The 144,179-nt window shown below is 37.7% G+C and overlaps 1 protein-coding gene across 3 annotated transcripts; it reads right to left on the bottom strand.

Annotated features, from left to right (window-relative positions):
* Positions 1-75,722: 75,722 nt before the first annotated feature.
* On the bottom strand, positions 75,723-143,977 carry NETO1 (neuropilin and tolloid like 1; the record flags this gene model as incomplete). Of its 3 annotated transcripts, none has more annotated exons than XM_080610226.1 (10): positions 75,723-76,018; positions 78,450-79,008; positions 80,987-81,100; positions 92,763-92,991; positions 106,195-106,344; positions 106,428-106,477; positions 130,131-130,379; positions 138,478-138,615; positions 140,373-140,426; positions 143,950-143,977. In XM_080610226.1, the coding sequence occupies 10 exons, from the start codon at positions 143,975-143,977 to the stop codon at positions 75,934-75,936; spliced, it is 1,656 nt and encodes a 551-aa protein (XP_080466352.1). The 3 variants fall into 3 exon arrangements, with proteins under 3 accessions (XP_080466352.1, XP_080466353.1, XP_080466354.1); XM_080610227.1 differs by having other exon boundaries at positions 106,195-106,322; positions 106,436-106,477; XM_080610228.1 differs by lacking the exon at positions 75,723-76,018 and adding an exon at positions 77,243-77,303 and having other exon boundaries at positions 106,195-106,322; positions 106,436-106,477.
* Between the last annotated feature and the right edge of the window lie 202 nt (positions 143,978-144,179).

The raw sequence follows: 144,179 nt of genomic DNA, 5'->3' as shown, positions 1-144,179 counted from the left end.
ACTTTTCAAGACCAAGTAAAATTCTTTGATATCTTTTACAGCTCTGCTTAAACATTGTATATGCCAATGACAGATGTGTTTAAGCTACTTACTTACATACTTTTATCTGTGTAGAACTTTCCACCAAAGTAAGGCAAAGCAAAATGGATATTTCTCTTTGGAGAAGGGGAAAGAGAGGCTGAGATTCGATGTGAAGGGATGACTGAGAAAGGCAACACAAACACAGTTGAGGTTATCAGGTTTCAAAAAGGAGGCAGAGACCCAGGTCAATGCAAACTATCAGCCCTAAGCAAAATACTCAGCTTTCAAAAGCCATCACTTTCCCAAAACCATGATGTCCATCTTCCTCACAGCTACAGGCAAAAAAAGATTATATAAAAAAGCCCTCCAAGTATGATGTTAGTAGGTACTATGTGCACATACAGTACAGATGTGGTGTTTGTTTTTTTCTCAGTGACTTTCTTTTCTTCTTTTTCCGAAGGACTTGATGAGATTTTATAATTTACAATACTGTCCTGGGTTTAGCAGTAACAGTCATTTTTTTCTCCTTCTTAGTAGCTGGTGCAGCACTGTGTTTTTGACTTTCGGCCTGGGAACAGCGCTGATAACACTGATGTTTGGTCTGACCAAGGAATCTGTGAGTCTCATGCTCTGCCAGGGAGGAGGGGAATTCTGGAGGAAGCAAGGACAGGACACCTGACTGAAACTAGCCAAAGAGGTATTCCATACCGCAGCATGTCATGCCTGGGATGTAATGGGGAGTTACCTGGAAGGGTGCTCTCCGCTCGGTCAGGCTCGTTTCGGCGGGTGGTGTCGTATTCTCTTCCCTTGTTATTTCTCTTATTATTATTATTGGTGGTAGCAGTAGTGATTTGCGTTATACCTTAGTTACTGGACTGTTCTTATCTTAACCTGTGGGAGTTACATTCTTTCGATTCTTCTCCCTATCCCTCCTTGCCGACAGGGCTTAAACCATGACAAATATGCAGGACTTAATGAACATGGCATTTAAGGCTACATCAACATTGTGCCTTCAGTCAAGGTCTAAGCCCATGCTTGTACCAAAATATGTTTCCCATCCGCCCTGTCCAGTTGCTAGTATTTAAGGGCTTGGCTGCACCTAAATATTTAGGCCTAGGAACACACTAGTCGGAGCGAAGCCAGATGGTTGTGCTAGGCACTGGGAGATAATACTGCCAAACCAGTGAGTCACAGCTGGGAGACAGGGATTTCACCTTTTTAGGTCAATCTTGAGAAAACAAGAACTCAGCAAACTATGCCCCCTGAAAAACAGTCAGTAATTAATTGTTTCCTGTCATCTAAAACTGTCTAAAAGTAGACTGCAAAATCAGAATAACCAAAAGTAATGTATCCCTGTTTGTCTTTTTAAGGAAATCATTCTTGATCTGTCGAAAATTATGAACTCATTGCAAATAATCACAGCCCAGTTGATAACTAGCTGCTGTTCATCACTGACCTTGAAGTATAGTGCACCTTACTTAAGAACAAACAGTAAATGCTACAAATAACATGTAAACATTACTTCCAGTGGTATTTGGGCTGAAGAGTGACTCTCTATTGTCTCCTCATTGTTTGTTGTTTTTTTTTTTTTTTTCCTCTCATGTGAGCTAGATATTCTGTGAAAAATCACCCAAACTGATATTGATGTTCAAACCTGGAAATGCTTTGTCTATTTTTCTCCCTTTTACACTATTTCCACTTGATACACAATTGCTGCCAGTCATATCTCCTCTCCAACTGCTTCATTCTGACAGTTTGCATCATCCTCCCTTAATAGATTTTCCCCAGCTATAATCAGGTGAATTACCTCAGAAAACTTAAAATATTCTTTACTAGCATTCCATGGTTTTTCACAGGGTAAAAAAAAATCGAGGTAAATTATGTTGTCATTTTATAAAAGTAAGCAGAGAAATGCAGAACTGAATTCCAATTCATCTTGAAGTCTAAACAAAGTCTTTTTGACTCATGATGACACCTTTGATCAATATTTTCTCAGCAATCAACATAAAATGTAAACTGTATAACTACAGTGCCAGTATACAAGAAGGAGGAGAGTTTGACTGCCTGAAGAGGAAACACAGACTTGTATCTGAAGGTATGCGAAGATGGAACATGGCTCAAGTTCAAATTCAGTTAATCAGTTCATCACATGATGAATATTTGTCGTGGTTTAAGCCAGTCGGCAAGTCAGCCACACGGTTTCTACTCCCCCCACACCCTCCCCAGAGGGGTGGGGAGGAGAATCAGAAAAAAATGTAACTCCCATGGGTTGAGATAAAAACAGTCCAGTAACTAAGGTATAACACAAATCACTACTGCTACCACCAATAATAATAATGATAAGAGAAATAACAAGGGGAGAGAATACGATACCACCTGCCGAAAACGAGCAGAGAGCGTGCCCTTCCGCGTAACTCCCAGTTACATGCCCGGGCATGATGTGCTGTGATACGGAATACCTCTTTGGCTAGTTTGGGTCAGGTGTCCTGTCCCTGCTTCCTCCCGGCTTCCCCTCCTCCCTGGCAGAGCATGAGACTCACAAAATCCTTGGTCAGAGTAAACATTCTGACCAGCAACTGAAAACATCGGTTTAGGGTAAGCACTACTTAACAACAATTAAAACATTGGTGTGTTCTCAGCATTGTTGTCAGACTAAAGCCAAACCACAGCACTGCACCAGGTAATAGGAAGAAGGAAACTCCAAAACAAACCTGTTACAGCTGAAACCAGGAGAGTTGTGCTTTTTTGTTTTTTCCCTTGACAGTATACTTACAAAAATTAAACCCTAGAATTCTGACTTAGGCATACAGACACTTGGCATCTATTTAAAATTTTAATAAAATATGTAGGGTCCATTCTTTCCATTCTTATCCCCTTAGGACAAGTGAGTAATGAGTTGAAATTTCCTCATATCTAGTGAACAGAGTTTTTTTGAAAGAACTAACAAAGAGCTTCTTATTAAAAATATTAATAAAATGCTATGTGACTGACAGCTGTTAACACTTTAATTTGTAAAGAAGACAAAGCAGTATATTATGTCTCTTGTATAGAAATGGATAATGTCATATAAAGTGCTGTTAAAAATTAAAAAGTTATTTAGGTTTTTAGTGGAGCTTAAGCAAATTTCTTTCTGTAATTAAAGAGTTAGAAGAAATCTTTCCAGAGACAGACATGAACACATATGGACTCTTTAGATGACGCTTCAGCTTTAAAACATTCTCCCTAAGAATTGTGCAAGTAATAAAGATGATTCTTGGAACTAGAAACTTTCTTTCTATGGGATGTAATAATATTTGGACTTCCTTGAAATAAAATTTTAAATCCCGTTAAGCTACAGTGACATTAAAGACCCATCAGAAATTGGGGAGAAAAAAACCAAAAAAACCCTAAAACCAACAACCAACCAAACAAAAAAAACCACACCACAATAGCAATCTAGAACACAAACGAGAAACATGTTATAGAATAATAGAATCATAGAATAGTTAGGGTTGGAAAGGACCTTAAGATCATCTAGTTCTAACCCCCCTGCCATGGGCAGGGACACCTCACACTGAACCATGTCACCCAAGGCTCTGGCCAAACTGGCCTTGAACACCGCCAGGGATGGAGCATTCAGAACTTCCTTGGCCAACCCATTCCAGTGCCTCACCACCCTCACAGTAAAGAATTTCTTCCTTATATCCAATCTAAACTTCCCCTGTTTAAGTTTGAGGCCGTTATCCCTTGTCCTATCACCACAGTCTCTAATGAAGAGTCCCTCTCCAGCATTCTTATAAGCCCCCCCTTCAGATACTGGAAGGCTGCTATGAGGTCTCCATGCAGCCTTCTTTTCTCCAGGCTGAACAGCTCCAACTCTCTTCAGCTTATCTTCCTACGGGAGGTGCTCCAGTCCCCTGATCGTCCTCGTGGCCCTCCTCTGGACTTGTTCCAACAGTTCCATGTCCTTTTTATGTTGAGGACACCAGAACTGCACACAATACTCCAAGGGAGGTCTCACGAGAGCAGAGTAGAGGGGCAGGATCACCTCCTTCAACCTGCTGGTCACTCTCCTCTTGATGCAGCCCAGGATAGGGTTGGCTTTCTGGGCTGCGAGCGCACACTGAAGCCAGCTCATGTTCATTTTCTCATTGACCAACACCCCCAAGTCCTTCTCTGCAGGGCTGCTCTGAATCTCTTCTCTGCCCAACCTGTAGCTGTGCCTGGGATTGCTCCGATCCAGGTGTAGGACCTTGCACTTGGCATGGTTAAACTTCATCAGGTTGGCATCAGCCCACCTCACAAGCGTGTCAAGGTCCCTCTGGAGAGCATTCCTTCCCTCCAGCGTATCAACTGAACCACACAGCTCGGTGTCATCAGCAAACTTGCTGAGGGCAAACTCAATCCCATTGTCCATGTCATCGACAAAGATGTTGAACCAGACTGGTCCCAACACTGATCCCTGAGGGACACCACTTGTTACTGGTCTCCAGCTGGACATTGAGCCATTGACCATAAATCTTCGGGTGTGGCAATTCAGCCAGTTCTTTATCCACCGAGTTGTCCACCCATCAAATTGATGCCTCTCCAATTTACAGACAAGGATGTTGTATGGGACAATTCTGAGATTCTATTATCTCAAGGGCAGAAACAATTAAACATTGAAATTACTATTGTGAATTTATCAAGAATGTCTTCACCGGCTACAACAAGACATGCACATGCTGAGTCAATTAATGGATGATTAAAAATATGTTCACTCAGACTATAAATACCTGTGTTGTGCAGCTTCAGTGAGATTCTCAAGAGTGCAGTCTCTGGAGGGTTATTGTTATTTTGTGGCTGACTGCCTTGGTCTGGCTTTGGCAACATGAACTCTGTGATGGTCCTGAACAGTGAATCTTGGGGATTAGCTCATGTTGAGACTTGCAAAAGACTGAGGATGTTAACTTGGGTATGTGCATGAGAAAAGATTGAAAAACATTGATTGAAGTGGAAACTGTACCTGTCATGACATATTCTTCTTTCAGTTTATGTAACCCTTCTGTCTCAGAGCTTTAATTTTGTTTCTACACACTTTTTATCCCCTTGTTTTATTCCCCACCCCCATACCCTCCCCAAGAAGTACATAACACCGTATGGCTTGAAGGCTACTATACTGGTATTTTGCAAAGATAGTACAAAGGAAATATCATGAAAATGGGTTTGTCATTCTCTAAATGAAACGCTTAAATCCTGCTGTTATTGAAAAGGTGGCAACACCTCATCTTACACAGTTTTTACTGTTTAAACTTCAGATTCTAGAGAGGTGATGCTTCTTTGTGAATAGAGAGAAATGATTTCATTTATCTGAATTTGAGATTTCTAATTTCCACTAACTTTACTGGTTTAATATAACACCTTCAGGAGCTCCTCTTAGGAATTTTCTTTGGTTTTAAAATGCACTGAGTTATTGAAGTAGTGTATAAGAAGACAGTGCAAAGTCCTACAAAATTAAGTACACTTATCCTACAATGAAAACTCATCTTACTGATGACATATTCAAGGAAAGCTGACTTCTAATTCTGGAATTAATACACTTTGTCTTTGAATTTGTGGATAGAGAGCTTCTTCATGATGAGTTCAAATTGGCTACCATTGTCTAAAATCTTTAGAAGGAGGTTATATAAAAGACATTCTGACTGAGATGATCATTAGTTTTTGATTGTGTCTTTAACTTTTTTCCCTCAGATTTGCTTTTCTTTTATTTATAATTCAATTATGACAGTTCATAATTGTAATATAGTGCTTGATTTTTAATTTGGATGTTATTGTAACAAGGCAAAAATGTGCAATACTAAAAATCTTAAGGGGCATTAGGAAAGGCAATGATGAGAATTGGCCTAGTAATCATTGTGCTCCAGATTTCAAGTTAGTAATTTCTGGAGTAAATCTACCTAGTATTCATAACTTAACACTCCTTTCTTTTGTAGGAATGAGTTTTTTGAAGATAACTGTAGTTTGTACATTAAGTAGGTTATTTTGAGGGACAAAAATTCATTGAATTCCAGATCAGTAAGAATTCAGGGACAGCAGCTGCAGTTTAACAAATATATTTGAATTTTCCAAGGATAATAGAGCAAAGAGACAAAGACAGATAGTTGACATTATTTGGTTTAGACTTCTAAAGCACATTTTACATGGCATGACACATAAAAGCCATTTTGAAAATAAAATCTCTTGGGGTTATAGGAGGAATAACAAAGTGAATTGGAATGTGGCTAGGGGAAAGAAGCAAAGATCTATGATTTATGCAGTAAATCTGGGCTAAAAGGCAGTCATTTATGCAGTCCATTAAACTATATTTGTTAATGTTTTTGTGCAGCTCCTGAATCTTTTTTTTCTAGCAGTAAACGACACAGTTTATAAATTATATCGATTTATTTTTTGTCACTGTAAACAGTATGAAATTATAGATTAGTCACCTAATTCTAGATCCTGGTGAACCTCGGTAATCAAATTCAGCATAAGCTAATTAGATGTTGAGTGCAAATTTATTCGATCTCCTTTACAAATACCTATTTTATTGTTCTTCTATAATATTGATGGAGAAAAAAAAAATCATGATATTGTTCCTTTTTACTGCTTATCTTTATCTGCTTATGTTAAAAAATAATTTAAAAATGTATAAAAAATTGTGTATTAAAAGTTGTTAAATCCTTTCCTGTTACTAGTCACTGGTTAAAATACTGAGTTAATCTGTGTTGTCAGGTTTGCTTGTCTTTATTTTAGTGTTGAACTAGAGACCAATTTATGTTTTACAGCTCTAGACAAAACCGTACCTTTCTGTAAGTGAGAAGGAATTTGGAACAGAAGCTAAATAGAAGTTCCTTTTCTTTATTAAAATTTCATTTCAGCAGAGTTCTTATATTTACTTTTAACTTTGCATATGGTCCAGTTAAGCATATTCCTGATTTTGCTGTTTTGACAGATCAGTTCTAAGGTGCCTTCTGTGACTGTGAAGACTTCTGTGAAGGTGACTTTTGGAATACTGTGACTGACTCTTTACTTGACTAATCTAATTTAGAGCACAAAATGTTTCAGCCCAAACCCAATATACTATGGGGAGAGAGGGTGGAAGAATCAAAAAGAGGTTATATTAGAAGTTAGTTCTTTGTGCTAACAACACATGTTCAGCTAAGTAAATAGAAACAGTTAGAAAGGGAAATGGAATCAAAGATTAAAACCAGCTGCTTTCTTCCTGGTACATAGAATCATTGAATATCTTGAGTTGGAAGTGATCCATAAAAATCATTCAGTTCATCTCCTGTTTAATGCATCCTGTATGAACCATGGAATTTCAAATATCTTCTGCAGCCATAATTAAGAAATATGGGAAATTATTGGGGAAAAATTGATATTTATAAAATTGCATATTAAATGACCAATCAAAAAAATGAGATTTGCCTTTCTTAACTGAGAACTAAGTGCTTATGATTAATAGTCCAAGGACATTCGAAGTAAGCATCATAAAGTACTTTAACTCAACACTGGGTTGTTTTTTTTTTCTTTTTCATTACAAAGTCTGGGTGACTTGGCACAATGTAGTTCTACAACAGGAACTTCAGATTTTGGATCTATTAACAGCAAGTAAATTATTTATCAATTTACGGTGTATCAGCATTAATTTGGCAGCTGGCAGGCATCAGTGAGCCATAGCTTAACATAATACCACTGTGGCGTCCAATACCTTCTAAGCAATCTATTTCAGACCAGAAGTTTTTAACAGACACTAATTTAATTTTTACTCAGGATATAAAAGACACTTAAGCTGCTTTGCACACTCGCTATTGCTCTGCCTATAGGCATAACACTATGTTTTATAGTGACTAGGAGGAGAGACTGAATTTGTAGCCAGTTGTTTCTGAAAACATTACATACTGCTGCTTAGCAGAGGAAGGGACTTTCACTGTATGTGGAAACCAGCAACGAAACCTGGAATCATCCTGGAACATTTCTGTGATCTTGTTACAGTTGGAGAAAAAGTGGCAATGATAGCAAGACACAGTTGTAGATAGCAACAGCCCATTTCTTCAGAGTGATCTCATCAGGGAGACCAGTCTTGTTAGTTTCTTCCTTCCCAAAGGGCTTGTGCCAGGCAAAATTTAGTAGATAAACAACTGCCATTGCACTAAAAAAAAAGATGTTCTGATTCTCCCATTGCTTAAACTTTGTACTTTTACTCCATATCATGCAACTGTGAACTCAATAACATATTGTTGCCTTCTTTAGCTGCTGCTGCTTCTCTATAGAATAACTGCAAGCAATGATAGCCTTTTAGGTCTTTGCTGCTTTCTGAAGTATCTTGAACTTTCTAAGCTACCTGACATTTCAGTATCACTGATTCTCTTCCCTTCTGAAATTTTATGTCATGCTAGATCAAGAGCTAAGAAAAAAACCCAGGAAATCTTAGGCATTTTTCTTTTCAGATGTGTTCCAATGGAAAAGAAACTTTTCAGTAGAAGGGGATTTATCCCAAAATAGGAGCTTTTGAAAATTCCCCTGTAAATTTCAGAATAGGCCCTATGCATACTTAAGATCCCAAGTTAAACCAAGTGAAAGGAACAGATGAGGATATCATCAAGGAGACAGTTTTCTTTATGTGGACTAAAAGTTTTAGTATACTGAGTTAGAAATGCTCAGTAATGTATTTTCAGTTCCTTAAAATACTTTTATAGTTACATTTTTTTTCCATGAGAACATTAAAAGGGCTAATCCCTTATGAATACCAAGTTCTGAGTGAGAAGTGAATCTCCTGAACTAGCACTAGATTTAGAAGGGAATGTTACATATCACTAAAATTGTTCACATAGAGTTTTCCCAATTAAAAATACAGTCGTAATCAAAATTTTCTTTTTTTTTTTTCCCACAAGAAAATGTCACTTATAGTCAAGTATAATTTAGAAATGCCAAAATTATTTACATTTTAAAAATCAAACATAATTTTAATTTAGTATAAAATTTCATTTTTAAAAAAACCTAAAAAATAAACAAACAACCCCCAACACTGAAACAATAGGTGCCCCAAACCTATCATCTACCAAAATTTGAAGTGGTATGGCATACTGAAGTTCTGTTTAAAAATGACCCAAAAATTCACAAGAAATTATGTTTTTCTAATAGATTATTTTAACTATCTGAACAATCATTGATTGATTTTTTTTTTTTTTTGTGCATTTTTATCAACAGAGGTGAATCCATCTCCTAACAAAATTTTATTTCTTAATGAGAAGAGCATTTTCCGCAGCACTGGACAAGAGGATGCAGACAGTTCTGTCCAAACCAACACATTTTTGTAACTTACAACATCATGAATCTGTCAAAATGCCAAACAAAAAACTAATCTGAAACTTTTTCTGAGTTCTATGAATGAATAAAATTTGCATCCATTTTCTTTTGAGTCAGCCTTATATAGAAAGATCAATAGAAAGGAAATAAGACCATGCAATATTTCTTAAAAAAATAAATAAAACAAATGATCTGTGATTTATTTTTTACTATGACTGATAAACCTATGCCACCATTATGTCAGGTTTGGCTGATGTATATTCTACTTCTCCAACATGTTCTAATTGGCCTTATGTTGTGGAAACATACCTGATTTTCTGCTCATCTGTAGTTTAGAGAAAGTTTATTTCTTCCAAATTAAAACAACCACTGTTGGAAGTAAGAATTGAAAGGGTAATGAAGTAATTTTTGTGCATATATTAAGTTACAAAAGCATTTAACTTTTCAAACAAGAAATAAGTAGTTATTAAAAATAGTGATTAAATATTACATTCTTTTTAATGATACTTTAAAAGGTAAAACAAACAAACAAAATCTCAAACCTTAAAAAAAATAAAAACAGCCCTGCCAATATCAGTATATAATCAACAAGAAGTACTCAAATTATGTAGAGTACATTAATTAAAAGGGCAAACCCTGTGAGCTTGTCAGAATAGAAGGTAGGTTAGGTTAATTAACCATACAGTGGTGGCCACTTCTAGCAGATAATGGACATCAGTTAAGTACTATGATTGACCAAATAATATCTATATATATCCTTCTTCATCTACAACGAGAAATAGTAGACAGCCAGTCATAAGGTACAAGCAGAACCAGTTCCAGAAGTGCATATTAACATACAATGCTCATTAAGAAATCCAGTGATTTTGATAACATTTGTGCAATTTTGTACCACTTCATTCATGCACTGGCCACATGCAGTTTGTCACCCATCAAATGTCGTAAATGCACAACATTTGTTTGGCAAATTTGTATTTCTAGCTCTCCTTGAATGAAAGATCTGTGTTGGTTTTGCGGATTGCTTTGGTTTTTCTTGTTTTTATTTTCAGTTTGCTTTAGGTTTGGGATTTTTTTGTTTGTTGGTTTGGTTTGGTTTGTTTTTTTTAATCTCAGAGTATGTCCATCCTGCAGGTGTATTATCGATTCACACTGGTGCCTGATGTCCCTTAGATTCATGTTTGTGCACATGTATACATATCTTTATCCAAAAACACACATTAGATTTAAGTTACCATTTGCTGGAGATGTGTTTCCTTAAGAAAAAAAAAAAAATATCCCAAACAAGCCAAAACAAAAACCAAACAAGAAACCAACAAAAAAACACAGGCTAAATATAAAACCTCTGGGCAGGAACAGACCAGGAATTGCTGGGTAAGGAGGCAGGCAGAAGAACTCCTGGGCAGAAAATAGAAAGAAAATGTTCAGGGAGAAGGAAAATATTGCACATGAACATAAATGAAGCAAACCTGAACTTTCACAGAAGTGAGTCAGGCAATGGTAACAGTAGTAGATTTCCTTATTGAATAATTTACCTTGCACCTAGACTGCCTTCAGAAACTATGTCAGGTTTTGGTATCCAGACTTCCTTGTGCACATACTCTTAGAAGGAAGATTCTTCACAACATTTCTGGAAAGATGAAAAGATCAACAGTTTTATTTTATTTTGGTTTGGTTTTTAATAAATAAATATTGCTCCTTAGGAAAGATGAATTACTACTTTGCTACTCAATGACAGAGTACGTGATACGGAGTACTTTCATAAACAGAGATAGCCTTTTGTCATATTGCTATTACACTCTAAACCAGAAATTGAAAGCTAGGAATCTTGATATTTAACCTAACTCAGATGAATAGTCACGTAACATGTTAAGTATGTATTGCTAATGGCAGAATGGATATGATTTTCAAATTCAGGTACAAAGTGTGGACATCTGTCTTATACTATCTGATCTGCAGATACAATGCCTCTGAATCATCCACCACAGTTTTCTTGACCAAACAGATGAGGGTTTAACTTTGCCATATGGTTGAAACCTGTATCAGGAGGGGCTTGGGCTGCGGAAAGCTGCTACATTTGGTATTATATTCCTTATTGTTGTCTTTTACATGGGCAAGATAGAATCCCCATTTGTCCAGTAAGGCTAGAGTCAATGGCTAATTTAGAATATGGAGAAGACAGTTTCGAAAAAGTTTAAAAGGTAAGCAACTCACCCCGACTCAGAATGCCAGTATTTAGTCTAATTAAAATACTAAAATTAGTGATATTTGAGGGATGAAGGGAGAATGAAGTTTTTCATTCCTGAATGTACTTCCATAGAAGAGTGGACACAAGGGTTATATTTACATCTACAAGTAACTCAGAAACAGTGAATCTACCAAACAAAATGGATTATGATAAGGATCCAGTGTCCACACTACCTTTTTTTTTAATTTGGGAGTTTATTTTAGACTTGCTTTAGTTTCATCTGGTGGCCTGATTTCCTGATAGCTTTTGGATGGCATTCTGTGTGGTCCTAGGGAACATCTAGGATAGCTTCATCCCAAAGAAATCTAGCTTTTGCATGCCTGAAGCTACTCCACACTGAGAACCAAAGCAGTTCAAAATGCACAGCTTTCAAAACAATCTGAGCACAGCTAAGCTATTCAAGCTAAAATGGTAATGTAAGTGCACCCAGCAGAAGTGAGAGACTCAAACTGGCACTGCTGCATCAGTTTGAGGAAAAACATATGATTTTACTTTCTAGCACATGCTTACGCTCTTATTATCTTCTATGGCTGAGAATGAAGAGAACCTGCTTCCTCTGAAAGACGCAGGAAGGATAAGGGTGATGATATTCAAGAAAATGTCTCCTATCATCTTCCTTCATAGACTCCAAGTAGGGCATTTATCTTGAGCCAGATTGAGGGATGTATTGATTTGAGAACCAGTATTTATAATAACAAATATTGTTTTATTTTTCAGAGAGCTGACATCTGATGTTCTCTCTGATGGAAATGAAATTATAGACGAGAGAAAAAGGAAGTCACTCATGAATCACTGCATTTTTATGACAATGAATGTTTTTACAGACATCAGAAGACAGATGCTCACCACATACATTTTAATACATCTAAATTATCATTTCCCACTTCTAAAATCCTTGTGTTTATTGTGTTATCTCCTGACAGATACCAGGGCCACATCTATAAATAGCTTCCTGATTTTGTCTATAAAGTGTATATCCCAGGGCAGAACATGTAAACATTAAACCAAAACTCTGAAAATCCATGCTTGCTCTTTATAATCCAAAATAACCCCTTCACTGCAGTTTAATATGCCTTTTTATTGTATGTATTCCAACAGTTACTGGTATATCTGTGCTATATTAACATCAACAGCAACATAACAGATAAAGTTTATCTCAGAAACTGCTCTTTAAAATAAGCATATTTAAGTTATGTTTATATATATTTAATGGTCAAATATCCACCACAAATAGCCACCATATCTAATCCAGCATAATAGTCCAGGAAGCTATCATTACTCTTCTCACTTTGTTTAAACTTTTTTGGCACAAAAATTTTGAAATGAACTTAAAGAAATTCATATTAAAACATCTGTATTTCTTGAACTTTTTGTTAATGTCTTTTTAGAATTCAGTTTGAGGTCCAGCAATTTTGAATGAAAAAGCCGGAAGGATTAGATTTTATTTGGTTTTGCTGGTCCAAGAATGAAAGTAGCTCAAGGGATATGAAGTTGTGAGACTACAAGAAACTGTATAGAATTTTATATAAATTGTATAGAAATTCATTCTTGGTTTTTTTTACATGAATCTGCGTGCATAGTGTATCATACTTATTTCTATACTTTCCACAAAGCAGAAGCTGCCTGGAGAAGAGCAATTCCTTTTTTCTTAATAGGCCTAACCACAGCTTTTAAATCCAGTGCAGCCTATAATAATGGTTCCAAAAGTAGGCTGCTGCTAAAGATAAAGCAAATTCTACATTTAAGAATAAATTATTTCTTCAGGGATCTGCACAAACAGTTTTATGGTAATTAAGAAATCTGGTTTAACATGGTCCCTCAAATCTGTTTTACTAAAACACATGCATGGTACTACAGCACCATAAATTCTCTGTATGTATGTAGAGACACATACAGACTTCTACATTCACAAATATTTATTTATTTATGTGCAAGCTGTAATATATGTATAAATGTAAGAACTTGATAAATACATTTGAAAACACAAAGAGAATTTCTGAAACCTTTTCTTGCTTCTAATTTTTTGGACTTCATGAATGATATGATAGGAAACACTGGTGTTTAATTACTTCCAGATGTTCAACAGAAATTCTTCATACTTTTAAAAACAAAACCCACTGCAGATTGAATCATCTTGTTTGGGAATCTAATACTTCATAAGAGCTTAATACTTTCAAAATATTGATGCTTATGGTTTTTAGTTCAATAATGAAGAAGTTTGTACCAAGAAGTACCAGTCTCTACCTATTTCAGCATTTCTGAATGTATTTCCATTTCTGCTTTTCATAAATATCAACAAGTAATATCAAAGGAAAGTTATAATATGAAACCAGGAAATATTTAATACTTCAATGTAAAAATTATCCTATGGCCACCTGTGGCCTATTTTCCTGTGCAGAACTTCTCTGTTAGACTAAAGCAAACAGAACACCGATAACGTGCCTGAAAGCAGTGTTTTTCTGTGAAAGTGCAAGCAGTTAAGATCAGGCTTTTTTTTTAAATGTTTTGGAATGAAGCATCATTTGCATAAGTAAAATATTGTCATTTAAATACTGTTCTGAAAAACATTGTGACATTGAGGAAGTTTTTCAACATTTTACCTCTGAGGATGAAATTCTAACTCTGCCAAAGTCAAGTCTTATACTCAGTTTATCAAAGTTGAAGGTGAACTATTCTTTTTCAGAAGTTTACATCAGAAGATAAATACACATGTATTACACATATACTAAGGTTTTATCTGTAACACACTTCTGTGATAGGTAAAAATACTGGAGTGGACTGAATCTTACCATAACTGAAAGACCACTCCTTGTACTGAAAAACAAACAAACAAAAAAAGCTGAACATATAAAGCCAACTATAACTTATAACTTGTTTATGTAAGCATATCTCTCTAAATATACTCACAATCTATGTATGATGTTCAGAGATAATGTAAAAAGAAAGTATTGTTTTGCAATATTTGGTAACAATGTAGAATGGAGAACCATAAAAATCTTTCTACAGCAATCAATTTCTGTTCTACAATAACCTTACAGTATAGCTGCCAGTCTATATGCCAATCAGTGTGTAAAGTTTGATGAAATTATTGTTCCTGTAAAGGAAAAAAATTACCTTAGAACTTTTCATTGACACTTCATTTTTATGTCAGATGTGCTCAATTTTGAGTGAGAGGAGAAGTTCTTATACAAGAGATTAAAAGTCAAGGTAAGCTTTTTACTGATGCTAGTTCTAACTGGAGGAGCCACGTTGTGCTGAAGTACAAGAGTGGCCAACAAGACATGTATGTACATGCCATAAAACTGATTGAGATGCAATAATTACACCAAACTTTACAGCCCAACTAGAGGGTTACTACACAATTATTGCAGAATTCCATGATTCTATGATATGAGTCAGACATTCAAGTACAACCAGAGAGCAATGAATCACAGAAAAAAAGGGAAATACATAGTTATGCACCAGTGATTTTAAAACATTATGTCTACACAGAGATTATATCTTAAAATATAAAAGCACCACCTTAATGTTTCTTTGATGGGCTTTTGGTGTCATTAAACTCTGAAAGCCTGTGACATTTTATGAATGTTTTAAAAATACCCAACAAACTCAACTGAACCCAAAATAAACAGCTAACAAAACAAACTTCCTATGGAAGAATACAGATATACTGCTGGTATATTTTTATGGAAGTTGTTGATGACTTTACACAATCATGTCTTTCATTTCTGAGCATTTGCAGACCTTGAAAAAACTTGTTGGTCTTTTGTCTAGTATGAATATGAAATTATGGTTTAAAATGCATTTCTTACAATAAGAATATACATCCACATTGAAATTTCCATTTTGTGATATAATTCTGATTCAATGGTAAGTCAACTGCCTGTCTGAGGGGCTTATTTTCACATCTTCCAGTGAGAATGTTAACTTTTCCATAAGGAAATCATGCAGTTATGAAATGTAAAGGCTTTTAGTTTCATCAAAATTATGATAATTTCTCTTCCACCTGTCGTGGTTTAAGCCCAAGCTGTAAATCAGAACCACGCAGTCTACTGCCCACCCCCCCCCTTTCTTCCCTCCGCTTCTGGAGGGACGGGGAGGAGAATCAAAAGAATGCAGCTCCCACGGGTTGAGATAAAGACAGTCCAGCAACTAAGGTATAACACAAATCACCACTGCCGCCACCAACAATAACAACGACAAGAGAAATAACAAGGGAAGAGAATACGATACCGCCTGCCGGAAAAGACAGCCCGACAGAAAAGGGGACGTGCCCTTCCAGGTAGCTCCCAGTTACATCCCCGGGCATGATGTGCTGTGGTATGGAACACCTCCTTGGCCAGTCTGGGTCAGGTGTCCTGTCCCCGCTTCCTCCCGGCCCCTCCTCCTCCCTGGCAGAGCATGAGACTCACAAAGTCCTTGGTCAGTCTAAACATCAGTGTTATCAGTTTTTTGTTCCCAAGCCAAAAGTCAAAAACACAGTGCTGCAACAGCTACTAAGAAGGAGAAAAAAACTGACTGCCACTGCTGAACCCAGGACAGTATCCACCCCTTGTTCCATACCATTCACGTCATGCTCAGATCCCACATTTTCCATATACCCTCACTCTCATCTCGGTGCACTGTTAGCTTAGTGCACGGACCAATTCCTATAAAGCTACTGAGTCCATTCGGTTCATGATGTTGGGCTCCATCTCTTGGAACAGTCTTTCAGGGCAGAAGAAGCTGTGTGCAGTGTTGGATCGTTGCCTGCTGATGCTGATCATTCCTTTACTGTAGAACTCGTCCGGTTCTATCAAAGTTCATTCTCTGTTGGGATGATGGTCAGAGGGAAGTCAGAGCCAGTCGCTGGTGCCCTGCAGACTTCTAGTTGATGGGCTATAGCAGGCAACAGCGTACAATTGAGTTCATTGTCTGTTTTCCCCTAAAATCAAATCCCCTTGAGGTACGCATCGGACTTCCCCATCTTCCCGCATTACCCACCAAGTATATCCAGGTCCCTGAGCAAAAGCAATCCCACGAGTGGGTTTGCCTTTACCTGAAGCAGGAATAACCCAGACTGTCTTCCCCAGCAAATTCTTCATGTGCACCACAGGAACTTTGTCCCCCTCTACAATATGTAAAAGTTCTGACTGGGCTGGGCCAGCCCTGTTGGCAGATCCTCTGGTGTTGACCAACCAGGTGGCCTTTGGTAAGTGTGTATCCCAATGCTTGAAAGTTCCCCCACCCATTGCTCTCAGTGTAGTTTTTAACAGCCCATTGTACCGTTCGATTTTTCCCAGAGGCTGGTGCATGGTAGGGGATGTGATATACCCACTCAATGCCATGCTCTTTGGCCCAAGTGTCTATAAGGTTATTCCGGAAATGAGTCCCATTGTCTGATTCAATTCTTTCTGGGGTGCCATGTCGCCACAAAATCTGGTTCTCAAGGCCCAGGATAGTGTTCCTGGCAGTGGCATGGGGCACAGCGTATGTTTCCAGCCATCCGGTGGTTGCTTCCACCATGGTAAGCACATGGCGCTTGCTGTGGCGGGTTGGTGGGAGTGTGATATAGTCAATTTGCCAGGCCTCCCCATATTTATACTTCAGCCATCGTCCTCCATACCAAAGAGGCTTTAACCGTTTGGCTTGTTTAATTGCAGCACATGTTTCACACTCATGAATAACCTGGGCAATAGTGTCCATTGTTAAGTCCACCCCTCGATCACGGGCCCATCTCTATGTTGCATCTCTGCCCTGATGGCCTGAAGTGTCATGGGCCCACCGGGCCAAAAATAATTCACCTTTATGTTGCCAATCTAAGTCCATCTGAGCCACTTCAATCTTAGCAGCTTTGTCCACTTGTTGGTTGTTCTGGTGTTCCTCAGTGGCCCGACTCTTGGGTACATGGGCGTCTACATGGCGTACCTTCACCACCAGGTTCTGCACCCGGGCAGCGATATCTTGCCACAGTGCAGCAGCCCAGATGGGTTTACCTCTGCGTTGCCAGTTGCTCTGCTTCCATTGCTGCAAGCACCCCCACAGGGCATTTGCCACCATCCATGAGTCAGTATAGAGATAAAGTCCTGGCCACTTTTCTCGTTCAGCAATGTCCAGGGCCAGCTGGATGGCTTTCACCTCGGCAAACTGACTCGATTCACCCTCTCCTTCAGCAGTTTCTGCAACTTGTCGTTGAGGACTCCATACAGCTGCCTTCCATCTCCGATGTTTTCCCACAATACGGCAGGACCCATCAGTAAACAAGGCATACTGCTTTTCACTTTCTGATAGTTTATTATATGGTGGGGCCTCTTCAGCACGCATCACCTCCTCCTCTGGTGACATTCCAAAATCTTTGCCCTCTGGCCAGTCCATGATGTCTTCTAGAATGCCTGGACGACTGGGATTTCCTATTCGAGCTCGTTGTGTAATTAGTGCAGCCCATTTACTCCATGTCGCATCGGTTGCATGATGTGTAGAGGAGACCCTGCCTTTGAACATCCAGCCCAGAACGGGCAACCAGGGTGCCAGGAGGAGCTCTGCTTCAGTGCCAATCACCTCCGAAGCAGCTCGAACCCCTTCATAGGCTGCCAATATCTCTTTCTCAGTTGGGGTATAACTGGCCTCAGATCCTTTGTATCCCCGACTCCAAAAGCCGAGGGGTCGACCTCGAGTCTCCCCTGGAGCTTTCTGCCAGAGGCTCCAGGTAGGGACATTCTCCCCGGCTGCGGTGTACAGTACATTTTTTACATCTGGCCCATTCCGGACTGGTCCAAGGGCTACTGCATGAACTATCTCACGTTTAATTTGCTCAAAGGCTTGTTGTTGCTCAGGGCCCATTTAAAATCATTCTTCTTCCGGGTCACATGATAGAGAGGGCTTACAATCGAACTGTAATTTGGGATGTGCATTCTCCAGAACCCCACAGCACCCAAGAAAGCTTGTGTTTCTTTCTTATTAGTTGGTGGAGACATTGCTATTATTTTGTTGATCACATCTGTAGGGATCTGGCGACATCCATCTTGCCATTTTATTCCCAAAAACTGAATCTCCTGTGCAGGTCCCTTGACCTTACTCCGTTTTATGGCAAAACCAGCTTTCAGCAGGATTTGGATTATTTCCCTCCCTTTCTCAAAGACTTCTTCCGCTGTATCACCCCACACAATAATGTCATCAATGTACTGCAGGTGTTCTGGAGCTTGCCCCTGTTCCAGTGCATTCTGGATCAGTCCATGGCAGATGGTAGGGCTGTGTTTCCACCCCTGGGGCAGTCGGTTCCGAGTGTACTGGACGCCCCTCCAAGTAAAAGCAAACTGTGGCCTGCACTCTGCTGCCAAAGGAATTGAGAAGAATGCATTAGCAATATCAATCGTGGCATACCACTTGGCTGCCTTTGACTCCAGTTCATACTGAAGGTCTAGCATGTCCGGTACGGCAGCACTCAATGGTGGTGTGACTTCATTCAGGCCACGATAGTCTACTGTTAGTCTCCACTCTCCGTTAGACTTTCGCACTGGCCATATGGGGCTATTAAAGGGTGAGCGGGTCCTGCTGATCACTCCCTGACTCTCCAGACTACGGATCAGTTTATGGATGGGAATCAGGGAGTCTCGGTTGGTGCGATACTGCCGCCGGTGCACTGTTGTGGTTGCGATTGGCACTTGTTGTTCTTCGACCTTCAGCAACCCCACAACAGAGGGATCCTCTGAGAGACCAGGCAAGGTGGACAGCTGTTCATTTTCCTCAGTCTCCAAAGCAGCAATACCAAAAGCCGATCGGTACCCTTTTGGGTCTTTGAAGTACCCTCTCCTGAGGTAATCTATGCCGTAGGTTACTTAGAGCCAGTATTTGCTGTGTTAGTGTTTTTCAAGTGTGGGGCTTGGGCTAAGGTTATTGTCTCATTGTATTTTATGGTAATGACTTGTAATACAATAGAAAAATTGATCATGAAACTGGTCTGGCTTATGTTCCCAGTGTGGTCACCACCTTTATACTTTGGGAGGTATATAATACAAATGCTTAGCAACTATACATCTTTTTTCTCCTTCCTGGGTGGTCAACCTATGAAGGAGACATTCTTTTACCCTCCCAGTGCCCCTTCCAGACCGTTTACAGCATCGTTTGAGAGTTTTGAAGTTTTTGAGTGGCCTTTTAATATTGTTGAGACCTGTTTGCTGATTGTGATGGGGTTCACCATGTTGGCACGCATACAGAGTGTGTTTTGTCCACAACCATTACGTCTGATCTCAAGAGTTAAGCAGAGTCGGGTTTGGGCCTTGTCTGGGGTTAGACGACAAAATAGGGGGACCGAGAGATTTTCCTCGAGGCTGGACAGCCATGAGTGGCAGGGTGTGTGGGATAGTATGGGCAAGTATCTAGGTCAGTGGGCCCCTCCAGTGTTTTGGAACTTCACCACCGAACAAGTGCAAAATCCAGAAGAATTAGTAAAACACTTAAATGAGGTGTGCTGTCATCCTGGTCATACCAGAGAGGGACAAATCATGTCAACGTGCTGGGGCTTGGCCTATGCTTACCGGGCCTTGTTCAACACTATCCAGCACCTTCAAAAGGAAAGAAATGTCCCTGGATCTGAAGGCGAAGCAACAGACAGCGCAGCTACTCCAGCTCCGAGCACAGCAGCTACACCACCCCCAGTGACAAGTACAGCCGCTACTCAAACTTCAACTGCAACAGACAGTGCAGCTACCCCAGCGACAAGTACAGCCACTACTCAAACTTCAACTGCAACAGATAGCGAAGCTACCCCAGCCCCAACCACAGCAGCTACACCACCCCCCGCGACAAGTACAGTTGCTACTCAAAGCACAGTGATAATGACTGCAGCTAAACCAGAGGACCAATTCGTACCAATATCGATTGCCCCTCTACGCAAGAGAAAAAGCAAAAAAGAGGCAAGAAGGGTGAAGCAAGATGAAGAAACAATGTATTCACCACCCGGGCCACCATCTGATCAGGAGTCATCATCACATGACGAAGAAGAAGAAGAGGTGATTTCTCGACCTCGGACCTCAACCAAGCTATGGAATATGCGAGAAGATTTTACCCGTCAACCAGGGGAGCACATCATCACCTGGTTGCTCCGATGCTGGGACAATGGGGCCGATGGTCATGAACTAGGAGGTACGGAAGCCAACCAGCTGGGATCACCCAATCTCAAAATAAATTGTGCTTTCTAGCTAGAGAGTTGTGCTAAGAATGTCATCTGACTTTCTTTTTGCCTAAAAAAAGAAAGCAATAAAACCAAACCCCAACAAACAAAACCAAATAAACCCAAAGAGACTAGAAAAACCCTAAACAAACTCAGTTTCTTGGAAACGGGCTGGGAAAGCCAGAGTGGCATGTCAGCTGGAGTGTGCTGAAAACAAAAACCCCTAGAGAAACTGGGAGAAGAGGTGATCGCAGGAAAGATGAAGAATTTTTTTTCAATGGAGTTGGATATGAGTCAATAAACTGCCTTCTAGTATTTGTCCGTGCTGGGTTCAAAAAAAGAGTACATTCTCTCTGTATCTGCTGTCTCAATGAACAAATCTGTCCTGAAGACAGCAATTAAATCTCCCCTCAGCCTTCTCTTTTTTCAAGTTGGAACAAAGCCAGTTCTCTCAGCATCTTCTTGCACTTCATGTGCTGTAGCCTCTTGACCATCTTGGTGCCTCTCTGCTGGATCCAATCCAGTATGTCCATGTCTTTCTTCTTCTGCAAAACCAAAACTGGACATAGTGCTTCATATGTAGTTTCACAGGCATTGGATAAAGGAGAACAATTGCTTCTAGCCTGCTGGTTACATTCTTGCTTATAGAGACCAGAATGCACCTGGAAAAAACATCACCACAAGGACACACTTTTGACTCAAGTTTAACTTGTGGACTACCAAGATGCTCAAGATCTTTTCTGTAGAGCTTCTCTATACCCCAGCCTGTATGATGGTAGGGAGTTATTCCTTCCCAGATTTTTCATTTCCTTTTGTTAAACTTATTGATATTCTTGTAGGCCCACTTCTCCGGCTTGTTGAAATCCCTCTAAATAGCAGCTCTGCATTCCAAAGTGTTGACCACTCTCCGCAGTTTTGTCCAGCAGCAAAATGAGAAATGCCTCTAGTAACCAACTTCCACATGGACTTTGTAGCTTTAATCACAACTTTTCAAAATCAGCCTCAAGACAGTTTTATATCAAGCTTCTTATCCATATATTCCATCCATATCTCATCAATTTGACTGTAAGTATACTATGGGAGAATATGTCAAAAATCTTGCAGAAATCAAGGTCAACAACATCCAGAGCTCTCCCCTTGCATAGTGCCAGTAATGCCATTACAGAAGGCAATCATGTTGGCCAGGTAAAATTTTCCCTTGGTGATTTTGTGTTGGTTCTTCCTTCCCATTCACCCTTATCCTTCTCAAGCCTGTCCATAGATTCAGCATCTGAATACTGCACATGACCAGGAACTAGACGTAAATGAGATCGGAATGGTTTCCTTTAAGCAACATGGTATCATCTTAGACCTGAGCTGCTTGCTTTTTCTTTTTTTCCCTTTTTTTTTTTCCCCTCTTCCCCGCCCCTCCCCCCCCCCCCCCCCCCCTTTTCTGAGGTCTGATCATTATTTGGAGTGAAAAGCTCACTATCTTGTTGCAGCTTTCTGTTATCAATAATGACCATAATGTGAAAAAAGTTCAGCTCCAACTTTTCTCTGGTCTCAACTGCTCTTAGCATTACTATCTTAGGAACAATTCTTTTTTCTATGAAGTCATTTTTTCTGAGGCCAATTTCGCATTTTCTCTCTGCAACAAAAGGAAGGTGTTCCAGGCAAACCCTACTAGCTTGTACTCTAAATCAAACAGCAAGGTAGGACAAGTTATTATGAACATGCATTGAGCCTCAAGAGCCCTGAAAAGTGTAACTCAGGTTTTCTTTTTTCCTTCCAATTAAATTAACAGATTAATGGAGTTTTTTGTCTATCTGACAATAGTGAATATTTTATTTGACAATGTTTTTTTTGAGAAAACCACAGGGAACTCCCAGGTTGGAATTTTGATTTCCTCTCTTTGTAATGGACTTTGGCTGCTACCCTGCCATATAATTAAGCTGTCAATATATATTGCAGCCATGAGAGAAAGACACTCTGTCAGCACCTTTCCCAGATGAAAGCCATATTAGAAGCATTTCTGTATGTGACTGAAAATGGTAGAAAATTAGCACACAGAAAGTTATCTTGGTGCATCACCCTTCTGCATGATTTTTGACAACTAAACCTGCTTGAGACTTTTGATACCTTCTCAGAGGCGGGTCAATAAATGTGAACAAAATTAAACTAATTGCTAGATAAAATGAATTCTGTAAAGTATGAATAGCTTGACAACTATAATGGGGAGGGTAAAACTTCTTGTGTAAAGTTTGAGCAAGGATTCTGGTTTTAGATTATTTTTACTTTGCAGAAAGATCAGGAGAAGGCCAGATAAGCTGAAACATGGCATTAAGAATTACACTACATATTTAGTAGCCCTTGGCTCAATGACCTGGGTTTCTACATGGACTTGGCCACCTTAGTGGCAGTGCAAAAGAATAACTTAACATATAAAAAAAAAAAAAAAAAAAAAAGAAAAAGAAAAACAAACCTACAAAACAAAAAAGAAGAGAAATAGTATAGATAAAAAAAGAAAGATGAAGGTGGGTGCCTAATTCCTCATAAAAATATTGTGGGTTTTGGAGACTGTGTAGTCAAATTAAATCAAGATCTGTAGATGTTCTGAAAAGACAAAGCACAAACAAGGTAGCAAACAAAGACCAAGAACCTCAGCTGAATTGATGAAGCTAATTAACAAACTAACACATAATTTTATGTCTTTATATTTGGCATTTGAGATATTGTAATCTTTCAACACAGGCTATAAGTAAAAAAAAAAAAAAAAAAGAAAAGAAAAGAGGCCCACTATTTAGCAGTGCTGATGATACAACTAATTTCTAAAAAACTACACAGTAGACATAACGGTGTGTACTATCACAGTATCACAGTATCACAGTATGCTAGAGATTGGAAGGGACCTCAAAAGATCATCTAGTCCAATCCCCCTGCCGGAGCAGGAACACCTAGATGAGGTTACACAGGAAGGCATCCAGACAGGTTTTGAATGTCTCCAGAGAAGGAGACTCCACAACCTCCCTGGGCAGCCTGTTCCAGTGTTCCGTCACCCTCACTGAGAAGAAGTTTCTTCTCAAGTTTAAGTGGAACCTCTTGTGTTCCAGTTTGTACCCATTACCCCTTGTCCTATCATTGTTTGCCACTGAGAAGAGCCTGGCTCCATCCTCGTGACACTCCCCCTTTATATATTTATATACATTATAAGGTCACCCCTCAGTCTCCTCTTCTCCAAACTATAGAGACCCAGGTCCCTCAGCCTTTCCTCATAACAAGTTTGTGGGTCTCAGAGATGCTGCATTAACCTCTCTCACCCCTAGAACTGACTCAAGAATCTGCCACTGGAGTGAAAATGCCTTTCAACTGTGTAATATTAATAAAACAAAACATCCAGTGTTATTAGTGCAATATCAATGAGAAAGATAAGAAAGGATGAAATCAGATTTGTTACTTCCAACACTCATGATGGGATAACATTGTCTTACCTGTAATTTTAACAAAGCCTTTATAGACTAAAAGACATAGAGCGAGTGTGGTTTCAAAAGAAAATATTTCATTTTCTTCCCTTGTAAGTATCAGAAGTATCAAAACCCTCTCCTTTACACTGTGTAAAAATAAGACAATGAAAGTCTTCCCCTTGGTAGCCATTCCAAGACATTGATGTATAATCATAGAATAGAATCATAGAACAGTTACTGTTGGAAAGGACCTTAAGATCGTCTAGTTCCAACTCCCCTGCCATGGGCAGGGACACCTCACACTAAACCATGCCACCCAAGGCCTCATCCAACCTGGCCTTGAACACTGCCAAGGATGGAGCATTCAGAACTTCCTTGGCCAACCCATTCCAGTGCCTCACCACCCTCACAGTAAAGAATTTCTTCCTTATATCCAATCTAAACTTCCCCTGTTTAAGTTTGAGGCCGTTATCCCTTGTCCTGTCACTACAGTCCCTGATGAATAGTTCATTCCCAGCATCCTTGTAGGCCCCCCCTTCAGATACTGGAAGGTTGCTATGAGGTCTCCACGCAGCTTTCTCTTCTCCAGGATGAACAGACCCAACTTTCTCAGCCTCTCTTCATACGCGAGGGGCTCCAGTCCCCTGATCATCCTCGTGGCCCTCCTCTGGACTTCTTCCAACAGTTCCATGTCCTTTTTATGTTGAGGACACCAGAACTGCACACAATACTCCAAGGGAGGTCTCACGAGAGCAGAGTAGAGGGGCAGGATCACCTCCTTCAACCTGCTGGTCACTCTCCTCTTGATGCAGCCCAGGATAGGGTTGGCTTTCTGGGCTGCGAGCGCACACTGAAGCCAGCTCATGTTCATTTTCTCATTGACCAACACTCCCAAGTCCTTCTCTGCAGGGCTGCTCTGAATCTCTTCTCTGCCCAATCTGTAGCTGTGCCTGGGATTGCTCCGATCCAGGTGTAGGACCTTGCACTTGGCATGGTTAAACTTCATCAGGTTGGCATCAGCCCACCTCACAAGCGTGTCAAGGTCCCTCTGGATGGCATCCCTTCCCTCCAGCGTATCAACCGAACCACACAGCTTGGTGTCATCGGCAAACTTGCTGAGGGCACACTCAATCTCACTGTCCATGTCACTGACAAAGATGTTGAACCAGACCAGTCCCAACACCGATCCCTGAGGGACACCACTTGTTACCGGTCTCCAGCTGGACATCGAGCCATTGACCACAACTCTTTGCGTGTGGCCATCCAGCCAGTTCTTTATCCACCGAGTTGTCCACCCATCAAATTGATGCCTGTCCAATTTAGAGACAAGGATGTCATGTGGGACAGTATCGAACGCTTTGCACAAGTCCAGATAGATGACGTCAAATGCTCTACGCCTGTCCATCAGTTCTGTAGCCCCATCATAGAAGGCCACCAAATTGGTCAGGCAGGATTTCCCCTTAGTGAAGCCATGCTGGCTGTCGCCAAGCACCTCCTTGTATTTCATGTGCCTTAGCATGCCTTCCAGGAGAATCTGCTCCAAGAGTTTGCCAGGCACAGAGTTGAGACTGACTGGTCTGTAATTCCCTGGGTCATCCATTTTTCCCTTCTTAAAAATGGGGGTTATATTTCCCTTTTTCCAGTCATCGGGAACTTCACCTGACTGCCATGATTTTTCAAATATGATGGCCAGTGTCTTAGCAACTTCATTCACCAGCTCCTTCAAGACCCGTGAATGGATTTTGTCAGGTCCCATGGGCTTGTGTACGTTTAGGTTCTTAAGATGGTCTGGAACCAGATCCTCTCCTACAGTGGGCCTAGGGTCTTCATTCTTACAGTCTCTACGTCCACCTTCCAAGACTTCCAGTCAGAGCCTTTGTCAGTGAAGACCAAGGCAAAGAAGTCATTAAGAACCTCAGCCTTCTCCAAATCCCAGGTAGCCAGTTCTCCCGATATCTTCCGGAGAGGGCCTACGTTGTCCCTAGTCTGTCTTTTACTCACTACGTACCTATAGAATCCCTTCCTGCTATCCTTCACATCCCTAGCCAAGTTCAATTCTAACTGGGCCTTAGGTTTCCTCACCTGGTCCCTACCTTCCCAGACAACATCCCTGTATTCTTCCCAGGCTGCCTGTCTCTGCTTCCGCCTTCTATAAGCCCCTTTTTTCCTTTGAAGTTTCCTGAGCAGCTCCTTATCCATCCAAGGAGGTCTCCTGGCCCTCCTGCTGCACTTCCTTCTGGTTGGGATGTAACACTCCTGAGCTTGGAGCAGGTGATCCTTGAATAACAACCAAGAGTCTTGGGCCCCCCTGCCCTATAGATCTGTATCCCATGGAACCTTCCTAAGCAGGTTCCTGAAGAGGCCAAAGTCTGCTCTCTTGAAGTCCAGGGCAGTGAGCTTGCTGCACGCTCTTCTCACTCTTCTGAGGATCTCAAATTCGACCATTTCGTGATCGCTGCATCCAAGGCTGCCCTGGAGCATCACATTTCCAACCAGCCCTTCCCTGTTGGTGAGCACGAGTTCAAGCATGGCACCTCTCCTTGTCGGCTCCTCTATTACTTGCAGAAGGAAGTTGTCTTCCACACAATCGAGGAACCTCCTGGATTGCTTGTGCCGGGCCGTACCTTCACTCCAACAGATGTCAGGGTGGTTGAAGTCTCCCATGAGAACAAGGGCCTGCGAGCGTGAGGCTGTTCCTATCTGCCTATAGAGCACCTCATCCACAGATTCCTCTTGATCAGGTGGTCTGATAATAATGTATTTAGTCACTGCAAGATTAAAAAATCTTTCAAATAGCATATAATTTAGCAAAAGCAAAGGAAATTAGAAATAGATTTATGAATAAGAAATAGATTATGAATCTAAAGAAATAAGTAAGATACTTCAAGTGAATCCTTCTACAGGAACCTGGCTGGTTACCAGAAAGTCTATGGCTGCACCATGCTGATAACCAGGGTAGTAATGCTTGAAGTGCATTTTCTAGCACATATAAGCACATTATTACAGTTTGGTTGAGAAGACACAGAACAAAAATAAACAACCCTTCCCCCTATGCACACAAGCTCCAGATAAAAGGATAATTATCAAAAGAGATTTAGAATATGAAAAATAACTTTAAGGGTAGTTTTACTACTTGCACTAAAGTCTCAGACTCACATTTAGCGGTTTTAGCATCTCAACTCATACACAGAAAAACCAGCATAAAGTCCAGTGACAGGCAGGAAAAGCAGCCCCATAAAACAATGTGTACCTCCTTACTCTAGTATCTGAAGATAAAGCATTTTTTAATACAACCTTCTGTACCTTAATGGTTGCATTATGTTGGAGAAAGGAGGAAAAACATCTTCAGTGGAGCTCATAAAATGAAAAGATGTGACTAGCTTTAGCTAGCTATTGTAATAGAATTTGGAGAGAATACCATTATGGGAAATTAGTAGTTACTGTTACTGTCTGCAAATTAATGTCACAATAGATAATATTGAAGCAAATAAATGATTGTTTGATCTACAATTGAGTTTCTTTTCTTTGCAGAGTTCTTCTGAGTTTAATACATGAGGTTTGCCCCTAATTTGAATTTGGTCCACAAAAAAGTACTAGAATTTGCATTTTGAGATTGTTTAGACTCAGGTTGATTGGCTTTTCAAGGAGTGTAAGGTAGGTCACAAGGCAATACAGATAATTCAGAAATTCAGAAATGCACCACATTAAATTTCAACTTGAACACATTCACTTTAGAGCTATTTATTTGCTCTCAGTAATTTCTTGCAAAATACTAATTACTGAACTTGCACGTATGTTCAAATACATAATTACAACAGCAACACAGATTAAGTTTTTCTCCATTTACAATACTTAGCATGCTGTACTAACTCTTACATTGAACTTCAAGGTTCAATGAAGAATGGGTAAAGCCAAGAAATCTGACAAATCATTTTGGCTAATAGATGCTGTTGTAGACTCAAGCACCAATGAGGCCAGAACAACATTCCTACTTAAAAACACCTGAAATTATCGTTTTTCAGAATATGGAGCATTATCTAGCTGCTCTTTGACCTAAAACAAATCTGGTACAGGTTTTCTCCAAGGAGCCCTCAGTTTCTATACTCAATATTTAAATAAAACTTATAAAATTATTAAGGAAAACAATATTTAAACAATCCAAACTCTTTTTCCAGTGCAGACTTTAAATGTAAGCCATCATCTATCCCTTTGAGTTATTTTTACTGTTCCATAAATGTCCTAACAATTATTCCTGTGTATTAAGTGAAACACATAAATCAATAGATTTTTACATTATTAATTTAAAATACTTATCAAAAAATTGAGAGTCAGTTCTATAAATAACCAGGGCAGAGAGTTCATATTAGTTAACTCATTAATTATAAATCACTATTGTAGAGATCAAGGTGCAATACAAAGAGAATAGACAACACAGCTGTCCTTGACTTCAAGACTAAACTACTAAGAAAACGCAAGAGACTGACATTCATTATTATCTCCAACACATCACCATAACAGAATCACAGTTTGTTGGGTTAGGCCTCACATTTTGTGGATAACAACTAAGACTTGACTTGATATCTTCAGAAGAGATATTATGAAGTAGGTGGTAGCTTGCATTTTTCATGACTGACCCTTTCAGTGCTATTTTCACAGAACAGCCATAAGGTGGGGTTAAGTTATGCATTAGAACAGGCTGACATGGGTTTTCTTCCATTATTTTTGTAAGTACCATCTTTAAAGGTGTGGAAAGAAAAAAAGGAGGACTTTTAGCTTGTAACACCTATCCCTTTGTCTTCATTGAGAGTTTATAGGCTGAATACTATGGTGCTTAATGGAAACCGAACATAAGCATTAGGGGTTGGCTTTGTTCGAGTGGTTTTAAAGAAGGCTCTTCCATATGCCTTCTTCTTCTTCTGCCTTCTGAAAGTACTAATGGCTCACTGGAACTTAGTTTAGTAATACCTGTAATCATCAGGAGTTCTTTCCTCTTTTTTTTCTTCTCCTTTTTCTTATCCTCTAATCCAAAGCATTAAAATTCAAGAATGATTATAAATGTTACACTAAGATACTGTAGCTGAAAGCAGTGCAAACTGCAAATAATGGCAATATAAGTCCAAAGTTAGGAAGAGAAAACAAGCAAACAAAAAATATAAATTAACATTTGTGTCATTCTGGTATGAAGATGGAAGGAGTCTGAGTCAACATAATGCCCTGGGGAAAATTAAGCTCAACACCCCAATGCTCAGTTTCTAAACTCCATATTTGTGGCAGAAAAAAAAATGGCACTTTATAACCAACATCATTAATCCTAATTATCAACACTTAAAAGCAATTGTGTTAATTAAAAACTTTGCATAATGTTTATTTCTTTTGGTATGTATGGTATTATAACATATCTTAACAAAACTGGCACTGTTAATATGTAATGTATTCTCTTGTTATAGCTCTTTCAGAGATAATTGTTTTGATCATGAGAAGACATGTTTTTAATAATTGCACATGTGTAATAGGACTTTAGGCAGCTATATGACAAGGCTCATTAACCCTGTACCATGCAAATGTTAACATACTACTAACTGGGGAGAAAAAAAACAATTCTATGACAAGAAATTAGAGAAAACACAGTGTAGCACAACTGCTAAAGGCTGCTGGAGCACAAGCTTTACAAATACCCCAACTGTTTCTGGAGTATCAGACCTTATGTATGGTGACAAAGCTCAACGCATTCCACTCTCACTTTGATAGCAAATGTCTTTCTTCCAAGAAAAAAAAAAAATTGTCTTAAATAGCTTTTCATAATAAATAATGCCTGTCTCTAAGTCTCAAGTTGAAATTGAAATTATGTTTTAGAATAAACTGGGCCAAACAAGTGAAACCATCACATTCTATTTTGAAACGTATACAGTTTTATTCAGAAATTGTTCAAATCTCTAAAGCCTATTATGTTAAATGGTTATTTATGTGTCTTCAAATGTCAGGAGTATTCAGACTAGTCAGATGCTAATGTCTGAAGTTGCTACCTGTCAGATTAAACAGTCTACAGAAAGAAACAAACAAAAGATCATAGCCTAAGTTTCAGTTTCTTTTGAGGTTTATCATGCTTCCAATTATTTTTGACTCCCACAGATTTCATTTTGGGGAACAAGAGAAAAAGTAGTGATAACCAGACTGTAATTAAAATGCTGGGAGCACAAAAAAATAACAGTAAAATAAAAGAACAAAACTTCTGCCTATGAAAAGTTTCATAGTGCCAGAGGTGGTCTTCAAAGACTTCAAGCTTGAATTCAGGAAAACAGATCTACAAAAGAGACCTACAAAGCTATTGTCATTTGGTTCTGAATGACTGAAATCACAAGGGACATTTCTTTTGGTCAGCTCAGAGGGAGAGACAAAGGAATGAAAACAAACACAATATTCAGAGTAGGAATAGGGAAGCGCAGCCGTTGCACAAGGCCCTTGCAGAACTGCCAGTGAAATACTCTGTACAGTTCTGAGTACACAAGGAGCTCAAGCTAGGACAGGAGTAGGAAGGGAAAGCCACTGCAGGCAACCTGATTTATAAGAGGAGGTTTCACCTACACCTAAATGGATGGAACCTGCAGATGAGATAATAAGCCCTGCTGAGATTTTCTCTTTCCCTTCCAGAAACACTTAAGGTATTGCAATACAAACATAAAATGTAAAAAAAGTCAAAATAATAGACCTTTATTTGGATGGCTAATTTTTTTAAAAGCAAAACTTTTTCTGGATGATACTTCTTACATTTTAACTGAAATTTCTCATATATAAGACAGATTCCTATTCCATTACTGAGACCATTACACAGAAGACATGACTCCAGTGAGTGCTGTAGCATGTCATTCTCTTCAAAACAATTGCACATAGATAGCCTCCTGTCTAGGGACAGCAACACATTGAGAATATTGAGTAGAAGGAAGCCTTCTAAAAGCAAGTAAAAAAATGCAAGTGGTTTTGAAAGCAAAAGAAGCTTTTCAGTAGCTTCCACTTCTGCTGATCTCATGGTTCAGAAATACTGGAGAACCACTTCTGGGCAATAAGATGGGCTTATAGTGAAAAGGAAGGCTATTCTACAATGCAGTAAAACATTCACCCTAAAGAATTGAAAACCGAACATTAGCAAGGATAAGAGCCAAGAATAAACATTTCCTTATGTCAAAGAAAATAGTAACAAGCTTATCCAATGGATCACCAAGTATTAAATTCCATTTTCTTACGGCACACAATGCCATATATTTTAAGAGAATGATAATGATTCACTTAAGAAAATATCATCAGTTTGCAAAGTAAAACCAAAAAATGAGTGAAGACACTTCAACAGAAGACATCTGCTGAGAACTCAAGTGGTACTGAATAGAAAACTGCCAATTAAAAATTCAAAATGTTAATAAAACAAGCTTAAACATGTAAGACACACTTCAGGTGTCTGTGTTTTTTGATGATAACAGGGAGCCAATGGCAGTGTGCCCTCACTTCTATAAATGTATCCTCTTTCATCTAAAATCTGATAGACTTCCCTGTATTTTGCACAACTTTCACTGGAGGCTACAACCTCGTTGCTCCAGTGCTTTTTGAGGCCTAATACATCCATTTACTGTCATGCTGTCGTGGTTTAAGCTCAGGCCATAAATCAGAACCATGCAGTCTATTTCCCCCACACACACACCTTACTTCCCTCCACTTCTGGAGGGACGGGGAGGAGAATCAAAAGAATGCAACTCCCACGGGTTGAGATAAGAACAGTTTAATAACTAAGGTATAACACAAATCACTACTGCTACCCCCAATAATAATGATAAAGGAAATAACAAGGGAAGAGAATACAACTGCTCACCGACCAGTACCTCACCCCCACCCCGCAGTGTTCTAGCCCTTCTGGGCACTCTCAGTTCTACATCCTGGGCATGATGTGCTGTGGTATGGAATACCTCTTTGGCTAGTTTGGGTCAGGTGTCCTGTCCCTGCTTCCTCCCGGCTTCCCCTCCTCCCTGGCAGAGCATGAGACTCATAAAGTCCTTGGTCAGGGCAAACATTCTGACCGGCAACTGAAAACATCGGCTTTATCAGTATTATCCCCAGGCCGAAAGTCAAAACCACAGCGCTGCACTAGCTACTAAGAAGAAGAAAAACTTACTGCTGCTGTTGAACCCAGGACACATGCCAACATTATTCCTTAGCTCAAAACAAGACAAGCGTGTTCCTTCTCCACACACCATGCTTTTTTTTTTTTTTTTTTTTTCCCCAGAACAGGTATAACCTTTCTAAATATTTATAGTGGTACACTGTTTAAGACATTAAAGACATTTAAGTCATGAAAGGCATTACAGCTTACCTGTATTATCTTTAATTAATAGCTGGAAAATGTATTAAAACAATCAGTTCTTGTGATTCAGTATTGAAACACACCTTTAACTCTTAGTCTGGATACTCAGAAATTAGCAGTTCCTCTTTCCCAATGACAAGCAAATTAAATCAAACAAAATCTATGCAAAGGGATAAAAGGGAAGTATCATGTCAAACTGAAAAATATTTAGTAGGTAAGAGAACCATCCCCCAACAACTCTGACCTCCAGCCTCCTTCTGTACATGACTGAAGAAGTAGATAGCCAGAGCTCCTTCACACTACAAAGTTTTTACCCACCTCAAAAGTTATTGTCCATACTCTGAGAGCCCAGCTGTGGGGAGCTTACTATAATTGGCTTCTCCTTGAAGGCAGTATGATTTTCAGGAATTTTACTACCAAGCTGAAGATAATAGGTAGAAAGAAAGGTCTGCACAGTAGCTTTTAACCTGGATAGCCATTCAAGATGGTTCACACATGCACAGATTAGCAGATTGTCATTCCTCTCTCTGCCATGAATTATGACTTCATGTTGGCTCTTTGGCTGTTTGCCCTGGTTTTTACTCTATAGCAAACAAATCTACACAAACCCACCACTACCACCAAAAAGCCGTCCTGAACCCAAATCTAAACAAATAAACAAAAACCACCACCTATTTTAGAATTGACAGCGGGGGGTGGGTGGGTGTGTGGGGGTGGGTGTACTGCGTATTTTCTTGTTAATTGAGAATCTGGTCACCAGGAGTACTTTCTGTTTCTGAAAGAGTTTACCTCTTTCTGGGAGTGGGAAACTTTTGTATATCTTTTCATTGAAGCTTTTTTTTTTAGGTTTTGCTTGTTTTTTTAGTTTTTTATTAGAGTAATGAGAAATCTCCTCTTTCCAAAAGCGGAAATTTTCTTTTACAGAAGGAAAGTCAAACATCCAGGCATTTATCTTTCTCTGCTTTGAAGCTATTTTCTCTGTGGAAGGATCTGGCATTCCATATCTATACAATAGATGAAATTTGCAAAACGTGTCACTTTAAAATCTTGGATGGCCCTGAGACTGTTATACAGACAATTACACTGCAGATCATACTTACCAAACACAGAACCACTGCATCAATTAAACTAATTAATGCATCACATTTTCTAGAATTTATTTTCATTGTTATCACTTCTATTTGGAGCGTAGTTTGAGAAGGCTGCTTTAATTTACTAAAGTCATCTTTTTGTTTTGGTTTGGTTTTCCCTGAAAATGCTAAGTACAAGAGAAACCAAACAGAAAGCTAGAACACCTGTTCTAAGTGGGGATTTACCATCATAGCGACAAACTGTCAAATGGAAAGAAATCCAGGAACAGCTATTTACTCAGGAATAGATCTTTTTCTCTTTCTTTTTATTTTTTCTTCCTGAAAAAGTTGGGTTTTTTTTTTTCCCACAATGAAATATAAGAGAGAGTAAAGCCAAGGAAACAAACCCCACCTACAAGCTAAAGCTATATTGCCTATTAATGTAATTCAAACTTCAAAATCTTGTAGCCTACAATAAAGTGATACAGTTTAAACAAAATTAGATTGGTGTCTAAACACTGAATCATTTATGAGCACATTACATAAATATATTTACATTTTGTGCTACATTTTCTGCATTTGGCCTAAAATGCAGCTCTGTAGTTTGACACTTTAAATTATCCTTTCTTGAAATCAAGTCCTTTGGATAATTGAAGCTACTTTAACATAAAATGAAAGAACCCTGCAGTATTTCTAATCTCAAGATGCAATTTTATGGGGTTTATTGCTTTATTTTTAAGTAAATACTAAAAATATTTGCAAAACAATAACATTTAATCTTCATACCTATTTTTTTCCATGAAAACTTTTAATTAAGTACCTTCAGACAGATTTAATTCTGTAAATTAAAATGAATATGTCTTATTCAGAACTACCTCAATACCTGGAGCAGGATATGAATGAAATTTGATAATACCTATCCACTTGTCACTTGTGTCTGAGATCATATGGATTTGAAAATCGAGTTGAAATTTCTTGTCATTTAGGTTCCAGAACAATTATTTCTGGATTGCACTGTAGGATCACTGTGGCTTCCCAAACTTTCCATTTAATGTACAATTTTTTACGAAGGAGTATCTTACGTACAAAGAAGTAAATATAACTGTGTACAGAACATTGTCTTCTTGAGTTTTCAGACAAGTCAGCAGATGATTCAGAAACACAAATAAGATCCCACTAGAATATTTTGAACTTGCCATAAAGTTATTAAGTTTCAAATACTGATGAACATGCATAAAACAGAAAAAAAACATCTCACTGTAGTCCACTGGATGTATGATGACAATGTAATTGATGGTCGTGCTGAACAATTTCATGGCTATTGTAATGAAAAGAAGGAAGCAGCATTGAAAGACACATAGACAAAACATAGGCAGAGGTCAAATACACAGAGAGAATGATCATAAACAGCAATTGTCCTAAGCTCGTGATGGATTCCTGAGCTGGTGAGAGCTCTGAGATGTTCACGTGTTCAGACCTATTTCCATATAGGACTCCCCATAAGGACCAAGACTTTAAAGTTCTGAAAGCATAATTTTATTTTATTATAAACCAAGACTGAGAACTTCAACAAAGAAAATTCAAAGTGACTTGGGCAAGCATAATAGGGATAAGGTTCATACCCAACTCACCCATTGCCTCATATTTCTTTGTCAAGTTAGTTTGCTTCCAGGCTTAGTTTGAGTTACTCAGTAACTTTCTGAGCTGCAGTAAACTCTGCACAGCTTAGAAAAGGAGTTTAGAAAAGGCCTTCTTTCTCTACTAAAACTGGCCTTCCCCTGCTCCTTTCAGAAGCCTCACAGTCTTGCTGTTTGAACTGCTGGCAACCTTTCCTCTAGTTCCTCCCAGCACCCCTTGCAGTTTCTTATTTCTCCTGTATTTGACCAGGATCAGTAGTCACTGAAGGCAAGGGACAGTCTCCCTTTTAAGTGGCTCCATCTGACCCAGTCTTTAAGGAATTAATATAATCTAGTTATGTATAAAGAGGGAAAAGTCCAAGTATCATCTCTCCCGACACCCATCTTCTACTAAATTGTTGTATTTATAGCAAAAGGCATCAGAAATAACAAATGAGATAACTAATTACAGTCAGATACTACCGATATCCACATTTCCCATGAACACCAAAGGAATTTCATTAACACTGGATGTTGGCATGCTTTTCCATGTGTAATCCCACCCACAACCAAACTGACAATCACTTGAAATCAATCTGCAACTCCTCCATATGACATTTCACTCTTGTCAGGTCAGAAATCATGGGCGATCTACTTAAAGTAATTTTTCCACCCCCCAAAATATCTTCACAAACTCCTTTAAGCCCCACTATCATCAAGAACCATTTTTCAGTTTCCCTTAAGTCCGTTAGATGTCCTCCTTGTCTACAAGATTCTGAAAACAAAGACATAGCTTTGCATGATGTAAATGAACCCGCAGTCAGCGCCTCTGGAATGCCATGAAAATCCAGACAGGCAATTTCCTGCCAAAATCTGTCTAATTCATTATGTCACATTCTTACCACTCTAAACAGTTGTACATCATGCTAAAGACAACATCAAGAACAATAGCAACAAAAAAGTAGAATGTTAGTAATTTTCATCTGCAACAGAAACAGACTGAAACTGATAAAACAATCACTTTTTTAGTTACCAAATATGCAGATTTTCTAGAGGGAATCCTGTGCCTACTTAATATGGAGATCAAGGAGAAGCAGGTGTGTCATTGTCTTTGCAGATCCTATATGTTTCCTGATGACATTCCCAATCACATGAGCTCCGGATCTGATAGGGGTTGGTAAGGGAATGGATCACATTACAGAGTCAGGTCCTGCAACACAAGCACCACAGTGAATTCTGAAATATCCCTCCTGAGAGCAACTGACTCCTTGACTTCCTCACTAATGGACACTTACAGTGCTTTAAAGAGACATAAGAGTTAACATTTCCCCACATACAGACAGTTCTTTTCTAATGTATTTCCTCTGTCTGCTTGGTCAGCTCTGAGCAGAGGCAGCTCCGTGGAAACTCCCTGACACCTTTTATGAAGCTGGAGGCAGAGGAGAATGTGGTGCAAACACATTAGTTATGCAAGCTTCTTCCTATCATCATTTTGACCTAGATTCAGCAGAGGACTGTGGCTTAACTTTAAGGCTGTAAGAAGTCCTACCACATTCAAAATAGGACAAATTTCACAGTTAAAATAGTCATATCTTATATACTTTACTGCAGCAGGCAACTTGTGAATATTCTTCTCTGCTGTGTTTTGGTTATGGTCAAACTATTCACTGACAGTAGTAGCCAAGAATGAGATTTCCTACTTACCACAGACACATTTGGTTATGAGAAGTTCTTAACCTTTCTAAACTAAATCACTAGACAATTAATTGATTTACCATTGTTGTTTGGGAAGAAACTTATTTTCTGGAAAGTGAAGATGTCAATAACATTACTTTGGGTCAGACAACGGCTTGGCATGGGATGTGAGTGGACACATAAATTAATTCATGTGCATCGAGGTAAAACACAAAAGTATCTCATGGTGAAACCATAAAGCTAAAAACCAAATTTCTGCAAGTCTGGGATGCCACAAGGCATGGAGACATCTTGAGTTTAATTTACGGAGAAGTCTTGATTTTAATATATGTCCACTTCGTTCTTGCTCCATCTTCCTCTTAAACTGATACTGTTATTTCTTTGGGGAAAATACTCCCTCAGAGAAAATTAAGTAATCAGGCTGTTATTTATTATTCTGCCTATCAAGTGCTTTCTTTTGTTGCTCATCTCTGTCTGTTAGAAAACTCTTCCAGAGCTCTGGCTACAGCAAAACCTGTATGGTGTCCTGTGGGACCCAAGTGCCCTGCTGTACAGCCTGCAGTTCCATCTTTCAACCAGGAAACGTCAGCCTTTTGTTGAGCTCAACAGATGTCACTTCCTTCTTCAGTCATTTCTGCATTTCTCCTTTCATCTTGATATTTAAATGCTGTAGTTTTTCCCAGCCTTTGTGAGGAGAGGCTGGAGCCCCCCAGACTGTACACAGCCAGGGCAGAGCTGAGTCCCTCAGCCATAGGCGTGCTGCCTCTGGGAACATGTGGTTAAGACAGGGTAAATTATGATGCACAGGAGTTGAGAAGAGTAATAAAAATGTGTGAGAAACAGCCCTACAAACACCAAAGTGAGAGAAGGAGGAGTGGGAGAGGGTGCTCCAGGTATGTGAGCAGAGCCCCCCCCCCTCAGAGGACTATGGTGAATCAGATATCCACACTGGTTAGGACCCCACACTGAATCAGGTGGACATGACCTGAAGGAAGCTGCAGACTGTGGGAGGGACCCATACTGGAGTAGGGAACAGCATGGGGAGGAAAAAGCAGTAGAGATGACCTGCTATGAACTAACCATGACCCCCTTTCCCTATTGCCCTGTACCACTGGGGGCGAAGGGGGGTCAGGAAACAGGAGTGAAGTGAGGTTGAAGCTGGGAGGAAGGAGGGGTGGAAGGAAGGTGGTTTATTGTTTTGTTTTGGTTTTAATTGACCTATTCTTCATTGGCAACAAATTAAATTAATCTTCCACAAGGTGAGTCTGTTTTGCCCATCACAGTAATCGGTAAGCAGTATTCCTGTCTTTATGTCAGCCCATGAGCTTTTCCATCCTTTTTTCTACGCATCTTGTCGAGTAGGTGGAGTGAGATTGAAGCTAGGTGAGCATCTGGCAGTCAGCCAAGGTGAACTCACTACCCAAAAAAATAGAAAACAACTGAAATAGGACCACCAGTGCATTTTTCACTCTGCTTGAGTATTACAGAATTTTTCAGCAAAAGTGGATCCTTTCTCTATGTTCCCTATTAATGGCTTCTTTGGAGGTTCAGGGAATCACTAAGGCTGTTTATACTGGAAGCATTTGCAGAAGGGAGCAGCTGCAATAGAAGACAGGAAAGGGAAAGGTAAGATCCTTATCAAGTGCATTGTCTGTAACAAGAAATCTCCTTGCTATCACACTATTTTTAATTTCGCCCATGCAGAAAGCAGCATATGCAAAGATGACCAAATTCTCTGCACAGTTATAATGCTATACTTGGAGTTTTCTGCCTGCTCTGCAAGGAGGGCATTTCTAACACATCTCTGTGCCCTCACACCTTGTTAGTCACCCGTTTTCCTGCAGATTTCTCAGCTCTGGAATATCATATGCTTTAAAGCAGCTCTTGCAGGCCCTTATTCAATTCATACACCTTATTCTGCCTTTGCAACCGAGCTCAGAAGCCTTTGTCACACAGCCCTTAATCACAGGACTGTGGTGCTCATGTTTTGGCTCATGTGACTTTATGCTCATGAGAGGTGTCATGCAGAAGCCTTTGGTGGTCAGTATAATGCCCAGCACAACCTTCTGAACATGTCCACGCGGTAAATAATGTAGCATTTGTCTGACAAGATTATTTCAGAAATTACGAAAGTAACTGGCACCCTCTGGTGGTGTGTTGCTCCTACTGCTTGAGAGCTCTGTACTTGTCTTTGCGATGCCAAAAGTACAGTACCAGTTTCTGACTTGATGACAAAATCACCTACATGTTCTGGGAAAAATGCCAGAGCTGTTCAAATCTGAAATCAGGCTCTACTACATTGAACTGCTTAGATTTCAACCCACCATGCTCTCCAGAATCAGAAACTATAAAGAAAAAGCCATTCCTCTTCTCAGTCCTAGACATTCAAAAAACCCCCAAAACAATGCAAAAAAACAAAACAAAACAAAACAAAACAAAACCCACATAAAAAACCACACCAGAAAAAGCTCAACAGCCTAAATTTTTACCTTTTCTTTGGGTTTAAGATGTTGAAAGTTTACAAAAACACCATAGGCAATTAAAATGAAGTCAAGCAAGAAGATAACAGAACTATGGTAGAATTGAGATCTGGTTTTAAATTTCTCTCTCTTTTTTTTTTTTTTTTTTTTTAGGTTTTACAATAGCAAAGCATGATTTAAATGCCAGAACCAATCTAATTCAAATTTGAGATTGGTTTGATTGACACGTAGGAACAATTAAGGTGGCTTTAACGGTGCCTACTCAGTCATGCAGAAGATTATGTAAGCTCCCCCAGAGCATTTGTTCATAGAAAGGGCAGCACAGACGACCATACACATCACATGTCATGTTATGAAGGGCAAAAAGGCAAATATTATCAGACCTGGGGCTGCAGATGCCCTCATTCTTTTCTTTTTGTTGATGGAGCATTATTGCTGACAATATTGAGAATGTCACGGCCATTACTCTGACAGCACATGAACTAGTGAGGTAGGGATGTCTGATTTTGCAAAATCATGTCATTTGCAGACAGCACATGACATCTGTAAAAGTACAGGTGGGAGCTGCAGTGTATTCAAGGCTCCCCCAATAGCCATCTCAGCTGTCTAGTAATAATTGTGCTGATATATAGAGCAGTTCGCTAAACAAGCCAACCAAACAAAAATTAAAAACCAAAAATAACCTGTGTACTTGATAGCTTTTGTCTTAATTACCTGTTTCTCCTGAAAAAAAAAGTATTTCCCCTAGTATCAACCTAATCTTGCCACTGGTTTCATGGAAATGCATTAGATCATGCTTTGCCTTTCCTCTAAAAAAAGGGAACAATTGGAGAGATTCAGGGTCAGAGAGCTGCCATATTTTGGCCCCAGCTTGCTTATTTCCAGGTAGGCTGATATTTACTACACTTTTGAGTACTTTCATCATCACTGTCATTGTTTTAAGTCCAATAGGCAACTAAGTACCATACAGCTGCTTGCTCAATATCCCTCTTTTTGGGATGGGGAGAAGAATAGGAAAAAAGGAAAAAAACATGGGTTGAGATTAGAACAGTTTAATAATTGAAATAAAAGTAATAAAAGTAGTAATAATAATAATAATAATAATAGTAAATAAAGAGAGAGAGAAAGGAATAAATTCCACCCCTCCAGAAAAAAAACAACAGATGATGCACCATACAATTTCTCACCACCCACTGACAGTGCCCAGCTCATCACCAAGCAGTGATCTGTCCCTTCCAGGTGACAACCCCCAGTTTATATACTGAGCATGATGTGCTGTGGTATGGAATACCTTTTTGGCTAGTTTGGGTCAGCTGGCCTGGCTGTGCTCCCTCCTGGCTTCTTGTGCCCCTCCTCAGTGGCAGAGCATGAGAGACTGAAAAAGTACTTGATCAGAGTAAGTGCTACTGAGCAGCAACATAACACAGTATCACAGTATCACAGTATGCTAGAGATTGGAAGGGACCTCAAAAGATCATCTAGTCCAATCCCCCTGCCGGAGCAGGAACACCTAGATGAGGTTACACAGGAAGGCATCCAGACAGGTTTTGAATGTCTCCAGAGAAGGAGACTCCACAACCTCCCTGGGCAGCCTGTTCCAGTGTTCCGTCACCCTCACTGAGAAGAAGTTTCTTCTCAAGTTTAAGTGGAACCTCTTGTGTTCCAGTTTGTACCCATTACCCCTTGTCCTATCATTGTTTGCCACTGAGAAGAGCCTGGCTCCATCCTCGTGACACTCCCCCTTTATATATTTATATACACTAATAAGGTCACCCCTCAGTCTCCTCTTCTCCAAACTATAGAGACCCAGCTCCCTCAGCCTTTCCTCATAAGGGAGATGCTCCACTCCCTTAATCATCTTAGCTGCCCTGCGCTGAACTCTCTCCAGCAGGTCCCTGTCCTTCTTGAACGGAGGGGCCCAGAACTGGACACAATATTCCAGATGCGGTCTCACCAGGGCAGAGTAGAGGGGAAGGAGGACCTCTCTCGACCTACTGACCACCCCCCTTCTAATACACCCCAGGATGCCATTGGCCTTCTGGGCCACAAGGGCACAGTGTTGGCTCATGGTCATCCTGCCATCCACTAGGACCCCCAGGTCCCTCTCCCCTACGCTGCTCTCTAACAGGTCGTTCCCCAACCTATATTGGAACCTGGGGTTGTTCCTGCCCAGATGCAGGACTCTACACTTTCCCTTGTTATATTTCATCAAGTTTCTCCCTGCCCAACTCTCCAACCTGTCCAGGTCCCGCTGGATGGCAGCACAGCCTTCTGGCGTGTCAGCCACTCCTCCCAGCTTAGTGTCATCAGCAAACTTGCTGACAGTACACTCAATTCCCTCATCTAAATCATTGATGAATATATTAAATAATACTGGTCCCAGTACTGACCCTTGAGGCACTCCACTAGATACAGGCCTCCAACTAGACTCTGCCCCATAGACTACAACTCTCTGGCTTCTCTCCTTCAGCCAGTTCACAGTCCAACTCACTACCTGATCATCCAGACCACACTTCCTCAATTTAGCTATGAGGATGCTGTGGGAGACCGTGTCAAATGCTTTGCTGAAGTCAAGGTAGACCACATCCACCGCTCTGCCATCATCCATCCACCGTGTTATTTCCTCATAAAAGGCTATGAGGTTGGTCAAGCATGACTTCCCCTTGGTAAAGCCATGTTGACTGCCCCTCATAACCCTCTTATCCTTGACATGCCTTAAGATGGCATCAAGGATAAGGTGTTCCATCACTTTCCCAGGGATGGAGGTGAGGCTGACCAGTCTATAGTTACCCGGGTCCTCCTTCTTGCCCTTTTTGAAGACTGGAGTGACATTTGCTTTCCTCCAGTCCTCAGGCACCTCTCCCATTTCCCAAGACTTGGTAAAGATGATGGAGAGTGGTCTAGCAATGACTTCCGCCAGTTCCCTCAGCACCCGCGGGTGCATCCCATCTGGACCCATGGATTTATGGATGTCCAGATTGCTCAACTGGTCCCTAACCCATTCCTCGTCGACTACATCGATATACAGATATACATCTGGCGAGAGGTGTCAAGGACTGCAGAAAGAGCTTTTTCAAATACATGGCAGATAAAACTAACACCAGAGGCAATGTAGGCCCACTGATGAACGGGATGGGTGCCCTGGTGACAGAAGATACAGAGATGGCAGAGTTATTGAATGCCTTCTTTGTCTCTGTCTACTCTGCCGGAGGCAGTCCTGAAGAGCCCTGTACCCCTGAGACCTCAGATGAAGTCAGGTCAACGGAGCAGGTTGCCTTAGTCGATGAGGAATGGGTTAGGGACCAGCTGAGCAATCTGGACATCCATAAATCCATGGGTCCAGATGGGATGCACCCGCGGGTGCTGAGGGAACTGGCGGAAGTCATTGCTAGACCACTCTCCATCATCTTTACCAAGTCTTGGGAAATGGGAGAGGTGCCTGAGGACTGGAGGAAAGCAAATGTCACTCCAGTCTTCAAAAAGGGCAAGAAGGAGGACCCGGGTAACTATAGACTGGTCAGCCTCACCTCCATCCCTGGGAAAGTGATGGAACACCTTATCCTTGATGCCATCTTAAGGCATGTCAAGGATAAGAGGGTTATGAGGGGCAGTCAACATGGCTTTACCAAGGGGAAGTCATGCTTGACCAACCTCATAGCCTTTTATGAGGAAATAACACGGTGGATGGATGATGGCAGAGCGGTGGATGTGGTCTACCTTGACTTCAGCAAAGCATTTGACACGGTCTCCCACAGCATCCTCATAGCTAAATTGAGGAAGTGTGGTCTGGATGATCAGGTAGTGAGTTGGACTGTGAACTGGCTGAAGGAGAGAAGCCAGAGAGTTGTAGTCTATGGGGCAGAGTCTAGTTGGAGGCCTGTATCTGGTGGAGTGCCTCAAGGGTCAGTACTGGGACCAGTATTATTTAATATATTCATCAATGATTTAGATGAGGGAATTGAGTGTACTGTCAGCAAGTTTGCTGATGACACTAAGCTGGGAGGAGTGGCTGACACGCCAGAAGGCTGTGCTGCCATCCAGCGGGACCTGGACAGGTTGGAGAGTTGGGCAGGGAGAAACTTGATGAAATATAACAAGGGAAAGTGTAGAGTCCTGCATCTGGGCAGGAACAACCCCAGGTTCCAATATAGGTTGGGGAACGACCTGTTAGAGAGCAGCGTAGGGGAGAGGGACCTGGGGGTCCTAGTGGATGGCAGGATGACCATGAGCCAACACTGTGCCCTTGTGGCCCAGAAGGCCAATGGCATCCTGGGGTGTATTAGAAGGGGGGTGGTCAGTAGGTCGAGAGAGGTCCTCCTTCCCCTCTACTCTGCCCTGGTGAGACCGCATCTGGAATATTGTGTCCAGTTCTGGGCCCCTCCGTTCAAGAAGGACAGGGACCTGCTGGAGAGAGTTCAGCGCAGGGCAGCTAAGATGATTAAGGGAGTGGAGCATCTCCCTTATGAGGAAAGGCTGAGGGAGCTGGGTCTCTATAGTTTGGAGAAGAGGAGACTGAGGGGTGACCTTATTAGTGTATATAAATATATAAAGGGGGAGTGTCACGAGGATGGAGCCAGGCTCTTCTCAGTGGCAAACAATGATAGGACAAGGGGTAATGGGTACAAACTGGAACACAAGAGGTTCCACTTAAACTTGAGAAGAAACTTCTTCTCAGTGAGGGTGACGGAACACTGGAACAGGCTGCCCAGGGAGGTTGTGGAGTCTCCTTCTCTGGAGACATTCAAAACCTGTCTGGATGCCTTCCTGTGTAACCTCATCTAGGTGTTCCTGCTCCGGCAGGGGGATTGGACTAGATGATCTTTTGAGGTCCCTTCCAATCTCTAGCATACTGTGATACTGTGATCATCGCATTGTCAGCATTATTCCCAGAGTAAAGTCACAACTCAGCACTGCACTAGCTCTTAGGGAGAAAATTAACTCTATCTCAGCTGAAACCAGTACAACCATGCTGGATGATCACCATTGTGAAGAGGAGATGACTGCTGTCTCTACCTCATACACAGCAAAACTGAAATGAAGATTTACAAGATGACTTGTGCAATGTCACACAGGTTGTCTACGTCAAGTTCCTACAGCAAATTTATTGTCCTACCAACACAAGTGTCTTCCGCTAAGTTCTAGAATCTATCTTGGTAACTAAAATACAGACAGAAACACTAAAAGTAAGGTTTGCCACTTGGTTTTCCTAAACCTCCTATCACAGGACAAACAGAAAGTGCCTTTGAAAGTCACATAATCAAATTCCTTCTTCAAAGCAGTGCTAACTTCAAAGGTATTTGAGGCCTCCGGTTGATCAAGATTCATCCAATTCAGCAATATATTACAACATATTTGTAAAAGATATTCAGTGATTCATAGAAAAATATCCTTTCCTCATCATTAAAGCTCTTCCTTTTAGACAGTATTTTGTTTGACTCATATATAAAAATAAGCTATATTTAAGCATCATTTAACACTTTTTGGGGCTGGGGAGAATTCTTCTTCCTTTCTTTCAGTGGTGACACCCAGTCAGATACAAAATAGGCTGAAAGTGGAAGTTTCCACAAACCAGCAGCTACAGGGTGCACAGACATACAAGTCCAGGTGAAGTCTAATGAGATGCCAGCGCTACTTCCGTATGGATCTGATACATTAGTATCTGATAAATGCTTCATGAAGAATTTTAGTGGTGAGGAAGAAAAAATAGTCTCTTCTCTACTATATGGTAGGGTGTGAATATCCTTGTTTTCACTAAACCCTCTCTGTCATCAGCTAAGCTCTCCACATTTCATTTTCAAAGATTACGTAAGCTCCCCTGGTGGTTAGAAGTACAGAATTTAAAGCTGAGATAGGTTTAATCTTGTTGCTTTCCACCCTGGGACAAGGAGGAAATGGAAAACTGCCTATTTATTTAGCAAGGTAATAATTCAGCTATTGATTGCAACAGTTTAAGGAAGGTCATACTTTCACCGCAATTCTAAAAAATTCTAATTCTAATTAAAACTAATTCTAAAAAACAAATCAATCTTCATTTAAATATCTGTGTTATAATTTAATCTCTGGCAGAATAAATACTATTACAATATTAATTTTATATTTACACCAACTTTCTTTAGTCTGGAAAGCTTTTATCTGTTCCGCACTGCTGATTACTGTGGCACTGGTCTGAAATTGCCTCCAAAAATTAGTTTTCAGGTCTCTTCATGCAGTGTATGGTCTTTACAGTCAATTAAATTGAGGAGGACAATTCTGGAAATGTCAACTAAGACTTTCAGTGTAAATGTAGGTAATATTGTTTTCCAATGTCTGTCACCTGTGCTCAAGTCTTCCCCCTGCCAATTAATATGGATGTTTATTTTGCTTCAACTGGTAAGGAAAAATGTAATATAATGGTCATCATGTTTACTTTTCCTTTCTATTTCACATTTTTTGTTTATGCTGAATGCAGATCTCAGCTGCAGTTGCCATAATCATTTAGAAATGAAACTCTGGTCTGTCATGTCATAATTTAGCTACCAAACTTAGTTTTGAGCATACAAAATGTAAGGACTGAAAATATAACAATCCACACATACAAGATGTGCAAGAGAAAACACTTGTTTTTCTCTTGTATAAATAATACATAATAAAGAAAGTTAAACTTGTCATTCATTTTTGTAGACCTCTGTATAAAGTGACCTTTCATCAAGCTGACAGATCTAGAAAAAAAAAAAAAAGCTAATGCAAATATTTGAAAGTAGGGCATATATGTTTGTTGTGAGACTGGTACTTACTAGGAAAAACTTAAAATTAGCTCTGAGTTCAGCAAAAAAATTACTGGAGCAGATTCTCCTGGGTGTATTTAAAGCTAAGATTAGGGTTGAGAGCATTGTTCAGGTTAGCGAAGGACTGAAAACTAAGTCAAGGGTTGTGTATAGAGAGACTGAACAGTTCAGAATTAGTGCTGCAACCATGAAGGGTTGGAAAGCTTGGTCCAGTGGTGGTGTCTGGGGCTACCAACGGTGGCCAGCTTTGAACACACTCCCACAGTTAATACCTTTCCTAATTCATGCTGAGTCTGCCAAGGATGGCTCATTTGCTTGGACTGTCAGAGCCTAGTGAACCACAGCTTTGACTACTGCTTCCAAGAGACATCAAACAGGCTATTGGGAAAACCTGGTTTAATTGTTTTGCTTTCTGGAATTGGCATTGGGTATATGAAGACTGTTCCAGTCATCTGAAAATTTGGAGCTGTAGCTATTTATAGGGTGAGCACTCGTATAAATTTGATGCAAGCATCTGTAGGGCCAGCTAGCTTTGTGTTGGTCTGGCAGGGGCTGCATGGCTGTGATTAAAGCTAGAGACAAGGTTAGGATTAAGTCAGTAGACACGTCTGGGCTCCAGTGGGTTTACTGCATACAGATTACTAAGTCTGAAACCAAGTAATTTTTAGGGTTTGTACAGGCAAGGTTCCCTGTTCAAATTTTTATTTGAAACACTTGTTGCTTCTTGGCACAAGTGTTTCCACATGACGACACCATAGCACTTGAAAACTTTGTATAACTTAGATTAAAAATTTATATTGGTAAACTGGACATTTGAAGCTCATTATAAGGAGGAGGCATTTTAAGACTTGAGAAAGCTCCCGGTCAAAACAAGCACAGAGCTTTAGACTGGGGTAGATTTGTCTACTGTCTCTCTCTCTTCTAAGGAGAGAGGTATAAAAAGCACATCAACCCATGAGTTGCCTCACTATGAATGTATTTTTTGCTAGTAAATTTCATGATAAAGAAAATTATCTTTAAAGGGCTATGACATTTAAAAATCGAAAGGTATTTTCTATGTTACGCCCCTTTGTTTTTATAAATACATGTTGGGTGAAGAGCTCACTTTTCTTTATGTCAGACAAAACAGGTTTGTATCTGCTGACACTAAAATTAAAAAAGAGGCAAAAAGGCACTTACATGACACAGAGTGTTTATATGAAAAAATAATACAGGGATTAGTATGGATGAGAAAACCCAGGAAAAGTTTAGAAATACCATTTTGAACAGGAGTTGCTCAATGAGGAAGAAAATTGATTTTTTAATTTCCATACATAATTTTGATTTATGTGTGAGTGAGGCTTTTTTGACTTTTACTACTGAAGGAAATGTGATCCTTTATTTTCTTTAGACTTCCTTCTCTCTCTTTTTATGTGGCTAGGATAGAGTAGGGAAACATAGCCAGTTAACACTGAATATTTTTAAGTAGAAGATTGTCTGTAGAAAGGTGATTGAAAAAAAAAAGGTAAAGATTCTGAAGCCTTTTGAAATTAACAACCTTTTAAACACTTCCTTAAATGAGTCACAAAACCTGATCATTTCTCAAACCAGTCTAATAAGCATGGTCAGTAGCATGCTACAACAATTAGTCTAGCAAAGAAATCTAGCAGAGAATTATAGCATAACTACACAGTTTTATGGATGTCTTAGAAGATTTTATAACTGAGGCTGGCACTTTCACTTCAGCCTGTATCACAACCCTACAATCCAGCCTAATTAAGGAATGTCCAGACATTTCCGGGGCAAAGAGATGAACAGAAAAGAGTACCACTTTTCTTTCATTGCTGGCATGAGTACTTTGCAATAATCTGCTAATTTCCAACTCTTTGCTCTCGCTGATGTTTGAGCACAGAGGATAAGACCTCACACTCACCCTTGTTCTTTTGTTGATCAATAGGAGAAACAGAAGCAGCCAACCCCGTGTTTTATTTCTCTTGTGCAGCCTAGTATCTTAAATACATTGAAGACTGTCTATGAAATTTTTTCCTCTTATAGAGTTCAGCATGTTTTATGCAAGTCTGTAACTCCACAGGATTTTTTTAAAGGTTGTAGACTGATAGTCTTCATCCTTTTCTATTCTCCCTGTTATACCCAGAAACCACATTATTTCAACATCTCACCTCCACGTATCACTGTGATTTTGGTGAGCTCTCTGTTGATGCCAGCAGAGTAACATTTGCTTAGAGGCAGCTACTCTAAATGCATTGAGTTTCATGTACTGTCTGTATGTGGTTTACATGTGAATTTCAAATGCTTGTTTGAAGTTGATCTTTGCCTGCTAATGAACAAGTGGAACCTGATTGTCAGTTGTCATGTGATTTTCACTTCCACCACAGGTTTAGGAAGAAGGAGGAGGAGACAGGTGTTGCCTTTTCACACGTTTACTTTTCTCTGTAAGAAAATCCTCAGAACAAGTCCCTTCATATCTTCATAACTATTTGAGCTTGTATAAAAAATCCAATTCAGTGCAGTTGTAGTTTTGACAAAGCAGTATATTTGGATTGAATGGCATTTTTAAATAGATTGAAAAATATTTTCTTTTTTAAAAGAAAAAAGAAATTCATTTTTGCAATAATATTTGCATAGAAGACCAAAAAAAATTTTTAAATAAGTATTATTTGGAGGTGAGTACCCTGAACCAAAGAAATAATCAGTTAAAAGCTATCCGCAACTATTGTCAAATGCATAAATTCATATTCTTTCTGTATCCATCTATATTACAACCAGACTATAATATCAAAAAGAAATTTTTTCACACATATTTCACGTTACCAGGAATTTCCCTAACAGGAAGGTTTTGTTTTCTTTCTTTGCCATTAGGTGTCTCTGTTATCCTTTGCAAAACACCAAATGCTGTATGACAGTTTCCTGAACCATGGTTAGAGAAGTCTTTATTTGTCTCTCTTATGCTGCTGTTTGGAAGGCAGAACATGCGTACTGGTTGTTTTAAAGATGGTAGAATGAATCTCTCCCTGTGTTTTTAAGTTTTACACAGGACAACTAACTAGGAAAGTTTTTGCAGTGTTGCATCCCAACAGAGAGGAAAGAATTTCTTAATACTGGTTTGTCAGAGTACAAATAAAATTAAAAGCATCAATTAAAAAATCGGATGAACAAGTATTTTTTTCAGCAATTTTGTACATATCTGTGGTCGGCTTGTCTGTTTCACAAGTGGAGCAAACCAGTGAGATAGATAGGTTCTTACAGCAGTAAAGTATCCATTGCCTCTCGCATTCTTTGTGCCCTCACTGCTTCTATACTGTCATTTGAGGGAAGCAACTCCTGTTACTTTACATGAAAAGATTAATCAAAGCTGTGCAATCAAAACAGAAACTTTAGAAAATAGCCTTGACACAGGTGGCCATGGGTGACCAGAGTTTTTCATAAAAATTTGTGCTGTCTGGGCAGCAAGGAAACTTCATCTGCCAGATCAGCCAAAGACACATGATCTGCCTAAGTATTAGATGCTTCCTAAGCAAGCGCTAGCTGCAGGCTGATGTGGACTCCATTAAGCTGACAGAAATAATTCAAGAGTTTATCTGGTTGGTTTAAGAGAAGGGTTAGTAGTTTTCTGGTTTACATATTTTGGTCCTCCTTTTTGGTAAGGCTAGTAGATCTGAGAATTGAGCTAGAATTTGTACCTGACTGTATTACATGTATTATATGAACAAAACTGGTACCTAAATCATAGATTCATAGAATCAGCTGGGTTGGAAAAGACCTTTAAGATCAAATCATCATTGCAAAGCCTTTTTCCTTTGTGGATTCTGGTAGCATTAAAACCAGCTTTATTTTCACAAACCACCCGAACTTGTAAGCAGTTGAAAAACCCAGTTTATAACTTCTAAAGAACAGACTATTTCATCCAAGAACCATTGAGAAACAATAAATGTGGAATCCACAAAGTATATTTCACAGAAGTCCCTTTTCAGAGCAGAAACAAGTTTTAATGCCAACTGAGTGCATGCTTTATGTTGAAGAAGAAACAACTTAGTGTACCATCTGTTGCTTTTAATAGCAAATGAACAACATAAGTTGTAGTTAATACTGTTGATGTAAAATATAAGAGGGATGTTATAAAACTGCTCACTGGCAGATATAAATATGTTCTGAAATATGAATGAGCTCAAGCAATTCAATATGCAACTTTTATGAGCCAGCTGTTCCCAAAAGATAAGGCAACAGTAGTTTTAACAAACCTTTTGCCAGGCAAATGCAAACGCACTGCACTGGCCCACGGGATGATGGGAGAAGGCATTTCATATCTAAAGCACACACAGGCTGACAGATCCATTCCATTAAAACTCTTCAATCTTAGGGGAAATAATTATGTCTTGTACAGAAGTGTCACACTTCTCACAACCTGAGAGGTGGTATGAAAATGTCAGCATGAGTATATATATATATATATCTATATCTTTAGAAGAGACTCTTGTGACAAATTAAAGATTTTTTTTGCAGAGGTGTCCAGAAAATTCTAAATAGCAGTTCTTCATTTTTTGCTTGACATATGATGCTGCAATGAGATTAGTTATATAGGTCTTGGTCCTGTATGTGCTTATGTACTGGGGCGTGCCATATGACTAACAGCCTAGCCAATCCATATTACAGCTCCCCTTGACAAACAATATTAGATTACAAAGGAGTGGATCAGTATTAGTTCTCTCATTTTAAAATTTAACATTATATTCCTTCTGTAAAATACGGATTTTAAAATCCTTGGATTATAAACACTATGATGTAAGAAGTTTGTCTAGCGTATTTTCATTAATAATTGTTTTCCTTCTTCTAGATTGTATGTCATTGCTTTTATTTTCTGTGAAAAGTCCTTTGTCATCCTGAATGGTTTAAGAAAACAGAAAAAAGTGGGTTTTTGACAGAGAATAACCTTTTTAAGGTTGTTAAACCTTATTAAAACTTTTTTAATATTGTCTATTAATGTTTGAGCTTTTGGGAGAGGAACCTTTGATAGTTTTGTTGGTTCATCTAGAACATAACTAGGTGCTTTTTGTCTTCACTAATTTTAAATAATAAAACAGGAAAACACTTACTAAGGCAAGTTATTTTTCAAAGACTTTTCGGATTTCGTTGAAAACATGCAAGTTATGAATCATCACGGGCTTTAATTCAGTGTCCTGTTGTATTTCTCACCATGATGAATTATATTCCAGTTAACTAGAACTATGGTAACTTCTGGGCCAGGTACTGGCCCAGACCTTCTCAGATACTTCTCAACACCTACACTGAACTTTGGTCAATAATAGGTGGAAACTACATGTTTGAGTCAATTTAGACCAAAATTACTACAAAATTGTCAGAAAAAAATTGTGAGGTCATCCCACAGAATTTTAGTCATCCAGAATGTGTGTTGTCTAAGCTGTCTTTTTGATTCCTTATATAATATTTGCCTTGGTTTTGTTTTCGGTTTCAATCTTGTTTGCATGTATGAGTATAAACGAATAAATTAGGTCAATGATGGTAGTACTAGATTTATTTACATGTGGTGCTTGAATTCATTCATCTCGGAGTAGCATGTTAAGAGGTTTATGACAGTCTTAGTGCACATAAATTTATCTGATTTAATCTACATCACACATTTCCTGCATTTAGCCTGTAAATTTACACATATGAAGATATATATCTCAAGAGAACTGTTCTTGAAACTTCAGCTTTTCCTATTTCATGTGATGTGTGCTTTATCCTGCTTTGCTTTATTTTTATAGAGCTCTGAAATCCTTCAGTATTGATCAAATTGACATTTCCTTGAAAGCATCCCAGGGAGCCCTGTAATATCCTTGGTAATTCTGCCACTAAAAAAACGTTTCCTTTCAGATGGCAAGAGCTATCTTAAAATCCTTGGTGGGAGGCATAACAAGACAAGTATTAAAATGGGTTTTAATAACGTAGTTCAGTGTTGCATGTTACTGTCACGAAGACGACAGCTTCAAATGATTGACAACAGGGAGGTTTATTGATGCACAGATGTCTCATAAAATATTTCCATCAAGATGACAATAAACACACTGTATTAACTCCTTGCAGTTTTTGATTACTCTAGCATGACCACATAATATCAAAAAGAAAACAAATACCTAATCTTAAAGGAAGCCAACCTGCCAGGATTCTATTACCTGGATTCTATGTTTGTTTTAATTCGAGCATGTGGATTCCTTTCAGGAATTGTTGCTTTATATCACAAAAAGTTTGCTCATGATGTTCCAGATCTCAAGCCATTTATTTAGTTGATATCTGTGGATGATTTTTTAAATTCCAGTTTTACACAGATGCAATTTGTTATGTGTAAATGAATTCAGAATAGCACTTTTGGTGTGTTCACTGTGTTCAATAAGTTTTTTAAAATCATACTGAAAGGACTTTACATAAATTCAGAGTTACTAGATATGCACAGAGTTTTCTTGGTCTTCTCTCCAGACCACAGAACTGTACCCAGACATGTATCTCACTGGAGCAGTAACTGTGACAATGACAACAAAGAAATTCTGTAACTATGCACATACATCCATATTAAATTCTGCTGAGAAGAGACTCCTTAAAACAAGTGAAATCATTCTTCAGCTTTGAAAGAGGTTTTGGATTTAGTGAATAATGTTATAAAGCAGAAAGATTTATTCTTTCAATTATATAAGACAGTAGCAATTGCTTTTGATGCAAAACAAGTCCAAAAGAAAATGGTACTTGAATGAATAAATGGATTAGCCTGTGGTCTGCTGCCGTTTAATTTACACACCAGTCATACCCTTTTATACTTCATATAGTGACACAGTTCTTTCTTCAGTATAGAAAAACATGATATTGTTCCACTGGTTAGCAAAAATTGCCAAAATTTACAAAACACTGGCTGATAAATAGGAAAAACCTATTGAAATGAATAAAAAACCAAATTCAAGTAGGCTGACATAATAAAAAATAAATTAATAGTTTCAGATGATAACACTGCACTACTAACTTGATTCAAAACAGAAAAATATGTCTACTGGGTATTTTTTTTTATATATATATGCTTGAGATTAAAGGATTAAACAATGACAGACATTTTATTAGCAAAGAAATGTAGAAGAATGGCATACCAGGCAAATACATTTTAAACCAAAAAAACCTAATTTATAGAGAGCAGACATGGCAGTAAGCTTGCTATTTAGTAAATTTTTACAAATGCTCAATGGATTTGGCTATCTCAAAATGCCTTTGTTGCTCTCACAATTTGCCCCTGTCTCTTTCTAGGAAAGTAAGTGGCAATGAAGTTTATAAAGGCAGAACTGAATTTTCCTGCCTTAAAAGTGAGAGGCTGAGCATGAAAGGGGCTGAAGAATAGTAAAAGCCCTGGAGATCCAAGCTTGCTGCTCAGAAGAGTATGGGACAGCAGCCAAGATCTATTGCTGCTGCTCTCAACCCCAACAGTAATTGCTCAACTCCTGATATTTTGCTCTTCAACAAAATAGTTGCTTTGCTATACAGTGCTGTGACCCAGGTGGCAGAGTCACAGCCTTAGAAATCACTTCAGTCATGGTACACGCTTGGTACAGTCTTGTACCAAGGACTTATTTTTTCCTTCCTTGATTGTAATTCATGTCATTCATAGGTCTTCCCTAACTGGGACATAGCTTTCCCTGCTTATCCCACTTTCACCAGAGTATCGCAAATTTTGGTATATTGCGCTCTTCAAGTATATTACTCTTGCCCTGCTGGGATACAAACTCTTGACTCTGTTATGTCTGTGTACGTCAACTAAAACATAAGCCTAGCCAAAAACTTTTTCAAACACCTTAAATTTAGTCCAGTTTGAGAATTTTCATGGTGATTGTACCACTTCTTCAATAGTCATATTCAGAAATACTGACTGTAATGCATTTCCTTGGTTTAATTTAATATCAATGCCAAGTAGTGCCAACGACTCATTTTTTTACTGTTTTTAAATTGCAAATCAGCTCTTTATCTAGTTACTTTATCAAGATTTTCAGTTCCTTACATTTTCTGCTATGGATAAGAGGCAAAATATCACACAGTACTTAGTGATCTATAAATCTGTGCCTGCTACAGTCACATTATTTCAAAGACATTTGACATCTCAAAAATGTTTCGTATGTATTGGTTCTTTTCATCACAATCTATGCTACTATTCTGTAATATTTTTTTCTGTGGAGAGATAAATTTATATAAAATTATCAAAAGTATGCTTTTGTAGACCACAATGAGGAAGATACGAACTTCAGCTTTCATTTTGTTAGTCATTAAAAAGGCTGAAAGTAAAGCTGAGATAACAACCATTCTCTTCCATGAATTTGATATTTCTTTTAACCTTTAAAGATAAAATTGCTTTTTCTATTCTTTGACTTAAGGAGGATTGGAAATGAATGATCTTTAAGGTCACTTCCAACCCTAACCATTCTATGATTCTGTGATAATTAAGCTAACCATGGAGGTTCTGTTAACATTTAGCGTGTTGCTGCTCCTTACCACGTAACACTCAAAACTCTCCAAAATTTATAAATATTAAAGTAATGGCTCAGATAATGTGAAATGAACTAATTGTCTGGGGAAAAAACCAACCAACCAAACCCCACAAAAACACCAAACAAAATCAATCAATCAACCAATCAACCAACCACTCTACCCCCACCCCCCCACCCCCCAGATGGTAGATTTCTGTTCTTGTCTAGGCAATTCAGCATGAAGGTCAAGACTTAGTTTTGGTAAAGATTTCTCAGGAGAAGTTTGAGGGTTTTCCCAGATATGCTTTACAGCCTTCCAAATTGAGAAGCAAACATTCCTGTACAAATTTTCAGATATCTCCATTGCCTTTAGCAGGAAGCGAGTCTAACATGTGGAAAGGATTGTTTCATTTCAGTTCTTTTTCAGCAGGACAACTCCAGTGAATACTTTTCTTTGCTTGAATTTCCCAAGGGAGGATCTGCTTTGCTGCTCTGAATGCCCCCTAAGTACCCAGCCCTGCCAAAGTTGCATGCAGATGAAAGGCAGACACTAAGCTTGCATTGCTGGACTTTCCTGATGTGGAACCTGGATCTGGGGGTCTACAGTTCCCTTCCTTTTCTCTATTTACTCACCATATATATTCAGTACCTACTAGATTATCTTCTCCTTTCCCTGGGCAGGGCACTTTACAATAGCAATACCACTTGAAATTAGATGTAGCCTTTACAGATTCTGAGATAATTTATTCAAGTCAGGACCAATTTAAAATATTTTCTACTGCAGCATTGCTGCAAAAGTATATATCCCTAAAGGTAGCCATCACAATAGTGATTTCAAGATTAGTTTTTTATTAGAACCAAGCGAGTCATACCAATATGTTGAGTAAACAATGTTTTTATGTAGGTTCTTAGATCTGTCCACTTCCCAGACAGCAGGGAGGGATAACGCCTGCTTTTATATTCCTCCAGCAATATAGAGCATATGCCTGCCCTGTTTGGCTGTTAGACACCAATGGAGTTCTGCCCTTGATATTTTCTGTTTATGCAGATGGCTTTAAAAATGCTACTGGAAGAGAAAACAGCCTGCACTGTAGGAATCACCTTATATAGGATACAAGAATTAACAAGGAAAACTGTTTTCATCCTTCTCTCCTGCTCAGCTAGAAAACTTGAGCATAACTTGGCTGTGGGTCTTGAAACTAAATTTAAACTTATTTTTGTCTGCTATATTTAGTCATGTTAAGATTTTCAACATGGTATTTTGAAGATCCCATTTAAAAGATTCATTACAGATTTGGATATTTGACTTCCCTGTATTAGTCATGTTTTTCATTCCCCTCCAAATGCATGGAAGAATATAATTCAGGTGAATCACCCATCACATACTTCACACTTGACTTTGGATGTAATGAATCACTCTCTAGAGAGGCCTATGCCTTCCTGCTGACTGCAAGGGGAACTGAGCAAAACAGGATGTAGATAAACTACAGGTAGAGCGAGCATTTCATTCCAGAATCATACTGAAGTCAGAGAAAAAAATTCCTATCACTCTCAGTTGTCATCAGGCCTCCATCCTTTTTAATGTGAACTGCCATGTGTAGTACTACTGCCACTAGTTATATAATAATAATGTGCCTCAGCAAGTTACATACTTCTTTTAAAAATGTGGGTGGTGGAAATTCTAGCAGCTGGTTTTCCTGATCCAGAATATGATTAATGCTCAGTCAGTCAGAAAAAGAGTCCCGTCCTAGCTGCCTGCAGTCATACCTGGAGAATTTTGCCTCTATCACTTTCAAACAGAGCGATGCAGGAGAGCTGCCACTAACTTTTAGTTTAGTCCCTAACTTGGTTTACAGTGAGTGTAAATATCAGAGGTGAAATGTGGCCTGTTCTGCTGAGTAAACCTTTTAACGTTGACTTCAGTGAGACTAAGGTTTTGTCCCAGAAAAGCTCCTCTTTTTGTGGACTAAATCCTTAACCTACAAAAAATGCAAAAAGTAACTCAATATATTTTGTGCAAACAATTAACAGCCCATCTTATGTTTCCTTTAACATCAGTACTTGCTCACCTCATCTGACAGTTCACAAAACCCATGTATAATACCTGTGGATGAATTAGATTTGAGATGATGATAGTACGACACTGCTGTTTGTTGACATTGCAATTGTTCTACAGCAACAATACGTAAGCTTGGTATAGCAATATAGATAGATACTTTGGTCAATGACTGAAACAGAAATTAAAAAGAAAGAGCTTGAAGAAACTAATAGTGCATGCCATTAGTTGGCATAATGGAACTATAAGGAGTTAGTGTTTTTCTTACTTTTATGAATTCTAAGTATAAAATTAAATACTTTTAAAAAATCTTACAGTAAATTTGTAAACAAATGAAATTGCTGTACCTGGAGATAGAGTCACATAATCTCTTAATAGCCACCTTATCACCTTCGTTAAATGAGAGAAATCAGAAAAAATTCTCTTTGGCCAGTTGATCTCAGAATAGTCAAATCCAGAAGCATATTCTTTAAAAATATTCAAAGAAAAGTTTCTGTATGTCAGTGATCAGCAGTGTACAAGTTTGGGGATTAAACAGTTGTTGATAAACTTTCAAATATCTATATTTTTATGTAACACACATTCTCCAAATAAATTTTTGCCAACACAGGGTTCACAAACAACACAGCAAAGCTGTTGCCTTTGAAGCAAAGTGCAGTTTTTGTATAATCTATTCTATGAAGTTAATCTGCACTAAATAGAATTTATATTTGAACCAAAGTTCAGTCAATTTTAGATGAAATGCAATAATGACTCTGCATTGGCAGTACTATGATGAAAGCTTTACATAAATAAATGGATTTTTTTTTCTTTGTTCTAAGTAAAATGAGGTTTTTTGTCACAGTACCTGTAGTACTTGGAAGCAATTCATTTTACTTCATTGCATTCAATACTGGATTAGCCCTGGGAAAATTATAATGAAAGAGTTGAAAGTGTCTGTCATGTTAAAGATAGAGGTTTTTTATGGTGTGCATGTGTGTGTGTGTGGGGAATCTGTTCTGAAGAATTAAGTAAAAGGTAGCTAGTCATTACACAACAGCCACATACACTTATCCAATCCGAAATGTTCATTTTCTATACAGACAGCAGGCTAGTGGCTACTTCAGTGAAGCTACTGTATAGAATTGGACTATACAATTGTGTCCCTACTAACATCATATTGTGAAGCTATTAGGTACATCTGAGAGCCATTTAAATGCAAATAGGATGTGAGTCTGTCAGTGACTAAAACAGTTTTCCAGGCAATGGCCTTAGTAATTAGAAACCATCTCATACTGTGAAAGCGTACAATATTTTCAACATTTCCACAAGCCAAAAGGATGCATTTTTATCTCCTGCAACAATAGAAACACCTATGCTTTATTCCTAGAGCTCTGGCAATTAATATGCAATATCAGATCCATCTTGTTATTTTTCCTCTGGGTTACTCCTGGAATATAAATAAATCAGAAACCTGGAAGAGATAGTGCCATAAAGTACAAAAATGAAATTTAAGAAGAACACACACATAAACAGATGAGTACCTGAAAAAATAAAGGAATCTTGTTGAAAACTTTATGTCCTTTTAACCTGATAAGTTTATGAAAGACAGAAAGCAAAATATGTTTGATAGTTCACCTGTGAGATTTCCTTACAAAATTATGTTCTGTATTTTCAGTGTGTTATGTAGAAGTGGATTCAAAATAAAGTAATTTATTTAAAATCTCTCTCTTCTCTAAACATTAGAAGCTCAGGGTTTAGAATTTTAATGCTACACAGACTGAAATGAAAATATTCTAGTCTGTCAGTCTAAAGCTAAACTACTCTTCATAATTTTTGTTTCAAAACTAATATAGCCTAAAAAAATATAAGTGCAGGGTATTCTCTATAAAAACAAACAAACAAACAAAACCCCCAAAAAAGCCAAAACCAAAAATAATGTCATCACCTTCAGTGCTAGTCTGGAAGATTATGTGATAGTTGAATATCAACACCAGATAATTTGAAATTTAAATTAATAGTTGCAGTTATTGTCTTCAACATCATATTTATATGACATTTATAATTTTCAGCTTCATTTGGCAGTTTGTAGTAGTTGACAACAATGCAGAACTTCAGCTCCAGAATTTATAAGTAAGTGATAACAATTTACAAAAGATATGGAAGAAAGTAATTGTAAAATATTTCATTTGGAGAGTTTCACTAGTTAGAGGAGTAATAGGAGAGGCCCACCACAGCCATGCAAAGGATGCGGGGTTTATGCATGGTGAAACTGTTGAAACATACAGGTCTGTGTGCCTATCAAAATAGAGGTAGTGGTTGATCCACTGTAGTTCTGATCAGCTTGCATGGGTAAGATTTAACAGGGCCAACAGTGCATGTTGCCAGGCTGAACAAATATCTTCTACAGATCATCTTAGAGCCTGTACCATCACAGAGATGTGTTTTGGGGACTGCATGATAAAGAAACTAAAGCTATTTCTGCATATTATTTTTACACATACCAAAATCAGATCTCTATTTGCTATTCATATAATTCATGGAAAATCTTTCAAAAATATTTCTCAAAAATAAAACACCAGAAGTACTGAAACTGAGTCGTCAAATCAGTGAATAGCAAATATTTCAAATGTGTGTGAAAGAGGATGTCTGAGTGTGTGTCTGAGTGTAGCACATTTCCACAGCTCTGTTAAGGAACGGTAATTTTTTCCTTGCATAGGTGAGTATGGAAAGTGAGACTTTCTTTCAAGCTCTCAAAACAAGATTCCTACATGCTAGTACTCTGGGATATACCAACTCTAAGCAATGAAATTAATTTCCAGTGACATAAATCTATCTGAGACAATCAATCAGCTATGAATCAAACTGCTTATTTTGCTCTCTGTGTGTAAAATCTTAGTTTAAGAGGCCTTGATATGGTTTCTTTCTTAACATGCATTGCTTCTGTACAAAATCAACATTATTACTCTCCAGTACTCAAAAAAGATGTCTCTCTACAGTAATAGATTGTTTTATGGCCTTATTTCAATCATTAGATACAGTACAAAGTAATCAGTACTGTTTGCCAACAATGTTTCACTCAATATCCCTATGTGTAATACTTATTTAAGTAATTAACTTTCATATCAGCACCCACTTGTTTTCTTTTTGTATATGAGAGGATGAATTATTTTTTGTATGCTTTTGAGTTATTATCATAAATAAACCTTAATCAATGAGAAAACAAACCTGTATAGACATTCAGTTCCCCATAACTTTGATTAATTTTCTTAATTAAATAGCAATAAGATATTCCTGATGTATTTGAGACAGTGATAATTTCATAGATATCTACACAGCTAACATAATGTAAAAGATTTTAAAGATAAGATGGCAGCAACTCATAGTTGGTCTGTAGATGACATGAAGTTCTAGAGATAACATACAAAGTTTCTGCAGAACACACTGTCTGAGCTGGGATAATATGCAATTTACCACACCACAGTGGCATACTTGATTGAACACTTGCATTTTATATTTCTGTGTTATGTCAAAGAAGAAGAAAAGGAAAAAAAATTAGGTAGACAAAAGGAAGTTTATTGACATCCCTGTAATTTGGTCACTTTGAATTATCACACACATGCCGGTTCCTTTTCAAGCGGAAGATGTAACTCATCATCATAAAACTACATACAGTCGTCCTTTTGTAACACCAGTCACTCACACTGCTGATCCTCCAAATCACATTCATCCTTGCACACACATTTTCCTTGTATGACTTTTCTTGCCAAAGCTGTTGACATGTTTATAGTATGCACCCTTCACAGTTTGTTAGCTCATCTTTACTGAATTAAAATCTAATAACATAGGTGACAGAAGTAATTTACACAATATGAACGAAAAAATTCCAAAACTTTTCAGTAGTGTTATCATAGTACTTTTTCAAGAATATAAAGAGGCATATCACCAACATTCTCTTGCAAGTGAGGAAAAAAAGATTCATTAAGGCAGCCAACATATTAACAGTTTTAATTAATGTTCCTGCATGAAGTCTAAGAACTAGTAATATGAAAATAATAAACTGAAAAGACTCTATAAAAGAACAAGTGAGTGCAACATTTATTAAGAAACTATACAATATAAGTGCAACTTTCAGAAACTGGTAGCCCAAAGTCAATCTCAAGACCATATTTCCAATTTACATATATAAATTTATGGTTTGGTTGCATGACAAACTATAGTAATACCAATCTGTCCCACAAAATATAACTTTCAAAACTTAATAATGTACCTTTCCAGGGTTGAAAGATAATTTTTGACCTATACAACACTGTAAACTGCATAAATGGTGTTAAAAAAGGTCACACCAATCAAGCAAGACATGAACTATGACAAGAGTCATCTAAAAAGAAATGTAACATTTTCCTAAGAAAACAAATTTTCAGGTGGAACAATGATTCAAATTAAAATGCATCGACTATAAATTTTCCTGTAAAATATGTCTTAACTAACAAGACTAATGAATTCAATTTGTAATGGGAAAAGAAATTTGGATTAGATGCAAAAGCAAGAATTCTTAAGAAGTTCCACTATATCATTCCAGAAAAGATTTTTTCAAGCAACTCCATTTCCATTTAAGCTCAGTTGCTGATTTAAGCTCAGTTGCTGTCAGACAGGGGACTGTACCTTTATGGAATTATTGTAGAGGATGGAACAGCCTCAGAAGCACCAACAACTGCCCAATACTATTTTTTCATTAGAAATTATTAGATTTCTCAAATATTATGCACATACTACAGATAAGTCTCTGTAAAAGTTCCAGGTAAAATAAATTTTTCAGAGACATTTCATTTCTCTCTGTGCATCTTACTATGCCTAGGAGAGGAGGACAGAACTCTCTGTTAAAAATATGACAATTTTTGACTGAAACTTTAGGCTGCCAGCCAGAAATGGAAGATACGAACACCCTCACATGGAAAGAGAAAAAATAGAAGGTATCAGGAGTGTCTGGACTTGAGATGTCTCTGAACATCTGACAGAAATCTTTCAGGCTCCCTCTTCTTTCATTTGCAAATAATTTGTTTTAGAGTTGTGGAATTTGCAATTGGCTGTGTCCAGGTGCTGTCAAAGTTACAATAAGGATTTCTGGAAGCCAAAAGGCTTTCTGAGACACTTCACTCTTGAACCTCTACCCTTGACTGCAGGCTTTTTGTTAGCCTTGATCACAAGGTTTTTAAGGTTCTCAGTTTGCATCTGAAGGGATACAGAAGCAAATCATGCGCGCAAATGTATATGTGTGTTTTGAGTTGTCATATTTATTCTTCTCATAATGAGTGGAGAAATAGAGGTAGTTTTGAGGCACAGTTCATCAGACAACTGCATGAGCATAGTAAGATTTCCGCTACAAAGTTGCTATCTGTAAAAGAAATCTTGAGCAGCCATCTCAGACAGAGACAGTCCTGCAGATGTCTATGTACCTACATCACGTAACTTATCAAGCCTATGAAGTGAAAAGCCTTGAAGTCATTGCTCAGTCTATGCTTTCAGGCCTTCAGGATTTCAAACATTTACATGACTTGAAATAGAACTTTTCTTTGGAAAGTACACAGGTTCAACAGGTAGGGAAGGATTTAAATTTCTTCTACTTGCTCTTTAATTTAAAAAAAATTATTTAAATTGATTCAGGAAAAACAACAACAACAAAACAGGAACTTTGTAACCCCCTATTATTTGGGGTTTTTTTAAGAAATCCTTTAATTTCTTTCCATTTTGTAGCATATTTAGATCCCTCTTATAGAAATAAAAATTTTGACAATATCACTCCAATAGAAAAATCAATAACTTTGTGTTGGTACTATTAGTTTTCATTACAGCCATTGTTGCACATAATAAAGTCTCTAGTGATACTGCTTTTTATTTCTGGATTTTAAGGAGTCACATGCTAGACTTCTGGGAGTTTTACACTTAAATTCTCCCTTTCCCCTTGGGAACTAAGACATACTTAGAAATTTATCTACACTATTTCTCATAATTTATCAATTTATGATATGAATATGAAGCCCTGCTTTCTAGACAAACTATTTTGAATGTGACCAGCAATGCTTAGACTTTAAGGTTTTGTTTTACTTTTAAGATACTCTGGGGATTCCCCATGGGAAATGAGCCATATACATAGCCATACTCATGAGCAAAGTATGAGTATACCGGTGTCTTCAGCATCTTCTAAGATCTCAGGAAAGGATGCCACTTGCTTATAGCAGAATTCCGCTGGGACTCAATTAATTTTAGGAAGTAAAGGCCTGATCCAAACCCCGCTGAAGTCAATGGAAAAAGACTCCCATTGACTACAACGGGCTCTGGATCATGCCCTAAATCCAATGTCTTCATAAATGCAGGATTAATAATAAGATGTCCTTCCAGTAGCCTGGAGTACCTAAGTTCCCGTCAAATTCAGCAGAACAATTTCACTTTAGATTGCTGTCCACTGGATCTTGAAAGGTGAAGCCAAGGTCTTTTTCAGTGACAAGAAAACCTTGACTGTGGACATTTCCAGTTCCTAGTTATATTAATTCCCACCAGTTCAGTCAAAATCCGTAAGCATCCTAACGAGAAAACAGCAAGAACAAGAGAAACCAAAGAAATACATGTTGTTCAGTGCACGCTTCAAAAACTCAGGGTAGGCTCTGATTTGATCAATCAAAATATTATAGTGAAGTTAACTATATTAGGTTTTTGGTTGCATTTTTAAACTAACAAACAGACAAGGTAAGATACAAGGTTTCTCATAGTGTTTTCTCAATTTGCACAACAAAGCACAATCAGTTCATAAACAATGAAAAGTGGCAGATAGATATTAACGTTACAAATAATAACAGCTTTAAGTTTTCAGAACTTGCAGATATGAAGTGTAAATGTTATATTAGCACATTTTACAGAGAGACAGAAAATTGAGAGAATTGCTACAGTGTAATTAAAATCAGATAAAAAAGTTATCTGTATTATGATCAGATTTATAATAAAAATTTGAAACAAATACAGTTTGTTCTTGCACTGTTTAAAATTTGTATTTCTAATAAACTACTGGACAGATCAGCCATTCCAAAAGAGCTCTAGTGTTATCCTTTGTTCACACTTCATTAAATTGCTTTTAGTAGCACTTACTATTTTAGCTTGGTTATTCATACTGACAAGAATGGCTCAAAAGTAGAAGCAATTTCCTTTTGTAATTGATTACTATTTGTTTCACTAAAAAATAGTAGGTTGGCATGCACTTTATAATAAATATCTTTCCAAAGTATGCTGTAGATTTTAATAAATAATCAGTTTAATTTTACCATAATTTCAATAGGATTTACTATTAACAGATCAACATTCACTGTAATGTTGGCAGACAGGTCACTACCCTACCACTGAGCCAGTGAAATATATCAATTTAAACTAAGTTTTGAACTGAAGAAGAACTGGGTTTGCCTTCACTTTTACTTCAGATATTTTATCAGAGCCATTTCTGCAATACTGTTTGACTACTAATATTTAGCTTAAAGCAGCTCCAAACCCTGCTGCTAACATTTAGAATAATTAATTTAGAGATAAAGGAAGCAGATCCTAAAAGTGCACAGAAAAATGCATCAGTTTTTCAGAGGAATGGATTTATTTTGCATGTGCATAAGTATAAACTTGGTAATCTAAGGACTCTCCCAAAATACAGAAAAAAGTTTGTATGCATGGGTCTCTTTAGCTTGGAGAAGAGGAGACTGAGGGGTGACCTCATCAATGTTTACAAATATGTAAAGGGTGAGTGTCAGGATGATGGAGCTAGGCTTTTCTCAGTGATGTCCAGTGACAGGACAAGGGGTAATGGGTGTAAACTAGGTTCCATGTGAACATCAGGAAAAACTTCTTTACTGTGAGAGTGACAGAGCACTGGAACAGGTTGCCCAGGGGGGTTGTGGAGTCTCCTACATTGGAGATATTCAAGGCCTGGCTGGACAAGTTCCTGTGTGATGTATTCTAGGTTACCCTGCTCTTGCAGGGAGGTTGGACTAGATGATCTTTTGAGGTCCCTTCCAACCCTTGGGATTCTGTGATTCTGTGATAGTATGAATCACCTTATGCTCATACATTTGTTCAAGTAGCAGCCAGTACATACAATGCAACCCAACAAGTACATTTGCTCTAGTGAGCAAATCTGAATGAAAATCAAGCCAAATCATTCCCTTTCTCTTTCCTATCTTCTCTCCACCACTAAAGTAAATATCCTCTTTCTATATATAAGAATATACTGGCATTCTATATGTTTCTAGATGTGTTGCTTTGCGCACATCTGTTCCTTCACACTCATATGTGAATCTGTAGCCCCTGGTATCACATTCTTTTCACCTGCATTGTCAGGCACACAACCAGTGCCACAAACTGGATCAAAAGGGATTACTTTTAGTTGTCAATGATGTAAAATAATAAGCACTGTCCTGATAGCTTTAAAAAGAATGAATGGATATGAATGCAATGAGGCTTCAGAAATGAAACCAACTATCAGTAGTATTAATCTTGTTTTCACAATGGGCGTTTTCTGAAATAGAAAGGAGGTTTATTTTCTCTGGAGAGCCTTGATGAGAACCAAATTCTCATTAATCAAATGATCTTTTTTTTTTTTTAATTAAAAGAAGAGAGTGCATGCTTGCTCTCGTATCCCTTATTCGTCACCTCATTTCCCAATTCATCCTCAGGCAAGCACATTTGATAGATTAAGCCTCCACTAGAAAAAAAACATGTTCATATTTTTCCCTTTTTAGAAACCATCAAAACCTGAATCTTTTCTCTAAAGTTTTAAAATAAAACAGCCCCCCTTTACCTACACACAAAGGAACTCTTAATTAAAACTTAATGAAAGCAGAAGAAAAAGTGATAACACGGTATCAAGGGACAGGTAGACGAGAAGGAAGCATTCACCCTGAGATATTTAATATTTTAATTGGTTATCTGGAAGAAATAAGAAACTGTGGGTTATGAGTCTGATTCTAACCTTATTAAAGTCTGTGGCAAAAAGCCCGGTAAGTTCATTTGGGCTGAGATGAACCTTTAATTGAATTAAGAGCTGATTTCAGATAAAATATGTTACATTCTTCCCTTCGTCTTCCCATTTTAGCAGACAGAAATAAGAAAGATTTATTGATATCTGTCACAGACAAAGGTAGTTGAGTTTGTTTTTACCTGAATCAAAAATAAGAAAGTACTCATGAGGAAAATAACTTTGACTATGAATTCATTGAAATAACAATGCTGGACACTGAAACTTTTCAGAGAAACTGATTGCCCTACTGAAGCATCTAAACCCTGTCCTACACTAAGACCTGAGGTATCAAAAGAGAATTAGTTGAGGAAAAAAGATACACCTCCTTGTGTTTGTAGTCCCCTATGCTACTCAGTGCCTGTTGTAAGTTCACAGATGGTGCAAGTTCATTTAAGGAGAAACTACCCAAAGAAACCTTCAGTCCCTTTTACTGGATGCAAGATGTCTCATCAGTTGCTAGTGGTGAAAGAGCACTAATAGTAGATCAGGAAAAGACCTCCATTTCCCCTTGCCAACAACAGCAGCTCAGGGGGTCACATTCCTCCAGCTGCTACTGGTTGCTGCCACTTCATTGACTTTGGTCATCTGTGACAGTGACTGAGCTGGGACCAGGGAGATCGGTTTCAGAAGTAGAGACCAATTCTATTTCAGGAAGACCAATGCAGATGAATGATCACCTAGTAATAAATTAGAAGAATATCAGACAGCTTGAATCTTTCTCATATTCTTTTTGATGGCAGCAAAAGAAGTACTTACACAGAAGAGTGACTTTATTTACAGTGCTTTGGTTTCTGATGTACAATAGGGTTAAGGAGAACAACAAAACTCTAGAAGTTTCTCAGACAAGGCTATTTCCTTCCCACCTCTCCCTGCAATGGCACAGGCTTGGAGAAATATCAAGTACCCATCATTCCCTCTGGCTCCTTCTGTATTTATCCCAGTAAGTATCCAACCCATCTAAGATCTTCTGAAAGCAAATTTGGCTTTGAGACACTAAGTTCCCCTGACTAACAGCTCTTAACATTCATCAAGAGTTATTGGAAGACATAACAAACAATTACTAAACAAAAATAAAGTAAGTATGGAGTTTCTTTAGTCATAATCTGTTAGAAAAGATGTTTTCTAAGCATCATGACATTTTAGCTGTATGGTTTTTCCCCAGAATAAAACAGTACCAGCAAACTGATAAATCTTTTTAATTTATGTTCATCATCATAACAGTTGAAATGCATTTTGTAATGTCAAGCATGAAATAATCTGGAAATGGATGAATGCCTTCCTTTGTATTTCTCTGTCCAACTTCCTCGTGCAGCATCAGTCCAAATACTTGCAGCATTATCTTGGGCACATTTGCAGTTTTCAGCAATCTGATGACTGGTTATTGGTGTCTGGGACATATAAACTCTTGTGTTCATAATGGAGCATCCATGTACCTGGGAGATATGCATATTAAATGATGGAAAGCATGCTATGTTATAAAATTGCATGCATATGTCAGCATTTTTACAAATTAGTCTGTGTTAAACTCCATTATATGCATGACTGGGGGTAGGAGAGAGATACATGACTGTTGTTCAAACTTCAGTTTCCTGCAAATTTTTAATCTAGAATATATTTCCTGTTGAAAACAGCAAAGGCAAAATGCTGTAATATTCTCAAATCATGTTTATTGGATTTATGAATTTTATGAAACTTCAATAACAAGCTTGGGGGAGGCTTGCATAAGCATCAGTATTTCATGTTATGACTGAAATCCTGCATCAGCACAGAATTGTCCCCAAACAATACATACCCCAGCAGTAGATGCAGAGATAAGCATTATTATTAACATGAAAGAAAAAATCTGGATTATGCTTTTGTTCTCCCTTTCTCCTTCAAAATGCTTATCATTTTTAAACATCAGAATATGAAAAAGGACAAATGCAAGCTCCTCAGAAATAACTCTGCACTGCTTTTTCTCTAAAGGCCCTTTTTCAAAGGGTTTTGTGGATTTGGAACTTGAATATAACCTTATATTTTTTTCCCCTCCTTTTCAAACAATACTAGAATCAACAGGACTTCCATACCACAGTTCCTGTTTCTGAATAATCTACAAAATATGTAGAGAAGAGGAAGGTGTTGGAACTGTCTGGCTAACAGCTTTCAAAAGTATTAAGCATGTAGAAAGTTCATAATTCATAGAACTATATGAAGCAACCATAAATAACATTTTAGCAGACAATACCTGATCCATGTCTAAAAACCTCTCAAAACATAAACTTATTAGAGGATTTGAAAATTATCTAAAAAGAACAGAAGTGGCTGCACTCCATTGTATACTGTACATTAATTTTATGCACAAGTGTACAGTGATTTATTTACTTACCACTGTTGCGGTTTTGGATGTTTTATTTTTTCTCAGCAGCCTCCTTTGCATTCTGCTTTCTCTTGTATGTACTTTGAAACTGAGGATAATAAGGATTGTTTTCACATGCTGAAAATACAACTATGGCATAAACTTAGCTCGTTGAAACTTTAGGTTTTGTTTCTACCCTAGCAGTAGAAGGATCCATGTGGCTATAATATTCAGATTCTTCTTTACGTTGAGAAAATATATTAGCAATCTTCAGATGCAAAGATTTTCTTCTTCCTTCTGAACCAGCTGGTACTCACCACCAACAAAAGTCAGCTCCCAACGGAATAACAGTTCTTGAAGGGTTTGGAGAGCTTTAAAACATTACATAAATGTCAGGGTGGGGGTGGTGAGAGATACAAAAATTTCTGAATTTCATGCTCAAGCTAAATGTTGTTTGAGCCATGTTCAACAAGAAACACTTCACATGGGTGTTTATCAGTGAACAGGTCTCAAGAATGCTAAAGAAAATCCGGAGTGATTTTAAATTAAATTAGCTACCCTATTATATCTACTTTGACTCCTGAAGTGTAGAGATAGATCCAGATAATACAGACATATAGTTAAACTAGGCCAAGTTCTTCATCACCCACTAACCTGTTACTACTATCACAGGTGAAGGTGTGATTTGCAGTGCTAGCAAAATTTACAACAGATCTGTCACAAATAGCATTGCCTCTGAATAATCAGCCCATTTAGTGTCATCAGCAATAAGGGACGGTGAACCCACCCTCACAGATTGGATGACAAGATTCCAATTCAGGAGCTAGACTGGAGCCTCAATAAGAAAAGAAGTTTCCTTGTGACTTCATTGGATATTACCCTTTCATATGTATCAGCTTGAGACCTTATAGTATGGAAATCAGATGGAGATGCTAAGTTTTTCAGAATTTCAGGCTACTATTTACTAGGTTCAGAATCACACACCATACTTACAAGCTTTTTCACTACCATGATCTACTTCTGTTGCTTCTCAAAGACTGCATTTTTTACCTAATTTTTAAATGTCTGCTTCATCATGGTGCACAGATTCTATGGAAAGGAGCCTGTGCCAAAAGTATTTAATTCTGAGATAGAAGAACCACTCATTTTCTCAAACCATTAAAAAGTTTCTAAATGTTCCCTTTCTTTTCGCTATATACTCCAAACAGATGTGTGTTTAAAACTCTATGCTACATAAATGTTATGTTCTTGTTGAGATTTCCATAAAAGTGCATGCCTGTTGAGATTTCTCTTTTGATCAAAGCCAGTTGAATAATTAAATCTTAGAGAACTAAAATCATACAAAGCTTCCAGAGTACTTTCCTCTTTTTTTTTTTGACTCATCTTGGATCTAATAATTTTTCAGCAGCACATTAAGTGATTCAGCTAAACTCTAATGACATCTGATAGCTTTTTGTAAAAAAAGCTGTATATCTTATCACAGCAAATACTTTTTTTTTGAGTCTCCACCAAGATAAGCTACTGAATTGCAAAAGACATGTTAATCCAATAGACATATAGAGTACAAAGTTTGTATTACAAAAGGAGGAGGAAGAGTAAAACTAAGAATTCTAGATGATTTTAAGGAGAAGAATCACAGATCTGAAAACTCTAGCATACATAATAGTAATGTCACATTATCTTTGCTCCCTTCTGCTATGAACTGAGTTTCCAATATTAATATCATGCTTTTTCAATCACCAATGTGATGGCAATAATAAAAAATGGAGATGACATTCATATTATTTCTAATAATTTATTACTAGCTGACTAATGCTCAATGCCTAAATTGGTGTAGACTTTCCACCAACACACTGAAAGTTAGCAAGCTTCTTTATGTCACTAAAGTGACTCTCAAATGACAGCACAAATCTCTGGTCCTGCACCTTTGTCATGCAACTTAGATAACAGTCAAAGAAATTTGCTGGCAGAGCTTTAATGTACTGTTTCATTGCTAAAGAGCTGCTAGATATACTCAGAATATCAAAATCAGCCCATGGGTGTTTTCTACACCAAAACAGTCAGTAGAATGTGTGAATGAAAAAGTTGGAAAGGAATTAAAAATCTCTTCTATTTGGCAAGGAAAACTCAAAATGCAGAGACTCAACTCCAAACAAAAAAAGAGTAATTCTTTTGGGCTGGCAAAATCATTTATACTTAAAATGTCTGTCCCAAAATAAAGCGCATCGGCTCTTTGTTACAGATTTTTAAATGTTAGATTTATGATTGTAAACTGGTATACAAATGCAAAATAATTTATATTCCTCAGTTGAACTCAATTTTATGATAATACAAAATTTGTTACAAAAATGGGGTTAGGATTTAGTTTGTGTAGCAACCAAGTATTCTGCTGATGGTCTTCTAACTTTTAAAAATACTATTGCTGCATTGATCACCAGAAAAATATGATTACTTTAGATTTCTGGCATTCTCTTTTATTGTTTTATTTCCTTTTCTCACTTACATGGGTCAGTTAAGTACAGAGCATTCAATCATTGATTTGTCAAACCAAGGGAAAGAACAGCTCACCTTTATTTTCACTGATGCTGAAAGCTCTTCAAGCACTAAGCAAGAAACGAGGACTGAAGCTTTTCTTCCCCAAAGTAAATTGTGTTCTGTGCTTCAGTAAAGATGGTGAAAGATATTTGCTTTCAACAAACTGATTTTTCCCAGTTTAGATTTTTGTTCAACCCAGGAAAAAGCAGGATCTAGAGGGATAATGTGAGTAGAGCATGAATCATGCCCTTCGGTTTAGTTAGAGAAATCTCAGATGGAAAGTGTCTTCATTTACAGGTGAAGTCAATGCAGCTGAATGGGTCATTTAACCAGATACATGTATCTAGGACCTGTGCAACCCCCCCATTATTATTATTATTTTTACAGTATCTGCAGCAAGTGCCATGGATGCCTTTCACATTCAACTAAATTATATGCCAAGTAATCACTTTCCAATGAAACCACCATTTTAGATATAGCTGAGGACAGAATAAAGAATGGCAAACTTAAAAGCTCTGAGTAACTAGATATTGCAGAGCTGTCCACTGCATGTGGCAGCACAGGCCTGCCACTGTAGGCCCTGTGAGCCCTTGTCTGCCTACATTTATGCAAACAGCTGTAAGTCCTTCCAGAGCCCTGAATAGAATCAGTACTTGCAGTTAAGGTATCCTGCTTTCTGGGATGAGTATTGCGCTTCAGTCTTCACTTATCTCAGAATTAAGAGGTGAAATGCTGCTGCATGGTGTTGGTCAGGCCTGTTTGGTAATGAAATCTGAGAAAGCTTGTTTTAGTTTTTCATCATGGGCTGCTCAGATTGTTTTTCTACTTCTAGGTATGGTTTGCTGCTTAAAAGGGATGGCAGCTTCCCTTTTTTCCCATAGTGACCTTGTTGGGAGATTGCAGATCAGCACGACTCCTTTTCCTGGGAAAAAAATGGAGGGAAGCAGCAACTCCTGCTTCTCCTGTTAGATGATGTTCTTACCTTGCTGCTGATAGCTCTGCCACACTACTGGCTGATGTTTGCCAGGCTGTGCAGCTTAAATGTGTTTTATTAGGCATGTGAAGGAGGCTAGGAGAGTGATTTATGTTGTGTGAAGGGAAGTACTAATATAAATACAGCATAGGAGGAAAAATAAAACTGCTTGAAATAAAATTTGGCTTGACAAGGATGCAGCTATTCACTGGTAGAAGAAAAGGAGTGGGGGTGAGTTCTCTTTTTGGCACATTGAGGTACAATTATAGCAGGAGCAGGCATGCCATCCCAGAGGTAGATGGCCCAGACAACAATGAAGCACAGGCATTAAAATACAAATCCAAGTGTCCTTAACAAGCCCATACTCTGGTTCGTTCCCATGCATCTTCATAGCTTTTGTTGTCCTGCATAAATTAAAGATAATTAAGATGTGCTGCAATCACCTGTTTTCATATTGCTGTTTATAGGTAAGGTAAGGTTAAGATGGCTCTGAAGTGATATATGGGAATGAGCCAGGTGGATGCAAAGATAACACAGGGTCAGTGAGCTAGTAAAATTTCAGCATTTTCCGTGAATCTGGAGGGAACAGAACTAAATACACTGTGACAGAAATGAAAAGCAGCAGTGATAAATATGTAAAGTGATCCTCAAAAACAAAAGAGAGATGATGCTAAGGTAATGATGAAGAAGAGCAATGAGACCATGAGTCTGGGTCTTCACATCAAATACTGAGTCAGGAAAGAGGAGATAAGAGACTTCTAAACCAGATATAGCCTTTTGTGTTAAAGAGTTTTGAATGGTTCAGATTTCATCCTTTGTATCACTTAGTTTTTCAGCTGTGCTCCCTCAGCTGCCTCAGCTGGAATATCTTTGTGGTAGCAGGGAGATTGCACATAAACTGGAAGACAAGAAAACACAAAAGGGCCAACTTCTTATTTGAATGACAGTGCTCTATAAAGCACAGGTATTACAAGTATCTTTTGGAGCTGTACATGGGCAGTTGGACATTTTTATTTTGTGGCTAAAAAATCTGTCCTAAATGCGTCTGGCAATTTGTGAGTTGGAGCAACAATCCTTCCTTCTTGTAATTACCATACTTTTCTCTGTTTCTCTGTTTCTCTGTTTCTTTTCTTTGTCTGGCCTTATTTTTTTCCTTTTTTTTTTCTTTTTTTGAGCAGGAAACATTTCTACTTTCTCTGTTCTTTCCCACTGGTTACATCATTGCTAGGCTCAGGAGAGTGGCTCCATCATAAAAATGGAGAAAAATAGAAGGAAAAGGTACTGACATTACTCAGACCTTTTTTTTTTTTTTTTTCCCCAAGAGGATTTTTAGAATTAAGAGGATAATAAAGGTTTACACTGGAATGGTTTACAAAACAAATTTTCTGAGATTTTTAAATGATGGTGCAGAAAAGACTTCACAAACTGAAAAGTCCTTATTTCCTAGGGCAGAGGAAAAATGTTCGGGAGCGGCTGTGCACACTATCATCCTAAAAGAAAAATACATACATAATACTATACTCATGGGAAAAGGAAAAAAAACAAACTCAAACAAACAAAAAAAACAAACCAAACAAAAAAGCAAAACACCCCCCAAAAAAAACTATGAACAATATGGTAATGCACTGTGATAACAAAAAAACTTACCTTTAAAAAATATATAAGAAATAAGCATACTGTCAGCATAGCTAGACATCACACACACATTGTACCAGTCAAACCAAAATGATCTAGTAAATATCATTCTTAGATTTAGCTTAAGGCAAACATCAGGCAATATGCATGAAGCGAATACCAGCTCAGCTAATCCACAATAATTTGCTAAGTTGCTATACAGAACACATGTAGCTGTGTTAATTATCCAAACTTGCTTCCCATAAAATGAAAAAGGTGTAATAGAATAGGTTAAACCTCGCTTACAGTATGTAGTCAAATACCAGGTTTTAGCATTCTCTTTATAGCTAATTGAACTTGCATAAACTTGAAGTTGCTTAAACTACCTTGTCTGTTTGAACTAGCTTGCTTGAACTGCTTTCTGTTTTTAAGAGCTGCTGTATAATAATAAAAAATAATCATAGGAAAAGCAAAATATTTACTTTAGGAAACGACCCCTTTTATTTTAATATTTTGAGTTTTATAGATCACATTGAGATGTTCTGCTATTGTATGATACCCAATAAAAGTTATCTATCTTCACTGTTTGCAGTATAGTGGACTTGGCTAATATTTACACTGACTATATACAGAATAAAATTAATTGAAATCAAATATTTCAGTTATAACATTTTAATTGTATTTGAATTTATTTTTGTTTATTTTTAATAGAAAAATTTATAATTTGACCCTGTTCCCCTAATATACACACCTTTTGTCACTTACATAGTGGCTTTGTGTAAGGTTATACCTAGCTATTAGACAACTTGTTTCTAAAGGAGTTTCCAAGATCAAGTAAGCATTACCATTCTCACTTTTTTTGGCCTGCTCTGCTTATACAGGTCAACACTTCACTGGAAAAATCACTGTATTTCATTATGTGCTTCTCTAGGAGGGACTAGACCAACTCTGTGTTTCAGTGGGATTTAGGCACTTACATATAGCAATTTTAAAATCCAAGGCTTCAGCATTTCCCTTGCTGACAAATATAATTAATTCAAATCTGAATTCACATATTTAGATTTCTCCTTATGTATTTATTTATACACTATCTTCATTAGTAAATACTTATACATAAATGTGTGTGCATGTTTATGTATTTCCTTCAGGAAGTCCTTCATTCTTCCTTGATTTTATAATGGATGCACAGATGTGGCAAATCATATACTTAAGAAAGGATCATGAGAGAGGTCTTAGAAAGATTAAGGAAAAATGAACTACTAATACATGCTAAAAAATTCATATAATTGAAAGATGACTCAGTGACTCTCAATGACTGCAGCCAAGGGAGGACTGCTTTTTTGCAGCTAACATGTGATAACAAACAATCAAGCAAAAATCAAATTATGTAAAATACATTACAAATATGGTATACAAAAAAAAAGAAGGCAAATACCTGAAACCCTTGTTCTTCTCATGTCATTTATAAATCACATTTGTAGAAATTGTTTTGTATAAATCAGATTACCTGTATTTTTAATTACATAAATTATGTATCATATATTTAAGTAGGTGATATAGATCACCTTATTTTTTGTGTCAATCTTTCAATCTCTTCTCAGCTACTTATGCTTTGGGAAGATTCATGGAATTCTTCCTACTTTTCAAATAAAACTAGAAAATTTTTTATGTAGGAGAACCTAACAACCATGAATGACCCAATATGTTTAAGAAGGAACCAGGATTTGTTTTGAAACAGAATTTGGAAGATAACACTTTAAACAGTAATAAAACTATGATTTTATGCATATTGACTTCTTAAATGAGGGGGTTTTCAACTTTACATAATTGTGGCTTTTCAATCTGCAAAAATTCCTTAATAACGTAACCTCTTAAGTTTGATTTTGTGGTTGGTTACTAATGTTTACAACATGAATTATGAATTTGAGTTTACCTTGCATAAGGAAATTTTTTATATTTGCCGCACTAAAACTGGAGCCCAGCCATAACATTTGTATGACTGATAAAAATCTCTGCTATACTGAAGCAAACCTCCTACAAATTGCCATGGAAATAAATTAGTTAAGAGTACAGAGTTGAATACAAAGGTTACCAGAAACCTTTTAACTGAAATTAGGCAATCATCAACTTTATGTATGATGAATTCATTTAAATAATTAAAAAAAAAATGTGTTTTGCTTTTCAGTAAGTGAGGGATGAGAGACAGTTGATTCTCTGATGTACCTGTGTTTCAAGTTCCTAGAAGCTACATTTTGAACTTAATATTCTGAATTACACAAGATTTGTATATTTGGTAAAAGAAAACATTGCCATTAAACTCAAGGTAAGAAATTATTATACACTGTTTTATGTATTTTTATATAAAAAGTTACAAGTAGCAAGCATATGACACAGAAATGGAACAGTAACAGCAATAATTGTGAATGCATGCTTTTTACAATGTATCTAATAAAGGGTTTTTTTGCCAACTCAAATATTCAGTAAACATACATGCAGATTATTTTCTCAATGTCAAATTTAGTCATATTGCTAGATGCTTATCCAACAAACATTTCTATTGAAGAGATTATGAATAGCTAAATACCTGATTTCAATAAATTGTTCCTGAAATTGGGAATTTAACTTGCAACAAAAAGAAGAGAGAAAAAGAAAAATAGAAATGACTGATAAGCATAATAACCAAAGTCTTATTGCCTTCTAGTAATTTTACTCAACACTGTTTGCTGAATTTAGTCATGATATGAGAATAGCTGGTCAGAGAGTCCATAAAACCTCTAGCTGGTGTTTCCAAGGACGATAGTTTCACATTTCATTGTAGCATGTTCAAAATCACCCAGGAGCGCACTATTCCCAAGCAGTCTATATAATGAAAACAACGTACATATAACAAAAGTTCAATGAAAATCTTCTCCTACATATCACTCAATATACAAGTAAACAACAGACATAAAACATATCAAATAAAACTGAAAAAAAAAAAAAAAAAAGGACAGGACAGATCTCAGGAGCTAATTTCTTCTTCAGGCTTGCAGCAAATCTCCGAATATATTTAAAAACTAAGGAGCACTTGGTGGCCAGCAGCCCAATTAGAAAATAATATATTATTGTGCAATGGGAATATCTTGCTAGTGAAGTGGGATATGTCTGTACTTCTTGGGTTGGACAAAGGCAATGAAATGAACATGTCCACTCTCAGAAACTTAAATAATTCACTGTAGATTTTTCCATTCAGAATTTGAAAGACTGCATGAATAGTTGTTTGAAAGCAAAATAAAGTTAAAATATGTTCTCCCTGTGAGGAAAAATACAGAAAAAATATTTACCTAATCTAGAAGCAGTAAAAACAGTAACAGATTCTTTCCTAGTAAAATTTCTGTATAAATATATACATATAAACATGTATACCTACATATCTAAGTTTATATACATATATACACATATACATATATAAAGTGACAAACTAGCAGCTATCTATAACTCCATTATAAACATCTGAGATTATTAAGTGTTGATAACAACTTATAAAAAAAAAAACCAAACAACTAGAAAAAGACTCAAAAAAGGAAGTTTAATTTGCAAACATTAACATTAATGCTGCAGAATATCTAAATTTCTCAGTACTACCACATACCCTTCCCCTGACACCTCAACAGGTTGGATTAATAACAAGAACTGAAAATAGATAGTTCCATACCTTCCTGTCTTGGGTTAGATTACCAGGTTTTACATGCTATTTCATATGCTGGGACTCTAAATTATATTTTCATAAATAAAAAAAAAAACACGAAACACCATAACCATGCAAAGCATCTGTATTTATAAAGTGTTTGGAATGAAGATTATGTTTAGCTAGGGGATGACTATAATGCTTTCAAGAATAAGGAATTAACAGATTTTGCTTTGTTTACAATGTTAAAGTGGTCATCTGTCTTTCAGTTTTCTCACTATTCAAACATGGCTCTCTCCAAACAAGGTGACATGTAATTTGAGAACATGCATTTTAGTAATGTAACAAATGCAATGGAAAGCAACAAATTGTTCAGTTGTTGTAAAGGTTATGTTTACTTACCTCAGTATTGTCTCTTAGACCCTAGTTGTGTTGTACTCAGACTCATGTTTGCTTAGAGACCCAATGAGGCAGAACCTGGAATGTTATGGCTATTTCATTCAAAATAATAATGTTTGCATAGAAAAAAAAATATACATATAGATACTTAACAGTACAACTTGATAATCTAATCAATATTAATGGAACAATTTACATTGGCATGCAATTAGATTAAAATAACTTTTTTTTTTAAGAGACAGAAATGCATTAATGTGTAAATAAAATATGGAGGGCATGTAAACAGTAACAAGAACTGCATAAATAATGCTTTTATGAAAAATACAAATATAAATAAAAAGTTTCTGTGGGTGGGGTTTTTTGAAATAAATTGCTCATAAATGCTTTTTCATCTGCTTTTCTTTTTCTTGTACTTGTAAACTTTTAATCATTCATATTTACAGTCTCTAAAAGTGCAATATACAGTAGAAATAGTTCTTTTGTTAAAAATATTATGCTTGACTTTTTTTTAATTTGTCAAATATTTGACAATTTTTTTATTGATTACAAAGATTCCTTTTATATTACATTCTTATGCATAAATATATGAGTTTTCTTTATTCACTATGTTGTCTCATGTTCTAGTCTATCTATATATATGTTACTATGACAAACAAAGACACTGTGATTAAGAATGGAACAGCTACAGTAAAGTTTGGAAATATTGAAATTCATTACATGAAAAATAATGTTTCATGTGAAAAGGTATTTCCTTACCCCAGAATTATGTTTCTCATTACTGGCCATGCATCAAAATGAATATATGTATGTTTTTATTTATTCATGTATTGATTTAGAGATATCAGACCGACAGTGGATGATACTCAAGGCCACCTCAGTTAAAAGGAAACCACGTGTATGTGGCTCTTCTAAAAATGAGATTCACACAGAATCTTTGGTTTTTAAAAATTATACCTGTTCTCTGTTGACTTCTGTATGTATGCATGTGAGTATGTGTAAAATGATGAAAGAAGAAGAAAAATATAAAGTAGAAATGTAAAACTGAGATACAGGAACAGAGATGAGAGAGACAGGGAGAGATAATATAATGGTATGTGCTACCAGGAAACAGAAATTTAAACAATAAATAAAGAAGAAATATGTCTTTAATGAATAAAGAGTGAATATGTTTGGGCAATCAAGTCCTTACACAATAGTCTTCATCAAAAATCTATTGATACTGACCGCTGAACAGCTTTATCATGTCTGGACAGCCTGTGACTTGTGGTTGGTACCTCTTCAATTTCGTCTATCTCGCACGCATCTGCAGCATCTTGTGAGTAGCTATGCTTCATGACAAGGATATTTCTCCTGTTCATGGGTTGAATGAGTGGTTTTACAGGCTGGGGTTGTATTTCTGTCAAAACAGAAGCATCTCTTGTGCTGAGGTTACTACGGCTGCCCTTAATGCTAGACACTTGTGATCCACAGTGATGGTCATGAATACATTTTGAAGAGGATCTCCGCAGTTTATGATAATTTTCAAAGTCATCTGCAACATCAGCAAGGTCAGCTGTAGGCCCTGTCCCTCTGAGGGTGCATAACTCATAATGAGGAGGCTCAAATACCTCTTGAAACACTGTTTGATCAAAGTCTGTTTTCCTTTGGACAAATTTTTTACGAGGCTGCTTGATCTGTACTATAACAGAGATAACAATAAGGATGATCACAATGCAAGAAGTCACTCCAATTATAGTCCCACTGGTATTTGTAAGTTGGTCCAACAGGTTAGCTTTTCTTTTTTCTGTGTGACAGAAGGAAAAAAAAAAAAAAGGCACTGCATTAATTGCAGTTTGAGACACTTGAGGACTTTCTGAGTCCCATGCTCTGCCAGTGAGGAGGGGTATAAGAAACTGTGAGGAAATAGAGACAGGACACCTGACCCAAACTAGCCAAAGGGGTATTCCATACCACAGTATGTCATGCCCAGTATATAAACTGGGGGCAGTTACCTGGAAGGGGTAGATCGCTGCTTGTGTCAGGCTGGGTATCAGTTGGCGGGCGGTAAGCAGTTGTATTCTCTTCCCTTGTTATTTCCCTTATCATTATTATTATTGGTGGTAGCAGCAGTGGTTTTGTGTTATATCTTAGTTACTGGACTGTTCTTAGCTTAACCCGTGAGACTTACATTCTTTCGATTCTCCTCCCCATCCCTCTGGGAGCAGGGGGAGAAAGAAGAGGGGAGACTGAGCAAACGGCTGCATGCTTCTGAGTTACTGGCTGGGCTTAAACCACGACAGTTCTTTGTGGCGTCCGAAGTGGCGCCACAGTATTTCTCTGTGATTTGCTTTCATATGGCTGCAGACACGAGACGGTGACTGAGCCTTGTAGAACTGCTGCATGTCAAAAAGCATTCACATAAGTCTCCCACAGGCATAGCAAGACTGAACAACTGTGATTAGGTTGCAACACCCAGTTTAGTGTAATTTTTCTTGACAATTTAAAGTGTATCAAAGGGCTTAATAAAAAGCCTTTGAAATTAAAGTTATTGGGACCAAAGCAATAACATCCATCTCTTCATAATCTCCTAGATAACAAAAATTAACTTTTCAGTACTCCCCATTGCCTGTTTTTGTAGAGTCACCTGGGGTTTCTCTGACTGACACAGGCTCTAGGAAGTAGCAGAATTAGAAAAAGCAACACAGCAACAAGCAACTTTTTTGTTGGAATCAGTCAGAAAGTAAAAGAGGGTAAGCTCACAAGGCCCAATAGAAAGGTACTTGACAAATTAAAGAGTGGGGAAGGTTTTCTGTTTTCCTCTGTGCTGAATAAATAAAGAACAGATAATTATTTCTCATTCATATGTTTAGTTTCTTTAAAGAATATTATGCCATGCCATGCCACAGTTTTACTGTGTTCTTCTGAAGTACGATTTCATTTGTGTTTTACCCTATCACACTGCTTGTCAGGATTTTACAGGCTTATGGGCTGACTGCTAATCCACCTCATTCTGAATTTTTTTCCTTGATTGGTTCCTAAATTTGGCATATCCCATGTTTCCAGGAACAAATCTGCCACAGAGGGAGGGCAGGGTGGGAGGGAAGTGAACTATCTCCCTAGCTTTCAATGTCAGATAGTTAAGCTCTTTTCCCTGAAGACAACACAGACGCTGATTTTTTTTTTTTTCCCCAGAAACACAGAGCAATATTTAGAAACCATTCTCAGCACCTGGTTAGGAACATCAGCCCCCACCTATGAAAGAAATATTATGCTTGATTTCATGTGTTTATTCCTTGCTCTTCAATTTCTCTTGATTGTAGATAGATTTGGTTGCTTTCTTAGTGTTAATTACGCTTCACCTTGGCTTTTTAGCCCACCTGGGTTGTTATGGGCATGGAATGTAACTAGAAGACACCTGCTACCCGTATGTTACTCCACTAAAAAGGGAACTATGACAAACAAACCAAAATATGAATTCTAATTACATTTTAGAGCGTATGGGAAACAGAGACCAGGTGATCAGAAAGCTTTCCAGAAGGACATAACCAGCCAGGAGAGCAAAACCAACACAAAACACCAAGCAAAACAAATGCAGACACTAAAAGAAAAACCCATCCATAATTTTACCTCTCTTCATTTTCTTAATTGCTTGACGTATGCTCTCCCTAAACTGTTCTTCCTGAGCTTTGACCCATCTGGCACATACTTAACAAGAAGCTAAGGATAATATGCTGTATCCCATGCAGGCAAAATGACTTGATATTTCCAGTTCTGCACATTACCTTTGCAGTGGTTTTCATCCCAAGGATACACACAATTCTGGAGTCCGTTGCAGACCAATGTATTATTAATACACATATTACTGTGGCAAAAAAATGTGTTGGCTTCACAAGGGGCTAAAAACAAGAAAGAAAAAGCTGATATTAAGCAGTAAATCATTCAGCTCTCTGTGGCAAACACATCTAGGAGTGATCATGCAATCTGTGATAGAAAAAAGCTATACAACACAGGTTTCTTGAGCTTATTCAATACTTGACAAACAGCACTGAGAGCACGCATGTCACACACTAATTATTGTTCTGTGGCAAAAGATTTTCAGTTCTGAAACAGATGGACTTTCCTATAGTCTGACTCTCATGGCTGTAGTAGGTTGGCCCCCTGTACATTGTTATGGAGTCACTGATGTGTTACCAACAGTTTTAGCCACAGATACAAAACAAAATTAACTCTATTCCAGCCATACCTAGTATATGAGAAATAATCTGTATTGAAGTTTGTTGCTAAAACTCCAGTTTTATATGAAAATTTGTGACTCAAAGAAGACACGTACTTAGTCCTCATACCAACTGTGCCTGGACATTTATACACAGAGAAAATAAATTTATTTTTAAATCATTTTGGTCATAGAAAGACTACAGTTTAAAAAGTACCCTTTTGAGCACAAACTTGAAGATTGGAAAAAAGCAACAGTCCTCTGCATCCCTGAAGCCTAGGAGAATCTAGGTCTAGGAGAATTATACAGATTAAAACTGCAGGATGATGGCTTTACTGGTGTCCATTTAATATTACTGTGAAGAAGCAGCTTGGAAGCTATCAGGAGGAATTGTACACATCAGAAGGAACTGTGCTACTTACTCAAGTTTTGGGAGATTTGTGTTAGCATTGTAAAGATGTACTCCAAAATTATCAAACAGAGTAAAGTTAAATTACTCCTTATACTTATTTTATTAAAACCAACCCAGAAGGTATTCCTCCATTTAGAAAAAGAACCACAAATTTTATAAGTGTTAAATCTGGAAAAATGAACTGTTTATGTATTCTTTTTAAAGTCAAAAAACCCACAAGCATTATTACAATTATTTTTAAAGGAAGGTTAAAAAATAGCATAAGACCCATAAGTAATCAGAAAGGAGATACTCATATTGTTGATACTTAGAATTTGATGCTTCATGGCAATTTTTCTCCTCTGCAACTTTAAAAGCAGTTCCTATGACAACATATATGCATACTGCAGAAGCTGGCTCAGAGCAGATGACTGCTTCAGTGGTTTGCCAACTAAGGGCTGTACAGAGGATTTATACTGTAGAACTTAATGACTCTATATATCATGTCAAGAAATCCACTTTTCAATAAGTGCTTAAGTTCAGATATCCATAACTGACTATAATGTCTTCTTTATAGCAGTTATGGTCTGTTAAACAAATAGTAAATGACATCAAAACTTGTACACGCTCCCAAACACTCAACTATCTGCTCAGATACAACCATATACATATACTGTATCTTTTGGCCAATGCAGAAAAATGATGAGCCAGACTGGTTCGGCCCTTGGTTCAATTTTTGAAAAAATTTAGTATACCATCCCCTAGGCTGAAGTGACCCTGGTCGGGTGTTAAGTTTGTTACAGGAAGGATTTTACTTTAAACTGGACAGAAAGAACAGAAGAGCATGTATTTGTGGATTCCCCAGCACTGGACACTTTTACGATTCAGCTGTACAGTGTGCTGGGACATCTAGTCTTGGTCATGCTTTGCCTAGAAAGGTTGCACCAGATGATTCTTGAGGTCCCTTCCAACCTGGTATTCTATGATTCTATGATACAGGTGTATTAGCAAGGAGCGTGCTTTGGGTAAGTGCTTATATTTCTGTTCTTCTCATTTGGGGACAGTGAAGGCTGAGCTTGGAAGATACTTTGTCACATCATGATGTGACACATCATATAAGGAACCTAGCAGAGGCACTATTATCCTTTTGCAATGTAGTTGCAGTCCCTGCTTCCAGGCAAGGCAAAGATCTTTTGGGAACTAGTTCTTTCCAACAGACAGACAGGATCACACTGCCTGCTCTAAGCAAAAAAGTGAAATGGAGAGAGAGAGAATTTATGAAGGGGAAACCAAAGAAGACCTATGTAGCTACTCATTCAAGTTGCACGTTAGTAAGTAAGAAGTATACAAGAAAGGAAGACCTACATGGCAAATGGAGAAAGCATAAGGAGTGACAAGGGAACGAAAAAAAAGAAACAGGATTAGGAAACTTTATGTTATATGAATTATTTTGATAAAGAAAAAAACCAAATAAACACCAAAACACCAAAAAACATGCAGAGTGGCAAGAAAGGCCTTAGAAGTGAAGTGCTGAAGACAAGAGTATTGTATCTGAGCAGGTAGAACCTCCTAGATGTCTATGACATGCTCTTGCTGCTTTAAAATCTGATTTAATCCTGAATGTAACAACAACAACAACAAAAGAATTAATAGTGGAAAAACAACTCCCAGAAGCATAGACAGCAATTTAAGGGAAAGAAGGACAGCTGTGCAAGGGTGAAATACAGGAATTTAGAAGCATGGTGGTGGTAAGTAGGAAAGGAGAACCAGAGGAAAGTAGTAAAGGAACTGAAAGGAAGAGAAAGAAAGAGAAAACTGCACAGCAGACATACACAACACTCAAGACATTCTGTACAGAAAGGAATGATGAGATTTTATATAGAATGAAAAATATTAGGAAATGTTTCAGAAATTAGAGAGAAAAATAAGAGCAGATTTAAGAAGGGATAATTATGCAAACTGATGGCAGGGAGATCTGGGAATGAAAGACAAGAGAAAAGAAGAAAAAAGAAAAAAAAATTCAGTTCCTCTAAATTGTGCTGTTGAACTCTGGAGGAAAGAGATGGTATGTGAATAAATGTCAAAACTAGATTAATAGTGAAGCAGAGCAATTTCAGATTAAGTGCAACATAGTTAGCATGAGAAAAATCCAAATTGAAGATTCCTAAACCTAATGACAAAAAATTCCCTTTTTTTGTTCATGATTACAAAATCAGTATAGTCAGGTCCTCTCTATGGTGTGTTGAACTTGGAGTGATTAAGCTGGACAAAAAAAATCAATATATTCTCCACACTCTAATGAAGGCTTTCTGTTGGAATGAATGAAAGCATCAAGGGAAGCTGAACCTTGTCAGTCCCATAGTATGCTGGAGGAATTAAGGGGTTTGCCCTTGAAGAGGCAGAACAGAGGGGTCTTGGGATGCTGCACCAAGGACATTCTAGTAATAGCAAAAAGATACATGAACTGGTAGTAAACAGGATTCTTTTACAGCAAGATCAATCTGGTCCTGATGCTTTCCTGAAGCTGTTACAGAACACAGGATGAGAATGGAATCAAGCAGGCAAAGCATGTGGCAGCAACACTAGATGGCTTAACCTAAGTCTTGAACATCATTCATGGCAATGCCTCAGTGTGTAAACACTTAAATCTGAAGAAAGGTTATGGATGTTTTCACAAAAAGAAGCTACTGCTATCCTTAGCTTCAACTAAATAAAGCAACACAAGCCTCTCCATTCAGCAAAACCCCTACTCTATCAATCAGTGGTCTTCCCCACAACTGTATAATGCCCTTTATATGAGACAGCAGCAGGAATTCACAGAGCTATACCTTGAGTTGAGCAAGGATCCAAGTGAGAGTTTTTGGTTCAGGATTAGTAGGCAGTCCAGTGTTGGCCCACAGCCACCAATACTGTAGTTGGTGTCTGTCTACTAAGAGCTACCCGATCAGGGATGAGAAGTAGATGACGCCTTCTTCAGAGATCTAGAAGAAGCCTTATATTTGCAGGTCCTGGTCTTTATGGGGAATTTTAACCCCTTGATATATGTGGAAGACAATACAGCAGGGCACAATAAATCCAGGAGGTTTCCAGAGTTCATTGATTATAACTTCCTGACACAGCTCATCAGGCTGATAAGGGGAGTTCTGCTAGGCATCATACTTCTATAAACAAGGAAGAATCAGTCAGGGATGTGAATGTCAGGTGCAGCCCTGCTGCAGTGATCATGAGATGGTGGAGTGTAAGTTGCTGCGAAGAGGGAATAAGGCAAAACGCAGGGTCATGACTCTCATCCGTGGGAAGGAAAAAATTCACTGTTGAGGGGTCTGCTTGGATGAATGCCATGGGAGGTGGTTCTGGAAAGATAGGGATTCCTGGAGAGTTTGTTGACTCTGTAAGATCACCTCCTCCAATCTCAATAGTTGACTACCTGGAGTAGCAGAAAATCAAGTGAAGGTGGCAGTTAGCCTGCAAATGAACAGTGAGCTCCTGACTACGCTCAGACATAAAAAAGGACACATAAAAGGGATAGCAGCAGGGCTGTAGAGGGCAGCAAAAAGGACTTCTATGGGTATGTCAGCTGCTAAAGCAAGATGGGGTAAATGTAAATGTGATGATAAATAGGGCAAGGGACCTGGTGACAAATGACATGGAAAAGACTGAGGTACTGAATGCCTTTTCTGAGATGAGGGAGAGAGCCTGGAGCAAGGAAGAGGACCAGGTTAGGGAATATTTAAACAAACTGGACAGACATGAGCCCATGGGCTCTAATGCAATACCCCAGTAGTTGCCTAATGTAATTGTGAAATCACTCTTGATTGTCTCTGAAAGATCATGGTAATTGGGGGAGATTTCTGAGGACCGGAAGAAAGGAAATGTCCCCCCATCTCTGAGAAAAGCAAGGAGAATGCTGAGAGCATTCAATCAGTCAGCCTCAACTTGATCCCTGGGAAGGTGACAAAGCAAATAATCCTGAAAACCATTTCCACACACATGAAGAACAAGAATTTTGTCTGTATGATCTTATGAAAAGGAAATCATGCTTGACATGACTGCCACGACTCGCTTGGTGAATGTGGGGATAACAATGAATGTTGTGTTTCTCTACTTAAAAGATTTCAACCCACAAGTTCCAGGCAGTGCAAAACTGGGAGGACTGGTTGATAGACAAAGTGGTTGGGTGCCTGTATAGATGGGCAAAGAAGACCACCAGTATCCTGGGCTGCATTAGAAAGAGCACAGGCAGCAGGCTGAGAAATATGAGCCTTCTCCTCTTCTCTGTACTGGCAAGGCTACTCTGCAGTGAGTGTGTACATAGTTATGGTCTCTTGGGCACACGAGAGGTATGGATGTACTGGATTACCTCCAGCTAAGGCCACAAAAGCCATCAAAGGCTTGGTTCATCTGGCGTACAAGTTGAGGCTAAGAGAGCTGTGACTTTTCAGCCTGGAGAAGCCTCAGGCAGATCTGATCAACATGTACAAATACCTGATGGGAGGGAATAAAGAAGACAGAGCCAGGCTCTTCTCAGCAGTGCCCAGTGACATGACAAGAAGCAATTAGCATTGAATGAAATACAGGAAATTCCCCTTAAATGCAAAAACCTTTTGGAGACTGGTCAAAGACTGTGCTGGAGCTGGTTTCCCAAAAAGGTTGTGGAGACTCCATCACTGAAGATAATTCAAAACCCAACTGGGTACAGCCAGCCTTAAGCAACTTGCTGTAGCTGACTGCTTTAAGCAGGAGGATTGGACTAGACGGACTGTAGCCCATTCCAACCTCAACCCTTCTATGACTTTCTGAAAAGATGGCTTCGTAATTAGATTAAAAGTAACAGCCGGGAACACACAGTTATGTTATTTCTCCTGTATCCTAAAGCTGCCTTGAGTCAAGCTCTGCCAAGATACTGGCCTAGAAATAAGTGAGATAGCATATTCAGCACAATGAACAATTCATAATAACACCAGTGAGTGAATTATAACTACACATATAATTCAACCTGATGTATTTTAATAACTTTGAGTCTTTTTTTTTATTTTATTTTTATTTCATGAAAACACTATAGTTTAAACTAGTTATTAAATCCGGTTTGGATTTGAACCAATAATTATTTTTATGCAAAATTATATTTTATATAAATAATATAAATAAAGGAAAAAACCTTCAAGCACTTTCATTCTACATTATTTCTAATGTTAATATTTTTTTTAAGAATCTGTGTGACGTGTAGGGATATCTTGTATTGTAACATATAAAAAGATTTTATAGTTATTGAAATAATTATAATGTAACATCATCTGCTTTGCAACAATTATTTATACTGAACACAAGGTGGTGCACTTAACCTAGAAGATATACAAGCAAAGTATTTTGTGAGTTAACAGGAATAGACATGATATCCCAGAATCTTCTTCAGGTTTAGGAAACCTATACTTTAAAAATCCTGCAATAATAGCAACCCTATTTCTGTTACCTGGCATGTTAACATATTTTTTTTTCCAATACAAGTTAGGAGATTGTTATAATGATTGTCTTTCAAGAAGGTTACCATCACAGTATTAAAAAAAAGCCTGAGCTCAGTATTTGAAGGTAACTGCTTTCAAAATTCATAAAAATTGAGGCAATGGAGTTGTCTGTATTTTCTTGCTTTTGGAAGGTTTTGGGAATGCATATGGAGCCAATAATCTAAACTTTTTCATTTATTAATGCAAAATGATCATAAGTTCTTTTAATCCTGAGTAGCCCTAAGGAAGAAAAACATAAAGAGCATTAATAGTTCTTCCACATGTTATGTTTACAAAGTAACATGAAATAAAAGCAGTCATATTTTATATATTTTTAAAAAAATGACTGCTTTCACTGAAACAATAAAATAAATATTCACAAGTAATGCATGCACAGTTATACAATAGAATGCCAATTTATATAAAGAACTATAGCAATTAAATATTCTGAGTGTTATACTATTGTGATGTTATGACATTAATAACAAAACACATTATCTCTGTGTGTTGAGCATCATTTCTAGGGGCAAATTTTATGCTTTTATAAATGCAAACACAGCCAGGTCAAAATATTTTTACAAGATGAAGCTAAAAGCTAACTTGTTATGGACCTGATGTGAAGTCTGGCAGTTCCACTTGAGTGCAGTGTTTTTCTCAGTGTATTTACACTGTTTCACAGCACTGTGCAGAGTTAAGTGCAACTCCTTTCCTTTCCTGAGCAAGCTAGCTTCGGTGTCTATGTCATGCTTCATTGAACAGTGTGGATTTACCCTTTGAGTCTGTTTCAAGACAAGGATTTCAGTCAGGACTCCTAATCTTAAATGAATGCACTACCTTACTTGCTATTTTTAGGCTTCTGTCTTTCCCTGTCCCCCTTCTCTTCTTGTCATAACATTTTCGAAAGGTCTTGCTTTCTCCTGAGGCTGAAGGGGAAGTTTCTGAAATCTGAACAATGGTTAGAGAAATATTTTACACTGAACTCAGACATTTCACACCTACTCTTCACGTACTCAGGATTGCTCATTGCATTATGCTCTGCACATAAATTCTTTAGGTAGAGATAATTTGGATTTTTGCACTCTTCATTGCTGAAATATAGAGTTTTCTTTCTTTAATGAGAAAAAGACAAATTCTTCAGATGTTTCTTGAATCATCCTTGAAACAGAAGTTTTCTTTCAGCCTTTCCAAAGAGCAGTCCACCACTCAGGCTGAGAGACTGTTTCACTTACTTTGTGAAAATTATTAAATTATCAAAATGGTTTTAGTACTGTACATCACAAGTATTTTACCTAAAGTAAAATTACTTCTATTATCATTTGCCACTAATGAAAAAAAAACCAAACCAAAAACCCAAAAACCAACATATTAAAATACAGCTATTAGAAACTTGAGAAGTGTTTAATATTGAATTTTTCTTCTCAGTCACCTTCAGGCAGCTCTGTTCAAGATAAATGTAACTTTTATGGATAGTTAATGCCAGATACATATTGATAATCTAGTCTTTAAAAAAACATATGTGATTTCATGATTGCTTTTTTTTTTTGAGATACAAACTCAACAAAGAATGGCAGCTCAGGAGCATACACTCAGAGCTCCAGTCTGTGTTCAGTTTATACAAACAGTTATTTTGTTCAGGGTCAGAGAGCTATTGAGATGCTTAGCTGGTGAAGAGATAGATATTCGCTAGAGAGAGCTGCAAACAGCACAGAGAAGAAAATCACAGGTGAGTGTGTACCACTAAGGTGGCAATCCCAGTAGTTTCTTTTTTATATATTACTGTAGAAGCAGGGAACAAAACCATCAAACCTGCAATCTATTTACACTCCTAAAGGCAGTGCAAAGAGAAACCATCTCTTCACTTGTGTTGCACTTATCACTTTGCTGTTCCCTACTTCAGTAGTTTCTTTTGCATTGCCACAATAAACACAGTCATTAATACTGCATGCCTGCAGTGCCTTTCCACATTAGAGAATTGACCATGCTTGGACGATCATCTTCAGGATTATGGCTGTAAACAAGGACGTGAGTACTGTTTCTCAGTAAAACTGTGCACTACTCTTCTAAACATGGCCCTAGATTTCTATCCAAATATCAGTTTTGTTAATAAAAAGAAAACCAAAATGATAGAATATGTGCTCTGTTAGGAAAGCCACATATGACAGGGCTTTAAAAACAGGCTTAAAGCTCAAAGGGGAAACAGAATAGAACAAGGAATTACATTTTTCTCATCTGGGATTTGTGATACAGGGCTATGGACAGAGGAGGAAGCAGTGCAACCAAACAGCAGTGAGAAGCAAGAGAACGAACATCGTGCCTGCTGTGCATACAGAGGGATTTTTCTCTTATCGTATATGCCCTGGTTCTACAAATCTGCTTTTAGGTTAAAGTGTAGGTGTGTCTGCTCAGCAGCAGCTCCTTGAAGAAGCTGTAGGTGTAGAGTGTCTGTCATTAATCAGGCTGGCGACTACCCTCATAGTCATGGAAAATGAAACGAACAGTTACTCGGTGGATGAAAAAACAAAGCCATATTTTTCAAGTCTTCTTACCAGATAAAGAGACACCTTTTGATGATACCAGATTTCTTGCATTCCTTTTTCTGATTCTTAAATTAATTTCTTGGAAATTTAAAATCTATTGTAGACAGTACCATACACAAAAAGAATTATTAGATATGTACACTTTAGAAGATATGTTAAAGACTATAAAGGTAAAGACACCAGCAGACAAACCCCAAAATGATACTTGGAATACCTTATAATGCTGAATAGCAAATCATCAGATCATCATTTTTAAATTATCAGCTATTAAGAATTATTAGGCTTTTATTATGGTTATTAAGCATTACTTAGAGATCTACTACTATTTTGATGATGTGAGAATCATTACTGATTTTCTGGCATAGAAAATTTAACTTCCTGCATTATATGCTTTTCCTTCAGACATATTTATTGCACTGCTGCTCTGCAGAACATCACTGCTAGAGATTTGGAAACTTGTAAGACCACGTTTTAGATGCTCCCCACCACCACCCCCACCCCCACATATTTATTTCAAATGTAATTGGAATACACAAATCAAACTCTATGAAAATAATCATATAAGAGAACTCTTTTCTGCATAGCTGTCAAGTCCCCAAGAAAATGGCTCTTTAGCAAGAATTAATACTCAACAGACTCACACAGAAAGCAAGCATTCCTCAGGCTAAGTAGCCTGTCTCCACAAAAAAACCCATTGCCAATGCACAGTGCCTTGCATAAGGGAGCTCAGTGTCTTGACAACTCCACACTAAGGACAGGGACTTGGGGAGCTACAGATCACACCACCTCATGGGCAGTCCCACAGCAACAGGAAATACAGGAATTTACTTCGTCACTCTTTCCCACGCACACAACCACAACATAAATGTCATCTTCTATCTTTTTTTTCTTTCTCATCTCTAGGTGAATAAAATAGCTTTTTTCCTCTTCTTTGTCCCTGAGTAGAGACACAGGTGTCTGTTCCCTGATGCACATCTCCCTGAATGAGGTCTGACGTTCCTTCTCTTCCATGCAGATGATCTAATTATTCCCACACACTGCTGAAGGGCATTGCAGTTTACATGCTACAAGATGTGTTTTGCAGTGCATATACCAGCATCTGCTCTAGCTGACTCCTGACAGCCAGCACCAGTCTGCAGCATAGGGCAGCACTTACAGACAACTGGCATGGCACAGAAAGTACAGTCTGCATCACCTTTAAATCGTTAAAGTCAGCTTCCAGCATTAAAACCACAGATGCAGTTTCTTCTACTATTTATGAGCAGGCTATGTATATGTATCTCAGAGCACATTTTAACCCTGAATAAATTTTTCAGCTTTTAGTGTGCAATGACTGACCAGAATAAATTTACGGAAAAAACATCATGTTAATATTTTCAACTTCCCAGTAAGAATACGATGAAGTTAGTTTATTAGAACTGGAGTCTGTTTACAAGAATGAAGTGGCTCATAAGATGTAGGATGTCAGGTAAACATATTAGGAATATTATAAGAGAAAAAGAAAAAAAAACATTTTCCTTACTTCACTTAAAATATGAAAGCCTTGCAAACACACACTTATTCAAACCTTCATTTCAAGTTAATCATCACAGTGTTTCACTCCCCGGTTCTTTAAATGCTGTGAACCTCCAGTGTCTATGCAGTTGTTTCTAAGGTAACAGATCAGAATGCCTTGTGAAAAAATGAATCAGATCTTGAATATTCAAGACATCTCCAGTTGCAGAAATGAGAAAAGGGCAGTATCATCTCAGCTGAGGGTTCTCAGTATCTTTTAAACCCCGGACTGATTTACAGACAAGAAAAATGTAATCCACCTTAAAGCTGCAGTGTGAAAGTACAGTGGCGTATGCAGTTTCAGGCATGTAGACTGTCAGAAATTTCTAATCAGAACCATAATTAAGGAATTACAGAGGCTGTTCTCAACAGTCTCATTGCCTTATTGCAGGGTATACAAACACAGAATACAGATGAAGAATATGTTTGGTAGGGTTGCGCTTCATTCCAACCACTGACAGCCGCACAGAAATCTTTGTGTCAGACATGTGATGCACAAGCCAAAAAATGCATTAAAAATAAACATGAATCAGCATGTGAAAATCAATGAGTATACTTCTTCCTCAAGGGACCAGATATGCATTATGTTCATCAAAGAAAACAAATCAAAATTTTTCATAGGTGGTAACCTGTGCCAATCTTTTTCAGTGAATAGGATTATTGGGTTTTGTTGAGGGGGTTTTGTGATTTGTTTGTTTGTTTGGCTAGAATTACCTTTTGTTTCTTTCAAAGGCTGTTTCGCTTGTTATCTGAATCCAGAAATCATAACTATATGAATGCAAGCAAGGCACATAGAGAATATTAACCAAACTATCATGTAAGACTTTAGAAAACTGGTATTACAACAAAAAAAAATAAAAAATTCTCTGCTTAATGATATCATACATATATATTTATTGTTATATTTGCATTTTGGAACATGCACATATACACCCACCATTTGTGATAAAGTAATAAAGTATTTTTCAAATGCCTGTCATAATGAGATCTAAAAATCGATTTCATAGAAAAGGCTCAGGCTTGATAAAAACTTTCAGAACTGTATTATTTTCCATGTTGTATAAGGGAAAACTGAGACATAGCAGCCAGCAGCTTGTGGATCAGATAAAAGTTGTGGTCATACAACTGGACAGGTCATGACTACCTGCACCTGTCTTTCTGTCTCTGAAACCAGTGCTTTATCTGCTGTGTTACAAATTATTACATACTATAAAGGCTTGGAATAAAACCTGTTCTGAATATTTGCATAACTTGTTTGGAAACATTCTTCAGTGACTACTCTGCATGAAGAAAACTTTAACAGTTTTGGGGACTTGTATCATTTATCAGACTGAGAGGTGGATGCATTGATTAGGATCTTACGTTCTTGGAAGGATGTGAAGAGCATCTGGAATCGGCTGCTTCGACTGCCTTCATCTGCCCACATGCGGATTACACCGAGACCTGTCCGCAGCATTACATCATTAGCAACAGTGCTGCAAAACTTTGCTTTCAAATCCTCCACAGAGCTGCTTCCATCATAGACAGCTACAAAATTCCTTTTGCATTCATTGGAATTCTGCATCTCATAGTCCAAGAATCGCAAATAGATCTATGAAATAAACAAATGACAAAACATGTAGAGACACTTGAAAACAACTAAAAAAATTAAAATACCTTTGCTTCACCTTGTGGGAGAAAGACCACACAAAGCTACTACCACAGTAACATTTCTGGAGCTGGTGAATCATAGTCACCTCATAGCAGGGGCATTAATATGGAAACTGAGTGATGTTTATAGTTCTTCGTATTTTGTCTTGCTTCAAAGTAGAATCTAGAGGGACATCTCAATATTTTTGTTCTTCTTTGAAGTGAGGTCCTAGTTTCCATATATATATATACCCATCTCTGAGAAGTATGCACAATGGTCCTTCAAGCTGAAGGACACACAGGCTAGAAATTTCTTCTTTCTCTGGCTGGCACAGTATTGCTCTATTACATGCCTGACATGGAATATAATAAGGCATATAATTGCTGCTCCCTCCCCACAGTTAATATGTGTCATCCTTATGATATGTCTCAGCTACACTGATCCAGGACGTGAGAATGTGGGAGCCAGGCAGAACTCGATCATTAATATTTTTATGTTTCTTCCAGCAATCTGGCTACCATCTCAGCTTTTCTAAACAAAGCCTTATGGTATATATTTTCATAATTTAACAGGGTTGAAATCAGGCGTATTTTGTGGAAACTGCTAGAAACCTAGAAAGCTTTTTGGGTTCTGTTTTTTTTTTTTTTTTTTGAAATATCTCTTTCATGCAAGCTAAGCTGTCTTATAAAAGTAATAGATGTATTGGCCTTTACAAAGAACTCTTTAAATCTACCCTAAAAGAAGCAGGGTTGAGGAGAAAATGCTATTATTTGATATTCAACTCAATACAGACTTTAATAGGGAAAACCGCTCATTTTAAAAGCAGTAATACAAGCAATATTGAACATTCCAGTAAAAGAGAGGACAGGTAATATTTTCAAAAGACACATGATACATAATCAAATTGCCAAGCCTGCCCAGGAAACTTCAGAATAATGATACAGAAAAGTGAAAGGCGAAGTAGGGCACAAATAGCATAAACAGCCAGTAAGCATATTCAGCATCCAGCTATAACACGTCTTCACTTGCAAAAACAACCAAAAAGAAACTTCATTGTACTAGACATCAGATATACTTCTTTAAAAACAATCTTATTAACTTCAGGCAGTTGTTTTGCATGCACAGAACAATTGCTTAAAAAGCTTCTCTGGGTTTGCATAAAGTACATAAACATAGTATATCCTTGTAGCAGCAGGGCTCATCACTTCACCTCAATAATATATTAAGTCTGTTATGGTTTGAGAACTATGTATTATTAAGCAGTCTGCCACTGTTTACTAATAGCCCAGATATTTAAATGATCCTTTTCAGGTAGTGTATTACGTTACATTTTCATTCCTTGTTATGCTTTGCAACTGGTCACTCTCAAAAGAATATTTGTAAAACAATTTTTGATAGCATTTGAAATTTGGTATACTGTTTCATTTTGCTTGTCTCACCTTTTCGTAGTGTGTTATTCCTTACAGTAATCCTTACTATGTTCCAGCATTCCCATCCTCCAGAAGAACTCAGAGGAATCTATTTCAATTAAATTGCAGTTAAGTAAATTCTACTTTCACCATGTATCCTGGTTCTTAAATACTATAAATTAAGGAAGATGCCTGTATTAATCTCTACAAAATGGAACAGTTAACAGAAAAACACAATTCAGATGGCAATATCTTATATCAATGAGTATTTTTCATAGTGTTTTTCATTTCATTTACTGATTGCTCCAGCCCTGTAAGTGGAATGAAAAATTACTAGAGTTTGGTCACTCAGCATTGCTGAAATTTTCTCCACTACCCACTACTTTTTATGTGTGTTGTATTGAAATGTCCTGCCATTTCCTCTCCTACTGGGGAACAAGAAGTTTACATTCCTGTTAAAACAGGCCACCTACTTCCTTGGAAGAGTAATACTTAAAAATTTGTTTTGAATTCTGAAGATTTGTTCAGTGCAGAAAATGAATTTCTGAAGTTCCCCTGCACTGGTTACATCCTTTTAAAAGTCTTTCTTTCATTCTTTAGTCTCTTCCTCCTTTCCCCAGGTGCTTAGGCACCTGACCCTCCATGACTCCATGACTCCTCATGCTCTAGATCCTTGCTCTTGGTGTTCTCCAGCTGTTTAGAGCATTTCTGTCTTACTGGTATCTGACTACTTTAGACCCTCAGGTAAACCTCATCTTCAGTGTGTTTCCTCCTCTTTTCTGTTTATAGACATCGGCCACTTCCATGGCCACCAGGCATATGGCTGACCTTCACTGCCAGCTGCTTCCTAGAAATCATTACACCTCTGACAGGAAGTATACGAAAATGTGCAGAAATTAACTGGAACCAACCAAAAATAAACCGCAAAAGTCCAGTGAGAGAATTGCAGACAAGAATTTTGGACCAGTCATTGACTCAAACACAGCCATGAAGAACTGGGCTCTTACTCTTCACTCTCCTAGCTTGATAAGACCCTGTTACATTAGTAGCGCCTGGAGTCCACCTGGTGCAGGCACTCTGTCGTCTTGCCAGAGCAAGATTATATGTGATGGTGGGAGGTATAGGAAAAGACAGAGCTGTGACACTCACACCAAAGAACTGGCCATAGATAGAACACACCAGACAGCTGCTTCTGCGTCCTAGAGACCATTTGCTCCTGGCTCAAACAAGACCGTAACAGGTGCTGTGAAACCCTGGTACTCAACCCCTCTTGTGAAGCTGCTGAGGTAGTCCATAGTCCATCTCTGCATAAAGTTTCACTTAGAATGAGGAGTTAAATGTGCACCTTGCTTTCCTTTCCTCTGCTAACAGAAGCAGCCTGCTTCTGATGGATATTTGAGTGCTAGCCAGCTTTGTCACAGGTAGTGCAACACAAATATGCAAAATGACTGCTTTCCAGAAAGCAAAGCATGTCATATAAATGTCTCATAGAGAAGCACAGATGGCTTCCAGCATATTATTTTCATGAACCATTATTTTTATGCTATATATGCCTATTATGTATATACCATCTATACATTACAATATGCCATATAAAGATAAGATATACTGTACAGATATAATGTAAGGTACATATATCACATTCCACTTTTAAGGAAAGCTTTTACCTACTCCAACTGCAGTTAGTCCGACTGCAGAACAATAGTAAAATTATACTTTACCTAATGGGGCAAAAACCTCTTACACTTGCTCATTTGTTCTCTATTTCTACCCTGCTGCTTTGTATATATGTATATACATTTATATGTACGTATGTATGTGTGTACATATAAGCAAACATATATCTTGCATAGGTTATCCCATTTCAATATTGAGATGCAATTTATGTCTGTTTTTATCCTTACAGGAAATGTGTGCTAATCCTTACAGTGGTTATAAAATACCAGCTCTCACAGCAATTTCCAGCATTCATCAATTATTTCTGATCTCTTCAAACAGATTGTTCATAGAACAGTACAGCCAAAGTCTTATATCTATGGACTTATCATTTGACATTCTCTAGTTTCTGGTGGCGGACTAGCCTTACAAAATAGTAAAATATTTCTCAGAGTAGCAGTAATAAGTGCTGAGAAGGAATTGGGAGAACAATAATTTAGCATTTCTCTTTGAGTCTTTCAGTGAAGAAGCCATAATTTTCAGTTCTTCCTAAGCCTTAGTTCTGCTGTCAGTCATGCAAGTCAATTCCTGTATGTGATAAATTCAGCTAAGATCATAACACATACAGACCTGGTAGGTACTCGAACCACTGGAAAGAAAAATTTGACTTAGAAATTTATGTCCATCCTTTAGAAGAAAGATGGCACCTTCTCCAATGGTATAAAGTTTCATAAAATAGAGAAAATAAATTCCTGATATTCTGAAGTGAGTTGGAGTTTCATTCTCAACATCTCCTTTGGAGACGACTATTCCTAGAACTTTATATAAAGTAATGAGGACTTGATACAAGGCATACTAAAATCTGTGGGTATCTTTCTCTTCACTTATTTGGATCAGACCTACGGATTAAGACTGCAGGCATTTAAAAAACAACCTGGAAACTGATTACACAAACTGACAACCTGATACTGGATCAGATTCTATTTTAAAGAGCTGGAATAATTTAATTGCATCTGCACACCTCTGCCAATTTTTATGGATTTATTACTATTTTTTTGCCATTGTTCCTGTCACCGGCTGTAAGACCCACACTGGCAGAAGAAAATGACTAATAAATTGAGTTCCCCAGGGAAAGAATAAAACTAATGATATGATATACTGTTATCTAATGCAAAATGTTCCTGCACATAGTTTTTTGAAATCAGTGGCAATATTCTCATTACTTTCACTGGTATGTGGATCCCTCTAAAAGAAATTAAGCAGAAAGTGAAAGAAAAATTATCATCAATATTTCAGGTTATTTAATTTACTGAGATCTTAGTTATTATTTCTACCAGCAGGATAATGGATAAGAAATTTTTCTCAAAAAAAAAAAAAAAAAACAAAACTAAAGAAAGAAAAAGATCAAAAACTTAAATGCCACCACCTGCCTTCATTAAGCATTTTTTTTTTCAGTGACGTCAATAAGAACTTTTGGAATGAACATTTCTATACATACTGACACACTATATTAACACAATTGGGACATTCTTGTTGAAGACATCTTATTTGAAAGAAGCAGCATAACTCTCGTATCTTCTTCTTTCACATTTCTGTTGTAAAGTTTTAATAAGACACTTCCCTGAAATCATCAGTTCCACATTACTTAGAAGAACAGGCTGCTAGTGCACAAGTATTAGCTTTTACTGAGTTTTGAGATGTGGCTGCAAATACCAATGCAATTAGCAACAAAACTCAGAAAGCCACACTGCAACCGTGGCATATCTACTTATACTCTGTCAAACATTTCAAATAATTGTCTTGTCACCTTTAAGGTTTGCATTGTCAACATAACACTAAAAAAGGAAATGATGGATAAGTTTTACTATTTTTTTAATTAAATTTGAAAGCAACAAAAATCTCTGACTGCATACATGAAAAAAAAGAATTCTTTTAAACTATAGATAATATATCACCTCAGTAAAATGGTCAGATTATAATCTCTTCATAGTGAATCACTTTTGATGAGTTCTGCTTTTTAATCAATCACTTAAGCTTAGGGCTGACAACATGATTGATCAGGCCAGTCAGGAAAAAGCTTCAAACCACATCCCAGCATATCAAACTTAATATATGTGCACAGACTTTCAGTCCCTTAAAACCAAACCAAACAAACAAAAAGCCATCATTCACCTGCCAAACGTAATTTAGGTGTAAGACAAAAATTTCCTCTTCGTCAGGGACTAACATCCAGATTTTACATATTCAGCTTCTAGTTACAGTCAGTTCTTTTGTAAGCACAAGACGGGGTTAAATGGCCCATCTTTCCACATTGCATAGTGATCAGTTGCAGTGCCTGCTTTATTCTGCATCTTGTTCAGGTCTATGTGATTAGACACATGGCTGGGGTGGAGTTAATTTTCTTCATAGTAGCTAGTATGGGGCTACGTTTTGGATTTGTGGTTTTTTGGAATTTTGGAAACAGTGTTGATATTCAGGGATGTTTTCATTATTGCTGAGCACTGATTATACAGAGCCAAGGCCTTTTCTGCTCCTCACACAACCTCACCAGCGAGTAGGTTGGGTGCGCACAAGAGGTTGGGAGGGGACACAACTGGAACAGCTGATCCTAACTGACCAAAGGGATATCCCATACCATATGATATCATGCTGAACATATAAAGCTGGGGAAGGAGGAGGAAAGGCTGGACATTTGGAGTGACGTTTTTTCTTTCCAAGTAAATATTACACGTGAGGTATTCCTGCTTTCCTCGCGATGCCTGAACACCTGCCTGCCCATGGGAAGCAGTGAATTAATTTCTTGCTTTGCTTGTGTGCACAGCTTTAGCTTTGCCTATTAAACTGTTTTTATCTCAACTCACAAGTTTTCTCTTTTAGTCTTCTAGTTCACTGCCCCATCCCACTGAGAGCAGGAGTGAGAGAGCTGCTGTGTGATGCTCAGTTGTCAGCTGGGGTTAAACCACTACAGTCCTTTTTCATGCCCAACATGGGGCTCAAAGGGTTCGAAAAACAACAGGTTTGATTGGAATGTCTTAGATCAAATTTATAGACTGTTATTGCCATTCACCTATTAATTGCAGGCTCCTCTGCTTGCCACGGGCTTGCTTGCCTTGCTGTATATTGAAGTCTAGTGCTCGCTAGTGGGTGCTGTTCACTTTTGCTGCTCGCTGTAGCACTGCACCACTGATCACCTTACTGCTATGCCTGGGAGCATTCTGATAACAGCAATGGCCCTGCGCCAGGGATGGCAGATGGCCAGGGCATCGCTGCTGTTTCTGTGCTGCTGTGTTGGACAGGCTGGAACTCGAGGCAAAGGGACTGTGTCCTGTGGATAAGTCCATGCAGGAGCAGGACACCTTGGGGTGTGTCTGTGGCTGTGGATAAGCCCATGCCAAAGCAGGTACATCTCAAAGTGTTTACGGCTGTGGTTATGTCTGTGCCAAAGAAGGTATACCTCTGAAGAGATCGTGGCCCAAGAATAAATCCACAGTGGAGAAGTTATACCTCAAAACATTTGTGGCTGTGAGGTCCATGCAGGCGCAGGTACACCTTGAAGCACTGGTGAGGTCATGCTGGAACACCTCAAAGCATGTGACAACAGAAAAGCCCACAGGAAAGCAGGTACATCCCTGGAGGGACTGCAGCCATGGGTAAGGCCATGTTGGAGCAGGTTTACTTCTGAAGGATGTGTGGCTGTGGTAAGGCCATGCTGGAGCAGGTATCTCTCTGAAGGCATTGTGGACCATGAAGAAGCCCACATTGGAACACATGAACTTTGAAGTGACTGTGGCTGTGGATAAGTCTATGGCACAGCAGCTATACTCTGAAGAGACTGTGTATTACTAGGAACAGGTACACCCAGAAGGACTACAGTCTGTGGATAAGTGCAAGCCAGTGGAAGGGCGAGAGGAGGAGTTCGTTGCGATGTTAAACCTTACCACCTGGCTCAATGGGACTGGGGTGGAGATTGTAATGGAAATACTTTTAAATTGTTATGACCCATGATTTGAGTTGCATGTGACAGGAATTACTATATGAAACAGTGAAGGATAATCCTTACAAGAAACTGTAAGTGCAGCAGTGACCCTACCTGAGTTTTCTATCTGCCATCCCACTGGGGGAGAGTGAGCAAGCAGCTGTGTGGTGCCTTGTTACCAGCTGAGGTTAAACCACAACCCAAAGTGAGAAGGCTAGAAATATATCAAGCTAAAATACATATTACTTACAATGTTTGGATTTGTCTTCTAAAATAGCCTGTCCTATTGTTTGGATCCTGCACTGGGGTTTCTGGGGGGGTTTTGGGTTTGGTTTTTTTTTTGAAATCCACTTTACTTCAGCCTGAAAGTATTAACAGGACATGTTCTGTTTGGTTTTCCGTTTGGGTTTGGGGGTTTTTTTGACATTTTGGGGCCTGCTGTTACTAGTCCAGAACCATACTGTGCAAACAGATAACTCCATACCTCATATTTTCCTCTCAGTTGGGGCCTGGAGAATACTGTCCATCAAAGGTGACAACCTTATATGGTACTTCTAACACCCTGTGATTCACAGCTAGGATCAGACATCAAAACACCATTTTCCTGGACAAATGAAGCTCTTTGTATTTCTTTGCTTTGTCCTATTTGTTTCTTCAGACTTTTATGAGCCCTCAGTAACTGACATTTATTCTGTCATTTTTCTCTCATACAGTGGCAGAATGCCTGCAAGTGACAACCTTTACAGCTCCTTGGTGCTGTTCTGCTTTTTAACACTGAAAACTGTAGAGCACATCCTGATTCTGCTGTCCTCTTTGGCAGATGTTGCATTACTTTAATCAGTAGCTTTTTTACCACATTTCCTAACAATTATTTGGTTTGAGGTTGCTTAGGTTGGTAATTTTTCTATCCTTGAATGGAATATATTCATGCTAACTCAAAGTGGGTTTTGTCAGTGCTACTCTGGCTTGTGTATACCATGCCTGCTAGAAGGCAGTCTACATACATGATACTACACATACACTTGTCTTGCATTTTCATCTAACAAAAACTGTTTCAAAGAAGTAATAGTTTAACACAGGTAAACAGTATCTTCTACTTCTTTAAATATCATTTGTTCACCTTGTTCCACAATTACAGTATAAATGTATTGGGTTTTTTTCATTCATAATATCATTTGCTTATCTGTATGTTAGCAAGCTTCAGACCTTCTTCAGAGATAGAGCTCATCTGAAGCCTGTAAAAGTGTCTAATGGGTATTAGGATTTTCATTCCCTATATTCCATGTTTCTGCAATATTTCAGGAAACACCACTCAAATGACTTCTATTAAATTTTAGTGTACTACTTAAAGCTTTTCTTCTACACCTGATAAAGAAGCCTCCAAAAATCAAGGATAAGTTAGTCTGCCACTGCTGGAAGTTTAAACTGTTTTTTTCAGGTCTCATCCAAGAGCACAAGTTTCTGCTTCACATTTGAGAACAGAAAATGTTTTGGTTTAGTCAGATTGGTTTATATAGACCTGTAGATCTGCAATTTGCTTCACTGTGTGTTTCCTCTTAACTGCCTAGGAAATGCATGTGCAACAACCCAGTCTGTCCAGACTACATTCAATTCTAAGTCAGGCACCTGGAACCAAAAGCAACATCTCTTCCATCAAGCACATGGATACAAGGTCCACTGTGAAAATAGTAACAGGTCATTTAGAGCCTCCACCAGGTAGTAATAATACCTAGCCTTTGTAAATATGCAAGTGTCTTAGTCCCACTTGGGACTTTTGTCCCACACTTGGCCTCACTTCTCACTATCCCAGCCCTGTGCATTGTTAAGCTGCTGCCCGGCTTGAGCTGGGGCCATGCGCAAACCCAGCCACCACCACAACTTAGCTGCCGTGGCCGGTCCTACCTGGTTCTCCCTGTTGGTCACGTCCTGCCCCTGTGGTCACCCTTGCCCTTGCCCCCTCCCCTGTGCTGTGCATCCCCCTCCCACTGTTCCACAACAGCTGTGTTTGAAACAAACGTCTCCACTTATAGATAGCTGTGGTTTAAGGGTACTGCAGTGATTTGTCAAAACAAGATACTCATTATTTAATCCTTTCAGTTTCTTGAGCTTTTTGTTAAGTCTTGCATCCTACAATTTGTAAAGGTATTTTGTTTGCCTAGTAGCATGCTTAGGTGGGGCAGGAGAATTAGGCATCACTTTTCCTAACTTACTTCTGATTTAATTTTATTTCTTGTGGTGTACATACAGAGGTCACTATTTGTTATTCCTTCTGAATAAATGACTTCAACTGGACCAGGTTCAAATTCATACTTGTCTGTCTGTAGTTAGGATGCCCTTTCCCAAGCTGCCCAGAGGTTCTGATTATAAGCACTGCTTACTGGTTTTTTTCCCAGCATCAGGACTTCATCTTTGTGAATGTTTTATTACTATTAATGTCCAATTGTGCTGACTGGTTTTTTTCCCCCACAGAATCTCTCAAGGAACAAGCAAGACACAATGGTACCTTGCTGGGAAAGTTGCTCACCAAAGGGACTGCTACCTGAGCAGAAACATGAATTCTGTCTTCTGAGAGGTGCCTGTAAAACTGCTGACACATCCAATATAGAAAAACAGTTGTCATTGATATTATCCTCCAGCATTGCACCCTTAACAGAAAGTGCAAAATATACTATCGTTCTTTTTGTTTTCTTATTTTTTATTCATAAATAGAGATTCTTTGCTTATCCACTGCTGTAGCCAATGATATGTCTGAAGTTTTTCAAAACCTAGTACAATAAGCTTATCCACATCCTCCTTTGGGCTTTGTTCTAGAGAGAATTTTGGGATGAGGAGGTTCTTCCAGCTCTTCACTATTCAGGGTGGGTTGGCACAGTCAGTCAGCAGCTCCCTCCTTCATTTTCCGTTTTTGTTCTGACTAGTGATAGAAGTCAGCTTTTAGACAAAGTGCAGAACCCCCAGTATTTATAAACTCCAGATTCACAGCTACCTTACTCAGCAGACACTGACTTCAAATGATTACAAGAAACATGCACTTTGCAACCAGTCACTGTCAAATATAAGGCTCCAGGTCTGTGTATAGATGGAAGTAATGTTTAAACCACCTTCTGATGTCTTCTGCACTTTGAGAAAGTTTCAGTTCTGCATGCATTTTCAGTATTTTATTCTTTGTGCTATAAGGCAATCAGTGGTGGCTCTATTTTACGCGTGGGCAAGAAATTTGCTGTTCTCTGACCCATTCCAGCTTGCTGAGGATAGCAACAATGTTACACTCAGACTGTCAGTTTGAAGCTCAGGCTCAGAGAACTCAAGTTCATACTCCCTGACTGATCTCATTGCTCATATATTTTGCTCAGACTTGGCTTGAATCTGGAATTGGAAACCAAGGAAAGAACTTACTTTTGCAGTTTAGATTGGATGAGCTTAAGCCAAATGAAATTGCAAGCGGCCCACATTCTGGCACAGTTTAATTAAGAAACTCAAGATGCAAAGATCCAACCCAAACTGTATCTGAGAAACTCTGGCCTTTTAGGCATAATTCCCAGTAACAGACTGTGCAGCCCAGAGTACAGGAACATGTGGATTTAAAGACCTTTCCTGAGTTCTTACTGTTCTTAGCAGAAAAGACTCTTTTCATAGGTGCAAACTGCCATAAATTAGAATGATGTCACAAAATTATTGTACTGAATATGTCATTAGTTCAAGGTCAGATAAGCACAAAGGAAGCTGACTGTAAAATATGGACAATACAGTCCAGTTCAATTGATCCATCTCACTAATAAATCTTACTGCATACAAGTTTGGGTTTTGTTGTTTGTTTTTTTTTTATTTTATCCACTATTTGATTCCTTGAGGTCTAAAAATTGTTCAACCTGTCCCAGTATGGTGATACCATAACCATATGTGTGTGTGCATGTGTGTATAGATATCTCTGTGTGTGTGTGTGTGTGTATATATATATGTGAAAATCACACCAAGATAAGTTCAAGTGCTAAACTGGACTTCCCCTTTGATGGGAATTCAAGTGCTAAATTGGATTTACCCCTTTGACAGGAATCTAGGCTTGAAAACTGTTGGGCATTTTTCCCTAGCTTGCTGAATAAGCTTTCAACTCCAAATGCTTGGAAACATTGATTTATGTGCTTTTATACTACCCTATCTCTCTACCCAGAGAATTCTGTAAGATGGGAGCAGCAAGATTCATCAAGAGATGACCCAGCACGAGCTTCTTCCTAAAGGCAGGATTAGTAATGTTTCTCTCATTTTTCATAGACTGTCACCTAATCTGCACTTTAAGACCACTTGCAATGCTGGCTAAACAAACTTCTTTAACCAGTCATTTATAATCCTCTCCTTGATGTTTGAAATTTTCTTCCCTGGTATCTAACCTGAATCTTTCAGAGTAGGGTCATGACTTATTGCACAGACATGGACATCAGAGTATTCCTTCCTTGTCGTTAAAGCTTTTTATTCACAAAAATCTTCTAGATGACCTTAAATAACTCCCAGTGTTTCCTCAGGTTTTCTAGAATGCTCTCATTACTCTGCCTTCCAGTTGCTCTTCTACTGGTATACACTTTTTGAAGTGCAACTCAACTAAATACAGATATAGAAGTTAATGAAAAACTAAACAATCTTTAATCCTCTATTAACAGCGGTAAGGTGGCATCCTTCTGTCACACAGTTTATGGTTATGTAGCTACACAATTTGTATTTTTACATCAGGACTGAAGTATCCCACTTACAGATATGTAAATATGGGATTTTTAGAAGGGCTCTGAATCATACAGAATGTTAATGTTAGATCAAATAAGAATATCACAATGACATTATCTGACCAACCAAACATAAGGTGGAATTAAGACTACAGGAAAATTTTATTAGCTTATTTAATTTTGCTGGTTCTAATAAATACACACAGTTCTATTTTTGTGTTTACCTCTTTGCTTTCTACTAATACCTAAATATGTAACATGCAATAATAATTCATCAGGCCAGTCATTAGACTGTAGCTGCTTATTGTAGCGAAGTGGGAACCTCATCTACTTAATTAAAAAACTCTATGAATATTGAATTTATCCAAAAGATTAAAAAAAAAAAAAAAAAAGTATATTCTGGAAATAATTTATCTGTAGTCTTTATGAGCCAACTACTCAATTCCTAAACTTTCACAGTAGAAAAATGATGACATCCATAACTTTGTCTCTTCTGGAAAACCTTTTTCCTGCTTATTCAGTACCAAATGCTGAAACAGATATATTCAGTACAATCCACTCTGAGATTATACTGAAATAACCCTTATCTGTTTAAAGATAGCAGAGATTAGTAGATATGTAAATTCTACCTTGTAAAACCTTTCCTGTCCAATAAAACATGGCTAAAAGGAATACAATGTGGAGTTGTCTTTAACATTGTGAATGAAAATAGATGAGAGGCAAAAAGCTGCTCCAATTGCAAAGACAAGAGAAATGGTAGTGTAGCCAGCAACAATTAATCCATATAACAACTGATAAACCATGGATAAGAGAGGAATTCAGAATCCAAGAAAATAATTGTGGAATTCATTGTAGCCCTTTCTTGCTTGTTACAAAGGCACGGCTTGCTGACTGTGGTGGGAGAGAAATGAGGATACCACCTTCTTTTGTCTGTGGCTCTGAATCAGAACAACTAAAGTTCTCATACAGAGGAAGGTGAATTTACTTTGGCTCCATTTTCATGGTTCCCAGATGAGAAACGATGATCTTAGGTAGTCAGCAGTGTTCACTTAGTAGTTTCAATATTAGCTATTTGAAATATATTGAAAGTTAAAGTGACAAGATTACCTCCCACTTAAAAAAACCACTTTGATTCTTTTAAAATATGAGAAAAAGTAAAGATTAATTGAAGAAAATTACTTATGGAACAAAAAGTCCATTAACACTGCCCGCATCATTATTTATAGAGAAAGTAAGTTATTTCTGCCAAAGTGACAAATTACCCTTGAACAGCAAAAGGAAAAAAATAGTTTATAAGTTCAAGCAGTAAAGTTATTAAAGAAGATCTGACTGCACTAAAAAACACACAACATATTAGAAAAGTCAATTTCTTAAATTAAACCACAAATCAGCAAGTGGACAAAGGACTGACCTTGGATCGGGGTGGTGCTCGGATGAACCATTTACAGTCTACTGCTTCAGTTTCAGAAGCTTTTCCTTCTTTGACAATTTGCACAGATTCCACAATTCCTTCAGGTCCTCCCATCTCAAACTCACAAACTAAATAACAAAATACCAGAAAAAATGAAACCTGAACAGCAAACAAAAATATTTTCTACAGAAGAGTGCAAAGTCTTCCAAGTTAAAAAAAGAACACAAAACAACATACCAACCTGGCAATGGTTTCAAAACACCAAGGTCCTTAAAATCGGGATCTTAAAAATTGAGAAAGAGAAAATTAATTTTGTTCAATATCTTGGCTATAATGTCCATGTGGTAAAATTTGACAATGCACTTCATAATATAATTATGCTTATATTTCTTAGAAATAAGAAATGTTTCAAAACTATGGCAACACATTAATTACTAATGCAGAAATTAATGATACTCTCAGACCAAGATTGTTGTAGGTTTTTTTTCTGTTATGAAATGCTAGGTTTGCCTCTCTCTCTCTGTCTTTGAAGAGTTCCAATATATTTCTGCCCACAGTAGAAAGCAAGAACATCACAATACTTTAATACATCAGCCTAATGAAAGAGGATATATTTACCGATCTATTCAGAATCCTTTTGCCTATTTTATATTTATGTAGTATTTCCCCAGCTTAGCTAGGGAAATCTAAACTCCATTCTGTGTTTATGAATACTCTGCCATCCCTACTGTCAAAAAGGAAACTCTCTGTCAGAAGCATCCATTTGGTCTTCCTGGAATAGATACCACAAGGGTTTGCCATGGAATTCATATGCTAACAAGGTAGTAAGTCTAATACATGTGATATTTTCAATCAGATAAATATGATCATATTTACTAAGACTCTTGGTATCATGCTTTTATAGCCAGTTATAACACATAGATGAAATGAGTTTTATCTTAGACCTATGCTTCAATAGACAATTACCCATTGAAAAATCATTTCACAAAATTTGTCCCAGTTTGAAGATACTATCCAAACCCAGAAATGTAAAAGAAGCTGAAGTATTTCAAGAGAAAATGACTTCTTCAGAGTACACTAGTCTTGTCTGGGAGATTTTAACCATTTACACTTCTTTTGTACCTAAAATTAATATTCTGTGCACGGGAAAATAAACTAACAAACCAAAAAATAAAATAATAATAATAATAAAAAAAAACAAACCCAAAACAAACCAAATAGCCAATCAAACAACCAACCAAGAAAATCCACTGGCCTTTATTCTTCTTTTTTTTCTGGAAAGTTGATAGGATCTGGCCATATGAAATCAGTGATAAACACTTTCATACAAACATTCTGCATTAAGCTTCTCCTGAGCCACATACATAGTGCCCAGGCCTCAAAAGAATTGCACATGAGGAAAGCCAGGCTACAGTTTGGGCCATGAGGCTATTCATGGAACTGATCTTACTGTTTCAGAATTGGGTCAATGTAAAAAAAGCTATAAATAAAACAATGAAGAGAAAGTCTGGAAGCAGGAAATACATAAAGTGAAAAAAAAAAACCCAACCAACCCACCACTAAAACTGCTATTCCTCTAGACTTAGTCAAGCCAGGACAGCAAGAATCATAACCAAATAACATCCTGAAAAAAGTCTAGTGCTCTATTAGCAAGACCAGTCATTTTAACCTGAACAATCAGAATGTCTTGACTTCAAAAACTGGAGTTGCAAGATCACTTTTTTAAACTGCTGTTCTACAACCAGGCTGCTTTTGTTTTTCCCAGTTACCTTTTCAGTTGCACAATATAAATCATGAGTAAATACTCATGAACTTAAGGGACTGCAAATATGACTGAGTAGGTAATTAGTATTAATTGTTAAGCAGTTTTATGGATCAGTAGATAGATATGCTAACCAACAACACTACATGTACTGAGATATTTGAGTTAATGTCCTCAGCTGTTGTTAGAATTGAACTTGGCTAGGGATGTGAAGGATAGCAGGAAGGGATTCTATAGGTACATAGCGAATAAAAGACAGTCTAAGGACAAAGCAGGACCTCTCCTGAAGCTATCGGGAGAACTGGCTACCCGGGATTTGGAGAAGGCTGAGGTTCTTAAGGACTTCTTTGCCTCAGTCTTCACCGGCAAAGGCTCTGACCACACCACCCAAGTCCTGGAAGGGGAACGCAGGGACTGTGAGAATGAAGACCCTAGGCCCACTGTAAGAGAGGATCTGGTTCGAGACCGTCTTAAAAAGCTAAACGTACACAAGCCCATGGGACCTGACGAAATCCATCTACGGGTCCTGAAGGAGCTGGTGGATGAAGTTGCTAAGCCACTGGCCATCATATTTGAAAAATCATGGCAGTCAGGTGAAGTTCCCGATGACTGGAAAAAGGGAAAGGTAATCCCCATTTTTAAGAAGGGAAAAATGGATGACCCAGGGAATTAAACACCAGTCAGTCTCACCTCTGTGCCTGGCAAACTCTTGGAGCAGATTCTCCTGGAAGGCATGCTAAGGCACATGAAAAACAAGGAGGTGCTTGGCGACAGCCAGCATGGCTCCACTAAGGGGAAATCCTGCCTGACCAATTTGGTGGCCTTCTATGATGGGGCTACAGAACTGATGGACAGGGGCAGAGCAGTTGATGTCACCTACCTGGACTTGTGCAAAGCATTTGACACTGTCCCGCATGACATCCTTGTCTCTAAATTGGACAGACATCAATTCGATGGGTGGACCACTCGGTGGATAAAGAACTGGCTGGATGGCCGCACGCAAAGAGTTGTGGTCAATGGCTCGATGTCCAGCTGGAGACCGGTAACGAGTGGTGTCCCTCAGGGATCAGTGTTGGGACCGGTCTTGTTCAACATCTTTGTTGGTGACATGGACAGTGGGATTAAGTGCGCCCTCATCAAGTTTGCCGATGGCACCAAGTTGTGTGGTTCGGTTGATACGCCGGAGGGAAGGGATGCCATCCAGAGGGACCTCAACACACTTGTGAGGTGGGCTGATGCCAATCTGATGAAGTTTAACCATGCCAAGTGCGAGGTCCTACACCTGGGTCAGAGCAATCCCAGGCACAGCTACAGGTTGGGCAGAGAAGGGATTCAGAGCAGCCCTGCAGAGAAGGACTTGGGGGTGTTGGTCGATGAGAAAATGAACATGAGCCGGCTTCAGTGTGCGCTCACAGCCCAGAAAGCCAACTGTATCCTGGGCTGCATCAAGAGGAGCGTGACCAGCAGGTCGAAGGAGGTGATCCTGCCCCTCTACTCTGCTCTCGGGAGACCTCACTTGGAGTATTGTGTGCAGTTCTGGTGTCCTCAACATAAAAAGGACATGGAACTGTTGGAACAAGTCCAGAGGAGGGCCACAGGGATGATCAGGGGACTGGAGCACCTCCTGTATGAAGTTAGGCTGAGAAAGTTGGGTCTGTTGAGCCTGGAGAAGAGAAGGCAGTGTGGAGACCTCATAGCAGCCTTCCAGTATCTGAAGGGGGCCTACAAGGATGCTGGGGAGGGACTCTTCATCAGGGACTGTAGTGAGAGGACAAGGGGTAACGGCTTAAAACTTAACCAAGGGAAGTTTAGATTGGATCTAAGGAAGAAATTCTTTACTGAGAGGGTGGTGAGGCACTGGAATGGGTTGACCCGGGAGGCTGTGAATGCTCCATCCTTGGCAGTGTTCAAGGCCAGGCTGGATGAGGCCTTGGATGGCATGGTGTAGTGTGAGGTGTCCCTGCCCATGGCAGGGGGGTTTGAACTAGGTGATCTTAAGGTCCTTTCCAACCCTAACTATTCTATGATTCTATGATTCTGTATCTAGTGCTGAAAGCAACATACTAAAAGGAAGCCTACTTTGTCTACTGATTCAAATTACCATCCAAACCATTACATTTCTTCATTTGGCTAAATTTGCAAGGATCACTCTGATTTACTGAAAACACTCCAACATTAGCAAAGTCCAGAGGAGGAAAGAAGAAAAAGGTCTTGACAAGATTTCTCCCATATGAAGAAGTTTTCATATAAAGGAGTGCAAGCAGCAAGAATCTAGGCGGAAATGTAATCTAGACCATGAAATTTGACCCATGAAACAATTCTGAAAGTAAGTTCTTATTTGATAACAATACAGTAACATTGATAACAATTAACATTAAAGTGTGCAATCTGTTAGAATTCTAGAAATGGTAGATCTATGGTAGATCTTGCTCAGATTTAGAAAAAAAAAAGTCTTTTTGCAACCTTTCAGCATCTGAAGAATGTTAGTGAAATAGAATCTATGACACCTGAGGTGATATACTTCATTAAACATTTATAGTATACCAAAATTCTTATAATGAAATAAGAACCTGTAAATAAAGTATTATTAGAGATGATGAAAATTAAACCATGTTTAAGCATATTTAACCATCAAACGCTTGTTGTTGTTGGTTTGTTGTTTGGCTTTTTTTTTTTTAATAGTCTACCATTAAACAGATTATACTTTAGCAGCTCTTCTGTATATAATTCAATCAAGTTGTTATTATTAGTCTCACTGAGTCAGAACCCTTTTAATGATATCTAAACAGTGAGAGGCTATATCTTCCAACAGACAGATAGTCTTTATGAAAATCATGCTCTCATTAGGAAAACCTCCCAAGACAGACTTTTTTTCCCTTAAAAATAAGATTAATCACCTGTAATGAAAAAGAAAAATGGGAGCAATAGGCCCTGAGGGGAATGCAATACACGGAATTTTTTTATGGGATCTCCTTAATGGAGGAAACATGCAAAAAGAAACACATGAATTTTCATAAGAAATGTGAAAAGGTGTAAATGTTATATAAATTGAAGATCTTGCATCCAAAAGAATATCTGTGGCTCTTTCTGAAGCATTGGATGTCTTTTTTAAAAAACAACCAAAGCCAACAAAATAAAGGTTATCCAGAAATCTCCTTTGGTGATATATTGCAACTGATTCCACAAATAATAGATTCCTGCAATGTTTAGTTACTGTAATCTTTTCTATAAATCCTCTGTCAAGCACAGAATTACATTTCAAACTTTTTATAAGGTGTAAAATCAGTGCCAGGTTATTTAGATTTACTGGCAAACAAGCAGAATGAGAAACTTTAAAGTAAATAAAGAAGAAAATGGCTCTAATATGTAATTTCCTTAATCAGTAAAAAAAAAAAATGCAGTGGATGAGCAGACAGACAGTGGGGTGAACTGAAAACTAGTTGAACAACCAGGCACATGGTGGTGGGGATCAGCAGCATAAAGTCTAGTTGGAGGCCAGCAATCAGTAGTGTACCCAAGGAGTCAGTACTGGGTCCAACCCTGTTTAACATCTTCATTAATGATCTAGGTGATGAGGCAGAGTGTACTGTCAGCAAGTTTGCTGATAACAAAACTGGGAGGAGTCCAGGGTCATGCTGCCATTCACAGGCTAGAGTAATGGGCTGAGAGGAACCTTATGAAGTTCAACAAGCAGAAGCGCAAATACCTTCACCTGGGAAAGAACAACCCCATATACCACTACGTGCTGGATCCACCCAGCTGGAAAGCAGCTTAGCAAAAAAGGCCTTGGGAATCCTGATAGACATCAAGTTGAACATGAGCCAATAGTGGTGGCCTTGGGCCACCAGTATCCTGGGCTGCATTAGGAGTGCTGCCAAAAGGCTGAAGGAGGTGATCCTTCCCCTCTATTCAGCACTGGTACTGCTGTGTCCAGTTCTGAGCTCCCAGTACAAAAGTGATACAGGCCTACTGGAGACAGCCCAGCAAAGGATCATAAAGCTGATTAAGGGACTGAAGCACTTCTCATATGATGAACGGCTGAGACAGCTGGGACCGTTCAGCCAGGAGAAGAGAAGGGCCAGAGGTGATTCTACCAAAGTGTGTAAATACTGGAATGGAGGGTGCAAAGAAGATGGAGTCAGGCTCTTTTCAGTGGTATCCAGTGACAGAAAAAGACGCAATGAGCACACACTGAAACACAGGAGGTTCTGTCTGAACATCAGGAAACACTTTTCCACTGTGAGGGTTTCTGAGGTCTTTTCAGGTTGCCCAGAAAGGTTGTGGAGTCTCCATCCTTGGAGATATTCAAAAGCTGTCTAGACATGGTCCTGGGCAAGGAGCTCTGTAAGACCCTGCTTGAAAAGAGGGGTTTACAGGCGGACCTCCAGGGGTGCCTTGTAACTCCAGCCATTTTGTGATCCTGTGATTCTATAATAAATAAACACTGGAATGGGCTAATATTGAAAAAAAACTAGCCAAAAGACAGATCTAAGATATTAGAAGAGGTCAGACAAATCATAGAATCATAGAATGGCTAGGGTTGGAAAGGATCCTAAAATCATCTACTTCCAGCCCCTCTTCCATGAGTAGGGACACTTTCTACTAGACCAGGTTGCTCAAGGCCCTGTCCAACTTGGCCTTGAACACTTCCAGGGATGGTGAATCCAAAACTCTAGGCAACCCCTTCAAATGTCTTTATTTAAAAACATTAAATTTGAATAAAAAATCCATTATCAAAACTGTTCAACTTGTCTTCAAAGACAGATTCTGCGAGGCTTTTAAAAGCAATTTTAAGTAACACAAAAAAATTACAGTATTTTCTTTCTTACAGAAGCACAAATTTGTGAGTAAACCTCTCACATTTTATTCATCAGTTTCTTTATCTTTTCATACAAAGTTCATTTGGACACTTTCTCATAGTGTCAACATCAAACCTGTTGCATGCACTGATAGAAATAACAGATATCTCACTCTTGGAAGTCAAATTATTGAGGTCAACAGAATTTTCAATATTTCTTTTTTAAAAAAGGAATATTGAGCTGGTATGTTCCATAGCATAGCTTGGCTAGAATATACTTAATTGCACACAATTATACACACAATTACTGAAGTACAGTAGATACAGTAAAGAATACAAGGAATTGCTGTATGGTCAGAAGTCAAGATGTAGGAAATGTGCGCCACAGAATCCTGGTGCAGGTATGAAACCTGACTGTGATTAACTTTTGCAGTATTTTTCTTTCTTTTCTTCTATAAATGAGAAATGAAGGAATTATTTGATCAAACTATGCACTACAAAGGGTTGATGTCTGAAACATAAAAGGACTTTTTGCTGTTTGTGAATACAAAAAAAAATCCCTTTTTTTAACAGTTATATACACAAAATAGTCACAATATGTAGAAAACATTTCCTAATGATAAATATGGAAACTGACTATTTTTACTCATTGAAGAGACAGATGTAGATATGTCTTTTAATTTTCCTGTCTTTGACTGACTAGAAATAGACATTCAGCTTCTACCTATCAATATTTAAGAGATTTTAACAAATGCATATGGTTTTTTTAAAGACCTGATTTTACATGTAAATGCTCATGGAAAAGTAAAAAGAATTGCGCTATTCAGCAAGCCACCAGTTATTTATTTTCAAATTTATGAAGTCAGGTTCTTTTACAATGATTTCTGGGAGCCTAAACCAGTTTTGCCATCTTGAGGGGTGAAATACAGTTCTCTGCAAAAGCAGAGCTTGCAAAACTCAATACAGAACAGCAAGATTATTCTACAGTATTTTATGTGGTTGCTTCCTAGTATTTGATGATACACCAAAAATACTGGAAGATGGTGACCAAAAGAATTTAAAAGCTTAAAAATCTGCTCAAAGAATCACTAAAATGATTTTAAAATAGAAAAACGTTTCTATAAGTAAACATCTTCTGTGAGGTGGACAAAGGAGGCTTAGCTTTTCTGCTGGACAGAGGAATGGAAAAGTACTTAGCAGAAATAATACTGAGTGAAATAGATGCACAAAAATATAGAAATTATTGTCTTGTTAGTTGAAAATGAAATTTGCCCTGATGAATGCTTTCAACTCTGTAGTCTTTCTGAAACTTCTGGGATTTTGGTACACATATCAGATAATCCAAACACCGTTTCAGACCTATGCTCTTATGAGTTCTCTTTCTTTATAACATGGTTCCCACCCATACAAAATTTAAACTGGAGAAAGACCCTATTCTAGGCAGTTTACAGAGTAGATAAGAGAGGCAAGCAGGCTAATATGTCAAAGCCTGCCTTTGTGTGCATGAAAAGAGAAAGCTAGGTGCAACCTCTTCAATCACGTGTCTGTTACAGTAGAGTTCACTCAGGCACTTTTTGTCTGCTCAGTTCAACTTGTCTTAGCAAGAAGTTATGCAAAAACATGGATTTCCATTTTCTGGTGTTACAGCCTTTTCATTTCCAAATATATGTTAAAGAAACAAGAATTAACTTCTGGCATACAAATATCTAGCTACCCCACACAGTTGCAGTATATCTCATATTAATGAGGTCACTATAGCTGTGACGTTTGTAAACCAATCTAGTATATTAATTACACTATAAAGATACTTTGTGAGTTTAACTGAGATTAGTAAATGTGACAAAAGAAAAACTAAAACAAAACAAAATAATTTGGAAATCAAACTACTGGGCAGCAGTTTGTGCTATTTCAATATAGGGAATCTGTTTAAAATAACTAGAGCAGGTTGGCTGTATTTTTCTAAATATGATTATAGTTCATATAATCATATGCAGCATTGCATATGATTGCAATGCTGCAGAATTCATTTATAAAAGTTCTTCCTAAGACAAACAGTAGCTTTAATGTACTTTATTGTGAGTCAGATCAGCAAAGGCAAGACAAAATCTCCTTATGGAGCTACTTCCTCAAAAACAACATTTCTCAAAATTCTCCAGAGTACAAAACTTTCTGGCTTATTTGTCTTCTTATGACTTCTTGCTCATCTAATAGCAGGTAGAACTTCAAGGTGAAATAGCAAAAGTCATATTCACATATGCTTTTGACCTTACCATCTTTCAGTTCTTTCATGTGAAACTGAAATTGTTGCAGTTCTTGGAACTGTATTTAGCGGGAAAGGAGAGTAAGAATGGACCGGCAACAGTGTCATACTCAAGCTTGATGATATATGTGTGGGATTATTTGGTGGATCATTTCTATTATGTTATATATTTATAGTGGCTGAGTGCTCCAATTAGGCATCATATTACTCTTATGCAGTACCCTGTGTGGGGAAACACAGGGAAAAATGATATTATGACAAATATTTCAGGGGCTGCATATACCTTTATCTACTAGATGCCTGAGACTGTGTGAAACAAGACTGAATGAGCTTAGGAGCTCACTTCCTCTGAGCAATGCAGCTCTGCTGCAACAGTGCAGCTGACAACACCAGGACTGACTATCAGTCAATGCATCTCTCCAAGATAATATCCCAGTGGCTCTCTGTGATTGACTAATGGTCTCTGAACTTGATGAGGAAGACTGATGTGCAACATAAAAGTGCTACGGAGCTTTTCCTGAATGATGTTAAAAAAAAAGCATAGCCTAGTCATGCGATTTTAGCATAATACTAGTAAGGCTTGGGATTTGACTCATTGGTTTGTTATAAATTACTACTAGACCAGCCAAGAAAAAATACTTTAAGTTCATGGCAGAAGAATAGGGAAAAATGATCCAGAGGGCTTAGCCACAACTGGTTGTTAGGAATTACTTCTTCAGATTTAATCAATTTATACATGGTTATTGCTTGCTGTCATTGAGTGCTAAATCTGTATATTCTTTTCAGAGAGGCCATCAGTCCATGGAGTGGGTTTCTCAGGACAGAGGGAACTTGTGGGAATAACTTTGTGTTGTGGTTTAAGCCCAGCCAGTAACTCAGAACCAAGCAGCTGTTAGCTCACTCCCTCTTTTCCCCCCCACTCCCCTCCAGACAGTATAGGGAGTAGAACTGAAAGAATGTAAATCCCAAGGCTTGCAATTAGAACAGTCCAGTAACTAAGGTATAATACAAAACTACTACTGCCACCAATAATAAGAATGATAAGGGAAATAACAAGAGAAGAGAATATAAAGCTAAAAAGGAAAAAGAAAAAACCTAGTAAACACAAGTGATGCAAAATGCAATTGCTCGTCAACTGAGCAGCGATCTAGGCCTTCCGGGTAACTCCCCCCAGTTTGTATACTGGGCATGATGTGCTGTGGTATGGAATACCCCTGTGGCTAATTTCGGCCACGTGTCCTGTCTGTGTTCCCCCACCGCTTCTTGTGTACCTCCTCACTGCAGAGCATGAGAGGCTAAAAAGTCCTTGATCAGGGTAAACATTACTTAGCAACAACTAAAAACATTGGTGTGTTATCAACATCGTTCTCAGACTACAGCGGAAACACAGCACTGCTACTAGGAAGGAAAATAACTGTTACAGCTGAACCCTGGACACTTGGTGATACAAAGTAACCTTTGTTATTCTAATATAGCAAAAATGTTTTCTCCTACTTTTACCTCAGAACATTCAATAGAATTAATGCATTCATTGCAATCCCAATTCTTTTGAAGAAGTGTCTTTTTCAGCAATTATAGTCAACAGAATATATTACTTGTGCTACTTCAAATAGTACTGAATAACCTGTAGTTGACCACACATTAAGACACATTTCCACTACAAACAGAAATACCAGTACAGTGTTTACACCTACTAACATTCTTCTGCTGTAGCTGGCCACACCAGGTAAGGCACGCATGCTATAGGAGTCTTTTTGAAGAAAACTGCATCTCACATGAGAAACACAAATACCTCCTCTAGTTTTCATGTGTGAATAGTTTACTGTCCACCAAGAGTGCACTGTCTCCAGTATTTTTCTGTTACAGCCTAGCAAAGCATGAGGTGGGCTTTCGCTAAAATGAATAACTGTGTCAGAGAGTACTGGAACAGAGCTGAGTTGTGTTTGAAAAAACAACAGATTGCTTAATCATCTGACCATGTAAGATGCCAAAAAGAAATGAACCAGACACAATACTCCAGAAAATATGATCTTAAAATGGAATCAAGGGAAAGACCCATTGACAAAAAGCTATTCATTAGTTTACTGCACAACTGCTAGATTTTTGAAAGTTATTGGCTAAATTATGTTGTAGTGCTCTCCTATAAAAGTTTTTGTATGATTCCAAAAGCCAGCATCACAGGATGTTTTTAAAATATATTCAATATCCAGAGTATAAATCTGACAGTGTTTAGGATCAAGGGGAGAATTCTAGGTTTTCATCCCCACTGGAGCCTGAATGCTCTCTTTCTAAAGGAAGAATGAAAAAAAAAAAAAAACAAACAACCCAAACAAAAAAACCCAACAAACCAAAACTAGAACATATCAAACGAAGAGTGTAATCCATTCATTAAGCAAAACTGTCAACACTAATTGTAATTTTATGTGCCCACCACAAATATTTTCAGTGATCAAAAAGAGGAATTCTAAAAGATACATAGTCAATGAATTGCTGAGGAAGGCACATCAACACCATGTCCTAGAAACTACTGCAGGAAAAATAAGTCTTCTCTTCTGCCCTTTTTAGCATCCATAGTAGAATAGCTGTCAGTGACATCAGAGCATTCCTTTTTGCTCTGCTACTTTTAGATTTTATGCCTAGAAATTGTGCTTTCAGGGCACAATACTGTGGAGTTTTCTTGGAGATAATCTTGCACTTTCTTGCTGATAGTGACCTAACATAGACATAATCTGTTAGAAAAAAGACACCAGGTCAACTGGGACTTTAACTATTTTGATGAGAAAAGCCCTACTGTATGCTTTACTATGCATTTAACTAAAACAAACACAATTCCTACCAACCCTAGCCCAAAATGGTTTCCACTTAGTGACTAGAGATTCATCAGTAACAGTAAGATGTTTTGTCATATGCCAACGTGAAAAAAACAATCAAGATGATAAATTCTAAATCAAAGGGTATTGCCTTCAACCTTTTAGACTTTTTCTTTAAACAAGATCCTTCTAGCAGATCTTCAGTGCTCTTTGAGTATCATTTATGCCACATGCTCTGTGTTTACTAAACAATTCTCAAACTGGTTTGTCACGAACATAAGCAAACAAATGGGTCTGGGATAATTAGAAATCTGTAATCTAGAGTTTGAATAGTTAGATTTGTGTCTATAAAATCTCAGTTACTGCTGATTTTTCCTCAACCCAGAAACTAGTGAGCCAGCTATCTCTAAACAGTGATTGTATCCAGTATAGATTAGTGATTTTTCTAATTATATTATCCTAATTTGTAAATTTATGTTAAAAGATTGTAGTTTCCATGGAATTAAACACATTTTCAGTTTTCCCTCTCTATTCAAAAGCTACCAGTCTGAATCAACAATCTGATTTCTACTGGATTTACTTAAAATTTTAATATTGATTCTAACAGAAGCAGATTTAGGCCCACAATCTAAGCTGAATTTAGCAATTGGTTTATTGAGTGCTACATTGATTGACTGGCTCAGCCTCATATAGAGAATGAAGATTGGTCTTCTGCATCACAATCACCATGAAAAAGACATTGTGATTCATTGAATCACACTTTGAAAAAGCAGTGTTCCTAAGTCCTTATGTCTACTTCATACAATACCCAATATTGCCATTAAGTGGCTGAAGAGACTGGGAAAAGAACAGCAGAGTGCGTACTGATTAGAGATTGGCCAGTTCTTCTTCTGATGTGGCAATATTCAGAAGAAATGAGTTATCAGGCAGTTTTCACTTTCAGCGACAGCAGGACAAACATGCCGGTCAGTCACAGCACACAGGATTGTTAAGTATGGGTCAGCTGCTTATTCAACAAGAAAGCAATAATTAAATTTCATTTGACCAGATCAAGTTTTTGACTGCCAAACAGCAGGATTTTTCTTAGCTTTATTTGAAAGAGTCATTTAAAACTCTAGCAATAAAATAAATAAATTAATAAATAAATAGACCCTTTAATTTAAAAGTGCTATAAAATCATTATCTATATGTGTATACAAAATGCTCTGGAATACAAACAACTATATTAATACTACAAATGATTCCTCGGGGGAGAGCACATGCAAATACAGAGATTCAAATTACCCAAATCTGATTTTTAAACTACTAAGACAGCACATATTTTATTAAAAAACCCACAACCTATACACTTATTTTATATAATTTCAGTACGGACTTCATAGTTGGCAGCAGTTAGTAACCACCTGCCTAATCCACATAATGAAATCAGCATTAAAGAAAACAATATTTTTAAACCTGTTTCTCTGCATTATCTTTTAATATGAATTTTCACACAGAGTTGAGAAATAAGATACAAGAATAAAAAGAAAGGAAAAAAATCAGGAGAAAACAAGAAGTGGTATCATACAATCTTTTATTAACCCACATACTGCAGGCAGCAGATTTGATAACATTGTCTCTTGAGCTTCAACTATCAGATAACATCTGGCAAATGTTGTTTGTAAGTCCTGTTACACAACATCTTTTGCCTTCTCAGTGTCATCTAGGGGACTGATATGTGACTAGAATAACACATTTCATGCTGCCTGCTTCTGTTATGCTAGCACAAATTTTTAATAATGGATGTGCTACAGACATCAATTTATTTAAAACTGAATTCTCAGAAAATATTTGGAAATTCTGTTCCCATCATCTTACTAATGACGCAAGCAATCTTTCTTAACACAAACTGCTGGGTATTAGATATAGTCTTTTGACATCAAAGTATCCAAATAAACTTTCTGCATGTCTAGTGTGGAATGATCTCTGAAGAAATATTTTTTAAACGTTGATCAAAAGCACTTGCTTAATTATTTTGCAATTAATTCATTCTCTTTGATGGCATTTAATTGCTTGGTAAATTACATCACCCTAAACTTCACACACACAGAAAAAATCTATAGTCCATTTTAGATTGTGCACCACAGACCAAAACATTTTGTCTCACTGAAGTTAAATTCTCCACTAGAAATCTATTTAAGGTAACACTAATGTCAGACAGTCATTCACCTAGGCAATTGCAGATTATGCTATGATCAAGTAAACAATGTGCATTTGGCATAGTAGAGAAGAGTCTTCAGAACTGGATAATTTGAGGGCACTGGTTCTCTCGATTTCAAAAGAAAGATATTTGTATACTTAAATATTTGTGGTATTTATTATATCGTTGATTTTTAACAAGAAACAAAATATCTGTCTTGAAAATTGCCAAGGGCAGAAATAATTTTGCTCACAGGAATGTGGCCTTGTCCTGGGTTCAGCAGCAGCAGTCACTTTTTCTCCTTCTTAGTAGCTGGTGCAGCGCTGTGATTTTGACTTTTGGCCTGGGAATAATACTGATAAAACCGATGTTTTCAGTTGCTGGTCAGAATGTTTACTCTGACCAAGGACTTTGTGAGTCTCATGCTCTGCCAGGGAGGAGAGGAAGCCGGGAGGAAGCAGGGACAGGACACCTGACCCAAACTAGCCAAAGAGGTATTCCATACCACAGCACGTCATGTCCAGGGATGTAACTGGGAGTTATGCAGAAGGGCATGCTCTCTGCTCTGTCGGGCTCGTTTTCGGCGGGTGGTATCGTATTCTCTTCCCTTGTTACTTCTCTTATCATTATTATTATTGGTGGTAGCAGTAGTGATTTGTGTTATGCCTTAGTTACTGGGCTGTTTTTATCTCAACCCATGGGAGTTACATTCTTTCGATTCTCCTCCCCAACCCTTCGGGGGGGGGGGGGGGGGGGGGGAGGGGAGTAGAAACTGCGTGGCTGACTTGCTGACTGGCTTAAACCACGACAGACCTGATTTGATTATGAATAACTAACATCTTTTTAATGAAGGGTTTTCAATTAGACTGTATGTCCACATGATTGCAAAGGGCTATCAAATCAGATTGGATGTATCATGGCAGACCAGAATACAAGCCTAGACCCAACCTGCCTGACTATGAATCCAAGTACATGGGTATTAATAGAAGTCTCAGTCTTAAAACAGAGAAGATTTTGTTCTTTTCAGGTGAGGGTTATTTTTTTTTTGTATTGTATGACATTGTAGATAATGCTTTTATGCACCAGATTATATTAGGTATGTGAACACTGCACTGCAGTGAAAACTAGGAAGACAGGAAGGGTTAAGGAATCTGGTAGTTTTCATTCAATAATTATGAATGCAAGTTTTGAAAGTAGTTTAAAATGTTTACATATAACAAAAAAGAAATCTCATTAGCATGTCATATCTAGCAACAATCAAGTTTTTTGTTTGGCTTTTCTTTTGCCTTTTTAGTTAAAGGGAAAAGAAATGGCAGACAATACAACTATGAAAAAAATAATTGAAAGATAACAAAGTGACAGGTTCACAACGAAAATAAACTGAAATTTGAATCTTCCTAAATGCAGTTCTTTTGCTTAAATAATTGCTTATTTCAACAGATGCTTCACTACCTAAATGTCTTCATGCTTGGTTCTAAACGAATTAAGAAAGTAAATGAACAGAGAATATAGGTGCTTTAAATGTATGCAGATTGTTGAATAAATGAGTGAGTAAACAGTAAATAAACTACTGATAAATAGTCATAGCTGTCAACAACATGCAGCATGGAAGACAGACACCATTCTTGGAAAGACCTCCAGCTGAACTAGCTCAGGCTCAAGAGATTTGAGTTTCCTCATTATTGGAAAGTTGTGCAATAAAGGCAACTACTCCTCAGCCCTGACATCTACTAAGTTCCTAAATCAGCAAGTGAAGAGATGAGATTTTCTCAGAAAAAGCAAGATACTAAAGATCATCTTGGCTTTCCATAGGTATCTCTTGTTTGTGGAAATTTTTATGTGGGGGTTTAGCTTCCAGTTTTAGAGAAAAGAACACATAACAAAAAAAAAAAAAAAAAAGCAACCAACCACAGCCCTCTTTTCCTATCAAAATATAATTGTCCCATCCAAAAAAGTTGTTCTTAAGTACTGAGCCACTTTCATTTTAAAAAGCTGATTTGGCAATTATGCACTATCACAAGTTTAAGTAGTGGGAATGTAGTAAAAAATCTACTGAAAACTTTATTTTGAAATTTAAAATCTAAGGAGTGGAACCAGTACTCAATGAAGAAGTTTGCAGAACTAGTATCACTTCATTTTACAATTTGTGTACCTGATTGAAATACTGAGTTGGATGAAAAAAATTTATCTGAATAAATTCTGTTCTAAGCATGGTTTAAGAAAAATAGCAGGAAGACAGACAAGTTACTAATCATGATGTTCTAACCAGCCAAAACACAGCTTGTTATGTGCTATGTGACAGAATTTGAAAAGAAGTGAAAATTGGGGGTTAGTGAGCCTGCTTAAGCCTATATTAGTGTGATATTGATCAAAACCACACACATTGAATTGATATATATGTATCTACTACATAACTTGTGTAAAGGTAGAAAACTAGTTTTTAACTCATTAGAAGAGTTTAAGAAATAGTTGCTCAGCCGTACAAAATAAACAAATATTTCATTTTGACTTAGTTCAATAGATAAAAATGTAGAAGACAGTACTTAAATGTACTTACCTTTAAGTAAGTACCCATGCCAAGAGATTGCCTTGATTTAGAAACATGCTTAAATGTAGGTTTCCTGAAGTTCTTTGCTAAATTGGGACTAGATTTAGTGGCTTGTCAGTGCAGCATTTGAGTATAGTAAGCTTAAGCAAGTGTTCTTTGGAATTATCCTTGGGCATATCAGAAAGTAATTTCAGAGATTTTTGATGGATTACAGTGTTAAATTAAAGTAGCTGTTATTCCTATTTGGCCTGAAGGCCTTGGGGAAATGAACAGGTTTTGCAGAGAAAAAAATAAAAATACCTAACATTTGGACTTGCTACAAAAAACCCCCCAAAAAAACCCAACCAACCAACCAACCAAAAACCCCACAAAAAACAAACAAACAAAAAAAGCATAACTTGAAAATATCTAGGCGTTGAACATAAATTGAACAGAAATGATTCACAAACTTTGGCTGTCCCAAAGGAAAACTGTTCAAAGGTGCAGATACTCTAATGAGCCAGCTTAAAGTTTATTTATAAAATAGTTAGGACAAAATTTCTATCAAAGTAGAATCTCACTTTTGGACCTGAGCAGCAAAGAAGCTCAAATGTGGTATCTGATGAAAAAATTACATAGTCTGCATTTCTCAACAGACAGTAAACAAATCAGCATAGGTCATAGCCACCAATAGCAGAAAAGACATATTAACATGCAGCTACTAGAACGCAAATATACAGAACAATATTCAATAACATTCACTACAGTACTGGTAAGCAAAAGAAACTCTCTGGATTGACATCTACAAAAAATATTAATATTACCCTCAAAAATGAACCAATGCTAAACAGTTGTGTATGTACAACAAAGGCTAAGAGAGGACATGTTTTAATTTACTAACTATTGCAAAATGTAAAACTATTCAGCTCTAGAAACAGAAATATGACTGACTTTTCCAAGGACTACAGTGTGCACAATCGGAGCTACTAATTACTGGGCAAGAACTCTTTCTATTAGTTACAAAGGACTGGGAGCTTTCTAACAAGTGATTGTGTGCATTTCTTTAAGGAGAATTAGCTAGAAGCACTATTCAAAGAGTAAAAAAGCTTTTAAGGAAAGCTAAATATGCCAGTAAGGATCCTTATTATTGTTGTTAGAATTGAGAAATATTTCATTAAATAAACAGACAACAACAACAAAAAAAATCAGCAATCACAGTTATTTGAATCTATCCAAATATCAAAATAAAAAAATAGGGGTGACTGAAAATAAATGATGTGAACATGGATGTGTACCTAACACAAAAGTACAATTTTCTATATGGACAGCTACAGAATCGGACCACTTGCAACTCTGTGGCTGGAACAAAAAATAGTTTCTCTGCCTAACAGAAGAGCCAGAAAGCACTGAGGTGATTGTCAAGAGTTATTGGCTATACTTGTAGCACGTCAGAAACCTATAGATACAATACATAAAGATGAAAATTCAATGGCTTAATGTAAGTGAAGAAAAAGAATTGCTTCAGTGTCAGCAAAATCTCTGCAGACATCCACATCTCCAAAGTCATTAAGAAAAACTTACAGACAACAGTGTTGCCAGGATGAGGCCCCACACAATCAGCCAGAAGTGCATCCCTGTAACAGCTATTAGAAAATATGCCAAATAAGGAATTCAGATGATCTGGAACAACTTTGAAGAGTGTTCAAAAACTCTTTACTTATTATACACGAGGCATGAAGTTTCTCATCTTTTCCCCCGAAGAAATAGGTGTTAAAATGTTTGAATGAGCACTACCGATTAAGATGCTTAAAAACAGGTTTTGGAAGTGCTACTCTGAATATGCATGTTAGTAGTGAAAATTCTCATTGTAAACAGGTTGTTTCCAAGCACTTGGGGAAGGTGACTATCCAAGTTTGCTGTTCAGTACCATTTCCATACTATCTTCCCTGATCTGCCATTTCAAGGTGCTTCACAAATATTACAGAAAAATCAAAAATTAACAGGGAAAACAAATTCACAGAGACACTAGTTATTTCCACATTTTGCAAGAGTTTAAAGCAAAGGATAAACTGTATTAGGCATAAGGTTAAGTTTAGTATTTGCATAAAGCCAACTGTATTTGTAGGGGAAAGAGCATCAGAAAAGGGTGCATTTAAGGAAAATCCTCTCCTACTTCTAAGATTTAGTTTTAACTGTTCAATAACAAGTAATAATATAAACTATATTGAGAATCGTGGCAATGCTGTTGTAAAAATGCAGCTTAATCTAAAAATGTTGAGCTTGTTAAAGGTTCCTTCCAGGAACAGAAGGACAGACTTTTTGTCAGAGAAATGTGGTTCCTCTGTAAGTAATATTTAGCAATACAACACCATAATCACCTTTATTAATGAGATCACCCATACAACAAGAAGGATATTTCCTGTGGAGGTAGAAAAGAGTTATTTGAAACTGCCCTACGGTACAGTATCCTAGAGTATCCTCCTCTAGAAGTCTGTGTTCAACTTGTGGAACAGCTACAGAAAAGAGATTCTTGGAGGGACAAGAGGTGGTACTGAAAAAAAAGCCTAAGTTAGAAAAAAGCTATACAAATATTTGGCTTATGTAGACAAGAAAACTAACATCTTGAAAAAGATGACTGCCATCCCTCACCTGATCACACAGTGGCATATAGTCTTGGTGAGAAAAAAGGTTTCAAAGCTAACAACTAACATGGGCATAATCAAAGACATAAGCTGGCTATGAATAATTTTAGGTAAGAAATCAGAACATTCATAATAATTTGGATCCTGGAACAGGTCTTCCATAACAGTAGCTGAAACAGAAAATATCCAATTAAAATTAACTCTGAAAGTCTTTTAAGATCAATAGAACGATATGAATTTAAAAATTTGGCATGAGTTGGAATCTTGCTGCTTGCAGTTCCAATGTCAAAGACAACACTACATGACTTGGAAAGCCCCTTCACTCTGATATTCATACACAGTAAATACAAATACAGTTCTAATGTGCCTAGTTAATGCAGATTTTTTTTTCTTTCTTTTTAGATTACTTAAAACTATATTTTATATTTCTATTGCTCTTTTAATCAAAGCTCAACAGGGTACAAACTTAATTGTTCAGCCTCTTTCTGTTAGTAATATGATACTCCCAGCATGCAGGGATTTCTAAACCAGGAAGTTCTATAGTTGCCTTTTGAGTATTTTTGAAAGAAAAATAGAAGTATGTGATTACAAAAGGTAATACGGGACCTGAGAATTCCATGAGATCTTCTACATACTCATTTGCTCCACATGAAGAATTATTTTTCACTTTAAAATATCATACTATCCCACTACATTCTCACATTTATGGTAAGGAAATACTCCAGGCCTAATCCTACAGTTCCTCTAAGTTAATGGAATCTACAGAGCAGCATAACACAAATCAAATTCCCTTGAAAATACAGTGTTTCTGTAGCTGATCATGACTTTTAATGTAACATGCAAACGCATCATGCTAGATGCTACAGGGAAATTCCTTCTCATTCACAAGACCAGATGCCCTAATACATTGTAAATGGCAATGAAGTGCCTGACTTGAGTGCGTGTATGAACTAGAAGTTCCTAACTCAAAGAAGCTGTTTATAACAATTGGAAGTGCTGGGAGCTATAAATCACAGTGTAATAAATAAAAAAATATTCATACCTTTTTCTTTTTTTTTTTTTTTTTTTTTGGCATCAGTAGTTTCTGGCTCAAAAGTTTGAATGAAGAAGTATGAGTAATTTCTCATAAAAACCAACTCCTATTCCAAAAGAAAAAGATTGACTCATTCAAAGTCTCATGGCTCTGAGATTGTTTACTGTTTCTCCAAAACAGCTGAATTACAAGTTGGTTAAAAGTTGTTGCCACTGCTGATGTTAATTTAGAAGCAATCAGATCAAGGTCAGAAGAGAAAATGAAAATAAATAAATGATAAATAAATAAATAAATAAATAAAAGCAAGTAAGCAGCATCCCACAAGCATTCAGCTGTCCCAGATGCCTGGGAAATACCCCTTCCTTACACAGAAGACAGGATATGTACATTAGATGGCAAAACATTTCCACAATATCTTATCTATTTTTTTATAAATTCATGTTAAATATTTCATGAGTCCTAAAATATGGAAATTTGCCAATTAAGAAGGATTTGGGTTATTTGGCTTTTGAAGGTTTTTGTTGTGGTGTGGGTTTTTTTATTCAAGATAAATGACATTATTATTCTATTACTCTGACATTCTACAGCTACTTGTACCACTTATATGGGGATGTAAAAGTCCCATTATTCTGATTAGGCAGTGTTTTACACTCTACTTTTTGGGACAGAAGAGTATAAAGAATTTTTTTTTTTTCCATTACCAGGCAGTCAAACGGAAAACATTACTGATTGACTGTTATATTAATGAGGCTAAATAAAAACCCAGATGGCTTCTACTAAATGAAGGAACTGAAGGTAATGATGTGCTATCTTAAGCTACTGTCCTGCAAAATCAGGGACCAGGATAAACAGAAATCTGATTATTCTAGCTGAGTAAGAAAGGTCAAATAAACATCTCTCTGTCTGAACTTTTGTCTACACTAAAAAAAAATTCCTCATTTTAAAGAATGGTTGTCAAGGGTAAGTCCCCTTGAAGTAATACCTAAATTTTTCTAAACAGAACAGTGATTTAATACCATCTTGGAAAATGCTCTTGAGACTTGGCATTTTAGGAAAAATGACGGTAACAGAACGAAAGACCCAGAGATGTGTGATGAAATTTCAGGTGTAGACATTTCAATGGCCCAAAGAAAGAGAAAGTAAAAGCAAGAAAGAATTAAGTGACTTGTGGAGTGGACTTTTGCATTGGTGGATGGAGTTCCAGACATTTTAATACCAAGAAGTCAAGGAGTCAAAGAAATTATTAAACAGAAAAGTTTTAGTAATTGCAAAATATTAGCCTATTCCTTAGGATTGCTTTACATGATTTTTTTTTTCCAGGCTTAGTCCAAACTAGTTTTAAAATGCTTCAGGTGACCAGGCTCTTTCCATTTGCACAGACTAATAGATCTTCAAATGGAACATTTTTCCTGATACCTTAATTGATCTTTTTTTTCACTTCATCCAATTAGCTGGTTTTGTACACCCTGGAGACCCAGGAAATAATTTCTTTCCCTGCTTCTCCAGGAACTATTCAAATAATAATAAATGGTTGCAGCTCCAATTGAATCAAATTTGCTTAATTAATTATTTTAAATCTTGCTACACAATCACACATTCAACATCACATTTCTTGTCTTTATTGACAAACCAGAACCCCATCAAGATATCAAATGCAAGAGCAGTAGCTGAGGAATGTGTCAGTGATGGGTGGAGAACCACACAGGTGAGGAACATCAAAGACCGCTGGTACTAAAGACATAGTTCTGTTGCACTTGTTGGTGGGATGAAGAAAGCCTTTTCTGCAGGCTGCAGATAGGCAGAGTGCGCTGCTTGCTCTCAGTGAGATGGTACAACAAACTGTATCTCCCCATAGTGTTCAGCTGCTTTAGGCACCAGTAATTTCCAAGTGTGTCTTTGCTCTAGGTATTTTTTTTTGATGCTCCTTGAAGAGAGGACAGCTGAAAATTTTCTTCTGATCTCTCCTTTGTTCATAATTAAGTTTCCTAAATTGTCACTACCTAAGGTCTGAACTGTTAAGGTGATAATTTCTGGAGGCAATTCCTCTCTATGCTACTCTTTTATACACTCTTGAAAGCCATAGGTCTTTTTTATGAGTTGATAGTACCCCATCCCAGTGCACACATTTGAACAACAGATCTCAAAACGTCAAGCCTTTTTCATGCCTACATAGTAAAGGACTGGTCAAGTAATCATGAAGAATGAGAACTGCTTCCCATTATTGATGATCAAAGAGGCAGCAGTGCTGTTTTGCACTTGTCAGATTAACCACTTTCTCACTTGGCCAATATTCCTAGAAACCCTCTATCATTTACAGAGCTTCCTACTGAAATCTATGGAGATAAAAAAAGTAAAAAAAGAAAAAAAAAAAAGAAAAAAAAAGAAAAAAGAAGACATTGGTATTCATCTGAACTCTGGAATAATTCATGCTGCTATCACAATTTACCAGCATTGATCTCTGTGTAGAAATTCAACTTACATGGTAGAAAAGGAATGAGGATAAAACATGGTCCATGAAATTGTTTTTCACTTGAGAGTTTTTAGACAGAATAAGCTGCAGATTGTGCTATGAACATCTTTTCAACCCTAATGCATAACTCTTTGAAACAAGAAATTAATGAAATTCACATGAAATTCAAAGCAAAGAACTTTTGTGGGGAGGAAAACTGCAAATGCCTACAGAGCCATGGTAAATGAAAGATACAAATTTAAGTCACTTTTCAGAGAGTATGTGTGAATATAGAAAATTGCATCCATTGTCTTTTCATTTACAATAGATATATATATCTGGCTCTCAGGTTATTTGCTACAGAAACTCTTTGTTTTGTTGCTGTTTGAACTTTCTGAATATGTTTATGGAAGACTTAAAAGAAAATTGAACTATGTTGAGTAGAACTATTTTAGAACTATTTTCCTTGCATTAAGGAAAGACAACTGCAGAAAGGAAAATTCAAGTAGTCCTGCAATCTTCTATGATGGTACTGGAATAATTAAGCAAACAGAATTTGGAGCCTGTTAATTTTAGCAGATATGCTAAAGAATATTGTTCCACCTAATACAATAATTTAGCTGAAACAATAGTGACATAATAGACAAAATTACATAATAATTACAGTGCCTTAGAGCAAGCTATATTAAGGTATGACTCATCACTCAATACGTAAGAAGGTACAGAAATACATCAAATCCAGCAGTGCAGTATAGTGTGGCTCCAGCCAAAAAAGAAATTTAAAATCAGCAATCATTTGGTAATAAGTGGGGGAGGAGAGAAATTAATGGAAAGTATGACTATGAATTTTGTTTTACTTTAATGAATTAAATTTTTAAAGTAACAAGTAATAATTGTACAATTACAATTAAGATTTACATCTTTTTAGAAAAATACTTAATACATTTTACTATTTGAACCTCACACTTCCTCTGGCAATACTTGTAATAGTTTGCTTTATTGAGAAGGGAGAACTATTCCACTCCTCAGGTGGATAAATGATTGGTGAAGTGGAAAAGCAGTGATAGAATTTTCTAAGATAATTACTTCTTTTTTTTATTAGAATAGTTTATCAGTAATTATTTTAAAAGAATAGCTGCACAGTGTAACAATGAAGTATAAAACACACATCTTCCTATGAAACATTTTGAATTATTTTCTATAATAGAATTCAATTGAAAACAATTCTTTTAAACACTGCAGAAGCTGAATATAAGCATCTTGGATATAAATGTTCTAAAAATGTCTTCTTTGGATAAGCTTTACTTGAATAAGCAACAGATATATGTACCTTCTATCATTTTCCTACCTGCTAATACTTTCCTTGATAATAAATATAGTCCCAGTTAAAGATATTATTCAACAGCATAACACTACAACACTAGCAAAGTTACTATACAAAGCTTTCTTTCAGAAACTATGATGGTTTGTACTCACCAGGCGTAAAGTTATACCGAGCAGAAAACCCAATAGATTCCAGCTCACCATCAGCAAAAAATTTAATCCATAGGAATCTGCCACTGGATTTTATCATAGGTGGATTTTGCTGTCCACAGAAACGTCCAATGATTGGGGAAAAGCCAAAAGGTCCATCTCGTACTTCAATATGGTCAAATTTGCACTCCCAAGAAGGCTCTATGGAGTATTTTTCATCAAAGCGTAGTTCAATGCATTGTCTAGGGGCAGCTAGAAGTGAAAAGAAAATTATCTTTTTATTTTCTCAACCAAGACTTTTCAAACCTAAAACAGAATTAAAGGAAACCAGATATATGTAATGAATTCTCACTTAAGAAACCAGATAAGGATTAAGCGAAATTAATGTTTAGCTAAAGAGCAAACAACATTCTACTGCAAACCCTGAAGGAACTTTAGAATGGTCACTTAATTAGACATAAACCCCCCATGTCTATTCATAGATACTAAGGCTAGTGGCAGTCAGAATGATCTCTAAAACAAAATATTCCCTGGCATCTTCTGTATAAAGCAATAAAGTTACGGGTTGAACTATAGTAAAGGAGAAAAAAAAAAATCTCAAGATTTTGTCTACAAATTTTAACAGATGCAGCATCCCTGGGGTGTGCTGTTCCAACAGCTTAATCCTGTCTATAGCAAGAGTATGCCTCCAGTGTCTAGATCACAGTGCAATATAGGCTTTTGCTGACAAAGCCTGCTAAGACAAGGGTTTGTTGTACCACTGCCTGCTGTGCCTCTCATGGGATCATTCGTGTCCTACACTTTACACATATTAGAAGAGCCTGAAATTGTTATGACCTTTGCCTGAGTTATCATTCTTTTCACATGAAAACATGCAAGATCAAACTCCAAGCCAAGTGCATAAGCTTAACATGGAAACTGCTGCAACTCCAGCAGCAGCACCTGTCCATATCTTTCCACAGAAATGATAGCAAAACTATTAGTGTGACAAGAACCTAGATCTTGCATGTATTTTGAAATGTTTAAATTGATCTTTTGGGATGAGCTCACTACTCCCATAAGAAGAGAGAATATTTAAAATAGACTAAATAAGAAGACATTAGGTAAACTTTATGATTTCACAGAAGAGCACACAGCCAGATCACATTTACAGCTATTTCATGTAAATAAATACAGCCTTATTTTATACAAAACATTGAAGAAGTTAGTAAAACACATTATTTGAGAAGAAAGATTATTTTAATAGCTTTGCTTTCAATGTTAATATGGTTGGGTGATTGATATTTATTGAAGTATTTAACATAAGGAAGAAACTTATCTCCTATTCTCAATTTGAAGGAATTCACATTTAGGGAAGTACTTACTATTGGCTGGTGTTATTTTTACCAATTTACAGGAAACTTGTGATTTTTGTGCCCATACAAATTCAATAGCAAAATATCAAACCCCAAAGTTTTACACATAATTGCATTAAATTCACAGTCTATGGAAATGAAAATACTTTGAAAGTATGAAAAAAAATTTATAAAATTAAAATCAGGTAAGAAAACTTATAAAGAAAATATCCATGCTACCTTTGGTGAGGTATGAAGACCAAATTAGATCTTTTCTATTATAGTAAAAGACTGACTAACTGGAAGACACCATCAATTAATATTATCGAGAAGTTTCTACCCTTGCCTTCACATATTTATAACAAATATTGATTTAAACTTAACTAAGCAATACTAGGGGGGTAGAGAGCAATTAAGACCTTTCAAGATGGAATCATATTTTGTATGCTTTTATTCCATTTAAGGAGATTTGTTGAGAACTACTCATCATTCACCTAGGGACTGCAGAGTCAGGTATCAAAAATTCCATCCTGACAACTCTTCAAGTAATCTTAAGAATGCTCATTAATGCTTGAAAATCATAAACTAACTATTCAAATATTATGCTATTAACCTACCTAAAGCTTTATTGTAATGTTTTAATGTTGTGAAGTAGATATGAAGACACCACACCACAGTACATGGCTGCTCTGCTTTCCACGGCAACAAAGAGATACCTGCTTCAGAAATGTCTTACCCCCTTAACATAACACATTTGTCCTTTATAAACTACCTGAGTTAGGCCTTCACTACTCTATTTCATACCAACAGGAGGCTTTTAAGTGCTGACTGGTTACTAAACTTTTAATGGGTCTTCTCTAAGACTCATGTAATATGTGATAACAATGGGCATGAGGCCCCCTCTCAGTTATAGCTCAGTAATTTGATATGATTTTTGGTGTTGAAAAGGAGCCCTAAAGCTAATTACAGCTTCAGTATAATATAAAAAGAGGTTTTGTGGGTAAGAGAGAATCAGACCCAGAGAGTTATGCATAAGATCTATTGATTTGGTGAAAGAGAAAAAGAAAAAAAGCACAGTTTCAACTACCACCATGTAGCTTTCTGAATCTCACGCAAAACACTAGTTTTAGAATCAGAGTATTAGCCTAGCTTTCTTTTCTCTGCTTTTGTTTATTTTTCAACAAAGTCAAGATGAGGTTTTTGTTAGCGAACTTCAGTTCTTGCTAGAGGATCAGGAAGAATCACATTAGCTCAAGAAGCACTCAAGAAAGAATTTTTACTTTGCCCCAAAGCTCCCATGTGTATAGGGTGCTCTACTTTCAGAATGGCTCACTGACTCTTCATTAGCACTGTTTCTCCACCTCAAAACAAGGCTGCAGAATGAATTTTGGGGCTGGACTACTGACCATTCACACTCCTTACATGTTAAAATCATATCCTGGCATCATTTCAGCCATGCCAGTCAGAATAGCCTAAACCCTTTCTTAGGCATGATGTGGTGGTTCGCATCAGTCAAGGACTATTTGCTGCAAGTAGTCTGTATCTGTACTCGACTGGGAAGGTGATATGAGTTAATCTGTACATATGTGATTGCATCTATCAATCAGCCTTAAGGCCAATGAACATTTCCTGACCTGTCTTGGGTATTTGTACTGCCTGTGTCCCAGCATGCTCTACAGGCAGTCCAAACAGGATGATGTCCTTTCTCCTAACAGTTTTGTGTTTCTGTAACTGCGGACTGTGGTGATCACAAAAGACTGGGCAAAGGGAAGAAGGGGTGCTGTACACACATCCATGCACCTTATCATCATGTGCTTTTAAATGCACCTCTGTGCTTCAACTTGTACAATATATAGAGTTAAAGGTCAGAGGGATTGTTTTGGGGGTTTTTTTGCAATAACCTACCTAAGAAACAAAATTATTCAAATCTTCCTAGAAATGACCATAAGGAATAAAAACACACAATTCAAACTCTCAACTTGAATTTGCTTTTAGCAAAAAGTAAAATTTCTTTAACAAAGGGTATCCTCACTTATATTCCAGCTTTAGGAAGGGTTTCTTTGCCAAACACAAGCTAAAGTGATCAGGTACTGTATAAACATACATCTTCTGCCACAGCTTTTGCATCAAAGTGTGTGCGAAAAACGGTCATGGTAAAACTTAAAGAAATACAGTGAGAATAAGCCGAGAATAATGACTAATACTACTGAACATATAGCTACAGAAAAAAAAAAAAAAACCAAACCCACCAAAAAAAAAGCCCAGAACATGCAATTATTCCAGACTGGACTGGAATATGGTCATCTAACCAGAAAAAGAGAGATGGAATGGTCATTTTCAGTATCCTTATTCACAGGTAAAGCCCACTCACATCTTCAGAACTTTTTCTGTGGCTATAATGTTTAGGAAAAGTTGTTGTCAAGTCCAAATGAAATATATTGGAGCTATCTCACAAAATGATTTTACTTCAAATCTTTAAAATCTTTAAAATCTTCCATATTTAACTTCCTAAACAAAAATGTTTAATACCATGGAAAGACTACTTAATGCTTGTTTGTCTCCTCGTATTTTTCATATAATTATCTTACACAAGTGTTGTCTTGAGATTTTACACTCAATGAAAAAAAGGCATTGGGTTCCAACTTGTGGTAGAAGAACAGTTGCAGCAAAGCCACACAATTAGGATTTTAATTCTGATCAGCCTCTCAATCTATGTATCTGACAGCTGAAGTTAAGCAAAAAATCTGTCTCAATCTACTGCATGGAAATGAGAAATTGAACTCTACACCTATTCCATTTGAACTGTTACATTACTGACAGTTTTCAATAATCTTTGGTCTTTGTGGATGTCCAGCTGTTACTGGTAAGAAAGACACCTACAACCTCCTTTTAAAAGAGGATTCTTTTCTTGTTTTGATGAAAACTGTTTTGAACACAAAAAAAAAAAAAATCAGTGCGAAATTCAAAATTACTTCAAGCAGAGATTCTTCATATAGTGATACATGACCACTTTCCAACACGTGTGAAAGATCTAGGATTAAAGAGTGTAATGGTCTTCAGTGAAAACATGGAAAGCCTTCCAGAGAGATATCTCTAAATGTCCACAAAAATATAAAGTGGGTATTTCATATCTCCATAAAGCAATTTTAGTCCATACCTATATTTTTAAATCAGCATTTAATTATTAAAGACTGGAGAATGGATAAAATCTTACAAGTATTTCACCTGAAGGATTTCAAAACCAATTCTTAAAATACATTGTGTAAAGTATGAATATCCCACTCCCCAGATATTTTTAACACAAACAAAAGCCTTTGCTCCTTTCCCTTTGGAGCACACATGCCAAAATTTCTGTAGTCTGGCAAAGGCTAATGCTGCCACTGCTGCAGTCATTTCAGGCAGTTGTGAATTTTGCCAGGTTGGAGTCATGAATGTATGAAATAAGAGTAAAATTGGGCCCAACAGGGAATTTAATGCATACACTCAGCTATTTCCTATTTTCTATATGCCAAATGAGACAGTAAAGGAACAAATTCTCAATGAATTTTGAAAGGCAGGTAGAACTCACCAGAAGCTCCTTTACAGCATAATAATTTTTGTACTGAGTCTATGACTTCTGGATGACCTAAAGGATTTGGTTAGAAAGGCATCCAATCTGGACTTTAAAATTCCTAGTTGTTCCAGCAGTTAATTATCATTACTACTAAAATAGAACAAAAGACAAAAAAAAAAAAAAAAAAAAAAGGAAAATAAAAAGAAAGAGAAAAAGAAACTTCTAGCTGTTTGAGTTTGATCTGCTTATGCCTTTGACTGCTAGGATAGAAGCCTCTACAGTCAGAAATCCTCTTGTCTTTTAGAAACTCACAGTCTATGATCACAGCAATTTTTGCCCGCTCCTTTACTTCACCAAAGTAATTTTGAAATTATAAAAGGCTTGCACACATACAAGATAAGCTACAATATGGGTGGAAAAACTGTATTATGAGGTGAAATTCTATACTATTACAATATACTACACGTTAGAGTCCTCACTCAGGACACTAAAGTCAGTAGGAATTGTTTTTGAGGGAAGCCATAAGTATTTGCCCCAGACTGTGTTTGATAGCAAAAAACGCAGGAACAAAAGCAAGCAGGCAGGAAGGAACCTGGTGATTCATATATGTATTTAAACTCACGTCATACAGCTGTCACTATGGTATACACAGTCCTGGATTTCTGAACTCTCTAAGACACACAAAGGAGAGAGAGCAGTGTGGGAATGCTATTACGGATCATACTGACAGTCCGCCTCGTTTGTTTTTTGGTATTCAACAGCAGATAGAAGCTATTTGAAGTATACTGAATCTCAATAACAAATATAGGAATAAGATGCATATGGAGATGTTTCTGTCTTACACTAAAATTGATATTTATGTCCTGGATTAGCAAGGATTATCCACAAGATAGATTGTTATCTGACCTCAAAGATATTGCTATTAGTAAAATAATTAATCTTTTGGATTTTTTTTGCATTCCTTTGACTTCAACATCTCATGCCAATGAGTTCCACAGAAAAACATATGGGAAAAAGTTTTCATTTGCTAGCCTTCTTTATACTATTCTGTCATTTGTATATGTTGCAAAAAGAATAAATATAGACAACTAACTGACCAAAATTAACAAACAGTGTTTCTTGTCCTTCAGTGTTTCTCCTTTTGCCTTTTTTTAAAACTGCTACATTTTAAAATATAAATTCTTAGACATCTTACTACATCTCCATTTATTTTTGTGATGTTTCTCAGATATGTCTATTCCTGACCTTTTTAGAGGACAGAAATAGACATGGAAAGATGAGAGTTGAATAAGTTGTGCATTATGCATGGTTTTCATCACATTATATACTAATAGAGCTGCTATCATCATGGGCTTTAAAATACCCAGTTGCAATTAAAACTGTTATGACTGGGCAGGAAGCAGAAAATATCAGTGTCATGAGAAATTATGTGCAACTGGATTTTGCCGGACTGATTTCTCCCATAAATTATATCAAGATGTCTGTTAAGTTTGGATTACTTCTTTTACTACACATCTCTCCAAACTCATCAACATGGAATTTCATCTTCACCATAAAAGTTGATTGAGTAAAACTTTCCTTCCTAAATTGTTCTTAGGTATTTCCAATTTAAGCTCTTCTATATCAGGTTATTTCAACAGTGTATTTTGCCACCTTTCATCTTATTAACTTATGTTTTCATAAGTACTTAATTACTGTAATAAAGACAAAGGTCTTTACAGTAAAGCACTTTCAGGCACTTTCTTACTAAAAGGAGGAACACCTTCTGGCCTGAAATACTGGACTAGTGTTTAAAAAAAAAAGTTTGTTGCTTTTTTTTTTTCCCCACACCTTTTCTCTTTAATGATAAAACACATCTCTGTGTTTCAGGTCCTTGAATGTCAGAAAGATAATTTTATCAATACATGTAAAAGAGACCTGGATCAACATAAAATATATAGCACCAAGTAGTAGTACATATTGAACCTATATATTTATGGGGTTTTTTTTATTTTTAATTTTATTGTAGCTCAATTACTAAACTGTGAAAGAATTTAAACGTTTACCATACATCTGCTTAAATTTCAGACTCAAATGGGAAGAGTGAATAGACATAAATTTTCTTTAAAGAGTTTGTCTGACTTCATGATTTATAATCACCTCTTTACTTCTGACTTTAGTCAGTATACCTAACATTAGAGTGCGATTCAGAGATCTCGGTCATTTGGCTGTGATTTATTTTCCTAACCAAAATATTTACTATCCATCATTCCCCTTGAAGTTTTTTTATGAAATATATTTTAGTAACTCAACACCGGATTCAGAAAGGCAAACTGGTTTCTAAAAGGGTCTAGTTGGGGGGGTCTAAACCAGCTAACTCAATTTGAATTAACTATACACCTTTGGAAATCTCTGTTGGTACTACCTGCATCTTTAGTAAAATAACTATTTCTGTAATTGCTGGGTCCATCATTTGTAGTTGATAATTTTATCCAATCAAGCATGGATAGAACAGGCAGCAGTGTTGTATTCTGCATGTATTCACAACTCAAGAATGAACCTTCTTGGTTCTGATGACTTAACATTCTGTACCTGATCCATCTTTTCTGCTACTAAGCTCTGACAGTATCTAATCTCCATTACTTTCCACTGATTCATTTTTACAATAATCCTTTCAACATCCATTGTGCTAAGACATGAAAAGAAACTGCATTAACTTGCTTGTAATCCACCTCTAGCCTTTCGTTATAACACCTCCACGCCTGCAATTGTCTACTCTTTGAAAGCTGTGTTTTACAGCTGTTTGGTTTTAATGTTTATTCTTTTCTGGTTTTGTTTTTTTTCTTGGGGCTTTTTTTAATCTGGTTATTTTTATTTCTCATGAACAATCAGATGGAAAATTTTTATACTCACTATATGGATATTTTCTGAATGACTTCCCTTACTATACGTTGCCTTACATATATATATATACACACACACACTTTTCCCTTACTATACTAAACTTTTATATCATCTCTGATTCAGTTATGAGAAATGTAAAGAATTCATATGAAATTCAAAAACTTTTTTGTTTCCTGTGTTTGCATTTTACTAACTTTAAAATATTCCTTCTTCTGTCATCTTACAGCATTTTAGGTTCTCTTCATTCTCTGAATATCCTGGAATAAAATGTATAGTGTTTATTACTAAGTGAATCATGCATACTTACCACCTGAACTAATATATGAGAGATTTCAGAAAAAGGAAAAAAAATCAAGTATTTTTTGAATATTTCTTGCTATGCACTACAAAATTTTAAAATGACAAACCAAATCAAAACAAAAAAATTAAAAAGTGCAGGAAGGGAGCGTCTCTAAATCTCGTCTCTTGAAAAGATTTATCACAGTCACATACGCTTTACCTTCTTTTCACATATAATAAAATAAAACACTTGGGGTTTTTATACAGTGATGATTGAATATAAAATTCTTCAGCTGATCACCTTCTATAATGTAGACGCACTCCCTGTCAGGAGGATACTTGTTGGGGTAATTGGGAGAAGTGAAGATGCCTCCTTCTGCATATTTTGTCCAAGTTCCACACTGCACTGGTTTCTGTCCTTCGGAAGTAGTTTGCTTTTCTGTGAAATAATCACATTAAGCATTATATAATTAGCTCACAAATTATTATGTCTCTATGACACTTTGAACTCTCTTAGACAATAAAACAGTTCCTCCTGTCAGTGGCTTCAGCAAGCCACGCAATCAGCAAGCTACTTGCCTTAATGTAGGAATACATCAAAGTCACAAAATCAAGAAAATTTAGAGAATTATGATAGAATATATAAATTCTTTTAAATTTGTAGCAGCTTGACTCTATATTCACCAGACAGAGATAGATGGGGGAATTCCTGGATTCTAGGTTTTTTCTTGCTATTTGCTATAACATTAATAAATAGCTCTAAGACCAGGAATCACAGCCCCAACTTTCCTCCTCCTAGATGAATCAGAGAGCAGAGTCAGACCTTCTTGTTTGCTTTCTTCCTAGCCCTGAAACTCTTGCACTCCTTTCTGCACACTGGCAGAGCGCCTGGAGACAAAGTTTTGAGTCTGTTCAGGCTGAAGAAGATGAAGCATCACTTTCTGGGCATCATGCTTTAACAAGTAGGCTAAAATAAGATGGTTTCTTCAGAGGGGAAAATACCTATGCTGGTATTAAAAGGTAGTAGGTTCTAGACCTCATACAGGTACCTGAAGAGGACTTTTGTGTTTTGCTGTGAATGAAGTACCTATGTCCAAGGAGTGCCTCATTTAACTTAAGCCTTTGATGTGCAGAGATGTGTTGTTTGAGGCTCTCACTTACGATCAATGAAGGGAGAGAGGTACCTTCCTACAATGATTTTAACCACCTGAGATCTGCCTCATGCTCTGTAAGCACTTCTCTTTCTTCCTGGTCTGTATTCAAGTTGAGTACAACACAGTTTCTAATTTCCTGAATTGAATTCAGGCCTACAACGACTGATCATTAAGACACAAGTTCATACACACACTGTGCTTAGCAGCTTTGTCCATTTGGCTCTCAACACACTTTACAAGCTGGGCTTTAAGAACATTTTTCTATCCCCATCCGGCATAAATACACCCATGATACCTAATTTCAGATTCTGAATTCTACTTCAACAAGCTATCTTAAGCGTAAACAGCTCAGTGCCCAAACTGGGCTTCCCAATATGAAAGCAGCAGTACTTTACAGTCTTTAGACAGATAGAATCAGGCTGAGTCTTTAGTTGGGTCTAACTGTGGAACAGGTCACTAGCTTGTTAAAAAAAAAAAAGTACCACTGGATTTTTGACAGGCTGAGAAAGTTCGGGCTGTTGAGCCTGGAGAAGAGAAGGCTGCGTGGAGACCTCATAGCAGCCCTCCAGTATCTGAAGGGAGCCTACAAGGATGCTGGGGAGGGACTATTCATCAGGGACTGTAGTGACAGGACAAGGGGTAATGGGTTCAAACTTAAACAGGGGAAGATTAGATTGGATCTAAGGAAGAAATCCTTTACTGTTAGGGTGCTGAGGCACTGGAATGGATTTCCCAGGGAAGTTGTGAATCCTCCATCCCTAGTGGTATTCAAGGCCAGGTTGGATGAAGCCTTGGGTGGCATGGTTTAGTGTGGGGTGTCCCTGCTGATGGCAAGGGGGTTGGAACTAGATGATCTTAAGGTCCTTTCCAACCCTAAGTATTCTATGAGTCTATGTACAGGCACACTAATACTCAACACGAACAAAGGACAGACACTGGCAGTAGGTGAGCTACTAAAAATTTCAAGAACTGAATTAACAATTCAAATTCATACTTTGGACTCTAACATAATGTCTGAAAAAAATGTCTGAAGTTTACATACCTGTTCCTTTTTTGGTTGCCCCAGACAAATGTAAGATGATTAGACTTGCTACAACTGAAAAAGAAACATGCGTTAAATATCACACTGTGATAGTGCTTGCAATCAAATCAATTGTAAACATCTACCTTCGAAGAACTATCTTAGAAGAATACAAATGAAATAGAATTGCTGTAAAAAAAGTTTCATTTTTATTTGCATCTTAAAATTGCATCTTTTGTATAAGCAAATATTTAACTTTGTAAAAGTAACCAAATAAAGAGGAGACTTTTGGGGTTTAACACAAAATCCCCAGGCACTGATGTTTCTCTCCTTTTTATTTTTTTTTATTTTTTTTTTAGTATTACAGAAAAACGCCTTACCAATATTTATTTATATAATCATAGCCTGGGAATAATAGAAAAGTGGCTGCTTTTAACAAAGCCCTGCTAAGTTTCAGTGCCACTGGACTCACTAATGTCTCTCACCACAGCGTAATAAAATTTGAGAGTGCTGGGAGTAAGGAAGAAGTGAGGGGTTGGGTTCTTCACATCTATCAAAGCATTTGCAAATCCCCAGTGAAGTAAATCATTGTGTGTGCTTAACAGTCTCATTAATCTAGTTTGTTTGACTTGTCGAGAGGATGTTGCTTTGTGCTGCATGGAATCCACAGCCATTTTGCAAAAGAAATCTCCTATCTCTAACCATGACAGGGTAGCTATGCCTCTTGGGAACAAATGTGACCTTCCTTGAGATGGGCTTCAACCTGGACATACTTCCTGAGTTTCTGGGAGTTTCTGAAAAAAAACATTTTAACTAGAAAAGGCTAAGAGACAACCACTTAGGCCAGTCATAACGACACTACTTTGGAAAATCGAAGTGACTTAGGTAGCTATCTGATGAATCATGCACTGATTATAGCATTTTCTTGTCATTACCCATATCTTCATTGGCTTTTGTGGAGAAAGTGGGATAGCAAAAGCATAAGAGAACAGATCCATAAGTTCTTGGAGTGCTTGGGGTTTTGACCCTAGCTAGTTTGGCATTAAGCCCAGACATACTGAAGTTAAAGTGGAAATGAAGTTGTGTGTTTATGCCAAGCATTTTGGATTGATCAGCTGCCATTTGTATTGTTGACTATGATGAGGAATTGATGGACCTGTGGTCTTTAACAAACGTAATCAAATGACATGCTTTCCTCTTCTTACTTCCAAGACACACCAAAAGTCACCATGGGCTAGCAACTAGCTACCTGCATGACCCTTTCAAAGATGGTGCTTTCATGATTTTCAGCTTTTACACTGCAAATTGTACACAACTTTTATCCCGAAGGAAGCCAGTGTCCATATTTCCAGTATTCTGACAGTACTGGGATCTCTATTTCTATGCCTTTGACCCTGTCCCATGTGACAGAAGGTTTGACGCATGGATGACGGCTATCTTATTAAACACAGAAAGGCTTTAGTTCTGGGAAAATGAAGACTTGGCAGCATATTCACTATTTCTTGGTCAGGCTTACAGTCACTGTGTCTTTTTGAATCCCTCAGCTAACAAAGACGGATGTTGGCAGAGCTGGTAGTTTAAAACTTCTGTGTTGGAGACATTCAGCGAGAACACTACATCTTCTACTCAGATCTGAATGCTGCCCAGTCATTCATGCCCTTACTCTCCTCAGGGAAGGATTCTGGAAATATGTGCTAGCTGGGACTGTCCCCACCAGCTGTGTCAAAATCTTAACGCAATGCAGGATTCACCCAGTTTAGAAGTTTTTCATTTACTTTAGCTGTGTTTCATGCAGTGAACATGCTGCATCTATGCCTGTAATCCTCACCAGTCAGAACCTAATTTTCCAATAGTATAAAGTGGATTGGTGTTAAAATATGGAACCAGCTGATGATGTTCTTCTTGCCCACACATTTATGGGAGCTAGAATAGGGCGCATAACAGCCAAACAAAACCCAAGCGAGAAATATTTCTTCTGAGGCAATGAATAACAATTCATATCTGATTCTTACAGGTTCATTTCAAACACCTTTAACTATTAGCTCTCCCCTCCTTTTCTATATTGAAAAAAAAAAAATCAGAGGAGAGAGCTGGTCCAAGCTACAGATATATTGTTACCGAGATGACAGAAAAAACACAGGTCTTTCCAGTTCCAGCTGTAACTGCTAGAAAGGATGATTCCAAGCCACAGAGTGGTGTTATTCCAAAACAGGGAGCTATGCTTTCATACCATCATGTCAGTGTTGATTACTACTAAGGAGTCAAAATAATCTTGATAACCAAACCCATTAGATGAGACTAAGACATTAGTTTTTTTCTGGACATGTAATATCTAACATTTCCCATATTTTAATAAGAGAGAAAGCTTTCTGATTTAGTGGCATTAACACCAGCATCACCAAAATCTGTATATGGCCAGAAAGCAATTAAAATTCCAGGCCTTATGGGAAACAGATAACACAGTATTTTTTACTTTAGGCAAGGCAGGCCATTTTATTTTGTGACCCCTTGTCTTTTTATTCCTCAAGCCACAGGAAAAGAACAGTGCTTCTCACAGACAAGAAGGAAAAAAAAAAAGAAAGACCCCAAAGAGACCAACCATACAATATTCACTCACTGAAAACTGTCACTTGGGAAGCTTTGACAGTACGGCAACAATATTGTGATTGTTTGGGTTAGGGAATTATTTTAAAGAAGTTTCCATTAAATTTCTCATTGCATTCTCATCTTCCTCCTCCCCCTTTTTTTCCTAATCATGGGTGTAATTATAATCATGCTATCTAGTTCCACTCTAATTACGGATCTTTGCATCTTTTTGGATTTGTGCATTTTTCCATTACACATTAAGAGATTTACTTCTTGGCCAGCTTTTTGGAGGCTGCGACTTGGCATAGAGAGGACTTAGCATAGGATAGAGTTGTTGGACAAGCACTACCTGGCCATAAAGCTGTTCTTGTACAGGTGCGGGCACACACAGGTGCTGGAAGGAACCGTGGCTAGCCAGGCCCCTTCAGCACAGTGGACTCTCCAAAACTAAGACAGGAGACGGGGTCCCATCCACGCAGCGTGGGGCCGTCGGGGGTCTTCGACGAATGACTGCTACATTTTTGTGCCTCCCCGCTGCTCCTGGAGGATTTCGCCCCGGGCGGCAGCATCCACCCCGCCAGGATCCGTGATGCAGGATCCCTGCCCGCTGTAGTCGCCCCCGCCGCGGCACTCGGCGCTGCCTTGCTCCCACTCGCCCCATGCCAGCCGCTTCGAGACCCGGCTACGGCTGCACCGCACCGCACCGGACGGCGGGGGCCGTTCTACCTCTCTCCCGCCGCCACGCTGAAAGCCATCAGGTGCGTCGCGCCCCGATGGACCCCCCATCCTGCGGGAACGTGCCCCCCGCCCCACTGCGCTGACAGACATCGGCTCCCTCCCGCTGCACCGGCGGGCGGTGGGGAAGGGTTAGTGCCTGTGCAGGGGCGAGTCTACCCGACGCCGCGGAGGTCTGAGCGTCCCGTTACGCTAGTTGTGGAGACAGCGCAAGGCAGGAGCCCGAGCGCGGCGGCGGAGCTTGGCCGGGGGAGGGCGGGAAGAGGGGCATACTCACTGTGAAAGAAGCTGCGCCCATGGGTCATGTCTGTTCCTTACACAAGGGGCTTCGGTCTCCACTAATTCCATTTAGCTACGGGAGGACTTCCAGTGGCGGGAAGAGGATGGAAGTAGGAAAAGAAGAAAATAATAATAAAAAAAAATCCCTAAGCCCACACACAGCAGAGCGGAGCAGCCCTTCCTCTCCTTCGCTCTCCCTCACCGCCTTCAAATGATCACCGCCAGCTC

Source organism: Psittacula echo (assembly GCF_963264785.1).
Source record: "Psittacula echo genome assembly, chromosome: 2".
Lineage (NCBI taxonomy): Eukaryota > Metazoa > Chordata > Aves > Psittaciformes > Psittacidae > Psittacula > Psittacula echo.
The sequence above is the reverse complement of the archived record's forward strand: the minus strand, read 5'-3'. Positions and strand labels throughout refer to the sequence as shown.